This window comes from Crocodylus siamensis, chromosome 3, assembly GCF_052110815.1.
Source record: "Crocodylus siamensis isolate JL-2025a chromosome 3, ASM5211081v1, whole genome shotgun sequence".
Taxonomy (NCBI): Eukaryota; Metazoa; Chordata; order Crocodylia; family Crocodylidae; genus Crocodylus; species Crocodylus siamensis.
The window spans coordinates 65,520,519-65,664,697 of NC_143397.1; the positions used below are offsets into that span (position 1 = coordinate 65,520,519).

Sequence of the window (144,179 nt, forward strand, 5' to 3'; positions counted from 1 at the left end):
TCCAAGGTCCTATTGCAGCATGGTTCAAATAAGCAGGCAGCATAGCAGCTATTCATCAAGTATAAATTTAGGGCATTTTTACATGTGCTCGGGGGTGGGGGGTTAATTAGAGCAACTCTGGTTCTGATCCAGTGCCTGCGGCCAGCAGGGCAGCCACCATCTGGGGACAGAGGGCACCATGGCCGGTGCCTGGCGCCCTCAGCAGGGCAAGGAGCTTCATCCTGCCCTGCAGGGGGGGAAGAGGGGTGGTGGTGGTGGTGGTGGTGGTGGTGGTGGGTGGGATATGACCCAGCCCCTTGGAGGAAGGGGCCTCGGGGCTGGACATTTGGCAGGGATGAGGGTGGCTATATTAACAGCCACTACTGCTGCACCACCACATTTCCAGACCCGTGGCGTGGGCCAGATGTGACGTCTCCACGGGCTGCATCGACCTGTGGGCTGCAGGCCGAGCGCCCCTGTTCAGACCGGCCACACTCAAACCTGCACAGGGTTGTCAACCCTCCCGGGCTAGCCGGGAGCCTACCAGGAGACTTTAATAGGATATTTTAAGAAAATGAAATGAAAGACATTACGTCCCGTTGGGCAAAAAAAATCTGGAGTAACTTCGGAGTCAGCAACCTGCACCACAGCAGGGTGACGCCCCTGCCAGGGTGGCGCAGCCCGTCCCCTAGCGCCTGCACTACAAGTCCCAGGAGGCTGCGCGCGGCGACCGGGGCCTGGCGCATGCGCGTGGTTCCTGCCCTTTGCCCGGCCGAGGCGCAGAGCCGTGCGGGTGTACCATGTCGGCCCGGTTGCGCTTCGACGGGCGCGTCGTGCTGGTGACCGGCGCGGGCGGAGGTGAGTGCGGAGCCCGCCCGGGGCAGGCCAGTAAGGGGTCGCTGCTCGCAGGGGTGGGCTCTGGCTCTGTGCTGCCCTCCCTGGCCCAGAGCTTCCAAGCCCAAGTGCCCCTTTGCGGGCAGAGCGGCGGGGCAGCTGCCCTCTCCTGCCTCTCTCCTCTGCCTCGTCCCTGCCTGTCAGCAAGGCTGGGCCCTCTCCCCGTGGGCCCCCGTGGCATGGCCACCCGCCTGCAGGACATGGGCACGTTGGAGAAGAGCAGGGTAGGGGGGCTGCGCTTCACTGTCTCCCCTCACTGCCACCACCTGCTCCCAGGCCATTGCTCCTGGGGGGGCCGCCCTGTGCTGTGGGTCCAGCACCCGCCCATTGTCCCTCGCCAGAGCTGGGGGCCCGCAGAGGTTATACCTGTCACCTGTGGGGTGTCCTGCATGCCTGCGGTCTCAGTGCAGCACTCCAAGTGCCCGGGGTCTCCTGTGGCGTTCGGAGCGCGGAGAGTGGGGGGCACATCTTGTGTGATCGTGGTGGCCTGTGCTGCCCACTGGTTGCTGGCTGGGGTTTCCTTAAAAACAGCTGTGGCAACGTTAGGTCGTCTAGTCCACCCAAAGGTACAAGTAATGGCGGCCAGCTTGCTCTGTGCCGGGAGGAGCAGGGAGTCTTAATGCCTGTCAGCTCTCACCTCAGGTTTCCTCTACTTAAGCTGCTTTGCTTCTCTCAGTCTGTTGACTTTGACAACATTTGCCAAATATGCCTCCCACCCCTGGCTAATTTTTAAAAGTCACTTGCTATAAAGCAATGGTTCTCAATGTTTTTTATACCAGGAGCCATTTGTCAACATCAGTGGCCAATCCTGACCCCGTGCCCCTCACTTCTGACCCGCTGCCTCCCACCCCCAGCCCCCCAATGTGTGGGGCAGGATGGTGCGTGTGTTTGGGGAATGGGGTCAGGGGCCAAGCAGCCCCATGCAGGCTGGAACTTTTGACAGCCTGTAAGCAAAATCCATCATTTCCCAAATTTTTGTTCCTTAAACAAAAATCCCTTTTAAACGTTTATTGATCCATTTTTAAAGTTTGTTCATGGCCTTTTCATATGTTGTTGTGGCTCACTTTTGGGGTTGCAACCCACAGGTCTCACAACACTGTTATAAAGGATTTAGAAGGCAAACAGGTATCCTTAGGCTAACTGTATGACTGGCTGGGATGGTTCTGCTTTGAGCAGGGTGTTGTACTAGATGATCTACTGAGGTCCCTTCCAACCCTGATTTTCTGTGATTTAGTGAACTGCAAGTGGTTACTTAACAGATAAATGTACCTTTGTGGCAAAATGACTTTGCTAGTTTTTTTGCTTTTTTTAAATCTTTGTTTAAATGTAATCAAAAGTACAGATCAGTCTAAAAGCTTTGTGTCGCTCTCAATAGGAACATATTGCACTAGTGTTGTAGATTACAGTAGCATTGTTTCTTTCTACAGTAATTTGAAACTTGATCTTGCTACACAGGTTAGAACTAGAGAGGGAAGTTCTCACATGCATCTTGATCTGTGCTTGTAGTTCTGGTTTTCTCCACCCCACACCTGGAAGCCATTGTGATAAGTGTTCTGCACCTTCTGTGCTAAGTGTTCTGCAAGTTCCAGTTGTTTTGGGATACATTTTGAAATAGGCTATCATTCACTTTTAAATTATATTAGATTCCTTCAAACCTTGGCCATCTCTGCCCCGCTGGAGCTTAACAACAGGTATGAACCTGTTGCAGCCCCAGCAGAGCCTGCTGAGTTGCCAGCTCCCGCAGGCAACACAGGCTCAACTGCAGCTACCGCCCCTGCTCTCCCCAAGACAAAACGTAACATGTTTGTGGTGGGAGACTCCATCCTGAGGAGGACTGAGGGGGTAATCTGCCACCCTGACCCCTGAGCTTGGGAAGTCTGACGCTTCCCGATGGCTCGCATCTGAGACATTGCGGAGAAGATCCTTAATATCCTCCAGCCCACAGACCACTATCCCATGCTCCTTATTCATGTGGGCACCAATGACATAACCTGGCTTGGAGCGCTCCCAGCCAGGTTATGAGGCACTACAGGGATTTGGGAGCGGAGCTAAAGGGTCTGGGGGCACAGGTGGTGTTTTCTTCGATCCTGCCAGTCTCAGGGTATGGGCTGAGGACAGAGAGGAGGATCCACGTAATCAACCAAAGACTGTGGCGCTGGTGTCATCAGAAAGACTTTGGCTTCCATGACCACAGCCCGCTCTTTGGCCGGAGAGGCAGCGAGCTGTTGGGAAGAGATGGCCTCCACCTCTCTCCACCTGCTCCACCAGGCTTTAAACTAAGCCCTCTGGGGGTGGGGGCTACCACCACTGCTGGCCCACTAAGCAACCCTTGCAAAACCAGCAGGCCAAGGCATTTAAGGGAGCCTAGCCCTGGTACAATCTGTGGGCAAGGCAAGAGCCCCCAAGGAGACTCTTGCCTGCCTGTACACAAATGCCAGGAGCTTGGGGAATAAGCAGGAGGAGCTCGTCCTCCTGCTTAACGCAAATAATTATGATGTCATAGGGATAACGGAGACCTGGTGGAACTCTACCCATGACTGGACCACGGGTATAGATGGCTATACCCTGTACAGGAGGGATCAAGTAGATAAAAGCTAATGTTGGTGACCAGGGTGGACGACTGGAGACCCTCTGGGTTAAAATCCATGGGGAACATGGCACAGGGGACAGAACAGTGGGAGTCTACTACAAACCTGCCACCCAAAGTCAGGAGCTTGACCAGGAGTTCTCCCGGGAACTGGCTGAGGCCACATGCTCCAGGACCATGGTTGTCATAGGTGACTTCAGTTACCTAGACATCTCGTTAGAGGATCACTCAGCAAAATCCAAGTGGTCACAAAGCTTCCTGTCATGCATGGATGACCTCTGCCTGACTCAAGAAGTCTATGGGCCAGCGAGAGGTAAAGTGCTGCTTGACCTGGTACTAGCTACTGGGGATGACCTAATCAGCAGCCTAGTGATCAATGGGAAGCTGGGTGACAGCAACCACGAGCTGATCACCTTCACCATCTGCCATAAAGCTGGCAAGTCAGTCAGCAACATGGAAATCCTTGACTTCAGGAAAGCTGACTTTGCAAGCTCAGGAGGCTTGTCAGTGAGGCCCTAAGGGACCACGACCCCAGGGGGAGGGGAGTTCAGGAAGAGTGGTCGCTCCTCAAGGGAGTGATCCTCAATGCACAAGCTAATTCTGTTCCATCTCAGAGGAAAGGTAGCTAGAGGGCACAGCAGCCCCCCTGGCTCTCCAGGGATCTAGCAGACCTCCTGAGGCTAAAAAGAAAAGCCTACAAAGGATGGAGGACGGGATTCACCTCCAAGGAGAATTATTCTGCACTGGTCTGGTCCTGCAGGGAGAAAACCAGGGAAGTCAAGGCTGCAACTGAACTCCAACTAGCTTTGAGCATCAAGGACAACAAAAAGTCCTTTTTCAGGTTTGTGGGGAGCCAGAGGAAAAGTAAAGGCAACCTTGCACCCCTGCTGAACCAGATGAGACAACTGACAGCTGACGCCCAGGAAAAAGCCAGCTTATTAAATGGGTACTTCGCATCAGTCTTTCATCAGTCCCATGGGATGCCCATGCCCCCACTAGGGGACAGGGAGGTCCGGGTGAGGGAGATCCCCTGCCTATCATCAATGCTGACCTTGTGAAAGAACACCTTGAGTGGCTGGATACCTTCAAGTCAGCCAGCTCTGACAATCTACATCCCAGAGTAATCAAGGAGCTAGCTAGCATTATACCTCAGCCTCTGGCACGGATCTTTGAAAACTCCTGATGCTCTGGTGTAGTGCCCGAAGACTGGAAGAAGGCCAATGTGGTGCCTATCTTGAAGAAAGGGAGGAAAGTGGATCTGGCAAACTATAGGCCCATCAGCCTGACTTCTATCCCGGGGAAGATCTTAGCCTCTAGGGGAAACTGGCCAATTGTGGCCTTGGGTTCACCATAATCTGCTGGCTGGGAAATTGGATCCATGTTTGGACCCAGAGGGTGGTAATTGACAGAAGTCAATTGTCATGGTGCCCTGTGACCAGTGGGGTCCTCCAAGGCTCTGTCCTTGGAACCATATTGTTCAACATCTTCATTAATGATGTGGACATTGGAGTCAGGAGTGGACTGGCCAAGTTCACCGATGACACCAAACTTTGGGGCAAAGCATCCACACCAGAAGACAGGCGGGTGACCCAGGCTGACCTGGACAGGCTCAGTAAATGGGCGGATGAGAACCTGATGGTGTTTAACACCGAAAAATGCAAGGTTCTCCACCTTAGGAGGAAAAACCTGCAGCACCCTTATAGGTTCGGCAGTGGTATGCTGGCTAGCACTACAGAAGAAAGTGTCTTGGGGGTCATGATTGACCACAAGATGAACATGAGCCTGCAATGCAATGCTGCAGCTACTAGAGCGACCAAAACGCTGGCTTGCACCCATAGATGCTTCTCAAGCAAATCCCGGGACATCATTTTCCCCTTGTACTCGGCCTTGGTGAGGAGGCAGCTGGAGTACTGCATCCAGTTTTGGGCTCCACAATTCAAAAAGGATGTGGAGAAGCTTGAGAGAGTCCAGAGGAGAGCCACGCGCATGATCAGAGGTCAGGAAAACAGACCTTATGATGACAGGCAGAGAGCCATGGGGCTCTTTAGCTGGAAAAGCGCAGGCTCAGGGGTGATCTGATGGCCACCTATAAGTTTATCAGGGGTGACCACCAGGATTTGGGGGAACGTTTGTTCACCAGAGCGACCCAAGGGATGGCGAGGTCGAATGGTCGTAAACTACTGCCAGACAGTTTCAGGCTAGATGTAAGGAAGAATTTCTTTACTATCTGAGCCTCCAAGGTCTTGAACAGCTTGCCTCCACTGAACACCTTCAAGAGTAAATTGGATGCTTATCTTGCTGGGATCCTATGATCCCAGCTGACTTCCTGCCCTTCGGGCGGGGGGCTGGACTCTGATCTTCTGAGGTCCCTTCCAGCCCTGATGTCTATGAAATCTCCCGATGAAATACTGTGTTCTCATATGTCATGCAACATTTTAATTTTAAGCGGTGACTTAACAGCATGGCTTTTCCTCTGAAATAGGGGTGGCCAGCCTGTGGCATAAGTGGCATGGGCAGCCTCTTAATGTGGTATGCAACAGATTGCAGAGAGGACAGGCAGTGCAATGGGAGATGGGGGATGGAACAGAAAGTAGAGCAGCAGATCAGGCAGGGAGAATGGTAGAAAGCAGAGCAGCAGATTGGGAAAGGGATCAGAATGGTACTCTGGAGGGTGCAGAGCTAAGTTGTAGCATGCCTGCCAAAGAGGTTGGCCTGTACTGCTCTAAAATATTATTTCAGGACTTTTATTTTAAACCTGACTCGGGGTTTAAATTTCCTACCCTCACTTTTTGATTGAGAATGCTGTGAACAGTACTTCACTGGGTATGAATTTCTTTTGACTTGTCTTACTTTCTAAACAAGTCTTATTTTAGTCTTTCGCCCACTTAGGTAAACTATTCACTGTGAAGGAATATTTCCACATTATCAACTCTTCACGTATTTTACATGGTAAAAGTGTCATTAACATCAGGAATGTTGGTTGTAGTCCCTATGCTTGAAGAAGGGTGTTTTTGCCCAAAAGCTTGCAAAAAAACAATTTTTCCAGCTACTTAGTTGGTCTAATAAAAGATACCACACCTGCCAAAGGAACCTCATCTGCTATTAACATCAGGAATGACCTTTTGGGCTGAGCTATAGGGATAAAGTTTAAATATGCTTTGTCATTTGGGTGATGCGTATAAATTCTGGACTGGTGATTCTCAACTCAGAATTTAGTGGCAACCTGTTTCAAAAACCATGGAAAAATAATGGAACAATTTTTATGCTGTGAAGAATCCAGAAAGACCACAGCACCTCACTGTGGATTCCTGTTTGAAATCTCTGGCTTTATCTTGTGATTCATGTATCGGTGTTTGCGCACCTCTTGGTCCTGTTATTGCACAGCACCCTTCAAAGGCTGTCAAGGCAACCCCACAGCTTCAGGGTATCTGGTTGCAGATCACTGTTTTAGGTAATGATGTCCTAGAATAGTTCATTAGGAGAAAAGGGCTTTTTCTAATTCCCTTTGGGTACTACATGTTCTTTGGGATATAATGGTTTAATTTATCCCAGGGAGCTGCTGAGTTTGCACAGCACATCCCATGACCCATTAGGCAACATCGTTCTAATTGGCCTGAGTTGTTTTTTTTTCTCAGCCCAGGTACTGTGGAAAGATGGGCTCTTAATCTTTAAACACATTTTGGGGCTATTCTGCAGCTTGCCAAGAACCAAGTATTAGAGCGGTATTATTTTCTAGTACGCACGTATGGCATCAGAATCTACAGGATACCTCATGGCACTTCATTTTGGTCCCACTGACCCCTGTAATGGAGAACCCAGGATGATCATAAATTCAGATGTTTCATTTGTGTACAGGAGCAAAATCAGTACATTTTGAACAGTCTGCATAGCAAATGTGAGCTAGACTTGAGTGGTTTATGAAGAACAAAGTGGTATTGTATTATTGGGGAGGGGGCTTGGGAAACTGCTCTAAATTTATATTTGTTGATGTCTGCTCAATTCAATTTTCTATTTAACTTGATCATAAATAAATGGATGATTATGAGGGGAAAGCATCAAAATTTCTGCCATTCTTTTTAGAGGCTTGGTTTCAGTAGCTTTTGATTTGTTATGAGTAGATAATAGCTGTATAGTACAGGCATAGAGTCCAAATAAGGGAAAACAGATCTCCCATTCAATGAAAGGATTGAATGGAAGATCTGTAAAGGTGGTACGTAAAACAGGGAGTGGGAGAAATGCACTAGGAAAGGTTCTGTGCACTCAGGTGGTCATGACAGTAGATAACTAGCATTTCTTTTTAATTCGAGTACTTGGCAGTGATACTTTTGTAACTTACTTTCCATTCTTCTGGCACATGCTTCTTTCTCAGGTCTGTCTACAAACCTAACATAACTGGAGGGCTATATTATTAACTTAAAATGTAGTTCATTAACTTGAAGCATCTCCTCCCCTCCTGAAAGAGCAGATTACATGAGGTCACCCAACTTTCTGTTTTTACTACCCATCAGTGGCCCAAATGCCTCTCAACACAAATGTGAAGCTCCTGTAGACAAAGTAGCTTGCGAAGATGATGTTTCTAGGCTTCCTACCACTGAGTAAGCATAGAAAATAATTAGTTCCTAAGATTGGGATTTCTTTTGTCCTCAGTTTCTCAGCTGGTCCTCAGTTTCTCAGTTTGATGCTGGTTTACCTTTTACGTTTCAGTTTTCAGAACCATATTATGCTTTTGTAGCAGCTTCCGGATGGAATTATTTTTGAATTAATCACATTTTTTAGCCAGCTCAATTTTGTTGTGATATGGCTTCATTCATATATTTATATCTGTTATATAATTTGTCTTCATTTTAAGTATGAAAAAGAATTCACTCTTCCTCTCCCCACTCTTTTTTTTTTTTTTAAACCTAGGACTGGGGAGAGCCTATGCTTTGGCTTTTGCTGAAAGAGGAGCTTCTGTAGTGGGTAAGTTTGTTACTTATTTTGATCTGTTGCCAGTAACCTTTGTCTTTTTCTGGATATCCATGATTTAGTCCCATGATATGTTTAGTATTAAGTAACCTTTGTTCTTTAATAGATTGTCATCTTAACTCTGGAAAGTCAAATTTCACTATTTAGTTTCTGTTTCTGAAAAATGGAGCCATGATTTTTGTCTGCGGATTTGTCTTTATTAGGAAATTAACTTAATATCAGTCCTGCTTGGCTACTGTCCACATGCAAGCATCGTTGACTTGAGTTGGGTGGCCTGAGAGAGGGCACAGGCTTATCCTTGAATGATTGCAACTCAGTAGCTAAACCAGGGGTGGGCAAAATGTGGCCCGCCAGGCCATTCTATCCGGCCTGTGGGCCCCCCACCAGATTTAGAAAATTAATATTTATCTGCCCCTGGCTGCCTGTCATGCAGCCCTCGATGGCTTGCCAAAACACATGAGCGGCCCTCCACCAGAAATAATTGCTCATCCCTGACTGCTTAACAATCCCTTTACAATGTGGGCTTAGTGTGGCAACACTTAAAGATTGCTTATTGTTTAGGGTGCCTATACGCAAGCAGTGAGGCTGCTCCAATGCCTTGTAATTGAGTCTGCTGGAGCATGGTAATTACTGTGTTCCAGCATCCTCCAGCATCTTGTGTTATCGGCGTCTTTGCATTTAACAACGGTGGCAGGAGAACTTTATCTAAAGCTCGTTCAACGAGCATTAGATAAGGTGCCCCCCATTGGCATTTTGATGTGTGGGGACGCTGATATATGAGATGCTCTTGGTGCTTTAATTAGAGTAGCTCTCAGAACAGCTCTAATTAAAGCCTCCCCCTCTCCCCACTCCACCTTCTCCCTCGCACTTCTGGAGCACGTGTATAAAAGCCCTTAGTGCCTTTCTACATTTCCTCTTGCACTCCCAGAAAGTACTGACACATTCTTCTACAACACCTTCCTGAAGATTCATTTTGTAGCTTCCCCAGTTGTAGAGATAAGAATCCTGGGGCATGCCTCCAGAAATCTTAGTGCCATGTAAAACTTTGGTATATGTGTAGATTCAGCAGCTTGAGTGTTACTTTGCAGTGTGGAAGCTCTGTATTGAGGTAGGCTAACGTGAGATGAGCACCCACCCCCCATATAGTGATAACCAGAGTTAACTTACCAACAAAGACATAGCCTTACATTTCATCTTGTAGATGGACAGTTCAGCTGCACAGCACTCTCTGCCCTAGTGTTGGGGCAGACTTATAAATCCACTGGATCTCAGTGGGATCTCAGGAACCCCTTTGTGGTCTCACAGATCCTCCTACTCTCATCTGTGGTTACATAATAGCTATTTGCAAAAAATACACAAGTGCTTATATGCCAAATAATAGTAAGAAGCATTTATGATAACTTTTAGCTGTCTTTAGCGCATTGTAACATTTACAAACCAAGAAAAAAGCCAGCACTATGAGCAGACGGCTGTCTGCAGAGTGCCTATGCTCATGAGCCAGTGTTGGCCCAAGTACTGCATTTTGGGACTCTGCTTCGAAGTCTTTCCATTTAAGTACAGTGTGAATGAGCTATTGAGATTAATGGTGCAAGACGCCATTTTAGTACAACTGACAGCAGATAAAAGGTAAAATTGGCAGTTTAAATAATATACTTTTTAAATGATTCAAAAGTACATTGCATCTGTCCTGTACCACTGGACAAGCTGTTAGTAAATTTTGGCTTTGTGCAAACAGCACTGTAGAATATCATGCTCAGCATGTTGGACTGAGTTCAGTTAGAAAAAAAAAAATTTTACTTGCAAACTACTAGTCCTACGAACTAACTCTATCTGTCGCACTGGATTCTTTCTATCATGTGCACCCATAGTTAAGATCTAAGCAGCTTCATTATCCATAAATGGATTTGCACAGGTGTTGCTGCCAAGCTGAAGAGTCCAGGATTGCACAGATGCTGTTGACTTTTTAATTTGCATGCAATTGTATCAACATTTTGTTTATTTGTTTGTGTTTCTATGTAATTACAAGTAGCTCATGCTTAAAAATGTTAGTGTTTTCATATGGAAACCATCATGGTCAGTTCTGTGTGTGTGATGTGTAGTTTTGAAATAATTCAGGTAATAATTGGGTGAATTCAGGTAATAATTGTGGTTGAAGTGAAATAGAAGCTGGTATGTCAGGCAGCTGGTGGCTGCCAGGTAGATATCATTCCGTGGCTCCAGCTTGTTCTCTGGTTTAAGAGTTTGGATTGCTATATTCTGGAAGAAATTGGCAGCACCAGCAGATCTAACTAAAACTTGGAACTTGGACTTTGAATCGGGTTGTATGTAGTAAATCGATAATCAAAATATGTTGAGTACTTTATGCAGCTGAGAGCTCTGCTTTATTCCTGGTCTTTAACATTTTAAAATCCCACTAAAGTTTAAGTCTTGGTACGGAGTAGGTAGAGCTTGAACAGCAAGGTGTTTTTCTTCTCTCTCAAGTTATCTCCCCCACAAAAGCACTTTTCTTTATGCTTTCCATTTCTAGTGACTTTCAGTCAAGATCTTGGTCTGGTTTATGAGGTGGGAAGCTTTTTGCATTTGTGCTGCATTACAGACTTGGGGTGGGGGGGAAATGTATTAATATTGACAGTAAAAAAGGGTCAGCAGTGGTGGTGAGGTAGTTCGTTTGGTACTATTCTGTTTGGGAGAAAAACTCCATGTTTTTATAATGTGTTGTGAAAGACTTCTGAAGCTTGTATGTCAGAAAAGTTTGGTTTATAAGCCAGCAAACAGACTTCAAATATTTAACTAAAATGTGCCTGTAGTACGTTGAACCCTGATGAATAGTTCCAAAGCAGACTGTTGGAGCTTATGCAGTAGTGTTACTCCTGAGCCGTTTCATGTTTGACAAAAGCAAAAGAATTAATTTAATACAGATACTACAGCCTCTCTTCCCAGGTTGTTTTTTGTACCGCAGCTAAAAACTGATTTAAGGGTCCAGTGTCAGCTTGACTAGGGACTCCTTTTCCATTTTGAAATTTCAGCTTTGTTCTGTAGCCTTGCCGTACACCTCTCTCTGCAGCTCCCTGCTCTTTCCAGTATCCTTTCTGTCACTGTTTGTTGGTGTGGGGGGGTTTGCAATGTCTTTTCTTCCTTTACACTCATCATCCATGCCATTACTCTGTCCAGTCCTGACTTCTTTGAATTGAGAGTTCAGTTTACCTCCTAAGGTACCTGGACACGAATGCCCCTAACCAAAGCGGATGCAAGATTCACATTGCCTTAAAACCAGCCTTTTTTTACTAAACTATAGAAATTGAAAGTAGTAGGATAGGAAGATAGGTATAAAGTAGTAGTATTGGCTTAATATTCTCTCTTTGTAGGGATAGTACTGGGATCTGTCTTGTACATCTTTCCCTCTCTTTCCCTTCCCTGCACCTAGTTTCAGCTGTTAGGCCATGTCCAGATGAGCAAGGGCATTCACTTGCAGTGGCACTATTTGTGCCTCAGTGCATGCCCCTGCATGTGTGCTTTGTTGCAGGACATAATGTCTCACTTTAAGCAGACTGCCCTTGCCAAGCTCCTCCTGGCTCCTGGCATGCTGGAACAGCAGGGGCACAAATGGAGCAGTAGAGATGCTCTGGCTGGCAGCCATAGTTTCTTACTGGAGGATGAAGCCTCCGTTTGTTCCAGCACACACTGTGCTGCTGCTTTTTCCCCAGTGCTTTTTTGTTTTTGTTTTTCCTATTGGGCAATCCCAGTAACAAATTTTGCCCCCATGCTGCAGTGCAGGACACATTTTAACATTCCACTTGTGCAGTTTGTGGAATGTGCTGCCACAAACTGCACGTGCCTGCACATCTGGATATGGCCATTAAGATCCTGACTTATCTCCTTTCATCCTGTTGTGCATCTTGGTATATCTCGCGTCTGTTTTTCAATGCATTGCCTCAACTTAAGTAGAAGACGGGCAAAGTAAGATACCCTGTCTTCCTCCCCGGTGTCTCTTTCCTTTCTCTGTCACAGGCAGCAGCACCACTATCCTTCATGTCACTCATGCCTATACATTTGGATTGGTCAGGTAAACTAAGTGATCCTTTTTCAGCCCTACCTACCAGATCTGGGTCAGTTTTTTGAAGTTTCTTCATTCTCAACCTCTGTAAGATTATCCTTTTCTTTCCTTTCTTCACTTCCTGTTATAACTACTCTAACTCATTTTTTTAAATCTCTGTGAAGTTCATCTTATCCCTTCCAGTCTATACAGGGTACTTACATTAAGACTTTTTTTTTTTTTGCACATGATCATGTACTTCACCATCTCTCTTGTACCAAGGACTTTTTCTTACTACTGCCCTCTATATCCAGCATAACTCTGCCTTGCCTGCTTATTCACTTCTATTTAAACTGCATCATCTTTACATTATTTTCACTAGTGACGCTAATGTTACCAACACTTTTGTCAGCTTCTGACCTAAATGTTTTCATGCCTTCCTGTCTTTGCAACCCTTGAAGCATGGAATAACCTTGTCTGAGTACATCTGAAAAATCCTGCGGCTCTTGCAAGTCCTTTCTGAAAACTGTCTCTGCAACGAAGCACGTGAGAGCATACCATGTTTTTAAATAGCTTTAATAAAAGGTAAAAAAACAAAAAAAAAAAAAAACACCAAAGAAAATTATAGTCAACACTTGCCCACTATCGTTTGACAAGTTTTTGTGGTGTTATTTCAAACTAGAGTGCTAGAAGTATAACTTCATTACGTTGCTGTATGTGGCTATTCATTTCATGCTGACTTTTTAATTTAGGGAGACTTTTTCTCATAATTAGTCTTTCAATATACCTTTTTAATGTATTTAATTCATTCAGGTGAATTATTTAGCAGAGCAGTAGAGCCAAATGTTTAAGAAGAGCTTTGTCAAGGAGCTGCAGGGAAGTAACTTGTGCAGTTTAAAAAAAACAACGAACCAAACAAACCACTTGATCTCTTCACATTGATTTTATTGAGCTCTTCTCTTATATTGTGGTTACTTTTTATTATTAAATAATGTAATGAAATATATATTTTTAAGCTCTACTATTCTCCCCTATATTTTTTTTACTATTCTAATCAACTGAGTAATTTTATGAGAATGAATAAAAATGAAGGCTAATATTTTATTACTGGGTAGAGCTGTCTTGTTTCTTGTATCTGCTACTTGAGCAGTGGTGCGGGGAGCAGAGGCTGTTGGGGGCAGGTGGTGGTAGAGGGCAGTGGCTGCAGCTCTGACTCTGGGGGCATAGGGAGAAAATTACAGCTGCTGCCTCCCCTCTCCCCCCCAACTTGTAATTGAATCTAAGAGTTCCCATCCATGCTGAATAGCAGGGGGAGGGGACCTCATCCTAGATTTGAGTAAATACAGTACTTTAAACTGTTGTTTTTGCCCTGCTAACTCATTCTGGCATGTGAAAGTCAAAAGGAGCTGTTTTTTTCAAATCTTTTTGCTTCCATTTAGGATTCTGCAGACCAAAGTAGTTACTTTTACGTAATCCTGTTTTTAGATTTACACTTTGGGGCATATTTTGGTATACTTACACTGTTTTTATTGGAATTACATGGATGGACCTAGTTAGTGCTTAATAAACTTTCAGCTGCTGATCCTCCAGAGACTGAAGCATGGATGTAATCAAGAGAGTATACTTTTAGCTTCAGACTAATTAGAAAAACATTGCCTGAAGTAAATGTGCATGTATGACATAGTCTCTGTATACAGAAACTGCAGGTCTAACTAGGCAAAAAGATGCCATTTTTACTTGGTGTCCTTTAAGAGGAGAATCATATATTAACCCAATATCACTAGGTTTTTTCCCCCTTTCTAGAGGTGTTTTTTTTTTTTTTTATTTTGGTTATTAAATGCATAAAGCCTTTTAATCTGTTCATGTATTGTCATAGTCCTCAGCCTTGTGATTCTTAGCCAGGGTGCCACTGAATGCTGTCTGTCAAAGATGCTGCAGGCTGCCCCGTAATGTTAGCATAGCTTTGTGAACACGATTCATAAGATAAACCCAGAGGTTTCAAATTGGAATGCATCGTGTTAAAACCTTCTGACCTGCTGAGGTCTTTCTGAGTTCTTTGCAACAGAATTGCTCTATTTATTTTTCCATAGCCAACAAATGAGTGAAAACTAAGAGTCTGCATTTTCTGCGAGGTGCCTCGAGTCTGTCAATGGATGCCTTTTATTTTAGAAAGGATGAGAACCACTGCTCTAGTTAAACTGGTGGAATTCCTCTAAAGTATAGAATTAAACAAGTTTCAAGTATCTGTTGCATTATTTTTTCCCCTAAATTGGTATTTTCCTGACAACTAAAAAGATTTAAGCAAAGAAAAAAACCCACCTTAAATAAATCTTTGTGGGGTGCATTGGCTTAACCATATAAGTTATTGAACTGATTTAGACCAGTGTCATGTGTCTAATATAAGAGAGCCTTAGTGGCACTTTATTTAAGTTTGCCAAGCTAGAAAAACCTTGGTTTTATAAATTATGATCAAGTTAGACTTATGACACATTGCATTTTGTTCTGGACTGAATCATTTTGACTGAATCCCTTTTTTTTTTTTTTTTTTTTTTTTTGAGTCTTGTAAAAGTTTGTGCAGTGTTGCAAACCATAGTAGTGAAAGCCTATCCAGGGCCCTTAAAATTACATTTTAATACCATAAAAATCTACAGTTAGTTCCACTGTGGGTAGATAGCTAAGAGCTTTCAAGCACTCCCTTTACAGTATATAGTGCTTCAATTCTAACTCTCCTCTCATTGTCCTGCAGAAATGCAGTTAGTTCTGGAATGTAGATTTTTCTGCCATGAAGTATGCCAAAGCAACTTCAGACAGGTGAATGCAGTAACAGCTATTAAATGCAGTTTGGGTTAATGGAGAAGTGGCTCAGGTGTAAATGCCTTTTAACTATTTCCTGTTGGGTTTTTTGAAGGGAAACCAGAAACAAAATCTGCATAAGGGACAATTCTTTTTAAGTGATCATTCAGCAACAATACTAAATAACTGGAGGGCTAAACTAAATAGATTTCGTAGACATTAGGACTGGAAGGGACCTTGGAAGAACATCGAGTTCAGCCCTGTGCCCCAGGGACAGGAAGTCAGCTGGGTCAAAGGATTCCAGCAAGATAGATGTACAGATTTTTTTTTTTTACTTGAGCTAATGCATGTGAATATGCGATGTTTGAATCTTAATCTCCTTGAACAACAGTGATATTGTTTGATAGCAAATAGTTTGTAAGCACAGGTTAAAATTTAAGCTCATTTGCTGAATTTTTTAAATGGAATTGTGTAGAACATTATTAAACAATTTTGTTTCAGTGGATTTACTCTTCAAATAATAGAATCTAGCTAGATTCAGTTTTGATAAAGTTCTCTGGAAACCTTGGGGGCTAAGACATAAGAAGAGACTGAAAATGGTGAGTACAAACTGGTCAAAACTTCTTTTCTTGTGTTACACAGTGAATGATCTGGGAGGTGACTTCAAAGGACATGGCAAAAGCTCCTCAGCTGCTGACAAAGTGGTTGAAGAAATAAGAGCAAAAGGAGGGAAAGCAGTAGCAAGCTATGGTATGTTGCTTTACCAGTCTAGTAAGGATGATTTATATATGGAAATAATGCGTAACATTACAGCTATACTAAATGAAAAATGGTTATGCCTGACAAAAGACAACAGCACTATAACGGTGTGCTCATTCAATGGGGTAGATCAATGTTGAGAGTTAGGGCATGGCAAAATCAAAAACAAATGACCACCATATTCACCTTAAATGTCTTGTCTCTTTCTTTTCTAGTTGTTCTTAGTACTAATAGGCTGCAGCTGGGGAGTAAAAGCCCCATAGGTTACCTGTGATTGTGCTTGGTACCTTGCCAGAACTAGTCTGAAATGTTCATCTGCTTTGCTTCTCAGTTTTAGCGTACAGGACTTGGCCATGTTGCCTGTCATGGTTATTACCCCTTAATGATTACATAAGAACAGAGCTATTCCTAGGGGTGTGCAGGCCCGTGGCATATAAGCCTCTGTGGGGGTGGGGGTGGCAAGTGGCCAGATCATGGAGCCGGCGGTAGCCACGGCGGGGCCTGTATGGCACTGTCTGTGGGGTTTGAGGCATCTGCCCCACTCACCCACCCCTAGGGATGACCCTGCATATGAATAATTCACCTTTTTAAACAAATATTTTTCCATGGAGTCCTCTTGCACCATATCTGTAAGACTATGTTATTGTGTAGCTGGTGATTTCATTTACTGGAATAATTATACTTTGTTTCCTTTGTTTGTTTGTTTTTTCTTCAGATTCAGTGGAAGCTGGAGAGAACCTTGTGAAGAAAGCACTAGAAGCTTTTGGGAGAATAGGTACGGTTTTACATCCTGGTTGTTGCAAATGCAGGCTAATCTTAAGCCATGCGCTTTACTCTTAATGTTTAATGAATCCGATCATAGGAAATAGGGTTGGAAGGGACCTCAGGATACCTCATTTAGTCCAGCCCCCTTCTCAGGGCACGATTGTCTCCTACTAAACTACCCCAGTCAAGTGGCTATCTAACTTACTCTTGAAAATTTCCAGGAATGGAGAGTCTACAGCTTCTCTAGGTGCCTTTTGGAACATGTATTTTTTTTTTTATTATTTATTTTAAACTTCATTGAGTTTTTTAATTCAACACACATTAGAAATCCATACCTTACTTGAATCCAAGACAATGCCCTAATAATTAGATTCATGACATGGAAAATATATACATTTGTTATAATATTTCCATGTAGAGAATCTAATTATTGGAGGGTCATCTTGAATTCATCATCCCCATAGCTGTGGGGCTGTGTGGGGAGGTCAAGCAGCTTGCCCCCTGCTCATACCTGCCACCTCTTTTCCCCCTGCCTACCTGCAGTCTTGCCTCACTTTTCCCCTCCGCTCTGCCCTTCTCTTCTCCCAGCCTCTGCTGCCCCCTCCCCGACAACCTTGGCTCCCTGCTTCTCTTTCCCTCCCTCTCTCACTTTTGCTCCACACCCCCAGGCTCCATGCATAATGCGCCCTGGGGCACTGAGTATGGCCCTAGCCCAGCCTCATAGCATCTGTGTGTGCATGCCAGTGCTAGGACAGTGCTCAGTGCCCTAGTCTGCAGCAATAATGAAGGCTGCTGGCATGGAGCAAGTGTGATGGCAGGGGAGGGAGAGGGGCAGGTGGGGAAGCAAAGACTGTAGGGGGAAATAGGGGAGGCTGCAAGGGGCAGATGGTGAGGTGCAGATGTAGCAGGGAGGAGAGCAGGCAACAGCTGCAGCTTTGGTCCCAACCCCAAATAGGGGATGGAGCCCAAGGCACAGCAACTGCCCCCCACCCCAAACCACCCTTCTGTTTGGTTCTAATATGAGGGCTTCCTCCCCATGTTAAATACAGGGAGAAGCTCCTCTTTTAATTGAATTATTACAGTATATATTAACTATGCATCAACTTGAACTATGTACATGTCTGTCATAATCAATAATGGGGAAAAGAGAAGGAAAGAAGAAAGGAGGGAAAAAAAGAAAAGCAAGATGGAGATAGAAGAGGAAAAGAAGTGTGCACGGAGTAATAATTGTTACCAGAGTATTCTAAGAAATCCTTCTGGATTGCACAGAACTTTCTGGAGCAGTTATGCCTGCAAAACATGTGTCTTTCCATAGATGCTAGCTGTACCATCTCCATCATACCAGGTTTTGACCTTTGTCTAACTTTTCCAATGCAGTAATATAATTCTGCATGTCACTAGTAAGGTCTGTTGTAAGAGTATGAACCAGAAACATTTCAATTTGAACTCCCTATTCTCAAGAATACATATATTTTTTTCATAGATGTCACCACTGTATTCAAGACAGTGCTATTCTGTTTATAATTTCTTACCAAAAGGAATGGGTAACAGGGCATGACCGAAACATGCAATCAAGTGTTGCGTGCAATGTATTGCATCTTCAGCTTGTATCCCCTGTCTCTATATTTAGTTTCTTAAGTTTAGAGGCAGCTTGGTGAAGATGGAGAACAATTTTTTGCTGTGTAAGATTTTGGAGATCAACTGCAGGTGTTTTAATATTCTGAACTGCTGATTTCCACTGGAATCGGTTCATACCTAGGTCTTCATTGCACTTGAGCCTTAAATAGTCCATGTCAGATCTGTTATGTGACATCTTATATTCATAGAGCAATTCATAGGTTGTAACGGCTGGAAGGGACCTCACAAGATCATCAGGTCTAGCACCCCTGCCCTAGGCAGGAAAGACATCCGCAGCCAGGTGTCCCCAGCAAGGTGACCGTCTAGCCTCCCCTTGAAGATGTCCAGGGTAGGTGATTGCAACACCTCTGAAGGGAATTTATTTCAGTCTGGACACCCTAACTGTAAAGAATTTTTTCATAGTGTTAAGCCTAAAATGGTCTTCCAAGTGTCTGTGGCCATTACTCCTGGTATTTCCCAAGGTTGCCCTGGTGAACAGTTGTTTGATGAGCCCTTGATGTATTCCTCTGATGTAGCAGTAAGGTGCTACCAAGTCCCCTCTCAGCTGTCTCTTTTTTAGGCTGAAGAGACCCAAGTCCCTCAGCCTTTCCTCATATGGCTTGCTTCTGATCAGATGGGGCTTGCCTCTGATCAGGTGGAGCTCTTCACACTTCTCAGTGTTGATTTCAAGGGAAAAAAATGAGTATCTGGAGCATTTGCTATACCTAAAGCTTCAGATCCAAACTGATTTTTTTCCAATATGTGATGCAACTGCATATCTTTTCATTCAACTTTTTTCAGAAGGTTGAATTCATTATGCACCTCCGAGAAGGATTTACTGATTTCTCACTAAAAATTAATTTAGAAGCCTGATTCTTTTTTTTTCTGTTTTTTTTTTAAATCAAAAGCAAAAAAAAAAAAAAAAGAAGTCTAGTCTCCCTTTTTTTTTTTTTTACCCTCATTTCTTTCAACAGAACAGGAGGAGGTGTGGTACAGGCCTGTTCTTGCATAAGAAAAAGACAGAATTATTGGGAAACAAAATGAGCTTTGAACTTTAACCTGTTTTGTGTTATGGTATTGTTGCTATCTTTCTTAATGTGATTTTTAACTTGTAATCTGATTATCTAAATGGAATGTGAATTAGCTTGTGACTTGTTACATAATTCTTTCATAGTAGTTCAGTTTTGTACTTTTATACAGAAGTCTGACTGAGCAGTATTACAGCATCTTCATACTTCCTTGTGTAAAAAGGAGTATGCATCTCGGAACAGAGTTGCCTTTATGTACCTCAAAAGTGTTGATGTTCAAAAAACAATAAATTAGGTGGTGTATTGATTGCTGCATCTAAAACACTAAGTGAGAGGAAGTCGCATTTAATCTTTTGAAGTTTGAAAACATGAAGAAGACTTAAAGATGTTCTGTTTTGTGCCTGAGAAATTATTTCCTTTTTCCATATCTCTGTAAGGTATAGAATAAGGCAGTGTTAGAGAAGTTAAAATACTCCTGGCATTGTATTAACCAGTGAAGTGTGTAATTTTTTTTGTTTTGCAGAAATGCATTGTTGACTATTCTGTTTTAGATTTTAATGATGCATAGCCTAAGATGATCAATAAATAGAAACAAATGTAAATGGAACTCTTCAAATCATTAAGTTACAGGCTTTCATTCTTTTTTTTTTTTTGTCTTGAACCACTTTATTCTTTCTGCTGTTTTCTTTAATTTTATTTCCATTTTCCCCTCTTCCTTCTCTCCCATTTTCCCCTTCTCCAAAATTCTTTCCTGCATATGTTTACATTCCCTGTGATACCACCTTAGAGAAGTTACCTGTGGGTTTTTTGGAATCTTGCTTGCCTGGGGAAGCATGTGCTGAGATCCTGGCAATGGGCAACTACTAGGGGTATGTGAAGCTTTGGTCACCGATTTTGATTTGGAGAAGATTCAGCCTGATTCAGAGGCTGAACCACTCAATCAGAATCAAATCAGGCGACCAAAAAAACCCTCCGAATTGATTCAGAGCTTCCAAAACAATTTGGAAAAATATTCGGAGATTTGGAAGGCAGTCTTTCAGGGGAACAGAAACTGAGAAGAGGGAGGAGGAGCAGGGCAGGTGGAAAGACTGACATCTGTACCTGGCTAGTGAATGTGATCTTTCCCTGAATCCCCTTCTAATTACAGTGCTCTGGGGGAGGGATACAGAAATAGTATATAAGCCTCTATCTCAGGGGTGGGCAAAATGCGGACCAGATGCGGTCTGCCAGGCCATTTTATCTGGTCTGCAGGACCCCTAAAAAATTGAGAAAATTAACATTAATCTGCCCCTGGCTGCCTGTCGTATGACCCTCAATGGCTTGTCAAAACTCACTAAGCAGCCCTCCGCCTGAAATAATTATCCACCCCTGCTCTACCTGCAGCCTTTCTGTCCATTTTATGAACTATTTTTGCCTCAGCAAAAGAGGGGCGGGGCTGGCCCAGAAACAGGTGGGCAGGCACAGATCTAACTGGCACCAAGAAAGCCCCCTGTTACAGGCTACCATCCCTGCTGTTTTCATCCAAATCTGCCTTAAACACACAAGTGATGTGAGTTTTACTTTCAGCAGTTTGAGGTACAGCTTCCCAGAAGCCCTAGCACCTGTCTCCTTGAGACTTGGCAGGCTTCGTGCCCTGAGAAGGGGCTACCACTCCTGCTGTTTTCATCCAAATCTGCCAACAAATGACAAAGTTATAGGTATTTCATGATTCCCCATTATAGTCTATGGCTGAATCACCAAATCTCTCTGAATCGGTGCCGAATCTTTTGAAGCCAATTCAGCTGAATTAAGTCAGGACAGTGATCTGAATCTACAAATCGAATCACTGTCCTCTGAATTGGCTGAATCCTATTCACACAGGCCTAGTGACTATGTGCTCCTGGAGGGGGAGAGAGATAATACATGAGTTTTGAACTTCTCTGGTACCAGTTTTCCTGCCTTGTGGGGTCTGAATTGCATTACTGATTCCCCAAGTATTTCCCCATGCCCTCTTTTTCTCCCCCCACCTCTCCTACGTATTCCCATGGCTTCTGGAGGATTCCAACCAGAGCCAAATAGCCACCTATGAAATGTGGAGATCATACAAAGCTGGGAATTGTTAATAGTGTAAAAGAAGATTGATTTTATCATTTTTATTGTTAGATTGATTTTATTCCTTTATATATAAAGGAAGAATATGATACCTTGTGGGTAAAGTTCTCTACTTCACTGCAGTACATAGTGGACTGATAATACATGTCCCAAAATGCTTTGCTTGGCTTCCATTATACATGAATACAAGTTTTGTGAAAGCTCTGGTCAGTACAAGCAGTGGCTAATAATATGAAAGTATGTATAGCAGTAATAAAAACTGAAAGCAGGAGCAAAGCCAAAGTAGGCGCATATTCATGTGTGTTAATTTTTCGTTTTGCTTGTTTTCAGATATTGTTATAAACAATGCAGGGTAAGTACATCTCACTTTCACCATTGTACTAGACTGAGTTCCTTTTGTGTAAATCCATGCTTATTTTCTCTTTTTGTTTTTCTGGTGGTGTTTTTTTAGGATTCTGAGAGACCGTTCATTTGCTAGAATAAGTGATGAAGATTGGGGTGAGTAGCTAAGTTTGATGTTCACTCTAAGGATGCTAGACTCTAAGTAAATTCTGCCTTTTCCATATGGATATTATGGGTACAGAAAAGGGAGAGTGAGGCTTCTCTCCATCTTTTCTTAGCAACTCTAACCTTAATTGGCTGCCAGCTTGCAGCTTGGCTGTTTTTCTGTATTCTGTGCTGGACTCTTGTAAACACTTTGTGGGGGAAAAACAACAGCCTCAAGCTCCAGTAATAGCTGTGGCATTGATGCCTACACAGTTGGATGGGTAAAAAATTGGCTGATGGGGCGCACTGAGAGAGTAGTGGTGGACAGGTTGTACTCAACCTGGCGAGATGTGAGCAGTGGGGTACCCCAGAGCTTGGTCCTCGGGCACACGCTGTTTAACATCTTCATCAGCGACTTGGACTAGGGGGTGGAAAACATGCTGTCCAAGTTTGCTGATGACACTGATGTGTGGGGTGAGGTGGACACACTTGAAGGGAGAGAGAGGCTGCAAATAGATTTAGACAGACTACAGAAGTGGGCAGATGAGAATAGGATGGGGTTTAATGTAGATAAATGCAGGGTGCTTCACCTTGGGAGAAGGAATCCACAGCTTACATACAAGTTGGGGAGTTCCTCTCTTGAAAGCACAGAGGCAGAACGGGATCTTGCAGTCATTATTGACTCCAAGATGAACATTAGCTGCCAACATCAGACCACAGCCAGCAAGGCCAGCCATCGAAAGATGCATCTCAAGCCGGTCCAGAGAAGTGATACTCCCCCTCTGTGGGACTTTGGTCAGGCTGCAATTGGACCCAGTACTGGGTACCACACTTCAAAAAGGATGCGGCCAGCCTGGACAGGATTCAGAGGAGGGCCACCTGCTTGGTGAGAGGACAGCAGGACAGGCCTTGCGAGGAGAGACTGGGGGACCTGAACCTGTTCAGCCTCAGCAGGAGGAGGCTGAGGGGGGACCTGGTGGCCGCCGACAAACTCATCAGGGGAGATCAACAGCAAATAGGTAGAGTCCTTTTCTCCTCAGCACCACCTGGGGTAACAAGGAACAATGGTAATAAGCTGATGGAGAATGTTTAGGTTAGATCAGAAGGCAATATTTTAGGGTGGCCAAAATCTGGAACCAACTTCCCAGGGAACTGGTCCTCGCCCCTACCTTGGGCAAATTCAAGAGGAGGTTGGATGATCACCTGTCTGGGGTCTTGTGAACCCAGCATTCATTCCTGCCTGTGTCAGGGGGTCAGGCTAGATGATCTGTTGAGGTCCCTCCTGACCCTAGCTACTATGAAACCAGACCTTCTGTGTGGTCCAGAAGACAATAAAATCATTTTGCAGAGCCTAAACATTCATATTAGCCTGAAATTGTCAGTAGTTTAGAAAGACCAGTAGTTCCTAGCGACCAGGGTGAGGAAAGGGTTGTATGTGAAGTTGATGTGGTAATCTGTAGTCAGAGTAGAGGATGGTGGTAGGTGATCAGCAGCCCAGATAGGTAACTGACCAGACTTCTGGAGAGAGGCAGGAACTACAGGAGAAACCAGCTTCTGATTTGTGTAGGCATAAGGACTTGGTTGATTTTGAGCCTCATATGCCAGATCCCCACTCAGGGGATTAGGTAGGGGCTTGGCTGCCAGGTTCAAAATTGAACCTGGCAGTCTAGACAAAAGTTTCCACCAAGCAAACTACAGACTGATAGTCTCTTAACTGTCTAAGTGCAAGTAGTGAGGTGATGTTCAAGGGGCATTTCATGTACTTTTGGAAGAAGTGGATCTGTGTCTTTTTATTTTGCTGTTAAAAGGAAAGAAATGCTGTATTTGTAAAAACCTATTTGGTTTTAGATATAATTCACAGAGTTCACTTGAAGGGATCATTCCTGGTCACTCGAGCTGCATGGAATCATCTGAAAAATCAGAAGTTTGGCAGGTAAAATAGCATAAAGTTAATTTTTTCTATTAACTTTAGCAGAATGCCTGAAGCTCTGACTCCTGACTCCTTTAACCAAAAGGCAGGGCAGGATGGCACCTTTTATAGATTAATTTTTTTCAGAGGCATGAAAGCTCATGCCTTTTTGATTAAGGTAGTTCAAGGTCATCCAACTTCCAAGTGACCAGGGACCGCATGCTCTGTAGACCGCACCAGTAAGGATGACGTGCTGTGCAGATGCTCCTGCAGCTGTATAGTCTGCCATGTAGCCCTCAGGCTTACTTTCTGCTCCCCATATTGTGTGGCACTACTACATCCCCCAAGGCAGGGACAGGAACCAGCAGCTGAAGACAAGGGGGAGCCTGTGTTGGCACTGGATTTATGACCCAGATACCTTGTTCCAGGTGGACCCAAACTGTCAGACCGACCACAACTTCTCCATTCAATAATAGGCAAATTTTATTGATACACAGTGATGGCAGATAAGAATAATGCAGGCAAGGCAAACAAAATAACCCCCCTAGTTCTACATCCAGTCCTAAAGCTGTCACGGAGGGAAGGTATGTCTGGCCACTACGCAAGCTTCACCCTGTTGTTCTTGCTTGAATATCAGCAGCCTGGAAGTTGAGGGCCAAGGCCTACCCTCCCTCAGTGGGGTGAGTGAAACAGGCTGGTGGTAGTCTCTTAATTTGGTCTGTCCACCAAAACTGAATCTGGCCAACATGGCAGAGTCCCTTATCTCACGTTATGGAACATGTCTTCAGTTTCCCAGCCTGTGTGTCTGCCTGCTCCAGACAGTGGGCTTTGAAGGAAACTGTCACACACAGGCTTTTTGAAGCCAGTTGACCCTTGCTGTTGCCCTGTACCATTGTTTTAATGCAGTATCTACTTTACCTACAAGCCAATTCCTAAAAGCAAACCACTGAATATCATTTTCTAGCCATCAGCTTGGGGCTCCCAGTTACTGTTGCAGTCAGGGAATTGGTGGGGTGTGGTATGGTGTCCAAGCAGGAACCTAGAGGTTACAACTTAACCCCTTGTGGGCCACTTGTGGCCTGCAGGCCACCAGCTGAACAGCCCTGAGTTAATTTATAAGGTGCCAACCTGCCCTGCTTTCTGGCTAACTTTAGACTAACATGGCTAACTACATCTCTCTGTTAAGGAGGCTAACTAAGTAATACTTGTTTCTTGAGTCAGTCAGGAAGGGATTGGTAATAAATGTATGAGGTAGAGAATCTCTTTGTATTATGCCTTGTGGATAACATCCCAATAATGTTTGTTTGGCCTGGGTTTTGTTTGGTGGAAACACATTTGTTTTTCACTAAACATCTCCAGGTTTTTAACCTGTTTAGCATTTCTTTGTAATGTTTCTGAGGTTTTGACAACTTTGCTGCTTAGCTTCATGTTCCCAGACATGACAATTGGAATCAATTTTTGCTACATTTTATGATTAAAAAGGCATCCAAAGCCATCCAAATGACAGATCCTAAGTGGCAAGGAGAGAGATTTATAGCCAAGCATTTTGCCTGGCTGGGCCTAAAATATGGGCATTGTATCCCTCTGTATATAATGCTATTCTTCATTTTTCCTCTGTTGTATAACTTGTTTATTACCAAATGGTAACATTAGTATTGTTAAACATGAGTTAATATTAATACCTCTCTCATTCTTACAAAATATTTATATCATTGTAATGCATAAACTGCAGTTCGTTTCTCTGGAGGCTCGCAAAGAATCACAGACACACAGTCATCAGTCGGCACAAAAGGTTGTATTTGTTTGCAAACAAGGTCAGAGCAGAGTTAAGTACTCAGATTACTCTGACAAAGCATTGGTATTTGCAAGTGGAATTTATCTTCTCTCTCCTGGGCACGTGTGCAGAAACAGGAACTCCTACAGCTACTTCCGTTTCATACAAGCATACATGTAGTTACATCATTACATACATCGCATGTATAGTATAATTAGCTACTTAAGTATGCAGGGCGGAGAGGTAAATATGCATCAGCTAATTAAGCATGCTCAAAGACCACAACAGTTCACCAAAAGTTTACACTTCAAGGCTACAGATAATTGAATTTTGGCTCCTGCAATCCGCATGAGAAAGACTAAGGTGGGTGAGGGGGAGAGACTGCAATCAGCATAAGAAAGGCTGAGGCAGGACTGGGAAAGAAAAGAGTCTTTGGCAGTATTTCTTTCTTATCAGGTGCAAGATGCAAGCTGCGCATTTCTAACAATATTCTATTTCTAACAATTGTACCAGATCATTGCAAATTTCTTCTGTTCATAAGGAGGGACCAAATTCAAAAAACAACCAAAACACCTGTTACATCAGCTTAAAAAGTTAGCTGTGCTTTATGCCATTTTGACTTAGCAGAAAATGCCATCTCTTTATTATGAAAAAGTTCAACATGTTGTTATAGAATATGTACATTTTGAGTATAAGTTTCGGAAGCCACAACCCAGCTCAACATTCTGTTGGGCCTAACGTCCTATTGAAAATATCAGCTTTCTTTTTCTCTTTCTCTAAGAATAATTATGACATCTTCAGCTGCTGGAATTTATGGCAACTTTGGTCAGGCGAACTACAGTGCTGCCAAACTTGGCCTTCTGGGTCTTGCAAATACGCTTGCAGTTGAAGGCAGAAAATACAACATTCACTGCAACACAATTGCACCTACTGCTGGCTCAAGAATGACTCAGACAATTATGCCACCAGGTAAGTGACTTAAGTTTCTGAGTGTTGTCTCTATCTCTGTACTGGAACACAACTAGCTTTCTCATCACTTGAAATATTCCTTTATTACATTTTATGACAATAGTACATTAAGAGTTCATTTCTTGTTTGCTTATAAGAGTCACATTTGCCAGGTTCTATTGTGTTATGAAATGGGACTTCACATGAGAAGCAGTCTTTCTCTATTTCATAAGAATTATTTTATACAGTGTAAATTTGCAACTGTGGCCTTATCTAACATTCACTGAAATCAGTGGAAAGTCTTACTCAGACACCAAATCAGGCCTGTATTGACTTGTATTTGTTTTTATTATAATATTGTTCATTTGTCATGTGATGTGTTTTACAACATATGGACTATATAATCCCTTCCCTCAATAATTTCAGTAGGAGGGAGAAGATATTTTTAACACACTGGGCATGAACTATAGCTTAGTTATAAACTGTCTTGTAACTTTTTAAGGGGACATAAATGTTTTAAGTCTGCAAAGTACAGCTCTCAGCCTGCCTTCAAGGGCCTTGTTCTTTAAGGAATTGTAAATCCTGTTTGCCAAAAATTCGGCTACTCAAAACTGCTTATTAGCACCTTCATATTATTATTGTTAGAGAATTCTTTTTAAAGGGCTCCACTTTTTAAAAAAAATATCTATCTGTTTTAAATGCTACCTAACAACTGTAGGGCCATTTTACATGTAATCAATCATGTCATGACTGCTGGCTCCTAGGCAACCACCCACTTCCACTCCAATAGTTTATTCATCTTTTATCTATCACAATAAGGTCCAAAATAGAGTTGCTTTATGCTGGAATACAGTATCTTAAGGGTTAGAAAATTGTCATCCAACATTTAGAAATTCTGTGGATGTTTTACTGCTGGCTACGTGAGGACTCCAGCATGCGACTTAAACTGGTATCTCCTATAACACAACCATTTTTTCTATGTATTAAATAAGTGTTTAAGGCATGCCTCATCCAGTTTTTGGTTTGACTTAGTAATCTGTGACAGATCCTTACCAGTATTTCTTGAAGGATCTGTTGATTGGCATAACTAATGCAAGAGGTGCAGAAAAGATTTTGATCCATAGCCCAGAGTGTTAATGTATCAAAAATATTGACTGTGGCTTTCATTTTGTAGTGGACTACATGAAATGCTTGCTACTTCCAAAGTCTTGTAAAATGTGTTTTATTTTTAATTCATTTGCCCATTCAGCATTTATAGAAAATTAATGGAGTATTACATACTTAGATGAATAGCCTGTGGATGCCAGGTGGAAGGATGGCTTTTTGAACAGTGCTTAATAGCATGTATTAAGCCTGTTTTTGATATTTCTCAACCACATAAATCATACTGAGCAGAGAAGGATGTGATTTGCATGTCAATTGCATGTGTTTTTTTTTCTAGTTGCATGCGTTATTGTAGAAATACTTTAAAAAGTCAACTGTTTATTTTTTTATTAAGAGCACATTGTATAATGTAATATAGGCAGTTGCCATAAACAATAACAAGTGTGACTGTTATAAAATTTGTTAGGAAAGTGGTTGTTCCTTGGAGTAGGTTAGGAAAATGAGTTGTCTGCTATAACCACCTTTAGCTAGTCTGCTAATGCATATTTATCAGTTTTTTGTTTGTTTGTTTTTGTTTGTTTTTTAAAATATGGTTGATGAGGCTTGACATTATCAATGCAAAACATGTTTCTGTTTTTTTCTAGCTGATCAGGTATTAGTGAAGTTATGTTGGTGACATTTTAAGCAGGAACTATATTTTTTTCTAAAATGAGCAATTTTGTTTTAGCCTTAGGTATTTAGAAACACTTGCAAAATTAAACTGTTAGGGCTCTATTCATTAAGGTGTAATGAAAATACAGCCTGACCCTTAGCTGAAGAACAGCCAGGGATCTGTTTTAAAGTTGTTAAAACAACATAACTTTATCAAAGCCAGCAATGGGAATGATCGGTAACACTCATTCAAGTTTGTCAGAAATTTGGTCAACTGTTACAGAATATAGATAAAAATGAGTGATTATTAGAGCTGTCTAGAAAACCAGATATCTGTTCCATATCTGTGAAACTGGAATGTTATCCTCAAAAATGAAATATGCTCCCAGATTCTTGGGCAGCTGCTAATTGAAACAGACACGATTCTCATCAATTTCATTGCTGGCTACCACCAAATAACAGTCAGGAAACTGAGACTGGTCAATTTTGCCATTGTGGTTTTGTTTTGATCCCGTGTCTGCTGCACTATGTGGAATGTTGGCTTTTAATGCTACCAACTTCCTATGCTGAATTATTTGGGGAGATAGCTGCCCATGGAACAGGGAAACCTTTCCCCACTCTGCAGCTTGTCACAGTTGAGGTTTCCATCTTGCAAGTAGTCCTTCAGGTGGGCTGCTGTGGATGTGGACAGATATGCACTGGTAAAACCTGCCTCTGTTCTCTGAAAAGACTTGTCAAAATCGACGTTTCATTTTTTGACTAATCTGCTTTTCCCAACAGAAAATGTTGGAAAGACTACTAATCAGTTCTGCTGATAATAGGGAAGGGTTTGGTCATATATAAATTATTTAATAATGTTGTTTAATAATAATTTGTTCTCATGTTGCATGTGTGTTTAATTTTTTCCCCAGATATGTTGGATGCTTTCAAACCAGAGTACGTCTCTCCTTTAGTCCTGTGGCTTTGCCATGAGAGCTGTCAGGAGAATGGAAGCCTATTTGAGGTGAGCTTTCACTTCCATATTATAAACTCACAGTCTGTTGTAAACCTCCATGAAGCTCCATTATTCCTTGAAGTTCTGACACTTTATTGTGATGACAATAATGGGAAGTTGGTGGTATACCAGGGGTGGGCAAAATCCAGCCCACTGGCACATGAGGCCATCCTATCTGGCCCATGGGGCCCCTAAAAAAATGTAGAAAATTAATATTTCTCTGCCAGGAACAGGAGCCAAGGCAGTAGGTCCCAGGGGAAGCACAGTGGGCTCCAACAGCAGTGGGGCCTGCCCAGTCCCGTCCCCTGCAGCTGGAAGCCCCAGCTGTGGTTTCTGGGCTGGGAGCACATGGCTGCCCCGGCACGGGAAGCTCAAGTAAGTTGTGCGGGGGGGGACCCTGGGGAAGGAAGGAGCGCAGTGGGGGGAAGTTGCCCTTCCCTGCGCTCTGTGCTGCAGCTGCTTGCAGCCCTGCCTGTGCCCGCTCCGGACAGCCCCATGCAAGCTGTGAGTGCCTGCAGTGTGGGGCACAGGATGTGGAGTGGGGGAGGGGCTGCTTCCCCCCTGCACTCAGCTTTTCCCTGGGCTCCTTCCCTCTGTGGAGAAAAGCAGCCCCTTGCCTGCCCCATGGCTGGCACCCTGCATTGCAGGCACTTGCAGCTCATGCGGGGCTGTTCGGAGCAGGCACAGGCAGCCCCAGGCGGGCTGCGAGGCTGGGTCAGGGAGGGGTTGCTTTCTCCAACCCCCCGCCCACGCTCAGCATCAGCTTCTTACCTGGCCCCACTCGCCATGTGGCCGGTGCCCCACGCTGCAACCACCTGCAGCCTGCATGAGGCTGCCTGTGTCTGTTCCAGACATCCCCGCGCAGGCTGCAAGTGCCTTCAGCAGGGATCACTGGCCATGGGGCAGGCGAGGGGCCACTTTTCCCCACGCTCAGCACCAGCTTCTACCCTACCCGGTACTGCGGGGCTGGGGGGCACTCGGTATGAGCGGGTGGGGAGCAAGTGGGAGCACAGGGCCCACACCAGTGTCCCGGGACCAGTGCCAGTGGGGCCCAGAGCAGGGTGGCAGGAGTGTGGGCTCCCAGCTGGCAGGAGCTCTGGAGCCGAGCCAGCTCCCCACTCCCTGCTGGTGCAGCCCAGCCCTGCTCCACAGACTCTTGCTGGCCTGTGCCCCGCTTTGGGCCACACCAGTGCCGACCCTGGTGCATTGGTCCCGAGATGGTGACCAGGGGGTGGGGCACAGGTCAAGGGGCGGGGCTACCCATGCGGCCCTCGACAGCCTGGCAGAACTGAGTAAGCAGCCCTCCGCCCAAAATAATTGCCTGCCCCTGTGGTATACTATGTACACAGTTGAAAGGGTAACCTTTGAACTTGATACATATGCTTGGTATACCAGGCAGTAGTGAAGAGTTTAATTGCTAGTGTAACAGCAAAATATAATGTTTTGGGAGAATTGTCCATTGTAGTTTGTTACACAAATTGCCAATTGCTCAAATCATGAGCGAGACTTTATAAAGGGGGATAAGGCAAGGTGCTGTGTTTATTGATTACATGAGTTAGACATAGAGGTTCAGGCACACCATTCGTACAAACACACACAAATCATACACATCATTACACACAGGCATACACATACACAAAACAACCTTCAAGGCTGGCCCTGACAACCTGCACCCCAGGGTACTCAAGGAGCTGGCGAGCGTCATAGCCAAGCCCCTGGCACGGATCTTTGAAAACTCCTGGCGCTCCGCTGTAGTGCCCGAAGACTGGAAGAAGGCCAATGTGGTGCCGATCTTCAAGAAAGGGAGGAGAGTGGATCCGGCTAACTACAGGCCCATTAGCCTGACTTCTATCCTGGGGAAGATCTTAGAAAAGTTTATTAAGGAGGCCATCCTTGAGGGACTGGCCCAGGCTAACATTCTAAGGGACAGCCAGCACGGGTTTGTTGCGGGTAGGTCTTGTTTGACCAATCTCATTTCCTTCTATGACCAGGTGACCTATCACCTGGACAAGGGAGAAGAGATTGATGTCATATATCTTGACTTCAAAAAAGCTTTTGATCTGGTATCCCATGATCACCTCTTGGCCAAACTGCCCAGTTGTGGCCTTGGCTCCACCACGATCCGCTGGCTGGGAAATTGGTTTCGTGGTCGGACCCAGAGGGTCGTGATTGATGGCAGTCACTCATCATGGTGCCCTGTAACCAGTGGGGTCCCTCAAGGCTCTGTCCTGGGACCCATACTGTTCAACATCTTCATTAACGATGTGGACATTGGAGTTAGGAGTGGACTGGCCAAGTTCGCCGATGACACCAAACTTTGGGGCAAAGCATCCACACCGGAAGACAGGCGGGTGATCCAGGCTGACCTGGACAAGCTCAGCAAATGGGCAGACGAGAACCTCATGGTGTTTAACACCGAAAAATGCAAGGTTCTCCACCTTGGGAGGAAAAACCTGCAGCATCCTTATAGGCTCAGCAGTGCTACGTTGGATAGCACTACAGAAGAAAAAGACTTGGGGGTCATCATTGACCACAAGATGAACATGAGCCTGCAATGCGATGCTGCGGCTAGTAAAGCGACCAAAATGCTGGCGTGCATCCATTGATGCTTCTCGAGCAAATCCCGGGACGTCATTCTCCTGTTGTACTTGGCCTTGGTGAGGCCGCAGCTGGAGTACTGCGTCCAGTTTTGGGCTCCACAATTCAAAAAGGATGTGGAGAAGCTTGAGAGAGTCCAGAGGAGAGCCACGCGCATGATCAGAGGTCAGGAAAACAGATCTTACGATGACAGGCTGAGAGCCATGGGACTCTTTAGCCTGGAAAAGCGCAGGCTCAGGGGTGATCTGATGGCCACCTATAAGTTTATCAGGGGTGACCACCAGGATCTGGGGGAACGTTTGTTCACCAGAGTGCCCCAAGGGATGACGAGGTCGAACGGTCACAAACTCCTGCAAGACCGTTTCAGGCTGGACATAAGGAAGAATTTCTTTACTGTCCGAGCCCCCAAGGTCTGGAACAGTCTGCCATTGGAGGTGGTTCAAGCACCTACATTGAACACCTTCAAGAGTAAATTGGATGCTTATCTTGCTGGGATCCTATGACCCCAGCTGACTTCCTGCCCTTTGGGCAGGGGGCTGGACTCGATGATCTCCCGAGGTCCCTTCCAGCCCTAATGTCTATGAAATCAATGAAATCTTTTCATTCACACACACCCCAGATATAGTTACCAGGAATAGTTGCTCAATATCAGCCCAGGGTGGCCAACCCGGGCTTTTTGAGTAGATGATGATGATTTGAAGATAGCAGATTTAAAAATCACAGCTGGTGGAGCAGGGTGAACAGATGCATCTATGCGCCGATGAAACAGCAGTGGAGAAACAGATTTGCCCAACTTGGCATTTTCAAGTTCTTTTATAGGGATTGGCATCCTTATTTCAGTGCTTTGGGGTTTTTCCATACCCAGCTTCTGTTTTTGCAGTTGTTCTTGTGTCTTCAGCTTATCTTATCCTCGGAGTGTTGTTGTTGCCCATCTGGCAGAATTTCTTCTTCTGTTATCTCCTTTGTGCCTTCGAGCTTCAGAGGGATTCTTCAGCCGTTAGTTAGTGGGTGGTAACTTACATTTGGCACTTTGTTGCTTATGTAAACAGTTGGATCTTCTTCTCCCGCCTCTATGCCACTCTCTCACCATTTACCCTTTTATACACAGTCATACATAAAGGCTATGCAGAGTTCATTCACTTATGTCCAGCAGAAGGATACAAAATGGAGTTTTCAAGTTGCTTACAGGACAAGACTAACATGGTTATATTTCACTATTACTACACTCTATGTTAACATCAGCTACATTAGTTCAGTTCATGCTACAAGTTGACCCTTTAAATTATTCCACCTCATCTAGATAGAGCAAAAGCTTTGTTATCCAGCACCCAGAGGGAATGGGGGGTGCCAGATAACCAAATATGCCGGTTACCGAGAGGCCCAAACAGAGGTCTTGCCCTGTTCGGGCCACCACCCCTCCCACCACGTCAGTGTGCTGGGGAATGGGGAGGGGGACCCTGGGCACACTGGGGAAAGGCTGCTTTGCCCCGAGCCGTAGGGGCTCGGGAAAACCGGAAGTGCTACACTGGGCACTTCCAGTTTAACATTTGCCATGTCAACTGGCATGCCGGTTAGTAGAGCATGCCAGTTTGTAAGGTGCCATATAATGTGACTTTTACTGGAATAGCATTTTTAGTTTTGAGAGAAGATTTGGCAGTTTATACCATTTACCTTCTCTCTCTCTCCTTTTTTCCCTATAGTATTTCATCCCATTTTCATACATATTTTTCTCAGGTAGCTTATTGGTGGAGCTTTTGAAAATGGATCTGATTTCTATGCCTGAAAAATGTTGCTTCTAAAAAATGCCCTTGTGCTTAAATGCAGAGTTCTTTATAGAGTCTAACAATGTGCTGATGTGACGGCTTTATTTTGGAAAATTAGCATCAGCTTTAAGGAATGAGCATTCTTACATATTATTGATGCACAGATATAGTTTATAGTAATAAACCCTACCAGATGATGGGGCACTAAATTGCTAACTGAGAATGGGATGGGTAGTTGGGAAAAAAAAAGTTAAGGTTTAAAAGAATTGAGTGTTTCTTGAAAGAAGTTCTACCTACAACTGTTATGGGGTCCAAGTAGTAGAGCATTAGCTGTTCCTTTTCCCCCTAAAATCTTTAGTATTTTTCTGTTTTCACACAATGAATGAATTAATATTGTCCCTCTCAGATCAGCACAGAAAAGTCCATCATTTTTGCTTTGAAATCTCCTTCTTATAAGGAAGCAAAGATAGCATAAATTATATTAGCCACCACTTTACTTTTATATATTTTGCAACATAATTTCAAGAGTATGCTGTTGCTTCACTGTTCACATTTGAACCTATGTGGCCCAAATAGTATTCAGATGTAGTCAGCTGTGGCAAGTACAGACTCCAATAAGTTTCCAAGAATTTTCTCTTCCACCTCTGGTTTGTTTGTTTGTTTGACCATAGTACTAGGCAAAGAAGAGAAGGTAGCTTAATTTGTGTAAATGTTTAAGACTTACAAATAATTGAATGGCAGCAAACTTTGAATCGGAGACTTCCTGTATCCATGTAATTATAGCTTTGTTCCAAATTCTGAAAACGACCACAGTGTTATGACTACAGGCATCATGATGTGCTCCCTCAGTGTTTTGTATAAGTAAAGGCATGCTTTCCATGTGTAACAGGTTGTTTTTCAATCTATCTACAGTCTAGATTAGCCATTAGTGCTTAACCTACTTATTTATACGTGGTACCAATTATTGTAAACTCTATCTGAAGGTTTTGGGGACTACCCAGTTATTTTAGAGGCTTCTAGGAGCTTTGGCCCTGCTTGTGGCTGTGCTGCATGTGCTCCTGGTCATGTTAAGACTCCTTTGTTTTCTGGGAGTCTGTTTGTTGCAGTGGTAACATAAAGGGAGCAGGCAAGAAAACGTGGTGTCAGATATAGATCTGTAGCATGAAGCTATTGCTTGCTCAATTTATAGAATGGATTTTACTCAAATTGACACTATTTTAAAAGAAGAGCGTTATTATTCTTCACGACAAGTTTGTGTGTTTTGTATGCTTATGACTGGCTTCTCTTTCAGTTATTGTCATATAGCTATGCCAGCCCTACAGTTGGCCTGATTGACCTGATTAGGTGTACCTGATTAGGTTTACCTTCCTTCCATTCCTAGTTCTGGTGCATTTTAAAAACAGGTTTCATAGTTTCATAAACAAATGTGGATAGATCAATTCTGAGAGAGGATCACAGACTTTCCGAATAATCTATTGCTTTAAGGCATGCTCCCCAAACCTTTCGTTTAAACCCTGGAGTGAAATGTAGTCTGTTCACATCACCTGTTCAGCTCTGGTCTCCGTATCATCAAAAAAGATGTAGTAGAATTAGCAGGGGTATAGAGAAGGACAACCAGGATGATCAGAGGCATGGAGCAACTGTTATGCTGGGAGACTAAAAAGACAGTCTGGAAAGGAAAAGGCTGAGGATGATAGAGACCTAAAATCTCAAAGTGAAAAAACTGTTATGCACCAGGTCCCAGAATGCTAGGACTCTAAGGGAAGGGACACAAGTTTGAAACTAACGAGAAAGTACTTTTTATGCCCACATAGTTAACTTGTGGAACTCATTGCCACAGGAGAAGGCAGAAGAAGATATAGTTAGGTGGAAGAAGGGACAGACAGATTCAGGGATGATGGATTCATTAATAGCTATTAAATAGGAGAGTCAGGTATGTGTCCTCTGGCATCTCTAAAACAATGATGGTGGATGCCAAGGAGAGTATGACAGGGGATAACTCACTCTAGAGATGCCTGTGCATATGGTCTCTCTAAAGCAGCCGCTCCTGCCACTGTCCAAGTCAGGATACTAGGCTAGATGGACCTTTAGTTTGAACCCAATATAGTTCTTAGGTTCTCATGTTTTTTATCAGCTTGTTCTTGTGTGTTTTTTGCTTTGTTGTTTTTAAAAAAAGAGGGAGATTTGTATAAGTGTCTGACTTGAAAGCACAAAATTAATGCCATCTGTGTTCCTGGATCATAAAGGAAGTATTTAAAATAGCATTCCACTCTGAAGGTCTGGTAGGGACTGCTTATAAATGAGCTTATCTGCTCTTGCTAATGTCAGATATGTGAAAAAGAGCTGGCCAGATTGTTGGTCAGAGCAGTCTTCCTTTGCCCTTTTCTCTCTAAACCAACCAAGTGTTGATTCTTTTTCCCCTCAAGCAAAATGAATGAGTTCATACGTTTAGATTACTGTGCCCCATATAATTTGAAGTGTGAAAATGATTGATAGTACAAAGATGATTTAAAAAAAATAAAAAAAGCCTATTTTCCTTCATTTGCTCTGTCACTCACAAATTGGCTTGGCTTTTTTATGTATTTTCCTAGTCAGACTTTTCCCCCTTTCTTCTATATCTCTGTTTTCAGTGTCTCTAGGCCAAGAGCTGTTAAAAGCATATTCCACCCTGCTCCCATGTTGTAATAGCTCATTTCCTGTGATAGAAGAAAGCTTGGCCTGCCACCAGTGTTGGTTGTCCATTGGCTCTAATGCTGAGGCAATATATAGCTGCAGCAGACCATCAACATACCCCTAGTTAATATAATGGAAAAATACTGCTAGTATTAATTAAGTGTGATATAATTGTCTAGTCTGTCTGTTGCACACATCCAGGCCCTCTGAAGAATAGTTTTGCTTTGCTTCTGTCACAGACTGTGATTACTGAGAAGAAATAAGCTGATGGTGCTATTTTCTTTTTCCCCTTGGCAGGTAGGAGCTGGATGGATTGGGAAATGTAAGTACTCCATGTTACAGCATGGTTGTCTTTTAGGTATTTTTAGTTGATACACGATCTGTAGTAGTTCCATGCCACTCTTTCTCCAATGACCATCGCTAATAAACACTTAAGGGGAAGAATGTTGTTACAGAGCAGTGGGTAAGAGGGCTGCATTTTCTGAATAAGAAGTGAGTTTTGTTTCAAGAAAATAAAGGGTATAAACTGCAAGCCAGAACTTTGTTGGGCGTAAGTAGGCATTTGCTTCATTCATTTGAATAGTTGAGTTATCAAGCCTGTGAAAGACCTGGCTAAATCTTTAATGGTAAAAACAAATGAATATATCAACAGAGGGATAGCATCATTTACATTAGATGCCCATGCTTTTATATCCTGTTCTATGTGTTCATTACAAAGCATTACAAAGATGTCCAACAAAAATTCCTAGCTGAAAGTAAGATGCTTCATAACTATTTTTACACTGACAAGTATATGACAACTTCTTTGAAAAGAAAAAATGTCCCCATTATTATTTGAAGAATTTGGAATTTCAGCTGATTTCTGATCAATTCTGATATTTTGATGGGCTTGTCCCTCAGTCATTTATTTCTTCTTCGCTGCTTATTTTACTGTTTTAAACAGAATGGAGGGAAGCATAAGGTTGCACACTGCTCTGCACAAAGTTATTTGAGGCAGATGGCTGTTCACCCAACTGTGGCCTTTGGCTTCTATTAAATAGAAAAGACTATAGCATCACAGTAGTTGCTCCCTCTTTCAGGAACCATTTTTGTCATACATCATAGTAAGTGGTATGAGCTGCTGCTAACAGACTTCAAACTATTAGCAGGGATACCTAGTCTTTGTCTGTTAGCAATCTGCTAATACAGCCAACAACTTTACTGTTTGAAAAATGAATAGATTGGTAGAGATCAAAGAAACCTGTAGCCTGCAACAGTTGGCTTTGTGTTTACCATCTAAAAAGGGAGATTGCAAACATGATTGTTTTGATAAGATGATGTTAGGAACTGTTTCCTTGAGTTTGAGTTTAAACATCCCTTGTTTTGAGACTTGTGGCGTGGCACCTGTCCAAGGCCTTAAGCTCGCTGTTGATGGAGAAAAGTTGTCCCTCTTGGAATTCACCTCCATCTTCCCAAGCCCCTCCTGAAACTAACAGAGCAACAATGGTCTAATCCCCTGAGAGACCTTGTATAAATTCTATGTACATTGAACCAATGTACTCACTCTAGTAAAATGAATGGTGTGATGTACAAGTACTGAAATAATATAGTAAACATTATTTAAACATTTTAAATAACACTTCTATTCTGTGCTTTTTTTATTTAAAAAAGTAATGGTGTGGTTTTCAAAGTGTCAACTAAAGCAAAAGGGCATTTTTAATTCAATTATACCTAATCCTGTGAGTTAGGTCAGAGAGGTTATAACTTAGGTTTTCCCCCATTTTAGGCATTTTTAGATCTTTAAAAATAGATTAGCAGTTTGTCTTAGTGACCAGTTCTTTGAACTCTGTGATCAATGTCTTCAATTTTCACTGTTTAATTAGTACGCTGGGAGCGAACTCAGGGTGCCATCGTCCGAGAGAAGACTCTTCCAATGACTCCAGAGGCTGTACAAGATAAATGGGGCAAGATCTGTGACTTTGATAATGCCAGCAAGCCCCGGACCATCCAAGGTAAAAGAGATATTTGGTATAAAACAGTCTGAGAAAATAGACTAGAAAAGATTTTCTTTCCAAGAAGACTTTTACAGAAACATTTAGTTTTGCTTGTTTTTTTAATTAAAAAAAAAGCCTGATGAGTAAGTTTAATTTTTTTTCTTTCAGTTATGTAGTATAATGAGTATTTTAGTAGAGTCAGTTCTTTTTAAGACCACTGCTGTGCTTTTCAGTTTCAGTATTTAGGGGTAGAAAGGATATCACTTCCCCAGGGCTGTCATAGGAATACTTAATCCATGCAGTTTAAGAATTAAACTTGGTTTAGTTTAAGTTTAGTTTAAGAATTGAAATGATCTTTAGTCCAATGTTATATTTCCTGGAAAGCAAAAGTAGGTGGAGGCAATATGTTTGTGTCTTTGACCTTTGCTGATGAAATGTAGGTTACTTGTGGAAATCTCAGTGAGGAAAAGATCTTTGTTTAAGGAGTCCTCTGGTAAGAAATTGGAGTGGAGATATCCTATCCTCCCTTTTTCCTGCATTCCTGAGTGACCTCCACTCCTCCTTTCTACCTCTCCTCTACCCTCTTTCTTCCTTTCCTTCAGACAGTTTTGGATTACCTTCCTTAAAGAAACTACCCTTTGACTCATACATTCAGATTTTGATTGTTAGTTCTTTTTTCCTAAGCATAAAATATATGCTTGCTGCTCTGGTTAGCTGTAAAGAAAACCCATCTCCTTGGGTTCCTTGTTTTTATCCTTCTAAGTTTATCAAAATAGCTCTTGCTTATGTCCTTGACCTTCATCTGTCCATGTTCAGGATTCTTTTCTGCTCTCATGTTATTTGAATTACTTTAACAGCCATTTTAAACTCTTTTCATTCTTCCCTATATGCAGGCTCTTGATAGGTCTTGTTCCGCCCTTTGTAAAAAGGTATGTTGTCTTCTCCTGTTCAGTGATTGGGTCCCTTCTCATCTCTGACACTGTAAGCTCATTTCTGGTTTTGTTGTAGATCAAACGTTTAAGCAGAAATTTATTGCCTCATGCTACCTTGTTTTTAAAAAAAAAGAGAGAGGATATTACTGAGTCAAGAGTAGGAGGGCTCTTCGGTCAGTGCCAGTCAAATCTCCCTTCTTGAGTGTCAAGTTTCTAAATGTTAATGTGCCTGCCTTGTGGGCAGTGCTTTTGGGTTTTGTGTTTTTGTTTTGTTTTTTAAATAATAAAAAAAAGGTCAACCACTGTTGGGGGCTTACATTATTTATGTAGTAATCGCTTCTTGGCCTCTTGAAGGCTCAGATCGAGCGAAAACATTTACTCTTCAATCTGTTTGCTCAGCATCGTACCAGATAGATTGTGAACTCTTTAGGACAGAAGCTATGTTTTCCTCTAAGTTGAGCAGGAAACATTGTTCAGAAACAACTTCAACGTGCTGAACTTCTATCTTAACAGACTTTTTAATAGTTTTTACTTTTTTAAAAACATTTTTAAAGAAGACTTTCCAAACCATTAAGTCAGTGGTAATTACAGGGGTTTAGCATTTTTGAGGATTTGCCCTGAGCATCTAGACAGTAATTGGAATCAAGTATTTGTCACACCTGTAATAGTAATAGACTGATATAAAAGATGTGTAAGGGTAGAGGGGTTCCTTTTTTCAGTGGCAATGCCCTGTTTAAAATTTAGGACCAGACTTTTTTTTTCAAAGGTATTTTGGTGCTTTGAAGAATTTTGCTAAGTACCTTAGTGAGTTGGGCAGCAAACTCCCACTTTTGAAAACCTACTGCAGTTTGAGGCACCTAAAATCTGATTTCTATTTTCTGACCTCTACAGGGAATGTCCTGGGATCCCTACAACAGTTCTGTCTTAATAATTTATTCAGTGCTTCATTTTACTAGCCTCTGGCTAGCACTGGTGTCTTCTCTTTTTCAATAATGTGTATAAAAAAGGCAGTCACTCAAGCAGCTATTTCTCTGCCTGTAAAATGCCGCTTGTGACTATTGGTGGTACAGCATCATTCCACCCCTGTAATTACTTCCTTTGGTTAGAGCTATAATTGCTTCCTCTGGCTAGAGCCTTAACTCCTGATTTGGGTTGGTTTTGCATGTTTTGAGCTGAACAGGAAGCTTCAGGATGTCCATTAAAAGGGCTGTTGTGGGAGCAGAGCTAGTGCTGTAGGTTGAATGTAAACCACATTCAAATATTGCTGTTGCTTTTAAGCACTTGCTTTTGTGAGTGTTAAGAGAGGTGATCCTTGACTTTTGGATTATATAATCTAAATGATTGGATAAAATATAGTGGGTGACCAAGTGGGTACTTTTGCTTTTGCAGGCACCAGGTTGAACGTATTTTAATAGCATGGTTCTCTCAGCCCAATAACATCTCTTCCTTACTTCAAAATTATGTTCTAAAAATGACTTGTGTCAAGTATTCAGCCTTGACTTCCCAGCACTGTTAAGTCTGAGGCATAGCTAAGCTTTGTGTGTGAGAAATCTGTTGCTTAATCCTCTGTGACCTGTGAAAATCAGCAAAGGAGTAGAGGAAAACGTAAAGAATTTGATAGGCAAATAAATTTTAATTTTTCAGTATGATATATTAAAAAGTTTTCCCTATTATGCACCTCCCCTCTTTAGTGCCTAAAGGCATTCAACTGTTAAATAAGGGAAACTAATTAGAGTACTTGGATTTAAAAGTGAAAATTTACAGTACCTTTATATGTGCAAGTTCAACTTCTCCCAGAAGATTTCATTAAAATGTATTACCAGCATTAATTTAAGTAATTTGATGCTGTGAAAAGCAATTATGTACTAAACCCATTATGTATAATTATAAAAAAATACCAATTAGCTAAAGCATTTGCCTGTAATTTGCAAAAATGTCTTATAACCAGAGATGTGAATCTTGATTCATAATCATTATATAAATTTCGACATTCTGATAGGAGTGGTCTGACTTCTAATTCCTTCTAGGTTATAAAATGTAGAAGATGGTGCCATATATCATTTGACAGCTCATTTTCTCCACATTTGTAATGATCTTTAGGACCTACAGCATTGATGCTGTGAGGTGGCACTGACCTATGTGTGACCCATATACAGATATGTTTTTTTAGACCTGTTAGAATTATATTATTTTATAAAGATACGCTCTTAATGGAACTCATTTATTTTTCAGTATAAATGCATTAAAATTCCAGTGTCTAACGTGTCAGTGACCTGCATAGGTCCCAGTCTAGTGAAGGACTTCACCATAGGCTTAACTTTAATCATATGCTTAACTGCATTTCTGGATGGAGGCCCAAGTCACAGATGCAATGCGTTCAGTCAATTGATAGCAGGAAGTATTATTTTAGAAAGGTCATTTCTGGCTCCCCTATTTCTTTTTATATGTTGCTGTCATGTCTAAAGGCCCAATGGCCTCAACTGGTAGGCACTACACAAGTGCTGGGCCATGCCTTGAAAGTTAGATCCAAGCATACAAGGCAGCCAGAGGTGGGGAAAGGGGTGTGAATGTCATGGTGGCATTATGACATGAAGTTTTGTCCTCAATAGCCTTCCTTCCCACCCCGCAAATCATTTTTGAAGTTCTGTAATATAAACAAAAAGTAAATAAAATACAGGATGTTCTGTAATTTAGATTATGGTGGGCAATGGGTAGGAGAGGATAGGAAAAATGGGGACAGGAAGATGGCAAGGAGTGTAGCTGAATGAGACTTGAAGTGCAGAGGCTGAGGAAGGAAGTAGGGCATAACTTGAGTAATGCCCCATAGAAAAATCTGTGGATATCACCAACTTGTACTTATGTACTTGCGACATTTTTTTACCTTGTCTTCTAAATGCATGGGCATTGCCCGCTAGGGAAAAATTGAGAGAACTGATAGATGTTTTTGCTCAGTGCATGCATAGAAGTTGTTCAGATATTATGATGAGTGCATGTAAGAACCTGTCTATAGAAGAACATTCTCTAAAGGAGTCTAAGAACAGAAACTGAGCAGCAGAGACAAGAGAATACTCTGAGCCAAAAATATAAGCAATAATTACAGTAATAGTGTCTAAAAGTATCTGCTGTGGCTTCTTCTCTTTGTTCTTTTTGGCTGAGGTGCTATGGTGCCCCTGGCAAAAGTGAGGTAGGGATAAGTCTTGTACATGTAATTCTCATCTGTCTCTTTAGTTGTATGTGTGTCATGTGGTGCAAGTTTTATGCCTCCATGTCCTTTTCTTTTAATAGTATTCCGGATACCATCTGCTATATACATTAAATACTTTCTCTTTTTAGAAACTTAGGTCTGAGGGCAGGCTTTTTTAATGTATTAATATATTAACTTAAACCCCATGTAACTACTAAAATTAATGTTCTGTTTTTTGCCATAATATAATCTCCTTCTATACTTTGTCAGGAACAAAAAGATGCTGTTGTTTATATTTCCAACATGAAAATGTAGAAGTTAAAGTAAAAATATTTTTTTCTTGTGAAGAAACACGTCAAAAATCTGCAGTGACTTATAGGATCAAGTCACTATTCAAGAATCAGTGTTTTTTTCCCCCAAAAGTTAAGTGGACCTCCTTGCTTCCATGTACTTATTTATATTACATCACCATAAAGTGAATCAGTGACCTCACAGAATATCTTCCGACTTTCAAGTGTTGAACTTCACAATTTAAAAACAGTTTTAATGTATTTATGCTTTACAGAGTACCAGTGGTGGCTAAGATACTACAACTAGAAGCAAAGAAATATTTATCTGTAGTCAGAACTGTGATACAGCTCAGAGGTAGTTCATGTCAAAATGTATTTAATGTTAGTGTGTTGTATGTAGTAATGTATCTTCTTAACTTTGGCAAGCTGTTAATTCACATAATGGTAGCAATTGCAGGGCACAAGTATAACATTTCAGATGCTTAATATAATTACCTAATATCCTCAGTGGATATAAAGGTGGATACTTTATAGTATAAGCTGGAAGTACATGAGTGATTCATGTCTGTTCAGTACTAAAATATCACAATAAATCTAATGCCATAGGTTGGGAGTCTGTTTTCCTGTGCCAAGCAGTAGAAGATCAGTGGAGATGAAAGTGAATTAATATGTTACATACTGGAGCAGTTCAAAAAATGGAAAAAGTATGGGTCAGTGGTGGGATTCTTGAGTGTAAAAGTTTACAGGACAAACTGCCAAAGAAATTAAAACAATTTTTTATTTAATATATTTGGGGAAAACCCCCCCCAATAAAACTTCTCTTGTATATGAATACAGTTGTAATATCTTAATGGTTTACGTCAACTTTCAGACACTCTAAAAGGCACCTTGTTTAAAAAAAAAAATCAAATAAAAAACCATGCAAACACCTTAGAAAATACAAAATAATTTATGCTTATTAATGTGAAATAAGCATCTTGAGAAGGCTGCTGTCCAATTCATAGATCTGTGTCTCTTACTCCAGATTCTTTTTTCTGTGGATTTAAAGAAGAATTAACCAAATGCCAGACTGAGCAGCTGTCAACAAAATTCCTTTTTCCTCATAGTCTGATCTCCATCAGTCTGTCTTCCCTTCAGATTGTTAAAGAATGGGTGTGCCTTGTAATATGCGCTGAAAAAGCAATAAGCTTAGTTTGAAACTGTTTGAGAAAAGAAGTAGGTTCCAGAAAGGAGGGCCTATTAAGAAGATTTAATATGCTACCAGTTGCTTCCTCATGTTCAGTTCTGTTCCTGACTGCTGCTGTAGGCATACAGCATAGTGAGAGAATATAGTCTCTGAAATAGGCCAGCCCAGGCTACTTGGAACACTTTGGGTGGGAGTGGGGAACATTAAACAAAAACTGCATTACATTTTTCCCCAAGATTGCAATAGGTATCTGGCATAAGTCTTTAAGCACAGGGTCATATTCTTCAAGAGAGAGAGACTGTTTTAAAAGCAGACTGTAGGTTTCTCTATTTGTCCAGTTGACTTTAATGAATAGTTATGTGTAAAGTGCCTATTAGTTATCTAGTCTTGAGAAGATAGTGCCATGAATCACAGTAGCATGAACCACATCTGAAAACCAATTACGTTTGTCAAGGTGGAGGCAGACACAGGAGAGGAAGAGTAAAATTTCTGGAATTGTGTGTTAGTTGCTGGACATCTAAAATCATCCTTATACTGTAATCACTAGAATAGACCTGTTCACTGCCAAAGAGAGACTTCACAGTGCTTCAAGTAACCTTTGGGTTGCTTCTCCTAGTATGCTAATGCCTTCTAATTGCTTTATTATTGGCACAGCTCATGATTTCTTTATGAATGTCTTTCTTTCTTTCTTTTTTAAATATTTCTCCTATCGGTTTTTTGATTTCTGCTTTCATCTTGTGTAGCTTGTCCATGATTGCTCATTGTGCCTAAAGCCTAGCCTGTCTCCAGCAAAATTGGCCATAATCTTCCTATGGCCACGTCCAGATGAGTGCAAATGTGCATTACATGGCGCTGCAGACCTGTCTGTGGTGCCACACACCGCATGTGCAAGCATTCCCCATACTGCTACCTTGTAGCACGGGGTGGGGGTTGGCCCTGGGAGATTCTGGTGTCAGAAAACCCAGGATGAAAAAAGCAGAGTAGTGCATGTGATGGCAGCGTGTGCCCCCCAGAACTGGAGGCTGGCCAGCCAGAGCCATTCTTTGACTGCTGACCAGGCTTCCTGCTGCAGCTGCAGCCCTGGGAGGCCCTCAGGACCTGAAGTTAGGCTGCTGAGGCCAGCACAGTTGCTGGTCCCAGCTTTCCCTGCCCCACCTGGGGTAACCTGGCATGCACCAGAGCATGTGTAGCACAGGCATTAGCACAAATTGTGTTGCTACTACTTGTCTCCAGGGAAACCAGTTCACCCTTGTCTGGACACACCCTATGAGGTGGAAGCCAGGCTCATCTCCAGGTATTTGGTAGTAGGTCTGTGCAAAGTTTCGGTCCCTGATTTGAATCAGCGGCGATTCGGGCCAATTCGGTGGCCACAACTCCGAATCCAGATCAACTCAGGAGACTCTTTATTCTCTCTGAATCAATTTGGAGAGGTTCAGAAAGACTTGGCAATTTGGACAGAGACACAGCTTTTAAATGTTTTTTTTCTATGTAGCTCTAGGTGGCAGGGTCCCATGAATGCTGCAATGTTGGGACACATGGAGTATCCCACACTTCTGGGTCCACTGGGGAGTGCACAGGAGGCTCCCCTGTACCTCCTCAGCTTGGCAACTGGTGCCTCCTGGGTCTGGGAGGGCACTCAGAATCCCCCTGAGACCAATAGCTGACCCGGCGGTGGAGGGCCCTGCATGCTCGCCGGCAGACCTGGAAGTCCGTTCTGGATTTGCCGCTGAGCCCGTGGAGGCCCCCTCCTCCCCGCACTCCTGTGGGACACTTCATCCGCCCCATCACCGCAGTGATCACAAACCCTGCTGGTACCTTGAGGTATGTAGAAAAAACAGTCAAAGCTGTGTCTGAATCGCTGAGTCTCTGAATTGGCATCAAATCTTCAGATTTGGATTCAGCTGAATTGAATTGGGGACAGTGATCCAAATCAACAAATCAAATCACTTTCCCTGATTCAGGCTGAATCTGAATGGAATAGGGCTTGCTTTGCGTACCCCTATTTGGTAGCCTACTTGGGGCTACAGCAGTGCATGGGTGAATTTGGGGCTGCTGAAAACAACACTGGCAGATAAGGATAAGCAGGTCAGGAAACTGAGGCACTGCAGAGCACTATGAGGACAGAGTGAGAGGACTTCAAGGTAATGTGCTGTTGTAAAGAGGAATGATATGGTAGGTAGGAGAGCGAGGTAGGGGTGAAGGAAGGCTTTGACTGGATGAGTTGAAAAGAAAGGAGACTGGGTAAATGGGTCAGCTGCCTGTTCTGTCTGATTAGAGGAGAATAAAAAGTCCCTAAGATAGACACTCCCCATGCCCTTGCAGTAGGAATGGTTAAGACACTTCCAAACAAACTGGGAGACCTAGACCAGACTTGTGATAGAGAAGTATTGCAGCTCTTTGCTGAGTGCACTGCCAGTGCAATTCCATTTCCACATCTCTCTTTGAGGTACAGCACAAAACTCAATTATCAGATTTCTCTGATTTTGAGAAGTTAAATGACTCGTGTTGTATGTCACCCATATGTAATTGAAAGCAGGATCTGATTTTGGCTATTTTGAAACTACCATACCGTCAAGGGGCTCTTGGTTCTGGCTGTGCCTTGCATGCAGCCGGAACAGAGTCCAGCAACTGATTTGGGGTGGGAGGGGCAGGAAGAGGGTCTCAGTCCCAGCTGCATTTGAGGCACAACAGGGACTGGGAACCCCTCAGTCAGCTGAAGGGCTCTTGGTCCTGGCTGTGCATGGTCATTGTGGTTGGAGGCCCCCTCAGAAAACGGGGTCCTAGCCACACACACCGAGCCCTTGGGGATCATGGCAGCCATGACCCCCAGGCCTGGGGGCAGGGGTGGAGGGGGAGGAGTTTTTTTTGTTTTGTTTTTGCTGTCTGCCTTACAAAAACCAAGGTCTGTTTTTTTTTTTATTAGGGATCATGTTGTATGTGATAAAATGCAGTATTTGTTTCCTTTTTCTTTATTCAGAATCAGTAAGCTTACTTAATGATGTTCTGAGTGAAATAGAGTCTGAAGAAGGAGTGTCAATGAATTCCACAAGCTCCACTGGATCTGTGGCCAGTCCAAGCATTGACCATGTAAGTAAATATGTCTCTGCAGTGTGTTCAGCTTGAACCTATCCAATGTGCTCAAACCGAGAACAAGCTTGTTCTGTGTGTGGTCAGAAACCTTGACTTTGTTCCTGCCCAGTAAATCAGTTTTAAGCTGTGGACTGATAATGAATAAGAAACAACTTGAACATACTCCATTCCGCCTTTTTATTGTTTCTTACTGAAGCTGCTACTGAATATATACAATTGCCACCTTTTCATGCTCTGGAACACATAGGCCCTTTAAAAAGTTTGATGTTTAGAATAAGGTTGAAAGACAACATTTTATCAGATATGGTTTCTTACAAAAGGGCTCTTTTTTAAAAATTTTCATGTGGCTGTCTTCTTCCCTCTCAGTTTTGGAGGCAGCGAGAGTTTTTTCCCCCCAGTATTAATCACTTCATAAACATTTCTCTTAGGGCTTTTAATTCTGACTGTATGCTGAGCCATCCCCTGTTGCAATATGTAAATATAATTGTCGCAGAGCACTTAGGTGCCCTACTCCTTGTGAAGAGCAGTGAGTGAAGAGGCACAGGTGCTGGTTGCCAGGGTAACCAGTGGAAGTCAGCTGACCGGCAGGGGCAAGGCCTGGCATGTATAAACCCCAAGGCTGAGGCCAGGATGGCAGTCCCCTGCCAGCAGCCATGGGGTAGGAGCTGTGCCTGAGTGAGGAAAAGGAAGGGGCCTGAATGACTGCACAGTGCAATGCTGGTGAGAGAAGGAGAAGCCCTGGAGTGGCTCGAACATTGTTATCGCCAGATGGCTTAGGTTTATGTTATAGCCAAGGGGCTTGAGTCTTCTGTTTACTGTTTACAAATCGGTGGTTTGGGTGAGGCTATTAGGGGTTGGAGGAGGCCTCATAGGGGCTCCATGGTAGCATGGGGGACCCCGGTGCCAGAAAGGGTGCAGCATTTTGGGGTGTGCAGACCCCAGCCCTGGAGCAAAGGGGCCAGGCATGGCTACGGCCACCTGAGCGCAGGAAGCCCCAGAGCAAAGGGGGCAGCGTGAGAATAGGGCTAGGTATGGCTACAGCCACCTGAGCCCCAAGGCTGCGGAAAGCCTGAGCCCCGACCAAAGGCGGCAGAGATTGACAAGCGCCAGAGGGAGGGCGCGGTGAGAGGCAAGGGCTGCGGCTAAGACCGAACAACGTCTGGTACATCAGCGAGGCTTGGGCCGTGGTAAAGGGGTGGTTGGAGCCACGCATAGCCCATAAGGCTGGGGTGCATCGAGATGCACTTACAAAGCAGGGGCCAGGCTACAACAGAGCACTGTGTCTAAGAAGATGAAAGGTGGCCTCCCTTTAATATTTATAAGACCAAGACATGGTGGGCGAGAATGAGGGTGCTTTGAGACGAACTTGGCATGGTAGGGGGTGCTAGGGGAGATCACGGCTACCCCGGGACCCTGCACCGTGACAATAATATACATTTTTTTCTTAGAATACTGCTTAACATAACTTACAACATGTGGCATTATTTTATTGCCATACAGTTATTTGCACTGTTATAAGCGCATTGGCCAAGTGCAGGCAAGTGTTGACATTTGATTCCCCAGGGAAAAGTAGTGGCAGTACAGGGAACGCCCATGCCACGCGTGCTTTGGCATGTGGCAAGGTGCTCCAGGTGGGGTAGGGGAGGCTGGGGCCAGCACTGGGCTGACCCCAGATGCCTTACTTGCGGGGCTGAGGGACTCCCAGAGCTGCAACAGCAGTAACCGGAGCCTGGCCAGTAGCCAGAGGATGGCTCCAGGCAGCCTTGCTCCACATTTGAGTGGTGTGTGTGCACTGCTCTGCTTTTCTTTTCCATGGACTTTTATCCATGGGGTATCTAGGGGTCAAAAAAACCCCACAGAAAAACAAAACAAAACAAAACGGGGAAGCCGCATGCGGGCAGTGTGCCCTTGCAGTGCGGAGAACTTCTAAATATGTGGTATTTGGCACTGCCCATGTGTTTGTGGCGCCACATACTGCATAGCTGCACTCGACTGGATGCATCCATAGTGTTTGTCTGTCTCTAACAAGCTGTAGTTACACACATACTATTTATTCATTTATAAATAAAATATGGAAAATAAATTCACTACAGTATGAAAAATGTCTTCCTTTTAAAGAGGGAAGAATGCAAGTTGGAGCTGTATAATGATTGTGTCTACAAAAAGTAAGTGAAACACTATGTAACTTTGAATTGTACCATATTTTTTGTTCTACAGACCAAATATGTTGGCTACAAGATGCCTCCTTCAGTATATAAGTATACTCACTTGGAACCTATTTTGTATGCTCTTGGTGTGGGAATGTCAACCAAGGATCCAGATCATCTCAAGTTTCTGTTTGAGGGGAGTGAAGAGTTTTGTTGCTTACCCAGCTTTGGAGTTATCCCAGCGCAGGCTTCTATGTTGGAAGGTGGACTGACGTCTGTTCCAGGACTTGATATTGATTTTACGAAGGTAGGTAGGAGTCATTTTTTTTATTATTTGAATGAACTGCCTGCCAGTGGCTTTAAAGATTGATTGACTGTAATTAAAATGTTTTAACACAGTGGTGCTCAACCCTGGTCCATGGGTTGGATAACAGGGGCCCCTGGTCCCCTGTTATCAAGGCTGTGGGGCTCCGCACAGGCCATTCTGGTAGATGGGATGTGCCACAGGGCCCCCTGGCCTTGAGCTTGGCATGCATAACCTGATCCGGCCCATGGACCAGCCCCATACCACTCGTTTGGCCCATGGGACAAAAAGGTTGAGCACTGTTTTAATACATGCAGATTAATACATGAAGATTTGCCCATCTCTGTTTTTCTAGAAAAACAAAACGCTATTCTGTTTTTTGGCAAACCTAAGGAAACATCTTCCATTGAAACGAGCTATCTATCTCAGTAGTACTGATTTCCCAAGTACTGTAAGCTGCTGATGAGGGGCACATACATGGTATGCACACAACAGCTGCACTAAAGCAGGATGTCAAAGATACAGCCCATGTGGAGCCCATATGATGTGGGCTGTATATGGCATGGGGCCAGTCTGGGTTGCATCCTTCATGCAGCACCCACGCTGAACCAGATCTGCATGCTGGTCTGGACTGGGCTCATAGATGGGCTGTCCATGCTGGATACAGCTCATAGGGCTGTTTGGCGCAGGGTCTACAGGGAGTTCACATCCCAGACCTGTCCTGTGCTCTGCATCCTCATGTGGGGTGTATGCTCCATGTGGTGCCTGTGCCAGACTAGCTCAATGTGCTGGGTCCAGGGCCAGTCTGGATCAGACCCATAGATCAGGCCAGTTGTACATTGGCACCACCTCTAGTGGCGGCTTGGGTCTGCACAGGTTCCAATACAGCACACAGGCTGGAGCTGATGCAGGTGCTGCAAGCAACATGCATATCCAGTCCAGGGTATATACTGCATGTGGTGCCCACACCAGAGAAGTCCTGAGAGCTCTATCTGGCACATGAATCTGGATGAGTTTGACACTGTAGCACTAAAGTTTCTGGCAGGGCATTTTCATTGTTGTTTACTATAATTGAGAAGCTGTGCAACACAAGATAAACACAAGCAGTTAACACAGCAACACAGTTACACCAGCAACACAAGATGTACACAAGCAGTTAGACAAAATGGCATGGTGCCAGGAAGAAATAGGGCTTCAAACTATGAGGTTATGGTCACCAGTTAAAAATTTTGGAAAAATCCACTGAAAATAGTTTAATGTTGATTTTAACTTCGGGTATCTTCAAGTTTCTTCGCTGCGAATTCTCAGAATGTTCTTACATGGATGTACTTTCTTTTTAATATTTGATGGTTTGTAAAGCTTCTGTAGTTTCCTAAACCATGCAGTGGATAAATGTGTTGTCACTGGGAGGAATTTAGAGCACCTTGAAACTGAAATGTGTGCAGACTCATTTGTAAAGCTTGTATATGTGGATTTTCTTTATTAATTCTGAAATAACCAACACATGAGAGATTCAGCTTGCATTTTTGTAGTGGGGACACCTGAAAACGTGGCTAGAAACTGAAAAAGGAAAAATTTTGCATTCTTCTTAATGCCTTTTCATATATGTATTGATATAGATATGTATATTTCCTTAACTAGGATGTGTGGGGGAGGGAAGGGAGCAGTGTAAAGTAATAATGACTGCCACTGTAACACTATTGACTTTTACACAGCTTCTACATGGTGAGCAATATCTGGAGATGTATAAACCTTTTCCAACCTCAGGTTAGTTCTTTAGCTGTTTTATATTAATTTATGATGATTTTTATAATTTTATGTATTGTTATTTCCTATGAAATTATGGATGCACTGTTGTACACTGATGTATGTTGTAAATAGTACTTCTTTTTTATAAGCACTGAGAGGAACAAGAAATCAGCTGTAGCTTGGACTGTAATAAATATAGTCTAAAATGACAGTATGGATTCTTATCCTGTTACCTGGATTAGCTTTTATAACCCCTATGTCCCTATGGATTTATTGCCTTGTTTTTTCTCTTCAGCCCCCTCTACCTCTCAGCACTGCCCTCTCTCATTCCTTCTGCTCTGCCCCATCTTCCCTGTCTTATGTAGTTAAATCACTCCTTGTATACCATCTGATAAAGTTAGCTGTTGCTCATGAAAGTTTATATGTCTCTGATTCAGTTAATTGACAGTGGTTCTCAACCTTTTTAGACAAAGCACCCTTCAGAAAATGCTAGCTTTTAGTTTTTACTCATTTAAGTTGGTTGTCTGAACCTTGAAGTTCATAACTGTTCTAGGTGTACTTTGCCTTGTAGTAGTCTGTAAAGTCTTAATCCTGCAACTGTTTCCCCTTGTTTTGACCATGGTTCAAGCTGGGGGACTTCTATATGGAGTCTGTTACAGGATTAGAGTCGTAACGTGTATCTTTTTTTTGTTAGTTCTAATGGAGAAAATAGGCAGGCTGTTTTTTTTTAAAAAACAAAAATGTCACCAGTGTTGTTTCATAATACATTCTAAATAACTTTTAATGTAAATATTTTGTGGTTCTAATACGTAGCTTATGTAAAATTCCAAAGATGGCTCAATAAGTTTTATAAATAGCTGGTTAAAACAGGGAGAAGAGGGCTGTAAAAGACATGGTGGATTATTATTTCAGCACTTTTGTCTATCGCAGTGTATGTGATTTTTTTTTTTCTTTTTTCTTTTCCTTTCTCTTTCAGGAGAGTTAACTTCAGAAATGACTATTGCTGATGTTCTTGACAAAGGCTCAGGAGCTGTCATTCTGTTAGATGGTAACTACATTTATAATGTTTTAAAGAGATGCAGTAAAAGCTGACAGGCTCAGAATTTAACCTGCGCTAACAATAACTCTCAGGCTTTCTCCAGTAAAGGCCGAAACCTTGTTAACATCCTAGTTTCTCTGTTAGGTTGCTGAGAAACAAGTTAATTGGCAGTTGTGTGCTATTAGGTGCATGTTGTCATGTGCTTTAGCGTAAGTAAAATTATAAAACAGTATTTGTAATTTCAGGTCTTATTTTATTTGGGCAGAGATGGGGCTTCCCATAAATTGAGCAGAACTGGTATTGCAGTGCTTGGTCTTATCTGAAGCTAGTTGAGTTAGGCAGTTTCTCTTAACAGGCGCTGCATACGTGTGTGTATGCATGAACATGAGTATATGCTTGTGTATATCTTCCAAGACCACTGCTGACTTTAACTTTATGGACACGAATTCTTTATTAAAATTATCCTGCTATCCTTTTTTTGTTTTTAAAAAAGGAAACCAGAGTAAGCAAACAATGTCACAGGATCTTTTCATGCTTATGTTGGTGATAAGGTTCTTTGGCTTTGCTGAAGACTGAATTATGCTTCCTTCTGGTTATGATGTTTCATATTTCACAGGAGGATGGGTTGATGGAAGGCTCTCCCGGGCAAGGAATTTCTCATGTGTTGAGGCAACTCTGTGCTCTGTGAACATGTAAATTTGTCCTGGAGCCAAATGCTGGAGTAGGAGTGTCAGCTTTCAGGTTTGTCAGCTTTCAGGTTTCAAGGTATTGAATTTTGTTTCCTCCTTGTAAAATTATGATCTTCCAACCAGGAAATTTTACAACACCTTTCAGCTCTCCTGTGAAATATGAATTTTCATTTCTACCTATGAGAAGTTTTACAATCTTTGCACTCTCCTATTCCTGAAGATGGACACGGGCCTGAAAACTTGCAAATAAAGACTTTTTTTTTAAAATATCTAGTTGGTCTAATAAAAGATACCTCTACCAGGAATTCTGATTCCTTTTGCCTGCAGACCAGCATGTGTCCCTGAAACATGAAAGATATCGAAATTAGCCGTTTTGAAATGAAAACTTCATAATTTTACAAGAATGAAGCAAAATTCAGCGCCTTGAAAGCTGATACCCCTGCCACAGCCTTTTGCTTCAAGTCAAATTTACATGTTCACAGAGCTGCCTCAACACAAAAGAAATTCCTTGCCCATGAGAGCTTTACATTAACCCATCCTCATATGACTTTACATTAACCCATCCTCAGAAGGAATGCAACATCCTGCTTGCCATCAGACAATTTTGAGGTAAATAGACTACTCTAACTTTTATCTGAGCCTAATTTGCACAAAATGAATCTTTTCAATTAGGAGTTCTTACAACACCTTTCAGCTCTCCTGTGAAATGTGAGTTTTCATTTTCACCTAGGATAAATTTTAGTCTTTGCATTCTCGTATGCCTGAAGAAGGGTGCATGTGCCCGAAAGCTTGCAAGTAAAGACGTTTTTTTGCAAGTATCTAGTTGGTCTAATAACAGATATCACCTCTACCAAGAGTTCTGATTCCAATATTTATTTGGGGCTGTTATGTATGAGTTTGTCAGTGTGTTTTTTACCCTTGGGTTTCTTAATGGCTTCTAATATGTCACAGTTTATGGCATAATTCCATTGTTTTTAAATAAACAGCTAATGATGTATGAAATGTTGAAATACTCATTAAGTTTAGCACTTTGTTTGTTGTCAACCATTGTGTAGCACTGGGAATGTCATCAGCATTTTTATAGCTCTTTTTATTTTAATACTTTTATTTAAAGAGCATCTATAATAGCTTAGCTGGAAACAGGGCATTAATCTTCACTACTTAGGAAATGACTTACGATGGTATAATTCAAAAGGGAGCCTTTTGTCTTCTCTCCTATGAAGATGAATGCTGGTATCTGTAAAACTGAGCTATTCAGTCTCCAGTACATCTGAGAGTAGTGCATGTTGGGTGTTTTTTAAGAAAAAGAGTCTAGCCTTTTTGTTGTTGTTGTTGTCTTTTAGTTCATACCTACTGTGGAAAGGATCTATTGTGCTATAACCAGTTCTCGTTGTTTGTTGTCGGAGCTGGAGGTTTTGGGGGAAAGCGAACTTCTGAAAAGGCCAAGGTAAACTTCAGCTGTATTATTTTGCATAGAAATTAATGGCATCTTTCTCTTTTGCTTATACTGTTTTTTTTCCTTATATTAGTAAGTTGGTTGGGTATGATCAATAGCAAGTGTAATATATTAGGTGACAAGCAAGTGGATTCTGAGGAGCTCTATGTTGACAGTACAGTGCCTATTGACTCCGGGTTTCTATTACCAGTAGATGGCACTGAGTATATTTGTGTAAATGCAGCTGGTCTGTCTGCTATTCCGGTATAGTTACAGAGAAAAAGATTCTGTAGCTTTATCTCTTCATTTGTTCTGCATGTATATAAAAACTATTTTTAATTAATAGACCAGCATAAACATCTTCGGGTAACTACATTGAATAATGGTGTGCTGTCCAGAGGAACAGCACTGGTACAGACCAGTATAGCTGCTTTAACATGTGCTCTACATGGGCTAATTATCTGTGTTTAAAAAACAAAAATAACCCACAGAAAGAGTATATTAGCCTGAACAGAGTACCACACTACCATACCTATCCTGCTCCCAGGATATGACTTAACTTGGTCATCTTTAACATATGTACTTTTATGTGACACTGTATTCAACTGAAGGTTTTTATCGCTGTTTATTTTCCTCTTCTGTTTGACATATTCCAAGTGGCTTTGTATCATGAAGACCTGATTGTCCTCACTGTTGTGTAAAATCTGTGCTTTTTTATTTCCATGTATAGCTCTCTCCAACTTGTAGAGGCTTTTCATCCCTACAGGAAAAGCTTAGCCACCATCTACACTTTAAAAATGGCTCGACCTCACATTAGTAACCTCATTTGCAGAAGTATTCCTTTTGTTGTTGTTCAGGAGCTTGTTTTCACAGATTTATTCCAAAAAGGGATATTATGTGTTATATTTCTTAAGTTCTTTTACTTAAAGATCTAGTTTGACTCTCTTTTTAATTGTAATGGCACAAATCAAGACTTTAATGGCTTTTTAAATCAGCTATACATCTGAGCACACTAAGTATTCAGCGTGGAAGAATGCAAAGCAATAAATGTAATTGGGATTCTGCAACGTATATAGTCTCTTGATATACAGTTATACATTTATTCAGTGTTTTCTGTGCATTTAGTAGAAAATGGTTAGATAGGAAGTTTCAAATAAGCTATAGTATCTTGTTCATTTAAAATGGTTTACAGTGTACTATTGCTAGAAAAAACCCCTAGGTGTAGCTCTTTCTAAATCTTATCTAGCAAGAAAGGGGAGGGATCCTTAGAGAGAGGGAGGATTTGTGTTAGAAGCACAAAGGGGGAGGGAAAAATACAGCATTATTTTTTTCCAAACAATCTCTGTTATTACCTAGAGCGAAATATTTGCATTAGGGGAGGGAGTTGATAAGTGACATGTCATGTCAGAGTGAGGTTTAGTGTGTGTATATAAGTCCAAATGAATGAAGCAGCTACTCATTTGACATGAAAAACATGGCATTTAAATAGAAAAAAAACTCCAAATACAGTGCCTGAACTTGATGGCTGTGCTGATGATCAGAGCCTTGAGGCTCCACTATAATACAATAATAAGCTTTTGGGCTTTGCCGTCCTGTAGGCAGTGTACTGTGAAAATTAATTTTCGTGGATTATAATATGAAGCTTTTGCCTCCATAGTCCCAAAAAAATTGCTTCTAAGATGGCTGCAAAAAGCAAACTGACCAGCAGAGATTGCTTTTTAACTTGAGCGTGTGTTCCATTGTATACAAGCTTCCTAATATCAAGGTCAAATCTTGAGATACCCCAAAAGTAACCATGAAGTGACAGGGGCGCTGGATCTTAGTATAACGTGCTCATAAACTGAAGTTTGAAGAATTACTCTTGTTATACATGAGGCAGAGCATTTCAGCAGCATCTTTACAAATGGAAAGCTGTAAGCCCTGTTTCAGACAGCCCACCTGTATACTAATACCAGCATTAGTCAACATTTCTGGCATTAGTCAACATTTCTGGACTTCGTCATCTAAAATAGGGCTTGTGACAAAAACACAAGCTCACCAGAAAGTAAGTTGAACTCATCTAGGCCAAAAGCTATAGTCTAAAATTGTAATGCTCTCTCGTTTAGAAAGTAGACTTCTTTCATTTTACTCTAATATTGACATTAGTAACATTAATTTCATATTTACATGGTGTTAGCTTTATGGTTCTTTGACGTGCTAACTGAATGGATATATTTGTGGTCTTTGTTTCAGTTTAATGAAACAAATGTTTTCTCTGTGGCTGCTGATGAACAAGTAAAGGCATGATGGGGTCTGATCTTGGATTCCAACAGTCATATCTCCTGCCATATCACATGTGCATGGCAGGAGGCCTGATAGTGGAATTGCTGATTTGGTTCCCAACTGGCCCTACTGCTGGTGCAGGGTGAGCCTGGATGGTGATCCTGAGTGTCCCCTCCACTGGCAAGTAGCAAGCCAGGTGCCTGGTGCATCCCTAGCTGGGAATGCCAGTCAGCTGACCAGCGTTCCCAGCCTTGGGAGAGCACCAGAGCCCTTGAAGGCTCCCTGGAGCTGGTCACAGGTTCAATTTAAGGTGCAATGTGAACCAGCCACAAAGTTATTACACACATTTTATGTAATGATTTTGGGGCTTATTCCCTGTTTCATTGTACTGTTAATTACATGAATTTGCAGCCAGGTTACTGTTTAAGGTGTGATTAACTGGTTAAGTATGTCTTGACTGTAATGTCTGCCAGATGCTTACAAGATGTTTTAATACAGTGGTGCCCAACCTTTTTTTTTTTTTTGCAATGGCCTGGCAGGAGTGAGACAGGGTGTGTGGAGCTGGCTGCTTCTCTCCCAGGCTCCTCCGCCACTCAGCTTTAACCCCAGAAGCTCAGCTGTGACCCCAGAAGCCGCTCAGCCGGGCGGGTGGACCTGGCTCCAAACGGGGGGCTTGTGTCATGACCCTGCAACCAACCTGCTGTGGCCCGGTGGTTGGGAATCTCTGCTTTAGTATAAAGGGGAATTGAACAAACAAAGAATATATAACTCAAATTGCTTGAATGATTTCTAATTTATTTTAATCCAGTTCTTATGATTTTTGCTCCAAGCAGGATGAAGGATTGGAGATGAGGAGAGCTCCCAAAAAGGAATATTATACTTAGAGTTCTTGATGTGCAGTTGTGTTAAGGGTGGGCTCAGCTATTGGTAGTTTAAGTGTAAGGGGAAGCATTTTTAGTAGTTGTAGAATACTGAAATACTGGCTTATAGGTTCTTTTCTAAACTCTGCTTTTGATTTGTTGTGTCATTTTGCAAGCATGGCGCTCTCTCATGGCTGGGAGCTGCAATTAGCTGATTCCAGTCCCCAGCCAGGAGAGTTCAGAAGAAGCTTTGGCTCTGATGTGCTTCACCAACTGGGAGCACCTGTCAGCTTATTGGGGTTCCCAGCCAGGGAGTGCACGGACCCAAACTTGCTACTTGCCAGCGTAGAGGCACCCTAGCAGTATGGCGCAATGGGTCTGATGCTTGTTCCCACAATCATGCCTCCTGCCATAAGCATCTGGCGTGGCAGGGAGTGCAATTGTTGAGATTGTGCTTCAGATCCCATCGCACTTTTTAATTTAACACCTGTCAGCAGCCTTAAGAACATAACATGTTCTGTGTGCTTGCAATTATCAGTTCGCCTTTTGAAACAGCTCCAAATGTGTGTCCATACTCTCTTAGTCAGCCTCAAGGCTGGTTCTAGTGCATCTTTATTTGAATAAAGTCAGATTCATTCTGTCCTCTTCTCCTCTTATTGGTTCTTTAAATAAACTATTTAAGTAGCTGAAATTTTAACTGGTTGTGGTATTTTGTCATTTGAGATGAACCTCTGACAGCCTGTTGTGTAGAGTTTACAATTTTCATAAAAGCTGCAGATTATATGAAGAGGACCTTTTTTCAAGAGAGAGAGTTAAAAATACAGCCTGTAATTGGAAGGACAAAGAATGTTTCCAAGCTTCTGGACTTCTTTATTAACATAAGGTTCAGAGCAATTCATATAATGAACAGTGTTTATATTTTGTTAAGCTTTTGCTTTTAAGGTAGCATTTCAATAACTTTTGGTGCGTAAATGAAAACAAAAATACTAACCTTGGTTTATATATTCTGCAAAGCCATGACAGGTAATTTTTTAGCATGTTACCAGTTCTTCTTTCTTGGGCACTTTTTGGCAATTTCAAGGGAACTTCTTTAATTAGTATGTTGCAGTTATTACCCAAATCTAATGCTTCTGGATCAATAATCTGTTTTTATTTGATTAGTTGCCTTCAAATTGTTTTTGGAGCAGAAGTATTTGCATACAATTCTTTATATTGCATTATTCTTACTGCTTTTGAAAATCTTAGAGCCCTGGTATTTGTTTGGGCTGTTTTCACTTCGGGCTGTTTCTCGTTTTGTTTTCATTTTGTTTTAAAGGCAGTATAATTGGACTGTGACAGTACGGCAAAAATTTATTTGTATTGTATATAGAAAATAAACCTAGAAATAGACTGTTGCTTTACAGTCGTGTGGCTCTCTCTCCTTTTATTTTTTATAAAAAACCCAGATGAAAAACACCCTTAAAATTTCCTGGAAGTAGTTACCATGATTCCTTTTTTCCTTCCAGGTAACTGTGAACCCACCTAACCGACCACCTGATGCTGTTTTTTCTGATGTCACAACAGTTGATCAGGTAAAGTTTTCCTTTTTAAAGAAGGGAAAGATTCCTTATAAGTTTTCACTTGGAGAAAGTCCTGCCATGGTTCCTCTTCAGTTTTAATGAATTCTGTATTTGAACTAAAGTAAATAATGTAAGTAGGTATCATAAGCACATATTATATTTTTGTCCAATATATCTTGTGCTTTTGTAAGGGCACTACAGTACTAACATGCATTTATTTTGTTGCCAAACTACTGTCAGGGTAGCTAAAATAATTAGCATGTCATACAAGATTTACCAAAAATAATAATCAGCAGAATCAGAATTCTAAAAAATTGTACAAAGGCATGATGAGATGCAGTGATAATGCTCGACAAAATATAGATGAGTAACAGCCTGCAGTATTATTTCTGTATTTTGCAAGTACACCCATCATAATCTCAGGTTGGCTCTACAAAAATATAAAAGTAAAACATGGAACCTAACACATTGACAAAAATCTGCTCAGTCACACTTCCCTTTAACAAGACGCCAAATCCCAATACTTCACATGCATCCATTTCTGATAGCAATATACTTAGTAAATACACAGGTCTTGCATAGACCCCAGAAGTGAACAAATTCTGACTGTTAAGCAGATTCTAGCACTACCAGCACTCCCATTTATGTCTCATAACGAAGAGGGTTAAAAGTTCCAAAAATGATAAGGAATTCTGACTCCTAGATGTTTCCTGACTTTCAGAGGAATTATAGACTCAGATAAACTAAATGCTCAAAGGGAACTTAAGCTCAGCATTGCTGTAGCTAACACCCAAGTTCTGTGCCAGCTTCTGAAATTCATAGACCATTTTGGTGCTCCAGCTCTTAAAAATGTAAGCACATCAAGATTCTCATGCTGGGTCAGTTCAAGCATCCATCTAGCCCAACATCTTGTCTCTGGCAGTGGCAAGTAATGGAGTTTGAGAGTTCGGACAAGTGTAAAGTAATCCATTTCCCTTGTCCTCAGGTTTGCATCCTTGACTGTTGTGACTAGTTTCCCCTGATAACCTGTCCGGTATGAATTTGTCTAGTCGGTCTTTTTAAACCTAATTACATTTTCTAGAGAATCTTGTGACAGTGATTTCCAAGAGTTAATTATAGACTGTTTAGAAACAAAACTTTAAGTTTTTGTTCTAAACTAGCTGCCTAGTCATTTCATGGGATATTGTCTAGTTCTTTGTGTAATGAGATGCAATGAATAACCATCCTCTGATCATCATTGTATAGACTTCTGCAATTTGTCTGTCTGTCTCCCAAACTTAAAACTCCCAGACTTTTTGGTATCTCCATGTATGGAAGCTGTTTCATACACCTAATCACCTTTGCTGCCCTTTCTTGTACTTGTTATGGTTTTGCTGTATCCTTTTTGACACTTGCACCTTTTAAAAATTTGTCCTCTATGTGACCTGCCCATAGTCACAAAAATAGTCAGTGTGCAGCAGGGGGATTTTTTTTTGGATTTAATATATGTTGTATATAAAATATAAACCTACAAATAGATAGTCTGACATCCCTGTCACAGAACTGTTCTTTCCCCTTCACCTGCTACAGATTTCCTGTACCCTTGATACACTCAGAAACAGCACAAAGACTTTACATGAACATCTATTCAAGATCTTGGTGTCTTACATAAAATCCAGTTTCCTGTTTAAGGTCTCCTTTAGAAAGCACTGATCTCCCCATATAATATCTTGCTTGTTAATGAGCCAAAATAAGCTGTCAAGTAGAGCGGGCAGTTTAAATAAGATGTTAGCTAAGATATTAGTCAAAAGTCAAAGTCCTTTTCCCCCTCATCCCCTGCACTTCTAAAGGAAACAGTAATGGGAACAGGAAGACTAACTGCTAAAAAGCAGAGGATATTTATGATCAAAGTTAGTCTACTGTGTACTTCTCATACAATTTCAAAAGCTTGTTTATTGTGTTTCCCATAGCCAAGTAGAGTTAAAGCGGAGGGGTGGGGGGAAGAAAAGAAAACAATCTTTTACAACCTTTTGCACTGCTGCCAAATGCCTTTTGTGTACCTATTGATACAGGTATACAGGGACTTATGTGGAGGTTGATTTTCCCCTCTGGAAAAATAATGCTTTCTGAGAACAAACTTTAGAACTATATTGGGGTTGAATTATATTTTGGATGCCTTACTAATATTAAATATTTAAAAAAAAATTGGAAAAGACTCTTCCCACAGGATCAGAAGATGCTGGGGACTTAGGTTGCTTGTGTGAGAGAGAGAGAGAGAGGTGCGTTTGTCTAGCACTTTCAGGAGAAGAGCAGAAAATTGTTAGTTTAACTAATGAGGAGGTATCTCCATAAATCATGCCAGAAGTACTTCCCATAGTACCTGCCTTAATATGTTTCATTTTGCTGCTTGCCTGCCTTAGTCTCTGGTCTGATTTGCCAGAGGTTTTAAATGTGCTGCGGTTTTTCCCTAGTGATCAGTGGCAAACAGCGTGGCCAGTGGGGCCCCTCCACCAATTGGGAGTGGTGGGGGCAAGTGGTGAAATGAAAAACATTAAAGGAACTGCTGCAGGGGGTCACTTCCAGTGCAATTTATGGAGATCCCGACTAATGAGCTCTTCAGTTTTGGCCAATCATCGCACCCTTGTAACCATCAGACCTTGCCCTTTTATCCCTTCAGGAGTGGAATTTTACAGTTTCCCTGCCTGTTCCCTATCTAGACCTGGCCCTGATTTATAGTACCCTGTATATTCACCATTGTGAATGATCTAATTGTAGTGTTTTGGATTAGGGGTCAGTGGTGCATACAGTAGCCAGACAACTTACCTGAACCAAAGTGGTGTTTCTTTTTTAACAGTGTAGCAAAGCAGAAGAAAAAATAAGAGGAATATAAGAGGAAAAAATATTTTAAAACAATTAATTGAATGCATGAATCTTCCTCATCTTGTGGTGGCTGCTGTAAGAAGGCCTTGCTACTGCTGATACTTATATCACTTTGACCAGCTCCCCAAGAACCTCCTTCCCCTCTGAGAAAGTCACAATTTATCAGGCCAGAAGTCCTTTGTCATCTTCTTAACTGCTAGGTATTTTGGCCCTACTGTTTTTTTAAAAAAAAAAAAAGGTTGGTGGGTTCAACCCAAGGTTGAGTCAACCTACTCAAGGCCAATGGCTTTCCCATCATGTTGTAACAAGACTCAGATATCTTATCTAGAATCATTATTTCACTTCCTTTGTTCCAGTAACCAGGAGAGCATACAATATTAAGAGGAATCGCCTCCCACCCCCCACAGTGGCCCATTTGAAGTTTTACTGAACTCAGCAGACTGAATAACTTCAGTGGGAATTGGCCTAGATCCCAAATTAGTAACTGTACTGTGCATGGAGCATAAATAAGCTTTCAGCAGTTTACTATGTAGAACATATTCTGTTTGTTCTGTAGGATAATATAAATAACATTGTTGAGAGCTGAGTTTAGGGGGTGGGGGAAAGATTGTAGCTGCTTAATTACATGCAGATATGAAAAATTTTGCTTCAATTTCTAGATTTAGTTAAAAAAATAAAAAAAAAGACTTGGATCAGAATGCTGACAGACTATTAACACTCAAATTGTCTTACTATATTTCTTTATGAACAGAGCCCTGCAGTACTCTGCAAAGGGATGCAAAAGAGAAAGAGTGGCCTGGGTATCTTTCCCAAAGAAGTTAATTGAAACATTTTCTTGTCCATTCTTGGCAGGATCCATTGGCAGGGCTTTTAAAAACTAATGGTCAATGGCATCAGGTTGTTGTCAGGCTGTGCATCTGTGGTAACTGATTTAACATGTTAAAATTACATTACATGGCTTGGTGGAATTGGAAGACAATACAGGGCTTTCCACATGGTAGCCATGTAGGTACATAGTGGATGTACTTTAACACATTTATATCATGCAGCCTGTATGAGCCTGGGATTACCATGCTATGGTAAGAAGGGAGACAGGCCCCTGCACATGATGAGCACGATGGTACAGAGTTGTAAAGTGTTAAGGCATTGTTATGATGATTTCTTAGCATGTGGATTACAATTGCTGGGGTGGCGAGTATTCAGTATCATGAGCAGTCTTTGCAAGAGTCTGTAATATAAGGAGGGATGGCGAGTTCACTCTTGTTTTTTGGCAGGTGGTCCCAGCCAGTTCTACATATTGGCCATTGCCAATAATATGCTTGATGTAGATGTCCCGTGACCATCTGATGTTGTCAGTTAACATGAGGTGCCTCATCATCTTTGAGTGGCGCTGGGATACTCTGCAGGCTCTTGGGATGTGCTCACTGCTTATATCCCAAGTTACTAGTGCCCCACTGGTCAGTGCCTGTACTGTTCTGTTTGTACCTCTCCCCTTAAGGATATCAGTCAGTGCTTGGACGGTTTTTGCTCCCAGTTTTTGAAGAGGATGATCACACTGATAATCAAGATCTTTTTATTGAACTCATCCAGTACAACAGTGATTGGATATAGCTAACTATCACAGGCTGAGAGAGTGTGGTTTACAGCTATTGTCCCAGCTGATGCTGGGGCCTTCAGCATCTATCTAGTCCTGTATGGCCTGGTGGCAGAGTTGTAGTGCTTTCACTTGGGCCTTACAGCCACACAGGATGTAGGGCAGAGTCTTGCTTTTAATAGCCATATCTCTGGCATCTCTTGTCTTGGTGATTAGGAGATGGCACCATTGAGCAGGAAGTAGTCAAAATGGGTATGGTGGATGAAATGTCAGTATGTGAAATGAGTGAAGATCTCATGAGGCATTAAGTGGTTGCTGGTGCCCCCCTCAGACTTTGACCTGATCAGATTTTGCCTTCAGGTCACTGATATCCTTTGTCCATATGGAGTCCTTCAGGATTGTGTGGTAACTGTCCTACATCTATATCTGTTCCAAAGAAGATCAGAATTAAATAGGCAAGAAAAAGACTTTGCAGTCTACCTAACGCCTTAGTTGCATTGTCGTGGCCTTCTAAATGGCCTCCAGACTTACGTCACAAATTGTGTAAATGTTCCTTGTTTTCTTTCTAAATTGCGCAGAAATGCACACTACTATGAAGAGCTAATGGCTTTTTTATTAGTATTTGTTTTGTCTGTTTTATTACCTTAATGCATATGAATGCACACGTGGTAATACTTTTCCAGCCTGCTCTCAATCTGCAATTTGAGCATTACTTTATTACATTTATTCCCATAAATCTTTGAGTAAAATGGAGTTTTTGACAGGAGATCAAAAAAGTCCAGCAAGTGTTTGACTATTAGCAGTTTAACAAGAGATGAATCCTTCAATTTCAACCCCAGAGGGGACATTTAATGTAGTTAGAGAGTCTGAGTATCATCTACTTACTCTTGTCCTGCCAATTGTCAAATTGATATCTTAAATTAATTAATGAAAACAGATTCCACTAAATGATTAACCAGGCAGATAAGATATGCAATCTGTGATCCACATCTCATTAGATTTCTCTCCTTTTCACCCTTTTTCCTAAACACATTTGCTCGCTTCTTGGAAACCTCTCTCACTGGGGAGCAATATAAAATAAGCAGTAGTGAATGGCAAATTATGCAGAAAAAAGGAAATGGCTAGGTGATATTGCCCAAGGGTTTCTGGGTAAAATATAAGCGGATTTTTTTTTTTTTGTGGTACTGTGTTTTGGCATCTGGCTGCTTCAGATATGAACTAATTTCTTTCTTCTGTTTGGAAAAGGGGATGGAGGTGAAATAAGCTTTTAATTAACTTTGGTAGTAGAAATAATATTCTGAATTTACAGTGATGGGAGTAAGGATGGTAAATAATAAATATGAGAAGAGATTTTTTCAGGAACACCTCTTCAGCCGTTGTAAAGAAATGAGTTTTATTGCCTTATGTTCCTCTCCCACTTGTTCCCCTTTCCTTTTCAGCTGCTGACATTGCTTACTTAAATGAGGCACCTAAACCAACTGCAAGGAGAAGATGAAGTACTGTTGATTACTATAATGCTATATAACTGCATGTATTTCTTCAGTAAAATACCTGACTTTGGAAATAACAGGTTACCCTATCTACAAGAGCATTTGCATGCCCTTAGAGCAATGTCCAGCCCATGGGCTGGGCAGACTCCATTTCTCAGCAGCCCTTGCCTGCGTCACTGTGGGCTGTTTTCGTGGAGACCCCAGTAGTGGCAGTGCTGTGACAGCGTGGGGTCAGAGTTTCCATGGGGACTGGCCCCAGCAGCACTAGCAAAGCGTGCAGCTGGCGGTGACAGTGTGGTCTGAAGCCATGGCAGAGTGACAATCTGCTGCCCACACACCTCAGGCAGAGGATCATGGCTCTTCCTCAGTTCCAGATTACACTGTCACCCCTGCAGGATTCCAGCCCTGGCACCAGAGCAGTTCCCCTCCATTGCGTGTCCTGCCAGCACTTCTGGGGTGGTGTCCATGGAAATCCCAGCCCTAAGTTGTCATGGCCCTGCTGCTACTGGGGTCTCCATAGAAACTGGCCTCAGTGATCTAGGCAGGGACTCCTGGGAAATGGAGTCTGGCTGCCTGATCCACCCCTGCCTTGGAGTAAAGAACTCCGTAATTCTGTATGGTGAGTTAACTGTGAATATTGTGTGTTCTTTCTATCAAGGGAATGTACTGATGTTTATGAGGCCACTGTATTTGAGCTATTTTAGCTAGAAAATGCAAAATCTACTATTGCTCTTCTATCCTGGCAAGATTGTACATCATTCTGTCAATTGGGAACTAGAAGGAAAGGCCTTGTAGTTAAAGCATAGAACCAAGAGTCAGCCAAGCTGCTGAGTCACTATAACCAAGAGATCTGTGGGGTTCTGTGGATAGCTTTCATTGGCCTATCATGACTAACACTGGACTGCAGTTTAAGATGTCTTTAATGTGTTTAAGGAGCAACTTAGGAAGCCTCTACATACTTTATTTCTAGTCCAAGACAAATGCCCTCTGGGAGATGTCAACATCACTCTCCTTAATTTTATGAAGTCTTTTTGAACTACTGTATAAATGCTCAATATATATAGCACCTTCCAATTAGTGTGGTATTTCTAGCAGCCTGGTATGTCTGGATAGAGCAGGGGTCAGCAACCCCCAGCATGTGGGGCAGGCACAGCACACAAGGCCATTTTGCTCGGCACGCCACTGCCAGCTTGGGCTCTAGGCAGCTGCTGCCAGCCACAAAGCCTGAGCTGCTCCCAGCAGGCGGCTGGGTGACTGCAAGCCCTGCTGCAAGTAGCCTGAGGTCCGTGGTTGACAGCAGCTACCTTGAGCCTGGGCTGGCTGCAGCCAGGAGCCTGCAAACATGGGCTCTGGCATTAGCTCTATACCGGCGGGTGCATGTATGCCTTGGAGCAGATGGTGGGGGAGGGGCCTGAGGCAGTGCAACCCTGACCCCTCCCCTGCTGCCGGCACAGTGCTGATGACGGGGCTCCAGAGCCCAGCACAGCTTTTTGTAGCCAGCCTGGGCTGTGGGCAGCTGCAGCAGGCAGCAGGAAGGCTTCAAACAGCTGCGCCAGGCTCCACAGCCCCGGCATCAGCTCCATGCTGGTGGCAACTACATGTGCACCTAAGAGCAGACAGCGGGAGGTCTGTGCTGCCTCAAGTCCTATCCCCATCTCTGTTTGTTCTGAGACACGCGTACACCTGCTGGTATGGAGCTGATGCCAGAGCCTGGAGGAGCTGTTTGCAGTCTCCTGGCTGCCACTGGCCCAGGCTCTGGTAGCTGCTGCCAAACACAGAGCCCGGTCTGCTTGCAGCAGGGCTTGCAACTGAGCCCGCCTAACTCCCACCTGCTCCGAGCTCAGCCCTGGCCTCAGCCCCCCCACCAGGATGAGGCTGATACTGCCTCTTGCTAGGAGTGCTGCACCTTTTGTGGGCTTAGCTGCGCAGGATGGGTGGGTGGTTGGGCTGATGGGCAGGCTCCAGGCCTTGGCCAGCTGCGCTGCAGCCTGGGGGCCAGCTCCCGGAGAAGCACAGGGGCTGTGGCAGGACCAGGGCATTGTTGGGCCGGACTTTTTCCAGTGGCCCAGGAGCCCGGCTCCATGTGCCCATACAGCTGGTTCTGTCCGTTTGTCTGCCTCTGTCTGGTTCGGTGTGGCTCTGTGCGCACACGTGTCTGTTCTAGGTATATTCTGGTTCTCTGTGTTTGTGCATGTGGTTCTGTGTGTGTGTGTGTGTGTGTGTGTGTGTGTGTGTGTGTACGCGCACGCGTCTGGTTCTCTCTCTCTCTCTCTCTCTCTCTTTCATTGCAGCATGCTCAACAAAAAAGGAATACACAACAACAAAGGCAACATTTATGATTATTAAATATACTAATATACAGTGCATCCTGCCATGTACCCCCCCAACCCTCATTTTGTTTTTCTGGCATGCCAGCACTCCAGCATCTTCTAAGGTGGACACTGTGGATTTTTTGGCGCTCCAGCCAAAAAACATTGCCTACCCCTGGTATAGAGTAAGGGCGACCTCTATGTCCTTTCTGGCTGAACTGTCATACATAACGTTGGGGCAAGTTGTTGCTGAAACTGGAACATTTTTATTGATAAGGTGATGTCAGAATTCCACTTACACCAATAGACAACTTTGCCAGTGGATGGCTTCATAATTTTTGTCAGCTGTTGGCATATATTTATCTGTAACACAAATATTTATTAATCCTATCAGAGTAATGTCATTTAATGAAGATTAGAGTTCCAGTCTTTTGTGAGCCAAAGTCTGGGCAGATGTGAAGTTGATTATAATTCTCACCAGGGCATTGCATGTAGACATCACCTGATCGTTTATTGTTCTATTCCTTTTGCTAGTTAAGGGGCACGTCTACATGAGATGCTTTACCACATAGTTGAGTAACTGTGTGGTAAAACGTCACTGTTTACACGTGCAGATGTTTACTGCCTAGTAAATTAGCCAACTGCATGGTTAATTTGCTACTTGCAGATGCAAATAGCAAATTAACCATGCCATAATTACTGTGCAGTAGCCCATGTGTAGACATGGACCAGAAGCAAATTTGCTTCTGGGCAGCAGGGGGCAGGAGAACAACCCCTCCCCTGGGAACTGCTTGCTGTATGGAGCCTGGCTGGGACAGTGTCCCCTTGCCCTGGCAGCAGGCAGCTCCTGGCCCTGGTTCTGTGATCAGAGTTGTAGCTGGGAGATTGCCCCCAGGAGCTGTCTGATGCTGGGGTGAGCTCCTGGCTGGGACAGTGTCCCCCTGCCCCAGGAGCAGGCAGCTCCTGGCCCTGCCTCTGCAATTGGAGAAGGGTCTGAGAGATTGCTCCATGCCATCGGGAGCTGCCTGCCCCACATTGCCAGGGTGGGGTCCAATGGTGGGGCCTGGCCAAGACAATGTTCCCATGTCCCAGCAGGCAGCTCCCACCCCTGGCTCTATTATCATCCTACCCTGGCAACAGGCAGCTCTCAGTGGGCATGAAGGAATCTTCTAGCTGCTGCTCCAGTTGTGGAGCTGGGGCCAGGAGCTGCCAGGACAGGGAGACCTTGTTTCTCACCCCACCCCACTATCTGCCCCAACAGCAGGCATCTCCCAGGAGCAGGACGCAATGTCCCAGCCGCAGCTCTGATCACGGAGCTGAGACCTTGCCCAGCCCAGAACTGGCTGGGACCTGCCCCAGAACAGGACAGTTCCTAGATAGCTCTGGGCTGTGCCTGAAGTCTGTACGTGCAGCCCAGAGCTGGCTGCAACTGGCAGAGCTCTCCTGGCCCCATGCTCCCTGCCAGCTCCCAGACTAGCACTAGGGGGAGCCTGGAGTTCCCCATCGATCCTGCAGGGCAGAACAAGTCAGGAGCAGCCCTGTACTAGGCTGCTCCCATTGGAAGCAAATCTCCTCCCAAGAAGGAGGATTTGTAGACGCACTTCCCTGTAGGCTTTACTGCGCCTACTTCAAATTAATAGTATGTGTGAACGCATCCAGTGTTAACTAATTAATTAGTTTTTTCAATTGTTTGCAGCGTTTAACTCAAACCGGGGACATAATGCTATGTATGGTTTGAAATGCATGTACAGTATTTGTCGTGTTACAGAAGAGTGAATTCTGAAATGAAACGCTCTTAAAATGTTGCTACAGAAAGAAAATGAATGCATTTTAAGTATTTAAAGTCTGATATATTACTGGGCTAAAAGCTCAGTAAAAATAGCAAAAACAATACTTGTCTTCAAAAATGGTGTAATAGATTAACAGGGATCTGGGCTTTCCATTCGTCATGGTAAAACCTGGATTTATTCATTTTTAAAGAGAAAAACCCAGATATTCTCATTTAGAGGAGAAAAACCTGGAAAATGGTAGGTTTCCCTTGCAGGCTGGCAAAGTTCAAGCCTGCAAGGGGATGTGGGAAGCAGAAGGGCAGTCAGGCAGGGAACGCCATGTGCATGCACGCATGCATATTCATGTGGCCACCAGACAGGTTGGAGAGCAGCTCCCAGAAATAAGTCTGGTGGCAGGTGGGGGGGAGGCGGAAATTGAGGTCCCCCATAGGGAGGGAGTTGGGCAGGGCTGGGGCTGTTGCCCTGCTGGGCCAGTGTGTGGGTCTTGGGGCCCAGGTCCAGAATGCACAGCCGTAGGGTGAGATGTGGTTGTGGCATGGGCCCGGTTGTCCAGGGGGTAATGGGGTAGGGGGAGAAGGCTGGCTCCCTGCCACTCTGCATACTCCTGGGGGGAGAATGGGGTGCATGTACCCCACAGATTTGTGCCCAGGGTGGGAGTAGGCTGCCCACTGTGGATCCTGCTGCCCTCCACAGCCCAGCGGGCAGATCCCAGTGTGCTGGGGCGGGGCAGGGCAGGGCTGGGCAGGGTAGGGAAACTCAGTGCTGCAGCCACAAGCTACCACGATGCTACCATGGTGAGGGGTGGCATTGCAAAGTTAAGTACCTTGCTGCTGCTGGTTGGGCAGGGGGCACCTCGCCATGGAGGCATGGAGCTCCCAGCAGCAGCATTGAGCTTCCTCTCGCCTGGCTCCACTCCCTTGCTGCACAGGGTCCCACCTGCTGAGCTGTGGAGGTCCCAGAGGGAGGGCAACAGGGCAGGGAACCCCAAGCCTACAGTGGGTAGCCTGCATCTGTCCCCCCATCCCATGGGCTCTGCTCCAGCTGTGCCACCTGTGGGGGAGGGAGAGCTTGTCTCCATGATCCACTGCACCGCAGCAGCTGCCACCTCCCCTGAACCAGGGATGTGGGTGGGGAGCATAAGGGGCACTGGCAGGGCCCAAGGGGCTCTGGGTGGGGAGTGAGGGACAACAGTGTGGGCAGGGAACAGGCATATCAGGGCTGCTCTGCGCCACAAAACAGGGAGGGACAGCTGCAGCTCGACCTGCATCCTGGTGAACAATGGGGGCAGGGGGAGCTCTGATTTCCCCCCCCCTTGATAAAAACCCCAAAATGAAATGCCAGATTTATAGGTATTTAGAATTTATTTTATTATAGTGATTAAAGCACTGGTAGACTTTCAAATTGCTTTAAAATGTAAATATATCAATAAAACATGGATCTGGGGGGTTTTAATCAAAGAACTTGCTTTTTTTTTTTTTTTTTTTTTTTAGCAGAGACCTTTTACATTTTTTTGAACGGAGAAGACCCAGATCCCTACTGATCAGTTCCCTTCTCCTCCTTCCTTTATCCTCTACTGGTGCTGTCTCAAAATGACGATCTGTCCTGAATTTGCTGCAGTGATATTTGTAGTCAAGGTGAACTAGGTTCTCAGAGTGAACTCTGCAACACCAGATCAGAGGTTGTGAGATTTAACTGCTGAGAGGCAAATATCTTGTTTCAGTACCTGAGTTTACCTCAGATATGGAGGAATGGATGAGACTTACCACACTGATGTAACTGCAGTGTTCCCCTGCAGATATGCCTCCCCATTTTGTGCAGAGAATAGAGGGGTGTGTGTGTGTGTGTGTGTGTGCGCGCGTGTGCGCGCACATGCATACATTCACATATAAGGTTGACTGCGCCCCTCTTCTTCTTGTCCCTTTTGAATTTTCACTATGGGGCTTCAAAGGCATACCAGGAAACTGTTCTTTAATACATAGTGCTATCACCTGAAGACCTATGAAGCATCCCTGCAGGAATTAATACCGTATAAAGCAGCATTAATTCCCTTTGAGTAGCCACAGGAATAATCAGCCAGAAGTAGCAGGGCTGTGGGAAGATGGGGGCTATTGGCTAGCATGGATTTAAGGGGTGGAATTCCACGTAGTTTGCTTTTTCCCTCATCTGAATAACTTTATTGGTGAAAGGAGAAATAGCTGAAAGCTGCTCTGCAAAGTTGAAATAAATTGTGTGTGTGTATGTGGGGGGGAGGGGGACGGCTCTATAATTACAGTGTATTTTGATGGTGACCTCCTAATGGTGTTTATTTTCTTTGATTAATGTTTATTTTACTTCGATACCTTTACTTGAGTCAAAAGCATGCGAAGATCAGAAGGGACATTGTAAAAGGGTCACATGCAAATTGGGCAGTGTGTTTCAATAGTGCTGGAGTATAGTCCTATTAATGAAAGTAATCTGAAAGAGTAGTGTGCATGCAAGGGAAAAATAGTTAAGGGACAAATGTCAACTATAACCCCACACTATACGAATGTGATGCAACATTGGCTGAAAACATGTAAATTTATGCCAGCTCTAGAGGACAGTGCAAGAGAGCTTCTTGGAAGTCTCAGGTGACTCTTGTTTTTGTAGCATGAATAATTTGTTCCCTGACTGCGAGAATGAAATGGTGCTGTTTGTTCACAAATTCTGAGACAATGCCAAGAAAATGTATTTGGAGACAAAAGACAGTACAGGCAGAGCACAGGGATATGAGGCCATTGCAGGAACATGATAATATTTTCTTAATTTGTCTAGAGATTTTAGTATTCAGAGACTGTTTTACTCTTAATACCCCTGAAATTGTGTAGTGATTGAGCACCTAATAATACCAAATTACTTAGAAAAAGTTTATGTTTTACGATGCCACTTTCAAGTTGTGTGATTATTTTTTTTTTCACTTTCAGGATTTATTCCTGCTGAGCAGAGAGGGAAAATATTTTTCTGAGCTTGGTGGTATATAGTTAATTGTGGATTTGGACTACAGTGAGATTGGTTCTGCATAGTAAAATAGTTAAGGGTGGGTGGATGTATTATGCTACTGGCTGTTTAATAAAACAGAATGCTATTTGTAACAAACTGACAACTTTCCTCCTTTTCTCTTCTTAGTGCATTATCAAAAGATGTACCAATATTTCTTTAATGTGTAGTAAAGTTCCACAAACCTAGGTGACTTGTTCTGTGTAACAGACTATGGAAGAGGAGAAGTTTTAAATGTGTGTGTGTACCTTAGTTGCAGGCATGGTATACATAATAGTTTTCAAAAGAGTAAACATCTTGTAAACCACCAACTATGTAGATATGATCTGTAACTTAGAGAGCATGCAACTTGATTTTTCCATCTTATGGATATGCGGCAGGAGAAACAGTAGAGGGGATGTAGTGAAAGGATGAGAAGTACAGCATGAATGCTGTGTTAGTTAATCATTCTTGGTCTGTCAGGGGGGTTCAGTTAAATCCTTTTTTTTCTTTTTCTTTTTAACAGTTGCTGTTGCTGAAGCCTGGCAAGAATTAGTCACGGAGGGCACTTTTACACATGCTCCAGGGAGGGGGAAGGGGGCACTTTAATTAGAGCACCTCCAAGAGCCACTCTAATTACTTAAAGCACCTATAGCATCTCATATGTCAACATCCTTGTGCTTCAAAATGATGGAGGGTGTGCTTTTATTAAAGCTCATTGAACAAGTTTTAGTTAAAGTGCCCCTCACCGCCATTTTGAAGCATGAGGATGCTGATGCACAAGATGTAGAGGCTGCTGGAGCGTGTTAATTAGCACACTCCAGCAGACTCGACATGTACACATGCCATAATTACAGTGTGCCAGAGCAGCCTCTACATTTACAGGCACCTGGATAAGTTTGAATGAAAGAGGTGGTATTTTTAAGTAGATTTTTAAGAACAATTTTATTCTTAGAATTGTAAGTATTACCTAGACACCTGTATGCTGGCATTTTCCATAGTAAGTATCTGCTCAAAGAACTAACCTGTGTTCTGGATTTTCACAAAAATGATGGTTTTTGGAACCTGTTATAAGCTACCTACTTATGTCATAAATATCTTGTTTCTCATGAATATCTAGTTCTGATGTGAAGGCAAGATTTCTTACCTGAAATGTAATCTCCAAAAACGCAACTCAACAGAGAAAACTAAAGCCTTGTTGTTCCAGTAACTTGTATTGTCCCACTGCTTTGCCATCAATGGGTGCTAAACATAATTTGGACACTTTGCTAAAACAGGCCACTAGATATTCTAGTGCAAATGTCCTTAAATGTTATCCCTGTTCAACCAATTCCTTATGCATGTACTTTGATAAATTGCCACCTATAACAGTGCTATTAGCTGAAGTGGAAGCCATTTGATTGCAGGGAAAAAAGAGCTTTATAGCATTTCTGTGGAAAAACATAAGATTTGGAAATCTGGAGATCCAGATTCCTGGTTTAGCAGTCAGAATTCTTTGTCACGTGTATTTTTTTTCTATGTTAAGAAGTTACACCCTCTTGGATGAAACCCTTTTTTGTCACTTGGGAAAATGTGTAAGTGGATAGCTGGCTTCTTTTTTTTGTTAGCTTTGCCAGTGACCTTTTATTGTAGTCTGCTGGCAAGATTGAAAAATTGGCGCAGACAAGTTGAATATCGCCTTTCATTTTGTGATCTGGCAGGACTCCTAAATTGTTAGGAAATGATATTTGACAGTTTGTGTTATTAATTGGAGAACAATCTAAGCATATTATGACTGACTTCAATCTAATGCCCTGTATCAATTGACTCTTGTCATACTCCAAGGAGGTATCGCTTTTTTTATGCTATCACTGAAGGCTCAGGAAATGTCATCATTGTAGGCACGTAGAAAGCAAAGCTAACAAGGCTTATTTTTAAAAAGTCTCTCTCTCTGGACTGTTATTCACATAATGAAATAATACCAAAGAGTGCATTTAGTGAAAAGAAATTGTTGGCAGACGTAACTTGGCTCTATTAAACTTGGATTATTCCTGCTATGTCTTAGCCGGTTTTGGCTTACGTGTTCTTTAACTGGGAATAGTGCCATTATGATGGAACATTGAGGAAAGGTAAAAATACTTCCTGCTTTGGACTTTATATCCATTGAATGGATTTAATTTTCCAAACTTTGTTATTTTTAACTGCTTCCTGATGCATTTGTTGGAACACAGCATAAAGAATCATAAGATCATAAAGTAGGGCTAAAAGGAACTTAATGAAGTCCTGTAGTCCAACTTCCTGACCAGAGCAAGATCATCCCTGACTAAACCATCCCAGTGAAATACCTAACTTCCTCTTGAAAAGCTCCAAGACTGCTACGCAGCCTGCTGCTCATCTGTATCTGGGTTTAGCCCCATTGCAGAGGGGATGGGGATCAGTGGCAAGGGTAAGATCAAGCAGCTGTTCACTCCGAATGTAAAGACTTGTAACCCATTCTGGCAAAAGATTGTTGACCCCTGGCATAGGCCTATTCAGTGAATTTTTGTTAGGATTAAAGTTGTTTTTGGTGTCTGTCTTTTTTTTCTTTTTTTGCTATTAGCTTTCAATTTCTTTTGAAGGAAAACTCTTGAATAATATGGAAGAATAATCTTTTTTTGAGAATTTCTTGGATGACTGTTATCTTTAGATACTGTTAATGGGACTGAGGTCACAGACTGCCCTTAGTTAAAAAAAACAAAAAACCTTCTTTCAAAGTTGCTGCCCTAGAACTGTGGTTGCAAATAGACATGGTCATTGTGTTCCCATGAAAACATTTATGGTGGCACAAAAGTCATGTGAACAGAAATTGTAGCTCTTTGTTATGCCACAAATACTAAACCATAATTAGTTATGTGACCCCTGAGCACTTAAATGTTTTTTCCAACTATTTAAGTTGGTAAAATAAATATTTCAGATTTACCCAAAGAACCTTATTTGCCTATGTCCTTAGACCAACATGGCTACAACCTACAGCCCAGACCATACCTAGTAATAAGTTTGTACCACCTTCTCGCAGATGATGTCTATTTGTGTATGGTAGGAGAGTATAGGCAGACACTCCCAGGGTTTCAAGGGCCCAATCCAATCCTGCACAGCATCCTAACTCATGTCTCATAAAAAGACAAGACCAGGTATGTGATATGACTTAGTGTTGGGGTTTAGACGGAATTAGTATTCAGTTAAGGGAAAAATAGTGTTATCTTCATTTGTTCAGTAGTAAAACACTAGAAAGTAGTACATTCTGTAAATATTGATGCTATATGGCTCAGATTCATTTGTGTTGAGCAGCACAACACACACAAGCAGTGCCAGGAGTGGGTGGGTGTGTGCATAGTACTCTTTTGACAGCTGCCAAGTGGTGACAGGGGGTCTTTCTGCATATTCCTAGGCTCCACGCATTCCTGTGCAGTCAGGGGCAGCTCCTCCCCTACTGCTATCCCCAAGTCCTGGCTGCGCTGCTAGGCCAGGGGCAGGCAAAGATCTAGCTGGTAGTGGAATCAGTTTCCCAACAGTCCTGCCTGTTTGGCTGGGGCCAGTTTCCATGGAGACCCCAGCAGCAGCCGCACTGTGATAGCATGGGGCCGGGGTTTCTGTGGAGACTGGCTTCAGCAGTGTTGGCAAGGTGTGCAGCAAGGCAGGGAGCTGCTCTGGGGCCAGGCTGTGATCTTGCAGTGGTGACAGCATGGTCCAAAGCCAGGGCAGAGCCGTGATCCCCTGCCCAGAACATGCAGGCTGAAGATTGTGCCTCTACTGTGGCTCCAGACCATGCTGTTATGGCTGCAAGATCCCAGCTCTGCCGCATACCCTGCCAGCACTGCTAGGGCCGTTCTCCATGGAAACCCCGGCCTCAGCCACACAGGCAGAGGCTGCTAGGAAATGAAGTCTGGCCACCAGCCGGATCTGCCATTTTGCCCACCCCTGTGCTAGGCGGTGGCCAAAGGCAAGTCTCAGGTCCGGGGGTTGGAGGAGGATGCTGAGGGCTGTGTGTATGTGCCTTGTGTGTATATATATGCTGTGCAGTGTTGGGGTGGGGGGAAATGGATGGTGTTGCCTCTAGAGAGTTGACAGGCAGGGAGCAGGCTTGTCAGGTCCTAGCCACTCCCCTGCTCGCCAGCCTTCCCATGGCAACTCCGAGCTGTGCATGTTACTTAGGGCATTACCCCTGAACATGCCACTGCCCCGAGCATATGCTAACTTAACAATGAGCTAACATTCCTACAGGTTAGCAGGTGCTAATTGTAATGGTTAAGTGTACCTTTGGAAATTAACTATTTCAGGACCCTTATCTATAGCAACAGTGTAATATCTTTCAAGATTTCCTCAATAAATTGAGGCACAAATAAATACTTGGTTGTTTGGTGACTATGCAGGAAGGAAATGGGCCTTACAGCATGTGACCTAAGTTTTATTAATACTAATACAGCACATTATTCAAAGCTAATAATATCCATGTCAAATTGGGACAGGTCATCTCTGTGCCTATTATTCTTTACTTCATATTGGGTACAAGAAACCCTGTAGTGTACACATCTATGTAATAACGTTCCTCAAAAGGCAGATACTTTATTATCCTTGTCAGTTATCAAAAATGACAAATTTATGTCATTTATTGAAAACTTTGCTGCCTTTTCATCCAACTGATGTTTGCCTTACTCAAATGTCTATCACTTTTTGGAAATCCTCCCAGTGTCTTGGCCTGAATAGTACTTGGGGCATTGAATTCCAGTGACAGTAATGTATTTTATAGAGTGTTTTATTTCTCAGTTTAAAAATTGTTCCTTTTAAGTATAATTGAGTAGAGCTTTCTTATATTGTGTGAGGAGTTTTAGAGGAATGCTACTTGGTTTTCCTTTTTCTGTACACCATTCTTTGCTTTATATACTCCTGTCTGTCCTAATTCCTCTTCTCTAGTAGGCAGCTGTAATCTTTCCATGTGGAAGTCTTTCCATGCTTATTGTAACTTCTGTCAGAGTCCTTCTTTCCTTGTGACCAGGAACTTAATATAGTAAGTGGTATGAGCCAAAATACGTTTTGTTTTAATTTTATTGTATTTATTTATTTCCTGATCCCTGAATGATTATATAGATTTAAGGCCAAACGAATTAACCAGTTATGTAGTCTGCAGTAGACCATATGTATGCCATCAGCCCTAAAGGTTCACTCTGTTACCCCTGCTATGGTAACTGAGAACCTGGCAATATGTAAGTGCAGTTACAATTGTTTCTTCTAAAGTGTAACCTAACATTTCTGAGCACTTAACTTTGCCATCATGCTGTCCATTCATTTAGCCCAGGAGTCAGCAAACTGTGGCCCACAGGTCAGATCTGGCCCATCCATAGCAGGTCAGCAGTCTCTAGCCACAGCAATAGGAGGTGTTCCCCAGGTTCTGTTGCCCGCTACATTGTTTTATTCTCTCTGCTTCAGCATGGGGTGGGGAGCATCCCGAGGTCCTGACACCTTTCTTTTTCTATCCACCCCCCTTCACAACATCTGCTGATTTGCCAGGGAATGCAGGGGTGCAGCCTGAAGCAGGGGTGGGTCATAAGCAGTGGTGCACAGCACCAAAAGTCTTAGATTACTTTTGACAAATCTAAATAATTCCATCACTGTCAGGCTTTCCCATTTCCATGTCTTTCAGTTTGTTCCACTTTCATGTTTTACACACAGTGTGGAGTCAATTAAATGTAAATTGCCTCTGCTCTTCTCTTTCTTGGAGAGAAACTTTTAATGAAGCATTCTAGGAAATATTTTGCTTTATCTCTGTCAAGTCTGATGTAATTTAATTGTGTCAGCGTCATAAGCTTTTCCCCCTCCCCACTTCTCCCTACCCCTTCCTTGTTTTTTGTTTTTTTTCCCCAGCAGCTATATTGTTCAATCATGTAGCAAGTCCAGATGCAGTTGTTGGCACACTTCCCTGCATATTTGACAATTGTTTCTGTCTGCTGGCAGGTGTTTGAAAATAACATTTAATTTCTATTTTACCTTGTTTATTGTAGAGTGCGTTAGCAGAGCACTAGCTAAGTGGATTATGATGAATTCCTGCCGCACACATAAGCAGCACATGGCTCCTGCTGGTTTTACCAACCCTCATTAATTTTTTCTTTTTCTGTTTCTACAGGCTGCTTTGTATCGACTCAGCGGGGACTGGAATCCTTTACACATTGACCCAAGTTATGCTGCTCTTGGAGGTGAGCTGTGAGGAATGCCATTTTTACTGAAGATAGGATGGAAAATGTTAGGAGTTATTGTAATCAGTGGTGTTGTATATTAAGTTTGTTATTTTATTTGCATGTCTGGGGGTGTTAAAAAGTAAGACTCCATTTTTGACTCCTTATCCCTCTTATGCTTATAAGTATCATCTTTGTAGGTTAAAATAATGTACTGTGCTGGTTTGGGGATTATTTTGTTTTCTTGTGTGTGTATTTTTTGTTTGTTTGTCTTTGTTTCATTTTGAACTACTGCGGCCTTTGGCTAGATCAGTGAATCTCAAGTGAGATGGGTGTTGTAGCACTCGGGGATGTCTTTAGAGTCTTTCCGCAGAGCCTCAGGGTGCCTCACAATGTTAGCATTGTTATGTGTGCAACTGTATTTCACACAATATTCCCAGAGGTTTCAGGTGGGAATTCATAGCATTAGAGATGTTCTGACCTGTTTATAGTCCTTTTTTGAGTTCGTTTCAGCAAAATAAATTGCTCTATTACTTTTCTCGAGTCAAAAAGCAAGTAAAAACTAAGAACTGGCATTTTCCAAGGGGTGCCTTGAGTCTAATGAGAGGGGCCTTGAGTTTAAAAAGGTTGAGAGCTACTGGGCTAAACTAATTACATCTCCCTCCCTGGAAGAAAACTGCCACCCTCATTTATCTTATTGGAGACTATTCTAGCACTTGTTTCCCTCTGCCCAACCTCCGCTGAAAGATGGTAATTTGTAATTTACTGTTATAATCCAGTGAATTGATGCAAGTCCCTTTTGAAGTTCATCATTCCTGCTACGTAAAAATTGGTAGAGAAGATGCGTTAGAAATTGCTTAGTTTCTGTACCATGACAAATGGACTAAAGATACCTAGACTGAATCTTCGTGAATATTAACATCCTCCCTGTAGTAATACTAAACCCTCTTCCCCATCCTGTTCCTTATATAAACCTTCCCCAGACTACCTTCAGTACCTGCCTGTAATCTCAACATGTTGAAAAAGCAGAAATGAAAGCTAACTCTTTATAGCTCTGGATAAATTGATATTACTTAACAAATATTTGCAATTAAATGTCACTGCAGCCTGTGAGAGAGGCCATTTTGCACAAGGCCATTTAATTACAGAGTTTGTGTTACAGGATGAGTATTTTTAGTCAACTCAAACAATTCTAATCAGACTGGCTTTGTGGAGAAGAATTGGGGTTTTTTTTCCTGAGTAGAAGTCTTTGTTTATTAAGACCCAGATGTGAAGAAAACCTCCTTAAATAAGAAAAGGAGTAGCAATTTCTACATCTTTGCTACCACATGCTGACATCTGTGCATAGTGAAAATCCAGAAATTAGTAGGTAATGTCATCTTTTCTGAATGGACCCCAAGGAACAGCCGCACAACATAGTGAGTCCTTGCCCCGTGTATAATAAATGTCATGTTTACTTAAATATAAGATGAGGTTTTCTATCCCAGTTGGCATGGGGGGAAAAAAAGCTCCTCACATACAAGGAATTTCACTAAATACACTGTCTACCATTAAATTGCAATGGAAAGCAGCATGTGCTCAGCAATGAAAACTAACGATGTAGTTGATTAAATGCAACCAATGCCGAACATGAGTATAAAACACATGGCCCACATAGTTTCTCATCAACATGTCTGCCCAATCACAAGAATAGGTTAATATAGCCCATCTGAGTAAGATATAATTGTATCTATCAAGCACTGTCCCTCTCACCACTGACTGTTTTTCAAGTCATGGTGAGCCCCCAACATTGTGTATGGTTTACCCAACATTGTGTATGGTTTACCCAGGATCCCTCTGTCAGCCCCTCTCAGCCTGTTGTGTATGATTAGCGTGGCCCCGCCCTCTGTGAGGAGAAACTGGACCAGGTTGCCCTGTGCCTCATCTGTATATACATTTTTTGAACATTCCAGCACTTACAACAAGAACACCCAATTCCAATCAAAATAGTTTGTCATATAAGTAGGTGCCAAAGTGCTGCTCAAAAGTGTGGTTTTGATGAACCTGTTCTAAAACTTGCAGCCATTTAAAAAAAAAAAAAGGTAACATTCATCTATTCTGGTTAAAATAAGTGTGTGGGTACTAGGTGCAAATTGCTACAGCCATTTTTAATTTTAAGGTTATTGTTTTCCAATTTGCTCCTCACTTCCATGTGCTCAGGGAGAGCAGGGTCTGGTGGTAAGGCCAAGGGAGGTGCTGCCAGGGGAAAAAGTCTGGAAGAAGCAGGGAACCTCCAGATTTATTTTCTTTGCTGCCGCAGTGGGAAGGGAGTAAATTCAAGGCAAACCTCCAATAATTAGATTTTTTCCTTGAAAAATTATAACCAATTTATATATTTTCCATATATAGAATCTAATAATTGTGGGGGTGGTTCCTGTAATCAGGATTGTCTTTTATTTGAGTAAGTAAAATGCATACTTAAGCAAGCAAGAAAATCAGTGGAAAAAATCAGGTGGGTTTTTTGGGGGTGTTTGTTTTCATAATGAATTTTCTTTGGACAAGGTTATGCCCTTTCTTCTGTGTGCATTATAAAAGACTGTTTACTTTCACAAATGTGCAGAGGAAATAGAAGTAACAACTTCTTTGAGCAAAATTATAATAAAGAGATTCAGCTTCAAGGCTGAACAACATGGAAAATCTGACAAAGTTACAAGTGGCTCTAAAAAAAGGTGTTTTATATTGAGAACTGCTAGGCAGCCTTACTACTAGTCCTGCTTTAATAGTCATGCATACACACCTGCATATACACATTTTCAAACAAGCATATAGTTTGTGATAGTCTCACTACTTTTTAAATCTGTCATCTCTTCAGAATAGAGATCACGTCTACCTGTGTCTCTTAACATAATGCATGCCACAGGGGATTCCCAACCTTGATTGGGATTGAGTCCCTGTATTGCTATAATATAATTATTAAGTGATGAAAAAGGCTGTCTTGGTGAAATCATTTCCAGCTTCCAGTGCATGAATCCAATTGAAACTTTATGCTCCAACAGCTTTTTCTTTTTAGATTAAATGCACAGTTCTTAAGCAAAAGGCAAACTTGGATACAAAGTCCAAAACATTGTGTTGTTTTTCTTTTCTGTCTGTCTGTTTGTAGGATTTCAGAAGCCCATATTGCATGGACTGTGTTCTTTTGGGTTTGCTACCAGACATGTTTTGAAGCACTTTGCAAATAATGATGTCACTAAATTCAAGGCGGTTAAGGTCTGTAGGTTTGTCATTTGTCATTGATTTTCATTACAACCTTTCAGTGTATATATTGCTTCTTATTACTTACATTTCTCTAGGGTGGAAAAGGACCATTAGTTTCTTCCTACAAATGCATATCGTAGTAAAGCGCTGCCGCGTACCCTGTAATCAGTGTCCACACACTTAACAATGGTGGTGGGCATTCAAGCAACCTCACCGCCATTCTTAAGCACAGGGACACTGATACAGGAGATGCAGGAGGCTGCTGGAGCATGGCAGTTGCTTAATCCAGTCTGTTCCAATGCACTGAAATTGCAGCATGTCGGAGCAGCCTCCGCCCTCGTGTATGGGCGTCCCTACTCCCACTGTCTGCCCAAGTCAGGATCATCCTTATCCAACCCATCCTATAAAACACATTGTCTAACCTCTTAGCAAAACTACGCAGTTAACCCTGACACAGCACCTCATTTGCCATATACTCAATGCCTGATATATTTTAATGGCTGTTTCTTTTTATAAATATTGCTTGTTAATTTGCATTGATGAAGATATGCTTTCTGTACAGGCATTTGTTTGGGGTTTTGTCCTACTTCAGTAAATTTTATGTTCTAAACTGGTTATCCAGTTAGAAGCAGTGGTATTGGTCTAACATTTTTATTTGAAAATAAAGGAAATCTGAATCTTTTTCTTATTTTAGGTCCGTTTTGCAAAACCAGTCAGTCCAGGACAAACTCTTCAGACAGAGATGTGGAAGGACGGAAACAGAATTCACTTTCAGACCAAGGTCAGAACATCGAGATTCATGCTGTGGGTTTTAGTGACAGATCTGTTACAAAATCTTTTTTTCTATGGAAAAAACTACTTCTGTAAGTACAATATTGAAAAAAGAATGTGTCCTATTCACTTTTCATTTCGCCAGTTGAAGCTCTTTTGCTGTTACTGAGATTCTATCTGTAGATATTGAAAATACCATTATGTCTACAGAATTATATCTAGCTCATGTGGGGACTGGGGGGGGGGGGAGAGTTATAGCACTAGAAATCCAGTTTAAGTGTGCATTGTTAAACAGAACTTTTGAGGTTATTACATTCTTTTCAATGGTGGAAAAAAAAATGAAAACTCTCATTGGCTTTTTTTCAGTGTCTCTTAGATCTTATCAACAAACAAACTTTTTACTTGGTTCTTAAATGGGAGCAAACCCTCTTTTGGCCATGCTTTGGTTTACCTTTAAACCTGATATTAAGACTTTGTTTACACAGGGAAACTTGCACTAGGTCAGCATTAGTATGTTTAAACTAATACGTTTGTCTGTGTGAGGGGGAAGAGACTTTTTGTTGCAACTGCTTCGTAGTAGCTGTCATGCAGTAGCTTTGTACAGACTAACATCAGACTTTACTACAAGTTGTTGCTTTCTCAGGAAAGGGATTTTCTTCAGATTATGCTCTCCTGCTTTTGTGCCTTTTATCAGGCTTTTCACATTGTGCGATTGTTCCCATGGTGCATTGTAGGCTACTTAGCAGAAGTCGTCTTATATTCAAGGGTCAAACTCAAGCTCCCATGATTCTGCCAACCATTCCCTGATCCGCCTGTTCTTAGATAAGGGAGAACTTTTTAAAAGTTAATAGGCCAGTGTGGACAAAACAATTTTCCATGTTGGTAATTACAAATGCATGGAAGCTTATGCAGATTAATTTCTCCTGTCACCATTGAATGTATGCAGCTCCTCAAGACAGCCACATCTAAATGAGGATTAAGATGAAGAGGACAATTATGACAAGACTGAGCAGCTGCTTCTAAAAGGATTTTTGGATCAGTTTCTGTTAATGCCATTTTATAGGATTTTGAACCAAGCATTGTAAGGTGGGGAAGGATTGGGCTGCAGAGCTGAGGTGACCAGCAGTAGCTGCAGAATTTTTAGGGCAGGGGGGAGGGGGGAAACCTACCCAACTGGTTTTTTTAAGAAATTGAAATGGCTGAATGAGTTTTTACCCCAGAGCAGTAACAGCCACACAGTAACATAAGAGTTCCCTTGTTTGTTCAGGTGTCTAGTCTTTGATATGACTGAGCTAGATTGCTTAATGTTTAGTAGGTAACCAGTTTGATGAATGCAGATTCACTGTTCTGACCATTGTAGTGAATGCCTACAGTGACATAAAAGTGCTGTCACCACATGCTGAATCTGCAGGAGAATTTTTTCTTATTGTCTCTGCACACACAAATTTCTCATTCTTATTTGCCCCTATGCCAGGCCTTGAAGCCCATAAATGGTGTGGAACACTTTTCAATTGTGCGCCAAGACCTGATTACTAGGGCTGTGTGAAATGCCTGTATTTTGTTTCAGTTTCAGACTCAGCTTTTCGACAGGACAGCAATTCATTTTGGCGTTTGAAATCGCTGTTTCAGCCAAAACTGTTTCAAGTTTGGCACAGTTTTGGTGTTTTGGTCATAGGTTATAATGGGGAATGACTAAAATGCCTATAACTTTGTAATTTCTTGCCTAATTCTGATGAAAATTGCAGGAATGGTAGCCCCATCAGAGGGCATGAAGCCTGCCAAGTGTCAAGGAGATAGGTGCAGGGGTTTCTGGGAAACTTGACCTCAAGGTGCTGACAAGCAAAACTTGTGTCGTGTCTGTGTGTGTTAAGGCAGATTGGGCTGAAAACCGCAGGCATGGTAGCCCCTGCTGAGGCCATGAAGTCTGCCAAAGTTCAAGGAGATGGGTGGAGGGATTTCTAGGAAACTTCACTTTGTCATGGAGTAGGTTCCCTAGAGATGGCTGTAATACCCCTAGAGCCCTGTGACCGTGCCAGCTCCACCCTGCAGGCACCTTCTCTTCTTGCCCGCCACCATGTTTTATTGGAAAAAATAATAGATAGGGAGGCTGCTCTTAAGCTTCAGCTCAGTCATGATTGTAATGGACCCAACTAAACCCTGTAGGTTCTTGGACCCCTTGCTGGAACCTGCTCTAAGCAGGTACCTCAAGGGGACACCCTAAGCCTTACAGACTATATGCATGGCTCCAGCCATCCCTTAGCGTGCCCCATGCCTCACAGATAGTATATTGATATTGTACCTACAATGAGGTCTCAGTGTCACTGTACCTTCTATTGTCACTGGACTCTCTCTGCCCTGTCACTCCACCCTCACTGGCATTGGAGCCTCTACATGACACGGTAGTGTGCCCCAATGAGGCCGCCTCCTCCTCTACAGCCTCAGCTTGGTCTACCACTTTAAATAACAACAGGTAAGCAGCACAGAATCACTCGCATCTCAGGCAGCCAAACTGTCACACAGCCTTTCTTTCCTTTCCTGCAGGAGCTGCTTCTCCAGCAGCTGCCAGAGAAATCTCCTGCCAGCCCCAGCCATAGGGCTTAGATGTGCCCAGGGCCTGCCTCCTTCTGGTCAGCTGACCAGGGACAAGTGCTAGGGATGTAGGTTGTAGGATATGGCAGACAAGGTTCTTTGGGTCAATCTGATATCTTTTAGTAGGCCAACTTAATAGTTAGAGAAATATATCTTAGAAGGCTTTCGGGTTGAGAACACTTCATCAAACTGAGGAAGCACCTGCAGTTGGTGTATGTGCTCTTCCTGCATGAAAGGGATAGTAAAGAAACCAGAGGCTGGCATGCAATGTAGCCAAGAAAGCCAGTCAGTGAAAATGGAAATGGTGGCATCAGGGGGTGAGGGACAGGCTGGGATGGTGCGGGGGAAGGGGGTTGTAGCAGTACAGGTAGAAGTGGAGAGGTACCTGGTGAGGTTTTATTTCTCAAATTGCCTTGCTTGATGTTTGACAGAGACATGGGACAGGGATCTGGGATGTGTGGAGTGGGCTGTGGTTCATGTGGCTATGGGGTCACCATGTTGAGCCTGCTGGGGATAAAACTCTGAGGGTGGGGGAAGCAGAACTTGAAAAGCTTGTTCACCTGCATTCACTACAGAGGGTGGTGTCTAGCTTTTAGGAACAAAAAATAAATGCCGGGGGTATATTATACTAATATCTTAAAGGTAAACATGAATATACTAGTCTACAGTGTAATGCTGTTGAAAGCACTCAGGTTGTCAAGGACTGAATCTTGCTTATAGTGGAGGTCTAGGGCCTGGTTATCCAGATAAGTCTCAGTGTAGTCTGTCAGACTGCTGGCTTCTGGCTTTCAGGTGCAGCTTTTTCCACATGTACTGTCAGTCCTGCTTTCCTCCTGTGTTATCAGTGTCAGAGGGAGCATGCAGATTAGTGCTGTGTCCCATGTTGTCATAATATGTCCAAGTGGTTTACATATGGTTTTGGAGGTCTAGATGATGTCTTTTGCTTTCTGGTAAGTCATCTCCATTTCTTTGTTAGATGAAGCTGTATTGCATCCTGGTTGTGACTCCATTCAGTCTCTCATTAATAATAGCCAAAAAAAAATCTATTTTAATGTTTGAATTCCATGGCTTCTTGAACTCTCGCCTCTCCTAAAGGGATGAGGAGAGATCCAGAACCTCCTGCATGGCTTCATTTGGGTGGACAATGAGGCATGGTTAAAAAAATATCTGAGGTCCCCTCCTGATCATTTATATTACATCCAATGGCCCTTTTGACTCCCCAGCTAGAGTGAGATGAATGGGGACAACTTACATTATGAATCCAGAGTTGCTCTTGAACTTACAGTTCTGGAACAATAGTAAGATGCCTTAACTGTGCCCCAGCAAAGCATGATAGTACAAGACAGGAATATGGCAACAGCTTTGTGAACTCTGTTGGTGTAGAAACACAAATTGATCAAATCTGACTGCATGCCAACTTCTAAATTGGGAAATGACGTATGGTCAGCTTGCCTTCTGAGCAGGAAAATGATCACTGGTCTGGCAGAATGCAGTTACATGAGTATGTAGTAATTTACTGAGAGGTGAAAGTATTGCTACATCCAACAAGATTATAAACACTACAGTACTTTACCATTTACTTTATACTAGGGCAAAATGTAGGGCAGAGTGACACTTTACAGACTAACTGGTTCAGAGAAGTATGAGTTTTTGCCACCAACAAATGGCTTCATCAGATTTTAAGGAAATTCGTGCTAAGGAATTACATTGCATGAACTGGGGTCTTTTCAGCTTGTAGTAACTTGATTTAGTCTGAAGTAAACAACCTTGTAGACAAGGACTAAAAGCTGGTTTAAACCAGAATAAATGTGTCCCCACAATTTTTTGCTCTGGTTTAACTAAATTGATTTAAAACAGCACCCTGGCTAAGTACAGACAGTCACAAAAAAACCCAAACCTGAGGCTGAATTGATTCAATCTTTGCAGGTTAGTCTAAACCAATAAGCAAGTGAACAGACAGTCACTTTTGATTTCATACCTGCAGTGGCCTAGGCCAGAAGCTTGGGGCGGGGGGAATGGGGAGTGGCAGTGCTAGAGCATGCCTTTATGCTTGACGGGAGCAAACAGCTTGGGGCAAGGCTAGCCCATCCACCCTGCAAGGGGACTGCGAGCTAACTTGAATATAGAGGGGATCTGGGATAGAAGTTGAATAAACTGATCTAACCTAAATCGGTTAAGTCTGGTACTATCTATCCAGGTTTATTTTAAGCTGCTTTTGGTAATTTTGAAAGCAGTTTATGTGCATTCAACTTCTGTTGCGTTACACATTTGAACCGATTTCCGATCACTTATACAAATTTGTGTAACTTCTGTCCCTAGCCTCTAAGTTTAAACCACTGCAAACTGTGTGCACGGATGAGCTCCTTTTAAAAAAAAAAAAAAGAAAAAAAAAAAAAAGACTTTCAGGTAGTATACCTTACTGTGAGTTCTCTGTCACTTTTAATAGTTTTTCCAAAAAAAAAAAAAAGTGTTCCTCTTTTTCAAAATATTGTTTCTTTTCTGCTTCATAAAAGACTTGCAAAAGCAGGGAAACTGAAATTACCTGTGCATAAAATAGCAAATACATATATGCATAAAGTAAATAAAGTGATAAATAGATTCCCTCTTTTCATTCACGTATAGTAACTTTAGCTATCACTTGTATCATCATTAAGTAAACTGTCAGACGTGTGACTTAAATTGATGCTGTCTTTGAAACAGAGGAGAAATAGCTTTCTGTATCCCCAAGAAGTAAAGCCTAAGGATTTGCTTTAAGAGAACTGTATACTTAAATAGCTTGTTAGGTAGCATTATAATATGCCTCTCTACTCTTTAAATACTTTATGTAATTAAAATATGCAGTCCTCCCTCCCATTCTTTAACCTACGTATAATATTTGATACAATTTTCAACACTTTATCAAGAAGTCCATGATCTTGGAGATTTAATCTCAGACTTACCTTGGTCTTTTTCCCCGTTCTTCTGTGGAGTTGTTGTATGCTCTTCATCCTCTTTGCCTCAGTTTTCCAACGTGTAAAATAGGAATATAGATACTTAGAGTCTTTATAACATGGGTTGAAATATAATATTGTGCTCTTGTATTGTGCTTTCTACAATATATCTTGTTGTCACAGAAAGTATGCACTAATTTAAATAATCATCTTATTTGGATATTTTCATGCAAAAAAGCATATATAATTGTTCAGTTCTCAGACAGTTTACAAGCAGCATGTGCTAATTTACTTCAAGCCTGCTTTTTCTTTGTTTTTTCTACTTGTTAGAACCTTTCATATTCTGTGATTTTGATTCGTGATTTAAAGCACTAATTGCTCTAGTGCTGTGAAATATAGCTGTTTTACTCTTTATTACTCTTCTTACTAAATAGCCACTGAATGTTGTTATGTCTGTATTTTTAAACAGGTGAAAGAAACTGGACAAGTTGCCATTTCAGGAGCATATGTGGATCTAATATCAGCCTTCAATAAACCTTCAACTCAGAGGGCCATGAAGGTAAGGAAGAAGAGACTTGAATAGATCAACTTGAAGGCATCATAACTGTCCTTTACCACTGAAAAAATATTAAAGAAGGATATATTACGTGATTTAGTGATATGAAGATAAGTTGTTTAACTTTTATGGGTTCAAGGATCTACTTGGGACAGTGTTTGAAGTACATGACTCAAGTGAGTGTCACTATATGTATTGTACAAAATAAAATACTAAGCAAGCATCGAGCAGGGCAGTAGGTGTGCAAGTCACAGCTAGTGAGCATCTGTGCAGCTGAGATTTAAATTTGGTGGTCCTGCCAGCAATAGTGATTGTAATATAGTTTCTTTTGTCTGGGATAAAGACTTTTCAGAAGAAATAGGCTGTAAGCTTAGAAGAAATGGGTTGGATGAATGGGAAAAAGTGAGGAAAGAATTAGCTGAGGGACAAAACAGAGTGAAGAAAAAGACTACTATAACTATGCAAAAAAAAAAAAGTCTTAACTTTAAAGAGAGAAGATTTGGAGCCCCTTAAGTAAGTAACTTCTACCAAAAGGGGGGGATCTCAGTACATATGCCTAAGGTGAGGGGTTTGCTTCTTGGTATCTAAAGGGTATGCAGGAGGCAAGTGGTCTGTGAAGCAGACTTGGGGGGTAGAAAGCAGGATCTTTGGGGGGTTGTCGGGGTGTGGGAGGGTTTGGTGGGATCGGCGGGGCTTGGGAGAACGGGGGGGAATCTCTCCCCTATTCATTGGGACCAGGGGCTATTTTAGCCTGCCAGCAAACCTACCCCCCACATTTTACCTGCCCCATCCCTCACCCCAACTTACTTTTACAGTTCCTGGTGCCAGTGAACACTGGTAAAACTGGCACTGAGTGGCTTGAGAGAGAGGAGCTGGCTAGTCCATGAGGGTGGGAGGGTGCTGCCTATCTGGGGAAGGGATTGGGGGGGGCGGGGCTAAAAATAACCTGATGTGGGGAGAGGCATTTGGGAAAGTGCATCCTTGGGGCTGGGGCCAGCAGCTGTGCTTTCCCGGCTCCAGGGCTACACTGGGAACTGTACAGAAGTTTGGTTAGGTCAGTCTTGCTGGACCCAATCTAAGTTGCATTACCTTGGAGGTACACTTAACTTAGGTCAGGTTGGCCATTTTTAGACCAATCTAACTGTCCTGAACTTTTGTATAGTTTACAGTTATATTGACCTATCTGTGGGTATAAGTTTAAGGTCCACATCTGGGTGAACTAAGATGGATCAGGTGGCCACTTTTAATGCAATCTAACTTCATCAAAAGTTTTTATGTACCCTTGGTCTTTCAGCCATTTGGCACATTGTACAGCCAGGGTCGGCAACACCTGGCATGCATGCCAAGCATGGCACGCAAAGCCATTTTGCTCGGCACGCCACAGCCAGCCCTGGATCCGAGTAGCTGCTGTTAGTGATGGAGCCCAGGCTGCTCCCAGCAGGGCTTGCAGCATGCTAGCTGCCTGCTGGGAGCAGCCCAGGCTCCTGGCTGGCAGCAGCTTCCCGGAGCCAGGGCTGGCTGTAGCCAGGAGACTGCCAGCAGCTGCACCGGGCTCCACAGCTCCGGCATCAGCTCCATGCTGGTAACGACTGCACACGCACCTTGGGGCGGGCTGTGTTGCCCCACTGTCTGCCCTGAGGTGCACGCACAGTTGCCACGAGCGTGGAGCTGATGCCAGCGTTGTGGAACCTGGTGCACCTGTTTGCAGCCTGCTGCTGCTTGCTGTAGCTGCCCAGAGCCTGGGATGGCTACAGACAGCTGCGCCAGGCTCCAGAGTCCAGTCACCAGCTCCATGCTGGGAGTGGGGGTGAGACCAGGGTTGTGCTGCCTCAGGCCCCTTCCCCACTGCCTGTTCTGAGGCATGCATGCATGCGCCAGTACAGAGCTGATGCCAGGGCTCTGGAGCCCAGTGCAGCTGTTTGCAGCCTCCTGGCAGCAGCTGGCCCTGGCTCTGGGTAGCTGCTGCCAGCTGGGACCCCAGGCTGTTTCCTGCAAGCAGCTGGGATGCTGCAAGCCCTGCTGTGGGAGCAGCCCGGGCTCCAGCAGCTACCCAGAGCCAGGGTAGCTGCTGACAGCCACAGAGCCCAGGCTGGGGGGTTTGGGGCAGCAGGGCTGGGGGCAGAGGCTCTGGGTGGGGGGCACAGGGCAGCAGGGCTGGGGGGCAGGGGCTTTGGGTTGGGGGCAAGGGGCACAAGCAGGACCCTTGTCGTTTTGTTTTTCTGCTACTCTGGCACCTTCCAAGGTAGGCATTGTGGTGTTTTTCAGCACTCTGGGCAAAAAAAAGTTGCCTACCCCTGTTGTAGAGTCTGAAAGTTCTTGTTTTTAGGTTTAGTTGATACATGATGGTAAGCCAGTCACAGACAGGCCTATTCCAAAGTGGTATTCTTTAGACTCTGTTTTCAGATTAACCCAGATTTGTATTCATTGCTACCATGGTTTGTTTCTGGTTTTGGGTTTTTTTTCCCCCCTTAGAATACAAATTAAACTGTAAGATCTGTCAGCTCCAAATTTGGAATCAAAACACCTGTGGTGAATGTACGTTTGCAGTAAAAAAGATGTGCTTTATTAATTGTCTGCCTTTAAGCATCAGGATTGCTTCTTTTTTTTACAGCTGCCTCTTAAAAATGTGGTATTCTACTCCTTGATTTTAATCTGCAACAAAAATGTATTAAAACATTAGCCAAATTAAGCATATTGTGCTTTGTTTTATGTAAAGTATTGCTAATGTTCCTGTGTAACATATTCTATATGGCATGTGAAAATCTAAATGAAACGGTCATTGATTGAAACATCAGGCATTCAAACATAAGGAGATACCAAAATTAAGATGGCCTATGGCACTTGTAGAGAAAGTCTGGGTTATTCCCTGCTCTTCAGCACAAGTGGAATCTTCAGAGAATTTAAATACCAAACTCTAGCAAGTCTTTGAAATGACACGTGTGAACTATGATTTTTGAAAGGCTTGTAACTTGGTTAAATTTGGACAGATTTTTCATAAGGAGGGCAAAACTCATCCTTCTTACTAGCAGACCCATGACCAAATGTCCAGTGCCTGTTCCAAAGCACAGACATTGAAGCTTCTCAGTTAAACAGAATAATTTTCTAACATGGGCACTAATATGTAACTTTTTCTCTTGTCTTGTTGTAAGAAATGATTTGAGCATTTGTGCTGGAATGTTTTTAGCTGTGTCAGTTCAAGGCAGACCCCTTCCAGGGAAAGTTGTAGCTTTAAATATAAACATTTAAAAAAAATATAAAGCATTGGATATAATGCATCAGAATGGATGGTGTTTGGGTATTCTTAATTGCACGTAGCATAAGTAACACGGTGCAGAAAATCCTGTGTGCTGTTGCACCTAATTATAGTAGGGTGAGTAAAAACTCATTCTCGCTTCTATCTAATAAAAATGTTACACTTTAAAAAGCTTGCCCTAGTGTTAACAGCATATTCATTATAAATTTGATATTTAAAAATAGAACCCAAAGGCTTACGAAAGAGTCAGTCTATGCAAAATTTTAACAGCTAGTATAAAATATACTTGATCCAGCACAATTCAAAACTATATACTGTATCTGTAACTTTGTGCCAAAAATGAATATACAGAAAACTTATCAATCACTGTTTACAAACTGAAGGTGGCTTGTTGACAGAGGACTCAGTATCCCATACCTAACTTACACAACTCATTTTGGGATAACCACTATCAGTAACATTGAGATAATGTCTTGAAATAATCCCAAGGGGAAGATGTATCTTAAATTACAAGGATTGTGAAGGTAATTTATAAAATGGTTCTCAGAAATGATTCCACAAAACATGATCAAGTAAAGTAAACAGTCCTGTGCTTATATGCTGGAATTGCTTATTTTTGGAGGAAGAAATTTCATGTAGAAGAGACTTCTCTGGATTTAGTTCTTTAACAGTAATCATACTTGCTAGTTTTTTTTACCAGAACTTTCTTTTTAAAAAATTCTGTATGTTTTTAATAGGCTGCAGAGTTGCAGAGTGACCTTGTGTTTGAAGAAATTAGACGTCGCATCAAAGAGGTTGGAAATCAGCTGGTAAAGAAAGTAAATGCTGTATTTCAGTGGGACATCACTAAAGGTGGAAAGACTGCAGTGCAGTGGAGTAAGTCATAGGCTTAATTAATTTATATAAAGCCCTAATGCATTTTTTAATGAAGTGAGATTACTTATATTCACTCTAATTAAACTCTGATACTTCAAAGGTAAGCACACAAGGTAGCCAAAAGAAGTGCTTGCTAGGGCTTGAAAAATCTGGAATGCTTATTGCACAAGTGATGCTTTTTGCAAATGTATGAGATAACGTTCCATAACAGTAACAACTAAGTCTTCAAAAAAAAACTTAGTAGTTACTAAAACTGAGTTATATAACTTCCCTCTTTAGGTGTATGTAGCGGAAAGTTTTCTAAATTTTGTTGACAATATGAACAAAAATATTTTTGTTCATTTTTTTTTTTTTTTATAGAATGTTTTGCTTTAGCTAAAAATATTTCAAAGTTGTGGTCACTGAATTAGTGTAGGGACACCCAAGCTAGCTTTAACTAGCTAGAAAGTACTTTTAGCTCTCTAGCCTAATCCTATATATATATTATCATGGAGTTCCATGTGGGCTAATCAAACCAAGAAGCAGGATAAATTTAATCTTACAGTCCTGTGCCATCATGATTAGACTGTCACAGTCGAAGATAGTTTGAGCTAACTATCAAAAAACATGGCTACCCAAACAAGGTAACCTAGGTGTGAACTTAAAGTAAGACGGAGTGTAAAGGTATAGCAAGTTTGTAATTCTGTGATTGTTGTCTTTGTTCACTTTTTTACCCTGTAGTCCAGGCGTCAGCAACGTTTTTGGCCAGAGTACCAAAAACACCCCAACCTCTACCCATGCCTCGATTTGACATGCTAGAGGTAGGGGAGCTGCGAGGGCCTGATCTTCATTGCTGGTGGTAACTGTACAGCAGGCGGATGGTGAGGGAGTGGCTGGGGCTCCTGTGTGCTGTGAAGTGTGCATGCAGCCACCACTGCTGCCACGGAGCCGGTGCCAGGATTGTGGAGCCCAATGCAGCTGTTTACAGCTGTGGCAGGCAGCCAAGAGGCCATAGATAGCTGCACTGGGCTCTGCCGTCCCAGCACGAGCTCTGTGGTGGTGGTAGATGTGCACATGTGTCCAGGTGAATAGCCAAGAAGGGGCCTGGGGCTGTGCATGTAGAGGCATGTCTGCAGCTACTGCTGCAGAGCCAGTGCTAGGGCTGCAGAGCCCAGTGCAGCTGTTTGCAGCCTCCTGGCTGCAGCTGGCCCAGCCTCTGGGCAGCTACTGCCTGACATGGAGCCCAGGCTGCTTGCAGTAGGGCTTGCAGCCTTCCAGCTGCATGCTATGAGCAGCCTTGGCTCCATGGCCAGCCTCAGGTGGCTGTGGCATGCTGTGGAAAACGGCCTTGCATGCCATGCTCTGGCATGTGTGCCAGGGGTTGCTGATCCCTGCTGTAGTCAGTGGGTAAGTAGTAGTTTGCTTCCCATCCTCACCAACCCTATGGCAGGAAGTAAACCATCTCACCTTTCATTATGCACTGTGCATATGTACAGTTTACCACCAAGTAGCTGATACAATATGGGCTTACACTCTAGCTTATTTCCTAGCAAGTTGTTCATAAGCTGTACTTTAAATCAGGGGTAGCTAGCCTGCAGCACATGTACCACAAATGGCACAGGCAACTTCTCTGTGTGACATGCAGCATGCTGGGGAGGTGATGCAGAGACAGGTAGGGCAGGAACCAGAAAGCAAAGCAGCAGAGCAAAAAGCAGAGGAGCCGGTTGAGCAGGGAAGGGGATTGGAGTGGCACTCAGAGCGTGTGGGATTACTTTGTGGCATACCTTTCAAAAATGTTGGCCTCCACTGCCCTAAACCACTGATTCTCAACTGGGGAGAAGTGAGATTCTTTTAAGGGTACTGTGGGATACACTCTTGCCCCATTTGACTGCTCAGGGCCCCTGTGCAGAGATAATAAATCAGTTTCTAAAAAGGGGGTGCTGCTTGTGGAGGGGTGCCTGAAGTCTAAAGAGGTTGAGAACTACTGCCCTAAATCAAGCTCTGTGCTAGACTGCTGTTTCTTCTGTGACTGCAGTGGAGTTATACCCCAGAGTCTTTTACTGTTCAAGATTTGTCAGAAGCTTGGCTATTACCATTAAAAAAAAAATGATTGGCTTGTAGAACAAAATACCAAATATTAATGGCAACAGGATATCACTTAGATATCTTGAGGCTATGCTATTAAGTCAGACAATAGAATAAGGATAAGGAAAATCAGTAATTTTCTAAATTTTATCCTAAAACACTTTTTGGTTTTCATCAGAGGCAAGTCTTTCTCCTTATAGTCTGTTTTCAAGTGCATATGTTTCTGTGTGTGCAAATCAATGATTCTTAAATACTCTAGGAATTGCCGATTCGATTTGCTGCTGTATCCTGAATGGTCTGCCTAAAGAATGAAAGAATGGTCCCAGAAAAATCCACGCCAGGAGGTTAAGCCACATGACACTTGTATAAAATGAGTTGAATTATAGCTGCTCTCACATTATTTTTTTTATAGGGAGATACAGTTGCCAGGTCGTAACAGTTTGTTTTAATTGGCCTAGCCACTTGTCTCAAGGTATGAAATTGGTATGCTGTAGTCTTATTGTACCATGCCTGTTAAAGTTGGGGAAAGGCTAGTGGATCTGCATGAATTAGGTTTGGTCCCTGGTCTGCACTTCTGTCACACATACCACCACTTTCACTTGACAGTAATTTTAGGTGGCTTTTTGCAAAACTGCAAGTTTTCCAGGTTATTTAAGAAACTGCTATTTTTCTTTGATTTTCAGGGATAGAGATATAGTACCTCTTTATTATTTCCCTTCTCTCCCTAATTGTGCACATTTGAGATTCAAACTGGCAAGGCTGCTGATTAGTGGTTCAGTGTGCTAAACACTGGGTACATCTAAATGAGACGCTATGTTGCCATAGCGACAAGCTGTGGTAATTTAGCTGATTGATACGGCGACCATAGCGTCAGCAGGCATGAACCGTGATGCCACTGCTGCTGCGCAGTAGTAATGAGCTACTGTGCGGTAGGGTCAGAAACAACCTGTGTTGGCGCTGGAACTGCGCAGTACCAGCGGTTACTGCGCAGTCATTTAGTACTTGCTAAAGTAACAAATGTGCAGATGAAGGCATGTGTGGATGTTCCCACTGAGCTTGCACTAATTTTCATAGCTATATTTTGTCTTTCTGGAGTAACAGGTTATTTGCAGAAAAATAATGCTGATAACATAATGCTGAGGAATGCATTAACATGACAAACCAGATTAAGTACAGCAAGAGGCAAAGAATCTTTATTGAAATCAAAATATGATGAGGGCAGATCTTACAAGCCTCTGCTTCGAGCACTGCCTAAAGACTGTTTTGTCACCTTTTCCATCCCCAGAACTTTCCTGTTTTTGCATTCATACTGGTTCAATGACGTGCATGTTCAGAATAGCAATAAAAGATTAAAATTAATAAAATTAATAAAAGCAATCACAGCTGTATTACAGTCTTGCTTTTGTTGAAGATGCACATCAGGAATGCCACGGTTAAGCAACAAAACACTTCATGTGGAAGCCTCTGTCACACCTCTGTTAGAAGGCCTGTGGCTGCAATAAATTTGTTGTCTGTAAAGTTATTCTTTTTATGAAGCACGCTAGGAGTATAAAAAGACATGTGACTGAATAAATACAGGTGAGTGTGAGAATGCTAATCTTTGTAGTTAGCATAATAAGAATGGAAAGCTATTCCTTCTGGAAAAAGGTGAGATCTCTGCCCTGTTATTCCTACTAACAATGATTCACCACTTCATTCAGGCCAGGTACAGACATTATTATACTTTTACCAGTATAAGGGATCGGAAACCAGTCTGTTCACATAAGAGAAAGGAAGTTTGATGCACAAACTGGGTCTGTACCCATAACAGAACAGAAGTTTGGCGCACACAGACTGGTTTAAAAATGGCAGAACCTGGTCTAAGACTTTACTCCCCTCACCAAAGGGTGAATGTGCGTTCTGTTTTCTACCAACCTAAACTATACCACTTACAGAAAACTGCATAACTTGGATCAATTCTGCCTTGAGCTTTTTGAATGTCTGTGCCTAGCCACAGTGTCATTAATTTATTATAATCCTTATTTAATTTCTGAATCTCTTTGCTATGAGTTGTTGTGACTGGTGGCTTTTTGACCACCACTCCGTCTCAAACACATGCCATTTTACAGATTATAGTGGTAAACCTAGAGACTTTATTTTGCCGAGAGGTTTCCAATCCATCCTGGGTTGCTGTGACAGGTGAATGAATCACCCTGACTGATGTGTATGAAGTGCTAGTGTGTAACACCATGATGAGGATAGCTAGAGAGTGGGGCACTACTTTTGATTGAACTAAGAATTATTCTGAGCTTTCCTCCTTAATTCAATAAAACTGTGCTGGCTAGTGTCCTCTCCTTCTGCTCCATCCTTAGGGGATGGAAAGAGGATGGTTCCTGGCCTTTTATTTGCAGGGGTTTCTTCTAGCTGAGCAGGATAACTTAAATGTTTCTGCCCAAAGAGAAAATAATGTCTTTTTGGGGGGGGGGTGTGGGGGGGGGTGTTGGAAATTTTACGAGGAATTTTTTGTGTCTACAATGTCTACATTTATTGTAACTATGATTCTAAAAACACCAGTGTGTTTTAGGCAGAATGAGGGTGACGCGCACCACCTAGAATTGACTGGTCATCACTTTCCATCACCACCATCGTTTTTATTGTCTTAGTATTTTACCACATGCCTAAAAAATACACGTACTCTTTGGACTGGACTACATGACCTCATGAGGTCCCTTCTAGCCCTACTTTCCTATGATCCTGTTGATCCCTTTGAACTGATTTTTTTTTTTTTTTTCTGCATGATCAGTGCCTTGCACTGTTGGTTTTTTTTAGTAGGGTGAGCAATACCAACTCAGCTGTTTCTGAGAAAATAGTGCGTCTACATAAGACGCTTTGCAGCATAGCAGGCTAATTTGCTGCACATTAAAGTTTCACCGTTTACATGTGCATGGCAATTAGGGTTCAGTAGACAAATTTACTGCACTGCTGGTTAGTCCCATTGTAGACAAGTAGTATCTAGCAGCACAGTAAATTACTGTACTTCCACTCACGTGTAGATAGTGACATTGGGATTAGTTTAGTCCAGCTCAAATTGAGCTGGGACATATTCAGTCGCATTAACTGCATGTGTCAATGTGGCCAATAAGTAGTTTTGCTAAATGTTAAACCATACCCATCTATTTTTTTAAACTACTTCATGCTCCCATGGATTCCAGTAGAAACTTGAATTTTGATAAAGAGGATATCTTGAAGATAGAAACATGGCTTTTGTGATCTGCATGAAAATCCACCTAACTTCGTCTGAGTGACTAAGCCTTGCTACTTTCTGAGTTTTTAATGAGTGTACTGATGATGCTTGTGGAACCTTGGGTTTTGAATTCTGGGGAGGCATAGGCAGTGCAGGAGCAGCAGTTCCTGGGCCCTTTTATTTCTAAGGGTGAAAATGCTATATTAGCAGCCTTGAGACCACTAATGCCAGTCTGGGTCCTTCCACTACCAGCTTTATTAATTCTGTTAAATGCTGTTTCTGGAGGCTGAGGCAGCATTTCCCCAAAATGTGGTAACTGAGAACAAAATTATTTTTGGTAAGACTATAATTCTGGTCTCTGATATGATGCTCCCAAAGCTTGTCTACAGCCACATTGCCTTTTCAAAATGAATGCTTGAGATCTAGGCTCATGGTTATGGCATAGTTAATCATTAAACCTCAGATCCTTCCTATGCCAGCAACAGAGCCCAGTAATGTTGGTTCCAGATGATTTCAATGCTGTCTTGCACACACATGTGTGAATTGCTGATGGCAGAATGTTACCTTTCTCTGCAGTGTCTCATGCTGGATAGTAGCCCATCAGCCACAAATTGTTACTTTAACTCAATTGCCAGCATGTATACCAGCACCTGAAGATTCAGAAGTACTATCACACTCATGTCCCATGCAGTTATATTTCTGTATCATGGCTTTTCCATGGCCAGTTTATTTTAATATTATATAATGTTTAAAAAAATTAAGAGGATTAAGATGGCAAAGTTAAGAACTCAAAACCCTCTATAATCCCAGGGAGATTTAATTCTGCTTGATTGTACATGTGCGTTATGGTAGATATTATCAAACACGTGGTCAGATGCTCGTTCTGCAGGATGCTAATCCATTCGCATGGTTACAGAAGGAATCGGAGGTTGGTTTCCAGGGGAAGAAGGGTAGGGTTATGATTAGGTTAAGGCTTTTTTTTTGTGATTAAAGCACTGACCTGGCAGTTAAAGGAAATGAACTTAGCTCTCATCTGACAGTCCTCATGATGATAAACTCAAACATTATAATGCAAGGGACCAAATTTGTAATTGCTTAGGTAGTCTCAATTCTGACATTTTCTGACAATAAGGTGCCAAAATGATTTTTTTTTTTTAATAAAGTGACCCCTTCTTTCTTCTGTTATAAAAAATAAAAGGCTATTGTACCTGTGCTACCTAGAATCTTCAAGGGATGGGAGTGTCAAAAAACTAAATTTTAACTTTGGAGTTTGATTCTCAGGGTTAAGCACACATGCTTTCTCAAACTCTTAGCATATTTTCATGGACACATGCTGCCACTTTTTTCATAAACTTTGCTAACAGTGAAGGTATTTTGCTCCTGATTTAATATCTATGCATCTCCTTTTAGGCTTCTCTTGCCAAGTCACCAATCATATTGTCTTCCAGGCCTTTATTGGTAGAACTCTTCCTAGTATGAAGCTAGTTATCCAGCTGTGCTGCCTTATCTCTTAATCTTTTAACTTGTCACTTCTGCAGAGCTTTTGTGCTGTTGTACAGTCTGCAGCAGTTAACAGCACTACAATCTGGGCCCCACCTCTCATTGTCCTGTTTGATGACTATAGCTCCTGCATCTCTAGCTAATATCCTTGAGCTTCATATTAGAGGGAAAAATGAAAAAAAACCATCACTTCAAGCACTAATCTGATATTTTAATACAATGAATAGTTATATTTTTCCTGAGCCTTCAAGCATCCTAAAGATTTTTCAGTGGTTTTTAATTTTAGTCAACATTTTTGCTTGGGTACCATTTTTTCTTAAGTGGATGGAACATATGGGCTGGAATTGATTTTTTTTGGTTTTTTGGTTTGTTTTAATGCAGACAATGGGGACTCTAGAAATACTGGTCAATATAACTAACATTAACCTTTTACTTTTGATTTTAATTCAATATGTATAATAAAATCAAAGCTGTATGGAATAGTTGGTCCTGCTTTCATCCCATGTTTTTTTTTTCCTATTAAAAAATAAGGTTATATTAAAATACATGTGCATAAACATTAAGTATTCCCACATGGATGGAACTGTCTAAAATAAGACAAGATTAGTCATATGAGTAATTCACAACAGCAGTTGGGGGAAGACATTAGAATTGTTCACAGGGGGTGGGGAACAAAATAAGAAAAGCCGTATTTATTCAGTCAGTAGTTTAACTAATTATTTGAAGGTAAAGAAAAACTTTCCATAAATACAGAAACATTTAAACTAGAGTAAAACATTCTTGTATGTTGCAATTATTCTGTTCTTTATCTGAGCACTGTAAGAGGTCACCCAGAGAGGTTGTGGAATTTCTATCCTTGGAGATTTTGAAGAGCTGGGTAGACAAAGTGTTTGTTGGGATGATTTAATTGGGGATGGTCCTGCTTTGAGCAGGGGGTTGGACTAGATGATCTACCGAGGTCCCTTCCACCCTAATTTTGTATAATAGTTAAAAAGAACTTGTCAAAATCTGTCAGCATGTATGCATCTCCATTGAATCTTTCTGTTTTATATTAGAGTCCTATATAGTAACATCAACACCCTTTTTAACCAAATCCGGTTTTAAATCTTGCTTTTTCTATTTTGAGTTTTTAAATATATCTGGAAACAATAACAGCTATTTCCTTTGAAACCAAGCATGAAATTCATTCTTTTTCCCAGTGAACCATAATTAATATCACCAGTAGACTGAAGCGTAACAATGAAAGTCCAGTCCACTTTGCTATTAATAGCTGCAAGTTTTAAGGATGAAGTTTTTCTACATCTTTGTGTGTGCGTGTATGTACGTGCATGCCTCAAATCTATTATTGGTTTCTTGGAGAAAAGTGTATTTTAAGGAGGGACTTCAAGAAGGATGCAGGTTAATGAAAAACCCAAGCATAGCTACAGTGGGAAAGCAGGGCACTGAAGATGTAGTTAATAGTACCATTTACCATTAGTTGGAATTAAACAGGAAGAGTGAATGAAGGAACAGAGAAATAGGCTAGAGAGCTTAGAAGGCAAAGAAGAGAAGATTTTTTTTTTTTTTTAATTGAGGAAATTAAGGGAATTAATTGAAAAAGTTTGAGGCACAGTGATACATAAGTGAAAGAGGGGACAAAGTAGATGACATTTACTACAGCATTTTGAATGGCCTGGAGGCGGAAGTGGGGCAGATTGAAAGGTGTAACAGCCAGATTAAGAAAAAGTTACAGCTTTAGGAAGCAATTTACAACTGATCTACAGTAGATGACAACAATCTTCCCAGATCAGCGCATCTTTCCCTTTTAAGCAAGGACAAATACAGTACATAATAATTTTGTGTGTATGTCTCAGCCTTGGCATGCAGACACATCTGTGGTACCCATTTTTTTTGTAGGAAGCTTTTAAAGTAGTCTTAAAGAGCCAGGGAAGACTGACAAGCCTACAGCTGGCCCAGATTGCCTGAGTGAGACTGATTCAGATGATGGGACTCCCAGTCTCAGGGGAGCATGTGGCCACACATTTTTACTAGCGTGATTAGAACAAGCTACAAAGTTATTACGCATTTTTTTTCTGGAATAACTTTTGTAGCTTATGCCATGCATTGGTTGAACGTGTAGCTGGGTCACAACTCAATGCATGATTACCAGGTTAATCATGCCTTAAGTGTAACGTGTAGAGGGAGCGCTGGTGTCCTTTGTTCTTTTTACCTTGTACCTAGTCCAGTTCTTAGTTCCCAGTCTACCTCCCTAACTCTCCATTCATTGTCTGGTTCCTGCTTGTTCTGAGTCCCTAGCTCCTGATTTTCCATACCAGTTTTTTACTTTTGTCAACCCTATTTGTGATTCCTGTGCTGAACCCTGACCACCCGTGCCTCATTTTTGCCCATGAGAACACAGGAGGAAAAAAGATTTGGGCGAGGGGGATAACTTGATCCTGATGATTCCTTCTTTTAGTTCAGAAAATCTTATACATTCAACACAAGTTACCTTACAACCCCATCTCAGTGCAAAATAAAGTATAGTCATGGGATTCCAGCTTTTGGAGTCATGTGATTATATCAGGCTCTGAACTTCGTTTACTAAGATTTATATATTTTTTTGCTTTCGTGGTTGCAAATGAAACATTGAAAATGTGGACTAAGTGTCAGTGCTCCAGAGTTTGCTGATGGCCTAAAATAATAGCTGTCAAAGAGGTTAAATGCTTTTTGTATTGTATTGGTCTCTAAACCTGTACCTATGGGGAGAACAATCAACACTCATCAAATAGGCTTCTGGTGTGAGAAAAGGTAAAAGTGTTCTTAACCCATCTCCAGGACTCTTGCAGTTGAAGGAAATGTTGTGCCTCCCTTACCTCTTTTGAACACCTGCTTCTGGAGCACCTTTATTTTCTCAAGCAGTGGTGTAAAGAGGAACTCCTCCTACTGCCCCTGTTCCCATTCCTGGAGGAAAAGGAAAAGAATCTAAGTACTACTAGTTCTGGCCTTCTAAAATGAGTGTAGTTAGAGGAAGCCCCAAATGTCTTTAAATTCATTCCTGCTTGCACTATGCATGAACAAGTATCTTTTTTACTTCTTATCTTAGGAGGCCTTTCCCATTTTCAGACTTCAGAGAAAAATACCCTCAAAGCTCCTTTAAGAATATGATGTTTAAACTTTTTCAGTGCAGGTGAGAAACCTCATTAAAGCTCCAGCCAGACTTAAGTGAGAACAAATAACTCTAGTTCCAAGTATGAAAACATCTGTGCAAAAGTGATAAGGAGAGTTTATTTAATTTACATAAGCATTTTACAGTTCTGATTCAGATGCAGAACCCTAATGGGCTGCTTTGGGTTACTGTGGGGTCTAAGTTTTATTTAACCAGTTTACCACTGTCTTCTCTCTAATAATTTTTAAATCATTTTAGATCAGGGAAGCTTAGTTGTATTGCTGCATAGGAAAACGTCCATTTCCCTAGGAATAATTATCAGTTTTAATAAATAAATAAATTCCTATTCTCTTGCAATACTGTTTTTTTGGCTGTCTGTGTTGCTCGTTCACTGAAGTAGTGCTAACCTGTATCTATAAGTTAAGAAGCTCACTCTAGAACAGTGATTCTCAGTTGGGGTGACATAACAGCCTTGGGTACTTTGAGATCCTTTCAAGGGTGTTGAAGCATGCCCTGCAGTGATAGCACTGTTAGGTATGACTCCACAATGTTACAACCATTTGATCTGTTGTTGTAGTCTCTCAGATTTCTTTGCAATGGAAGCATTGCTTTATTATTCTGTAGTTAAAAAAAAGAATGAAAACTAAAAAGTTGTCATTCTCTTAATTAGTGGTTACTAAATTATCTAAATGATCTTAATTTGTTTATAATGTTATTAAATAATTGTGGGTTTTTTAATGGAGACCTGATTCCATACTATTGGGAGAAAAAGGATAGTTTCTATGAGGGATATGAAGAAACAGGTTGTAGTCTTGAGCTCAATGGTATTGAGCTATGACCATGAGCAACTGTTCTGTATCATACTGGAAGTAGGGTAGCTGAAATGATTATGTACTTTAACATGCATTCAGGATGAGTAAAAGGGGAAAAATATCAAATCTAGCAGAAAAGTTAAGCTAACATCTTGGTTTCCCTTAATGCTTTTTTTTATACTGTTGTGTTCAACTCATAATGCAGAGGTTACTTTTATTTTTTTTAAAATAATGCTAGTGCATGTGGATATTTTGAAAATTTGGGTAAAGGAAATATTTCCCTTATAACTGGATGAAATGTAAAACGTGTAAGCCAAGAAGTACTGGATTTATTTCTTTGTTGGAACAAAATTGCTAATGCATCAGGGCAAGTTAAGCTTCCTCTCTGCATAACTGTTTCTTTAAATGTTTTTTAAAAAATAAAAAAAACTCTGACTTTGATTTTAATGCTTATAAAATATTTACCTTCATAAAAGTCATTCCATTTTGTTGCAACTGCTATGTCTAAAGAGAACAGGAATTACTATTCAGCTTTATTAGCTTGTAGATATGGATCCCCAGAATTATACCCAGAAGCACTTGTGCACATCTGTTGGCTTTCTCCCATGTTTCTGAAGAGATTTTTTTTAATCTGTGTTAGAAACCACTTTTACTCTCTTACATTCCTCACAAAAATGGAGCGGTTGTAAGAGAACAATGCTGAAGACGTTCTGTGCTATTGATGAGCAGATTTTTTTTCAAAATCTTCAGGACCTGCAGTAAAACTGTATTTAACTAGCAGTGGCAGAATTGTTTCAGAAAACTAAGTCAGTTAATTTAAAATGTTTGGATAATATAGTATTTTAGCCTCAGTGCATTTTTTTTAAACAAAACTTTAAATTTTAGCTGGGATGTCACCATTGGTGCTAGGAGAGAGCTCCTTGACTGATATACACACAGAATAGCTTTGATAGGGTTGTTGTTTAGTATTGAGAGCATCTTGTATGGAGAAAACAATCCATACGTTGTATTAATTAGGCAATGTCTAGACTCTTCTCTTTCTCCCAGCTAATTGATACAAAATTGATTTAGGAATCAAGAATATCTTAAAATCAAAGTCCCTATACTGTATTTACTCAAATGTAAGGCAAGGGTTCCCCCCCTCCCCAGTCAGCATGGGGGTGGGAAATGCCTTATCTTAGATTTGCATATGAAGTGGAGGGGGCAGGTGGCTGGCCTCCCCCCCCCCACACACACATACTTACTCTAAGGTGCAGCTCATCTCTGGCTTGGGCTGGATTCCTTCCCAGGCATAGAGTATAGGGAAACTCCTGTCTTGTCTAGCAAATCATCAGTGCTGACACTGCTTCATGGCCTGGCAAGGGCTGCACTTCTGCAAGAATATGTCCCATATTTCAAACTTTTAAGAAAAATTTTGTGCAAGAGATTTTGCTTCACAAGTATGTTGATTTTTAGCATGTAAACCACAAAGGCTACATTAGAAAGTAAGGGTTTGTCTACACTGTAGTTGCTGCAGTGCAGTACACCAACCTAAGCTAACTCTAGGTAACTTTTTTAATATCTGTGATAGCACTGAGCTCAGCACAAGCTAGTTCAGCTTCTTAGTTAAATTCTGCGACCTGTGCTGAATTTCCTACTAACATAGCTACTCTTCTAGCAGCACCTGCGCTAGCTTGTTGAAAACCTTAAGGCACAACAGCACTGTACATATACTTATAGGCCCATACCTATAGGGACCCACAGGGTTGGAAAGAACCTTCTCAGTCATTGAATCTAGTCTGGTGTTACAGACAACTATGTTGGATAATCCTTATAAATTCATCAAGCTTTATCTTGGAGCTGGTTGGAAGGCTTGCCCTCATCACTCCTGTTGAAAGTCTGTTACAGAATTTCACTTCTCTGGTTAGCAGCGTCCTTCAGACTAAACTTTTGCCAGTCTATACCCATTTTGTTGTTCTTATTCAGCTTAAATAATGGCAGTGTTTCTCTTTCCCTAATATTTACCCTGGGTGTATTTATAGTGTTGTCCTATCTCATAGAAATCATAAAGTAGTAGGGCTGGAAGAGACTTTCATAGGTCATGTAGTCCAGTCCCCTGCCTGAGGTAGGATCATTCCTATCCAAACCATCCTATACAATTCCATAATCTAACCTCTTAGTAAAACTAGCATTAACCCTGACACAACAGGGGACTAGGGCAAACAACATACGTCTTCTCAGCCTGCATTTTGCTAGGCTGACAGGGTCAACATCTTAGTTTCCCTCATAATATAGGTTCTCATTTCCTGAATCGTTCTTGTAAACCCTCCTCTGCAGCCATTCCAGCTTGAATTAATTTTCCTTGAACATGGGTAACCATAATTATATATCTTATTCCAAATGAAGGCTTAACAACACCTTCTCTAATATCTTCAGTATGCCCTGTGTTTCATGAAAGTATCTCACCTCATTTGTTTTCTGCAGTTGAAGTTTGAGAAGTGCATATGATATCATGATGCTTCAGGTTTTTGTGCAGAGGAAAAAAAGTGCAGAGCTTTATGTGCAGAGCACATTCTCATGTAGCTACTGAGAATTTGTCTGCTTTTGCAAACATCTGGCAGCTGCCTTGCATTTTAACGTACTAGAAAGGTTGAAGTGGTTTTTCTGTATTTTGGGAAATACAAGTAGATGTAATGGTAAAATACAGGTGCAGTTCCTTTTTCAGTTTTTAAGCAAAACTTTGAGATGGAGCTGAGGTTGAATATAGCCTCTCATTGATTCATACAAGGCTGTGACTGCACTGGGCTTTTCTCGGTGTACAGTAGCTTACAAGATGGGTTTAGCTACTGACAAAAGATGACAAACTAGATGGGTTGGGTGGAGCAGGAGGATGAAAAGTTTGAACAATAAAGCTAATAGAGTATTACATTAAAAATTAAAGACTGGAAAGTCTGGTGACTTATTATCCAAGTTCCAACACTGTCCTAACTCTTACCGCATGCCACCTCCTCCTGATGACAAAACTTAAGCGTGTTAAGTACCTGGGGGGGTAATCAGGCTGTTAGTTTATTCAGTCTGAGCCATAAAGAAAGGCTTATAAATATTTTGGCTGGTGTATAGGTTACTCATGGGGTTTCAGCTTTGTTTAAACCAAATACAAAGCCGCAAACAGTCTGCAGTAATTTACTCTTCCTACGTCAGAAGTGAATGAATGTACTGGTATTTTTGCTTGTGGCTTTAAATATAGATCAGTGCTGCTCATGTTACTTACAGGTTCCATCAGTCAGGCTCTTTTGGCAGATTTCGTAACGTCTCTGGGGCATAAGTAGAGACGTATTTAAGAACACATGACAGCTAAGCTGTGTTGACGTAACCTGAGGAGCTTTTTAACCACTATGAAATTCACATTTCATGACTCACTGGAATTTTATATGCTCCACCTGCTTAGCCTATGGAAGCAGTATTTTAAAAAGCTTGCTTATGATCCTCTAACTTTACAAAAGAGGTTGTAGATATTTAAAAAGGGATTTTACGTAGCTTATAGCTGAGAACAGGAAAGGTGAAAGGGAAGTTTCTACAACTCCCAATATGTTTCTGATGTTTTTATGTTCACTTCCTCTTCCTGCTGTCCCTGAGGTCTCTGGGATTTCCAGGGCAGAATCACACCAGCAGGACTCAGCAGGGTTGCTCATCACTTCCTCTTCCCCAGGTGCCTCTGGGATTTGTAGTCCACAGTTTGAGCCAGCAGTATGTTTGAGCATGGGAAGGCATGTTTAACACCCCTCCCTCGCCCCAGACTCCAGCCAGGGTTTGTCGTGGTGGGGGGCAGTCCCCCACCCTTGTAGACTGGGTTGCATCCCCAACATGCTTGTCCCGTCCCTGCCCCCCCCAACCCTCTTGTCAGCCAACCCTCACTGGTCCAGCTGGGGAGCAGAGAGGCGAGGCCAGCCCTGCTCTCTGGAGCAGACAGCACAGCACAGCCCAGATGAGCGTGGTGGGAAGCTGGGGGGCTGTGATTTAACTTGAACCAGGAAGGGGTCTGGGACAGAAGTTTCATGATTCAGTTTGACCCACATCAGTTAAGTCTGAAACTACATTCAACCAAGCTTATCTTAAACCAGTTTCAGCCATTTTCTATCTGGTTTATGTGTACCGAGCTTCTCTTCTGTTACAGGTTTAAACCAGTTTCTGATTACTTAAACCAGTTTATCTCTAAATTCTGTCCCTAGCCTTGGACATTTTAGGAAAATAAGCTTGTTGTGATGCTTGAGGCATTCCATGGCTTTCCTCCCTCTCCAAGGCAAGGGTTTTTTGTGCTACTATTGGACCACTGTATAGTTGGGAGGGGTGCTTGATCCCAAACACTCGTCTAACAGTTCTTCCTACTATATACTTGGCTCAGTAGAAGGTAGCACAAAAAATCTCCCTTGCCTCTCATCTATTTCCTGGACCATCAAAGCTACAACAATGCTCCTACTCGACCATATGATTTCTTTTCCATTTGTAAAACTTTAAGTATGGGGCTTCTCCTTCATCCCTATCTTGTTTTTAATTTGTCTGCAGAGTGGGTGGCCATACCAGACTGAAGTTGTAACATACAAGAATAACTACTAAAAACTCTATACTTCAAGTGGGGATGTGGGCAAGCATATGGTTGTAGCAGCTTTGAAAGCGGATGCAGGGAGCATCTGCTCGGGAACGCTAAGCAGCTGGTACAGGGTCACTGTTTTGTGTAGTTGCACAAGTGTAGCAAAACCAGCTTCATCTGGGGTCAGTGTTGGCAGTTTAGCTCAGTTATACCGCTAAAGGCTCATGCACACCAAACAATTATAGCATAACAGCTGCTACTGTGAAGCAGCTCCCCCTCCCTTTTTGAAGCTACTACATATGTATGTTTGTCCATATTCTGAGTTCTCACTGGACATTAACATGCAACAAAATTGATACTTTTAGGGCAAGCCGACTCTGAGTTTTGGGAGGGTGAGCAAATTTTAGAACAGTGGCAAGAAAATGATAGGTTTTGGTTTGGTTTGGTTTGGTTTGTTTTAACATAGTTGGTCCAATTTAACTCAAGCTTTCAGGAAAAAACATCTATGGGGAGTAAGAGCATGCAGTTGACACAGAAAGCCGTTTCTGAAATGCTAGGGAATTTATAATCTGTCCAATAAAGAGAGCTGTCTAACAGTCTTAACACTGTGGAAGTGCTGGGACTCTGTAATCAGAGATGTCATGTCCTTACAGAAACATCATCTGAGTGATTTTGTTTTTACACGCAGGGAGTGGAAAAGCCGGAGGAGAGAGCAAAAAAAAATGGCTGGGAATTTTCAAAATGCGAAAAATGAATTGGCAATGCATGTCCTGTCATAATATTCTTCTAAACAAGTGGCACAATACCTGACAGTTTGTAGCCTTGTAGTAGATTATTTTGGCAGGACATTTTATATGCAGAAATAGGACTTTGAAATACAGCACAATGAGAGGAATTGCTGAGTCTCTAAGGAAGAGAAAGGTATTTGGCAAAGGTTTAAGATTATTCTTTTTAAATCAGGCAAAAAAAGCTGTATTGTATAGAGTAGGCAAAAATTGAAAACACAAGTTCAAAGCACGCTGTCTGACTTCTCATGAAAAGAAGACAGAAATCTTAATGCTAAAAAAAATCTCTAGACCTCTTATTTTAAATAATTAAGTTTCTGTTGCAACTTTTGTAGTATCCAGCAAATCTTTAATATTATGCAGTTAGTGCTTTATTTATTATAATTGCTGAATAAGAGAGTTACTGTGAATTTCTTTGGTAGTATTGGAGTGATGTTATAGCTATGATGGTGCAGGAAATATGCAAGAGGCAAGTCTTTTTTGAGTGATTATCTTTTATTAGACCAACTGCATGGTTGGGATACACTTAGACAAGCTTTGGGTGCAGTTGTTTCACCTTCAAGTTGTGGAAATAGTAAGCACAGTGAAAGATTAAAAACAGTTTATGGGGCTGTGAAATTGGAGAAGAGAGAAATTCCCAGGGGCAGTGGATAAACAAATCACAGAGGAAAGGGCAGCTTGTTTAGTAGAAGATCATGACTTTCCAAGAGGTAAGAGGATTGCTGATGCCTTTAGTGTAAAGAAGCTAGAATCTACCTGGCTCCGGATCTGTCCTGAAGTTAATATCTATGTTCAGTCCTTGGTTCTTAGTATCCAGTCAGTGTGCAAATTTTTTTCCCAGGCTCAACTTTTGAAGGTATTTTTTAAATTTCCCTTGAGCATAAGGAAACTGAGCTCAGTATGGAGTGGATGTTGTGTGAAAAAGCATTCTCCTGCATGTGTTGGTGTGTCTGTCTTGCATCTTTATCTGTGATCATTCATTCTGATGAATAATTTAGGATAGTTTCACCCACATAGTTTCCATGAGGGCATTCAGTGTAGTGAATGAGATTATACTATGGTTTTTGGTATAGGAATGAGTAAGATCTATGGGTTATGATAGGTTCAGTGTTGGAAGTGGTGATTCTTACAGCAGTGTAGATTTGCTGACATTTTCCAGCTATTGTTAAGGCAAGACTGTGTCACATTTGATGGCTTTTTGAAGAGCAGGGAGTTTGCTTTTTGATGAGTTGGGCTAGGGTAGGGAGTTGTTTGAAAGCTGGAAGTGGAGCATGGGAGGTCGTGCAGGTGAGGGTAGGGGCTGCAGGGGGGTTCTTTTTGTGTTGTACCTGATTAATGCAAGCTATGTGGGTGACTTTTTCAAAGACATAATCTATATCTCAGCTGTACTGTCCTTGTATGAAGGCAGATTTCAAGATGGATATTATTAGTATTCTCTGCTGAGCAGAAGTGGTAGTATGTGGGCCTGGCAATAGATTACAACTTTTTTGGGGTGTGTTTAGGATGATTGTTGGTTTTGTGGATTCAAGTATAGTGGTCTGTAACTTTTATTTGTGTGCATATAATGGTTTGTGGGGTGCCATCCTAGGTTTGGATTGTCATACCTGAAATGTTAATAGGAATATTCTAGGGACAATTAGATTGAGGGGTGATAGTTGTTAAACCTGTGATGGAAGTCCAGTGAGTGAATCCAGGAGTTCATTGCAAATGATGAAAATATCAACTTTGAAATGCAAGTAGAGTATAGGTTTGATAGTGCAGTTTTCTAAGAATTGCTTATATCAGGTAGCTCATGAAGAGGATGGCATATTGAGAGGCAATTCTTATTTTACTTTATTTTACCTATAGCTGTTCCTTTGGTTTGAAGGAAGTGATGATTGTTGAAAATTAAGTTGTGGGTTAGGATGGAGTAGACAATTTGTGCAATGTGCTGTGGCAAATCTAAGTATAATCCAATTTCAGGGTGACAGCTGTGCTTTTCATGGTGTGGGATGTTGGTTTACAAACTGGTGACAACCCTGGTTACAAGTATAAACTTCTTGAAGTGGTGGTTAGTGTTCAGGATGTTAAGGAAGTTGGTTGTGCCATGTTTTTTAAAAAAAGAAACAACCAAAAACCTTGCTCTTTGAGGCTAGGGACAGACATTACACGTGCACTGGTTTAAGTGATCAGAAACGGGTTTAAACCTGTAACCACAGAAGGTCAGTGCACATAAACCAGTTTTAGACCTTCTGAAACTGGTTTAAGGTAAAACTGGTTGAATGTAGTATCAGACTTAACTGATTTGGGTCAAACTGATTTATGCAATGTCTGTCCCAGATCCCTTCCTGGTTTAAGTTAAATTGCAGTCCCTCTGCATCCCAGCATGCTCTCTGGGCTGGGCTCTCTGCTTCAGTGCAGCAGGGCTGGCCTGCCCCTCTGTTTTAACCTGAGAAGGGGCAGGGACATGGTGAGACACCGGCTGGCATCACCCTGTTAAGGCAAAGTGGGCAGGGAGGGGGTTAATTCTTCCCTCCTTCCCCTCCCCCCACAGCTGGGGCCTGCCTGTCTGCTGGAGAGCAGGGAGTGGTGGAGGTGGAGGTGGAGCGGATGGCTGGGGCTGGCAGACTCCGGCTGTGTTCTCTGGGGATAGAAGGGACAAAAAGAGGAATTAATCCTGTCCCTGTCCCCTTCACCTTAATGGGGCCATGCTGGGATGGCGCCTGGCCATATGCTACTGCTGGAGTAGCGAGGGGATAGGGAAGGGCAGCAGCTTTTGTCAGACTGCCCAGGAGGGGCTTTATTCCCCCTCTTCCCTTCACTGCCTTGCAGGCAGGAATCGCAGCTGTCCCAGAATGGCCCCATTAAGCCTAAGGGGGTAGGGTGGGAATGAATTCCCCTCCCATCTCTGCACCACGAGAATGCAGCCGGGGCAGAGAGTAACTTGCAAAGGCTGAATCAATTCAGGCTTCCGCTTTTTGAATGTCTGTCCTTAGCCTGAGTGGCAAGCAGTTTCAGGGCAGTTTGTTTGAATCCTGATAGCAATAAGGATAATATAGATGGAAGTGATGGGTCCGCCAGATCCATATCCATCCATATTTCTGTTAAGCTTTTGAAGATTCCACGCTTGTCATCAACCTGAGGCTTGTATTGGAAACTTTCTCAAAGCTGTAACTTTGTTTTTCCCCAAGAGACAGGTGATTTTGCTTAATATTGAGCTGTCTGCTCCTGCTTAAACAGATGTTTTGCTGTCCTGGCATAGAGCAGTTTAATCTTGTCCCTTTATGTTCACTCTTCCTTCCAAAAATCTATTAATCATTTCCAGTGCTAACTATACTGTCAGCATAATTGCAAATGATATCATGGGATCGCACATACCATGTGTGCATATGGCTAGGACAAAAAGCTCTCATGAGAGGCTATTCTGTAGCAGATAGATTTATTGTAATGCACATGTGCATAGCATTTAATTTTGCTGGATGACAGTTTTGCATTTTGGCCTGAATAAACTCATGCAAACTGTAGATTCTTATGGAGGCAGCCATGTGTAGAAATACACAATCTGGGGTCTGCTATCTAACCAAGTGGAGAGTACAAGGCTCTGCAAAAATCTGAACAGCTTGTCAAACCATACAGTTCGATCGCTACCTCAAGATAAGATAATTTATTGCCCTCAAAACTACCATTTCATGCTAGGTAGATTTGTTTGGCATGTCATGTAGTGTAACTGATGAAAAGGAATAGCACAATTATGTAGCTTTTTATGATTAACGTTGCAATAATTCATTAAAAACACTTGAGTACAGGATTTAAAAAATATTTAGTTACTTAACTCCCCTTGGTTGCCCTAATAGCTTTGCAGTTGGAATTTATGCATAGTGGTCATCAGGCAATGCATCTTTCAGGTCCCCCGCCATATTCCTTTTTCCTCCCTTAAGAAAACTGGTGAGAGTTAATAATTAAAACTGCTAATGGAAATAACCCCCTCCCCCCTCCAAACAAAGCCCCCAAAAAACCCCCAACAACCCAGCACTTTACCAGAAGAAGAAGTGTGTTAGTTTGACCCCACTCCCCAGCATCTGTAGAGATCGGGTGCTTCAGTGGGGCTTTTTGGCACTTTTATCTAATAGCTGATTCAATGAGGCCCAGCTAAAGCACCTGAGCTATACAGACATTGGGAGAGTTGGGACAAATTAATGTGATGCCTCCAGAGACTACCTAAGCAGAGTGCAGGGCCTGTGCAGAGCCCTGCCCACACGCCCTGGATGTGAAGAAGGAAGCAGCAGGGGGAGGTGCTGGCGAACGGCAGGATGTGAAGCTGGAGTGGCAGCGGAGAGTCGCTGCGGCCGCTCTGCCTGACTCTGCGGGGCCCAGGATGGTCGTCCCTATTTGCTCCCCACCCTCCCTGGGATAGGGACAGCTCTGGATGCCTCTTTTGGGCATGCGCTGTGCTTGGTGCAGGGGCATGCCAAAGTGAACGTAAAGTGCTGTTTTTTCTTTGTTTTTTCCACATCTGTAAGCACCCATATTGACAAAGTGCAATTTGAAAGTAAAGTCCCATTTAACTGCCACTCTTTTGACACCAGATTTAGATCACACCTCCCAATGTGTTTTATTATAAGACACATCGGTTTATTTTAGTTTTAGAACCTTTTTTATTTTTTGTTTAGAAAAAAATATAGATTTCCAGAATTGGTGGCAACTTAAAGCTATGTGTAGAACAGATGTAGTAATAGATTACTAATATGGCTCTTTGTTCTCTTACCTTTGTTAAAAAAAACCAAAAAAACTCACACAACCCATACCTAACTTTACTCTCTTTCCATAGCTATTGACTTGAAAAATGGTTCTGGAACTGTATATCAAGGCCCTGCACAGGGTTCTGCTGATACCATCTTCACGCTCTCTGATGAAGACTTCATGGAGGTGGTACAAGGCAATTTAAATCCACAAAAGGTAACATTTTGCCATGTTACTTCGCTTATCTTTATTTATTCCACTCAGAAACATCTCAGTAATCCAGTTTATAATCTGCAGATAATTTGAGTGAAAAGATGGTCTTGTTTGATGTTGATGTGCCAAGCCCTGCACTTCTCTAGAGGGTTCTGCCTCTGTGTCTGGTGATCACCGTTATAGATCCCCAGTTATCACAATATGTATAAGACAACATCATTTCCCTTTTCTAGTTATAGAGAAGTAAAAGAGATCTCTTAGATACCATTCTGAATGACTTGTATAAACTACGTGGATATGCTAATACTCTGACACACACAACTAATATTTTGTCTGTTATGAGTATAATAAATAATATAGTAAAGAAGCAGAACCTGTTGTTGTTCTGGGACTGTGCATCTCTTATGAGCAAACACAGATGTATTAAAACCGGACACAATCTCTCCAGTGCTAGGCAGTTCGCATATGGAAAAAATTAAGATGTGTAAAATAGAATCTTCATTTTACTATCTTCAGCAATGCTTCCTGACGTATTTAAAATTATTAGAACTGCCTGTTGTACCTCTAATATAATTTTACTCAGATTATAGATTAAAAATTGGTTAAATGCAAAATCTTAATTAGGTCTTCCTATATTAGGTAGAGAAACTGAGATTGAGTACTTGGAATATAAAATTGATCATTTGTTGCATGTTTTATGCAACTCATATATAACTGCATAAGCAACAGTAAAAATTCTTTGTCACCTTTTGCATAAAGCAAGCAAACTCCTGGACAAACAAAACATTCACTTGCATATCTTACTATTTTAAAGATTAAAGTGATTGCAGTTCATGTATGTTATTTGCAGTTAGCCACTGATAGTTTGTTAATTTCTACCTAAAGAAACCTTGACTTCTATCCACATTCCCTACAACTGTTGTCTTCAGTTTACTGGTAAACTTACTAGGACAGGGGCAGGCAAAATATGGCCCTTGGGCCACATCCGGCCCACCAGGCCATTCTGTCTGGCCCACAGGGCCCCTAAAAGTTTACTAAATTTAATATTTATTCACCCACATCTGCCTTTCAAAGCTGACGGGAGCCAGGGGCAGTAAGGCCCAGAGGGACCTCTCAGCAGGCTTGAGCAATGCAGCCCTGCCCACCCCCAGCCAGTTCCTTGCTTTCTTGCCCCTGCCCTGCTTCAGCCCCACTGGAGTGGCTGTGGCTATAGGGGGGATGTGTGTGTGTGTGTGTGTGTGTGTGTGTGTGTGTGCTGGCTCAGGCAGCGTGTGTGTGCATTGTGTGTGCATGCACATGTGCAAGCGCAGACTTGGCAGTGTGTATGCAGGGTCAGGGGGAGTATTTGTGTATGCAGGCTTGGGGACAGAGTGTGTGTGTGTGTGTGTGTGTGTGTGTGTGTGTGTGTGTGTGTGTGTGTGTAGGCTTGGGGACTGTGTGTGCATGTGTGTACATGCAGGCAGGCTCAGGGGCTGTGTGTGTATTCAGAGGGTGAGTCCCACAAGCACACCCCACCATACACGTGCACCCACACCCTGCCGTATGCAAACCCCAGCCACCATCCGCCCACAGACCCCATATGCACTCACACCCCACATATTCACACACATACCTACATGCTCAGTCATGTCTGTGTACATGACACAAACGCATGTAAATCAAGACAAAAATATTTTTTTAAATCAAATTAATGAGTCTTGTAGATGTTTGCTTGTTAGAATATAATTTGGTATTTTTCTGGTTCCGAGATGGCAAAACCCCTTGCTGAAAGGAGTACTTGTGGGGGCAAGGGAAGGGGCATCAAGTGGCAAAGGTCAGGGGTTAGAGGGTGGGACTTCTGGTCACAAGATGGTGACCGGGGGCAGGGCTATCCATGCAGCCCTTGACAGCTTGTCAAATCTCAGTAAGCGGCCATCCACTCAAAATAATTGCTCGCCCCTGTACTAGGAGCACAAGTAGGATTCACTATTTTTTTTCCTGTTCCCTGAAGTTGTAGTAGTAACATGATACATCCTCATGCCTTGCATTCTGAGGGGCATGGCAGAATGATAGTGGGGCCTTTCATGTCGATGCTAAATTCTGGCAGTTAACACTTTGGGCACCTATACATGAGCAACAAGACTTCTCCCATGTGCTGTAATTGATTAATCAAGTCTGCTGCAGCATGGTAATTACCATACTGCAGCAGACTCCAGCGTCCCATGTATCAGTGTGCCTGTGCTTAAAAATGGTGGCGGGGTCACTTTTTAGAGCTTGTTCAATGAGCTTTAGTTGGCACCCCCGCCACCACTTTTAAGCACGGGAACGCTGATGCAAAGACACTCTGGGCACTTTAATTAGAGCAGCTCTCGGAGCCCCTCTAAATAAAGTGCCCCTCCCCCGGGAGCACACACATAAATGCCCTTTAAGAGCGGATTGCTTGAGAGATCTTAGAAAACAAAATCCTTATGCACTTCCTTCAGCAAACATTTTGTCTTTCCCACACCTTTCTCTAATCACTAGCTTTCTGTATACTAGCCGAGTGCAAGAGAATAGGGTTGGGGTACAGGCAACTAATCCTGAGTGCCAAAAAGTATGGGTGCAAAGCACTGTTGGATGTTGCTGATGCCTTTTCTAAATCACTGCCCAGGTTTGGTGCCCTTCTTGCCTGCCCTACCTAAGCTACTGCTAGTGATACTGGATGTTATATATGGTGAGGCTTAAAACGCCTTTTATGTCTAACTAACTGACTTTGCTTGGTGAGGATTTTTTCACTAAAACTTGAATAAAAGTAAATCTCAATGTACTTTCAAAAACAGACATTTTGAGATTGGTCAAACAGTTGATGAGCACTTATGTGTGGTATTTTTTTGTTTTGTTTTGTTTTCCTTCTGTGTTCTGCAGGCATTCTTTTCTGGTAAACTCAAACTGAAAGGTAATATCATGCTAAGCCAGAAGCTGGAGATGATTCTCAAAGATTATGCCAAACTCTGAATTGCTTGAGGGCCTCCTACAGTAGTCACCTTAGAAGAGCAAGAATGGCTGTCATCGCAGAAACAGAGTTTGAAACTTTCTGGAGCATTATGCAGATTTCTTGCTATGTTCTGATTCACTTTACTGCTAATAAAAAAGTTGATTTGATTGTTGCAGGGGCAAAACATGAATCTACTAACTACTAGTATTATCTTCTGTGCCTCAGTAAAAGTACAGAATCATATTTCTGTCATATCATAACTTTATCTAAATAAAACTCATGTAGTTCATACAGAAATATATATATTTCTATATTATTTCTAAAGAGAAATTAAATTAAGAAAACACTTTAGTGCCTCCTTCCATTTGTCTGGAGTCTTCTTTAATCTTGCTGTCATCCTCTCTCTTTTTTTACACTGCCTATCAAAAGAAAGGTCTTACTTTTTATATTTAGTACACTGCCTCTTTGTGGCCTCCTCTAATCATCTGATAACTAGAAATTGGCTTTAATCATTAACTTTGAGTCTGCATTTTTTTATGTCCACCAGATAATGGTCTGCATTTTTCTATTTAGATGAGAAGGTTCATGGATTTGGTACTGTGTCATTTGGTATGGTTTCTCATTTAGACAAATTTACTTTTAATATTATACCAATTAAATGAAAATTCACTGAGTGTTTCTGTGTAAGCCCCTTTATATTAATTAGATGTTTCTTGCAGTGCATTTTTGAAAGCTTTGTACTTCTGTCTAAGGAAATGACATGGTGTAATAAAACATGTTGGGGAAAAAGCTGTTGGTTGATCCCAGGGTGGATAGGACAGGAAATGGATCACTACACGTATATTCTGTTCATACACTCTCTCTCTTAAAATGTCTTCTATTTGTCACTGTCAGAGACAAGGCACTGGACTAGATGGAGTATTGGTGCAAGCCAGTATGGCACTTTTTATGTTCTGAAGCAGGAATGGCAAAGATGTGGCCTGTGGAGCCATACCATCCAGCCCCTGGTGCTGGCTCTGGATCTGAGTTGACCCATACATGGCACATGCCAGACTGGCCTCATGTGCAGGTCCTGGATATGTGCAGCCTGCGGTATTCACTCCAGGACCCATGCATATTGGATCCAGTGGTCTTGACATGCATTCTAGCTGGTCCAGGGCAAGTGCCATATGCAGTGCAGGCCCTGGAGCAGGTGCCATGTGTAGCACTCGCTTTGGACTGACTGGAGTGGGCATCATGCACATGTATCCTGGACTGGTTGGAGCAGGTGTTGTCAGTGCTGGATCCAGCATGGGTGGGGGGGGCATCCATGGTGCCAGTCCGGCCTGTTGTGTAGGACCAGCCTGGGGCTGACCCTACTGTTGTAAAAGGACACCCCTGTTGTAAAAGGCTTGCAGCATTATTCCTCCAGTTGTTCCTCCTGTTACCTACTGCACAAGTAAACCAAGGTTTGCAGGTATATAATAAGCATAGTAGAATTTATGAGTATAGTAAATCCCTTTGGCTGTTACCACTTATTGTCAGAGCAGCAGCTGAGAGGTAAAATGTGTTGGCTTGTAAGACAGGGTGTATGTTGATGATTTAAATTATCTGCTATTGCTGCTATGTATGTTGTTAGCACTTGTTTCCACAAGACTATAACATGAAGGAAGTAGTAGCTCCCTGTATTTTGAACTCATCTGGAATTTATTTTTATATGACATTTTCTCTGTATCTTGCTTGGTCTTTTGCTATCTCTGTGACTCTTTAGTGACTTTTGCTTAACAATTATAGGAAACTGGGTAAAATGAATCTATACAGGTGATAATTAGTTAGTGCACTAGGGAGAGCTTAAAGCAGTTAGCAGCCATTCTTTGTGGAGAGCTTTTCAGCTGAAAGGCATTAAATTGCTGAAAATCTCAATTGCACTGCACCAAAGGCTGGCAGCAGAATCAGTCTACTTTGATTTACAGAAATCATTCTCTGGAGGGCTGGCATAAGGGCAGTGAAAGAATATTTGCTATATGAGACAAATCTAGGTCTATTTCAGAACAGGAAAGAGGTAATTGTCCATGGCACATTGAAGGAGTTTTTCATTGCTGTTTTTAAGAAGATGATTTGTGGCTGTGGGCTGCTTGAAATTGTGGGACAGTTGTCTGGATCATTAGGGACAATTGTTTGCTTACGAACACAGCAGACTGGACTTCATGGCCCAGGAGGTCCCTTCCAGTCTTGTGTTCGTATGATTCTAGATGAATGACCCAAAGGTGCCAAACCTAGCACTATCTCCATCTTTTTTCCAGTTAGTTAATAAAACAATACAGCAGCTCCCCCTGCACCAGCATTAAGGCATGATGGGATCTGGTGCCCAATTCCACAATCATTCCTCCTGCCATGTACGTGTGGCATGGCAGGATGTGTGGTTGTTGAGGCTGTGCTTCAGATGCAATTGTACTTTTCTTTTCAGTGTCTGTCAGTGGCTTTAGGATGTCTTCCTTTTTGATTCTAGATCAATCTGCTGTCTCTCATGGTCCCCTGCATGTCATTTCTTCCTCCTTTTCTACCAGAACTGGCTCTTTTTTTTCTCTCTCTTGTTGCTACCTTATGTTTTTCTTTGCTTTTCCACAGTTCCTCAGCTCTTCCTCATCAACTAGCTCATTATAGATTTCTTCTGCCTTGTTCTTGTGGTCACATTCTTTTGTGGATGATCTAGGAGTCTCTTCTTCAGATCCTTTTTTTTTTTTTTTTTTAAATGTCTGCAAATACTTGAAGTAGCTGTGCAGTCTTTTCTGTTCTCTCCTCCTCTTTCAAATCTACATCTGAATTCTATCATTGTCCCCAGCTTCAGCTCAACCTCTCAGTCATCTTCCATGAATTCTAGCGAGGAACAGTTCAGATGTAAATGGATTCTGTTGAATATCCACTGAAAGATTATGAATTCTGCATGCAGTCATTTTTGTTGTTTCATATCTTGCTTTGATTACTTGTAGCACTGTCTTTGTAGCCATTAGAGTCGTCTCTTCCCAGTTCTTTTTATAAAGCAAAAGGACAACCTTGCCCCTGTTTGCTGTTTTGTTTGCTGGATATCGCTTGCCTTGGTTTACCACTGTTATTTTTCTTTATATAAGCTTCTAAAACATACAATATTCACAGTATTGGACAGCTGCAAGGAAATTTTCCTTGTATTTTGCAAATTAGTTAGCAATATTGCTGACTCGGGGCTGTCCAATTAGCAGGCATGAGCTGTATCCTGCATGCAAGGGGTTAATGTGTGGTGCTCAAGCACTTGCCTAGCTGCCACTCCTTTTCCTCTCCCCCTCTCGTGAGGAGGAGACTCAGGCCTGTGGGGCAGTGCATGGTAGGTGGGGGTCCAGTGAGTTTGCTGCTGGCATAGTGGTGGCAGCACAGGGAGGGAGGAGTTGCACACCACCCATGTGGCGGTGATTGCAGGCTGCACACAGCAGGCATCTTGGGCAGCTTGTGCAGCATACAGGCCTTATGGCATGCAGCTTGCATGTTGTATGGCCCAGTGTCCATTAGTAGTGTAGTGTGGGCCCTAGCTTCTCTGAAGCTGGACAGCCTTGTTCTAACTGTGGTTTGACAGCTTGGCTTACCATATGGAAGAAGCAGTATTCTATAATTTGCACTCCTAACTTCTCTGCTCAGTGCAGCAGTATTAAATAGGACACCAGAGCAAACAAAATCTGGCACTGTGGAGCCAGTTAATTTCATTTGAGCTTGGAAAATCCAAATGTACACCAGCATATACCAGTGTACAGTCTTAAAATGCAAACTGAATTAAGGAATGAACAGCATTTTAACTGTTTTCAGGATTTCTTCCCCTCCCTATCCCCTCTTCTTTCTGTATCATCCCTTTATTTTTGGGGATGGGAACAGTTAAGTAGCATTGCACAGCTTCCCTGGTCTACCACTTGCAAATTAACACAAGTGGCTGGCTGGCTGGCTAATGTGTGCCAGTGTGTCAGCAGCATTGTCAACACAAGTGTTCAAAAACGAATGTTGTGTTCATTATGTGCTTTTATTTAGCGACTAGGTTTTAAAGCATTTTCTCCACAATCAGAATTGTCATTTAAGAAAAAAACTTGAGAATCTTGCTTCACTTCAAGAGTTGCAGCTCATAGAAGCCATTCAATATAGTGAGTAAATTACTAGAGTTGGCAGCCCCCCCGCCCCGGGCTCCCTGATTATTCTTGTATGTTTTCCTTTGGTGTTACTGTGGCACCATTGGATGTGATGGGGACAGATTTCTTTTGGATTAGACTATCATTTTAATTATTCAGGGACTCCTTCAGGTTTGGGAAAGAGCCAAAAGAATTGGGTTGCTGTAGAATTTTCCTTATCGCCTTATTTGGTGGTGCATTTGTGGGAGATGTGTAGTATTGTTGTACTTTCTTATACACAGCTTGCAGAATATGATTATATATAGATTGTAGCCATATTGCTGCTGATGTTTGACTGACTGACGCTGTTCAACAAGGTCTCCTATCCAACAAGAGTCAAGCTGCTTTGGATGTTTTAATGATATGGCTTTCTTCATGTCTAAAATTGAAAGCACTCATATTATGTTTAGAGGTTAATTATAGATGTTAATATGCTTAAGTGCTTGTCCAAAGGACAAATGTGCAGCATCCATGAGACAGTTTAGATCAGAGTATTTTCAAATGACATTGGCTTGACAAAGGCATAATAAGAGCAGCCTCTGCTCCACCACAGCCCAAGAATGAAGGGCAGAAATTGTGTTAGTCATTAAGAAAGCATTGGGGTATGTAGAAGTTTGCACAGCTTTTTGACTAGTTAATGATAATGCTGTCTTTCCTGACTCTCCTGCATTTGCTATCGTATCCATTTCCATTTGAATGTATTAAAGTGGTGCCCTCATCTGAACACTTATTTTTCAAAGAGCATAAAATGATTTTGCACAAATAATGTACTCATCTCTTGCAATTTATGGTTATAGCTTGTCATTTTTTCATGATTTGTACAAAAAGGCATAGGAACCTGCTAATATACATCATAGAGGATATCAATACACAAAATGCCAAGTATTTCAGCAATTAAGTTATATCTGAGATCTTTTCTTCAGCAAAGCTTTGGCTGTATGATTTGAAAAGAAGAAACTCACAAAAGAAAAAACTTACACTAGAAAGAAAAAGTAGCAAAAAAATGAGTTCTGCATCAGCAGATGAAACAAAATCTGTTGTAAAGAAGGTAAAATCTATCACAGCTGTTTATCTTTGTTTCTTGTATGTGACACATTTTTGCTATGCAAGTGATCTATCTGTTGTCTAATGATGTCACATTTGGACTTGTTTTATATCGTCTGTTGTTCCATTATAAAAAAATATGTATATTAGAATGCTGAAGAGACACAGACAAAATAAGTAGAAAAACATCATTGACTTTGATCTAAGTGTTGTGTCTCTCTTTGTTTTTCATTTGTTATTTGTATTAAAAAACCAAAGATGTCACACAGGATGGAACAGCAAGATTGGTAAATATTGAAACTGTTGATTGCATGAGGTGTTTCTTGAATGTTTGTTCTACAGTTTTCTTGTAGAATGCTTAACTGTTGTGTATTTAAATTGATAGTTGTATAATATGCACATCTGTGATGTGATGGTAATTTAATGGCATAGCAATTATTCTTCCAGTTTTGCTGATGGGAATACAGAGACATCAAAGAATGCATTTTGACTAAGATCACAGAAAAAGTATGTGGCGCATACCAGGAAAGGAATTTAGACCTTGCCTCTGGATAACAGTGAACCAACTCCTCCTTCTGTTTACTCTCACCCTCATCAATGCAGTAGTCAAACAGCATCCCAGTATTGTACACAAAAACAAAGCCAACAAAATTTTCTACTTTTTTTTCATATGTAGAGATGATTTATTTCTGGGCTGTCCAACTTCTAAGAAGCCAGGGACCATACCAGTGGGATCTGTATGTCTGGGGAAGGGGTGGCAATTGGGTTGGGTGCACTAGTGAAGGACAGGGGCCTGACAGCCTGCAGGTGGGCACTGTGTGCATGGGCGGGGCAAGGGGCACAGGCTCTACAGGTTGCACACTGGGTGGGTGGATGCACTATGTACAGGTGGGAGAGCAGGACCCCCCCCTACCACAACACATGCACACAGCACCAACACCAGACCACAACCCTATGCACTGTAACTGGGGTTAGTGTGAATTGGGTCCACAGACAGGCTGCCCATGCTGCATGCAACATACATAGCTGATCTGGGGCACATATTGCATGTGGCACCTGCTCCAGACAAGTCCCTCAGCTCTGGATCTTGGGGTGGTTATGAATCAGCCCATAGATCAGCCCTGCAAACTACATTCAACCTGCAGGGCTGGTCTGACACCACATGTAGTACATGCCCCAAACTGGCCCCACATATTGCATGTAGCGTGTGCTCCAGACCAGCCTTGTGTGCCACATGCGGGGCTGATGCATGCTGCATAATGCCTGAGGTTGGAACCAACCTGTATGGATGGCTTGTAGATCCAACCCTGCCTGTAGACTGATGGTACTAGATTTAGAACCCAGATGCCTTGTTCTGGGGGGACCCAAAACCCTCCAACTGACAACAACCTTTCCATTCAATAATAGGCAAATTTATTGCTACGCAGTGGTAACAGAAAAAAAAATAATACAAGCAATTCTATAACTACCAATCCCAGGGCTGTCATCAGAGCTGAGATGCATCTGGCCAGAACACAAGCTTCACTTTGAGGTTCTCTCTCAAATGTCAAATGTCAGCAGCCTGAAGGTTGAAGGCTGAGCACCCCCCGCCCCCGTGGAGGGGATGAGATGGGCTGGTGGTATGTCCTTTGTCCATGTGCCTTGAGTTCCCCTCTGGGCGGGGGGAGACTCCTCTTGCAGGTCCTTTGTTGCTTTGAAGTCTTGGCTTTTGTATTTTTTTCCTCTCCTGATGATTCTTTATCCATGGCTATCACGGGTTAGCCTGTCTACAGTAGTCACACTGTCCCTGTTCTGTCCTGTCAGCATAGTCCTTTGTTTCACAAGTCCATCACATGCACAGATCCTAATTTGGGCTTTCCAGGCCTTCTCTTAATTTAATTTGTTTTCCCAAAATTGGAACGCTCAGACCCCCCACTTCTTTGGGCCTTGTGAACTGGTGTCACCTTCTCACATAATGGAACAGTGTGGTATATGCCCACAATTTCCCAGGCTATGTGTATATCTGTTGGCCTTATTGTGTTAGACACCCTGCCTGTCTTGAAATCTGTGAGAACAGTGTGTGTGACAACTAGGCCTTTAAAAATCAACCCTTGCTGCTGTCTGGAACCATTATTCTAATACATATTTGTTGACCTACAAATCAAATCCCAAAAGCAAACCCCTGAATACCATTTTATAGCCATCACACACCTGCCCCAAACCCCTTACCTGGTGTGGGGTGGGGAAGGTGTCTATATAAAATAGAAATAAGATGAGAGATACAGACTGTCTCTTCAATGGTGAGGGCAGTGTAGGAGGAGGCCTCTCTGCCTATGCGTTCATGTATTCACAAACGATTCTAGTATCTTGTTCATTGCTATACAGTCTGGGTGCTTACCATTAGTGAATTAATCAACCTACTAAGCCAGTGGTGTCACACTCATCCAGCCTCACAAGCCAGATGAGCATTCCCCTGAGCTAGTCTGTATGTTGGACTGGGACTGACCTCCCACCACCACCACTTGCCCCAGGGTGCTGGGTCCAGCACCTGCACTGCACATATCACTTACCAGGTAGCTGCAGATAGCATGTGGGCTGGATCCAGTGCTGCAAGTAGCACAAGAGGGTCAGTCTGGGGCACTGCAAGCAGCCTGAGCTGCAGATTCCCTGTTCTGCATACAGGGCCAGGCCAACCTTGTAGGCAGCACACACCATGCCATATAGTACCACGTTTCCCCCCCCCCCGCCCCCCCATTTGTCTCCTGGAGCAGTAGGATGTACAGTGGAGTGTGGTGTTGTGTCTTGGATTTTTTTGTATCGGATGATATGACACTTGATTCCCTGAGTGACAGTGATTGGATGCGTGGATGTGCAGCATCTTGGAAGATGGATGCAATGGCTGGGCCAGCTGCAGAATTTTTTTTCCATTTTGTTGGAGTTGCCCATAGAATCAGAAAATTAGAGTTGGAAGGGACCTCAGATGGTCATCTAGTCCAACCTCCATTCAGCTGGCATTCAGTAGGTTATGTGGATCTTTGTTGCATATATTTGAGGAATTATCCCATGATGTATCATGTGGTTTAATGAGATATTTAGAAATAAATTCTTTGCTCTGATGCAACTTGTATTACTTTTAGGCAGCAGAAATAGTTAGATTTTCCACCCTGCTCATAAAACAGGCTGTATACAGTCAAAAGTACTCCTTCCTGGGAATTCAGCTTCATTGGTATCCAAAATAAAATCCAGGCACTGACCTCATTTTTACTTCCCCCTGAAGCTTGGTTTGTTCCTAAAGTTTCCCCCCACAGGCTCTCTCCATTCCCATCACCCTTGCCAAAGGCAGCCCCTCCTGATAGAAGCTAGCTGAATTGTGACTCAGAATACCACTAGAAGTCCATGCATGTTTTGAAGCACCTCATAACTGAAGGCCTATATAGAAAAGTCCAGTTATTTTGTTACAGTGTAATAGGCAGGCTACCTGCAGAAAACTACTGCCGTGATGTTGTGAATTGTGTATGGCTGCATTACAAAGGGTAGAATTTGGCAATTTAAATATTTTATCTTTTTGTAGTTCATCAAGTTTGTTGCTATTAATACATGGTTTTGTTTGCTGTAAAAGTTTCAAATCGTTTCAACACCATTTTCATATTTCATTGTTTGTCTTGCCATTTCCTAAGGAAATATTTTTAACAAGTTAAATGTAACACTGTAGCATCGCTTACTTGGTCTTCAGCTCAAATTGGCTGTGAAAATTAGCTCTCATAGAATTTGCCAGCTATTACCAATTTCAGTCTGAAGACTGAAGTAAATAAAGCTCATTTAGGAAAATGTAGTTTCAAGAAAATACATGTAAACAAATGCATACTCTTGGATAAAAGAGTGTTTTGCTGTTGATCGTACAAGCTTTTGTACTCACGGGGAAGCTGAGTTTAATGTTCTTTCCTTCAGAACACTTACACTGTGGTCAGATCTGTCATGTTTCAAATCGTTCTATTCACTTTCATCTAAACTGGTTCTTTTATACCTCCTTGCTTGGCATTAAACATTAAGATCTACCACTGTCTTGAAGCAGTCATCTAGGCAAGGAAAGAAGGTAGTTCCTTCTAATAGTTTTTCTGGGCTTTTTTTTTTTCTTTAGCTGTTTCTTCTCTGCTCACTCCATTATTTTTATTTTTGCTAGCTCGGGGTGGCCTTGCCTTGAAGCCATGCTTGGTAATCTGCACTGAAACATCTCAGTTTTCTTTTGTAAATATTTAATGTATATGGAACAGTGTGAAAGTTATACTTATGGCCAACTTATTAGCGGAGCACAGGTAGCCACCAGAGAGCATGCATTTGGCTTCTTTAGGTGAGTGTAAAATGTCCTGAGTCATTGTACTTTTCTAACACAAAGTTATTGGCAGGCAAGGTTCTTTGGATAGATGTGTTATCTTTTATTAGACCAGCTAAATAGTGTGTATGTGGGGGGGAGTTCTTTGCATACTTGCAGGCACAAATGCCCTTCTTCAGGCAGAGTGAGACTCTGGTGGTGTTGTGTTCTCCAAGGTAGAAGAGAAGCCAATTTGTAACACGCAGGTCTGTGAAATTGCAAATCAGTGGTACTTTGGAAGACAATAGGTAGAGACAGAAGGGGAGGGGTGGGCAAGAAAGGGAAATGTGTGAAGGACTGTAACTGGTCAGCTGCAGGCAGGTTACCTGGGGTTATCATATGTCAGGCAGGTTGTAACGTGTCATAAATCCAATGTCTATATTAAGTTCATGATTTTTTGTATTTAGTAGATTTAGATTTAGGAAGTGAAGTTCATGGGCTTGTCTAAGAAAGATGTTTTGTAAATTCCCTTTGAGGATTAGAACTGAGAGATTGGAGAGGGAGCGTTTATGTTGTGAAAAGTGGGCACCCACAGGTAATTGGATATTTTTGTCTTTGGATTTTTGGTGAGTGTTCACTGTGGTACATAGTTGTTTAGTTTCTCCTACATATTTTCCATCAGGGCATTTAGTGCACTGGATGAGATACACGGCCTTGTCCAGAAATGTAATTAAGATCTAGGAATGGTGATGGTTCTGTTGTGGAATGTCATTATTGTGGGACTGGTGGCAAAGTGTTTGCAGGTATAATATTTCTTGTTCTGGCATGGTCTGGATCCATTTGGTGTGGCTTGAGCCATAGGAAGTTTGCGTCTGTGATGAGGTTAGCAAGGTTTTGGTGCTTGTTTAAAGGCTAGGATGAATGGTTCTGGAAAGCTCTCTAAGAATTGGGTCTTTTTCTAGTATGGGTTGCAATTATTTGAGGATTTTCCATATAGGTTCCAGGATAGGATGGTATGTCATAACTAATGGTGTGTGATTTGTGGAGATTTTCTTTTTGTATTGCAGCAATTCTTTGCATGGGATCCGACTGGCTGTTTCAAAAGTGCGATCTACCCCTCTGAGGGACTGTCCTTGTTGGGTGAACGCCCTTTTGAGGTTTGTGAGGTGATGATCTCAGGTATTCTTAGTGCAAATTTGGTGGTATTGGAGAGCTTGCCTGTATATTACAGCTTTTCTGGTGCGTTTGGGGTGATTGCCGGTTCTGTGTAGATGTGTTTGTTGTTCTGAGGCTTTCTTGTATATAGTGGTTTGTTTTTTACCTCTCTGGATATTGATCATAGTATTTAAAAAGGAAATGTTGGTGCTGGAGTATTCAAGAGAGAGTCTGATGGAGGGGTGATGATGGCTGGATGTGTGATGGAAATCAATTGGAGATGGCAGGTTTTCAGTCCAAATGATGACTAGGTCATCTATATCTCTTGGTTATAGCATAAGTTTGGTGCAGTTCTTGAGGAATTCTTTTTCTAGGTGGGCCATAAAAAGGTTGGCATATTGTGGGGCCATTTTGGTGCCTGTAGCTGTGCCCATGGTCTGGAAGAAGTGTGTTGGTTGTTGAAACTGAAATTGTTGTGTATGGAGATGAAGTGTATAAGTTCAGCAATACTGTGGTCTGTACTCTGAGTTGTAATCTTGCTCTTGTAGACATGTAGGCTTGGATGCCATCCTAGTGTGGGATGTTGGTGTATAAGCTGGTAACATCCATAGAGGCTAGGAAGGTATTGCTGGGAAGGTGGTTTGTTTTAAGTTTTTGCATAGTCTGTTGTGTCTGGGATAAAACTCAGTCTTTGGGTGACAAGAGGTTTTAGGATGGATTCGATGAAACCTGATACTTCTTTAGTTAGGGTTCCATGGTTGGAAATTATAGGTCTGCTGTGACTTCCTTGTTTGTGGATTTTAGGGAACATGTAAAAAGTCCCTGGATTGGGTAGTGGTAGGATCAGGGTCTGAAGTTTTTCTTGTAGTTCAGATGAAACTGATGTGAAAGATGGTTTTAATGTGAAAAGGGGAGTTGGACCTTCCTCTAATTTTTCATAGTAGGTGGTGTCAGAGTTCTTTGTTACTGATTGTATGTAAGCAGGAAATTGATTGTATTATTGATGTATGTAAGCAGAACATGTACAGCTAACATACTTGTCTTCAACATCTTGAACTGGGATGGGGCAAAGAAGTGTTATCAAAGGGATTGTGCTCTGTAGAGTGATCTAATGTAGCCTGTAAATTACTGTTCAGTTTCTCTTGAATGAGTATTCAGGCCAGAGCTAAATATATCCTATTTAAAATCTGTACATATGCACTAAGCAGAACACTATCCATATTATTTTCCTTTCTCTGTTCCTTCCATTGTCATAGTCTTGCTGTTTTGCAGTTTATCCAATCTTCCAGATAATGAATTGATTTTGCTTCATGAGTTTCAATTCTACATCCTCTAAGTCACTTTTAAGTATCCTTAAATAAAATGAGAGAATAAAAGCAAAATGAAAGTAAGGGTGTGGGGTATTTTGTGCTGGCATTTATCAACATAGTCCCAATTTGAGGTTGTTGATTAGGGCTTAATTATCCATTTAAGATGTCTGACCTACTCTTAGACCAGGTACAGATGTTCAAAAAGCCCAAGGTGGAATCAATCTAAGTCACATGCTTTAAGCACCCTGGGTTAGGTCGGTAGTGAACTTGACATGTTTGACCTTTGGTGGAAGAGTGAGGGGGACATACAGGCTGCCTGCACTGAGCAAGGCCAGCAGGTTGGGGGTGCTTCTGCACACCTCCCAGTGGGCTCCCAAGGCTCCTGGAGACTGAGCTCATCCAAGAGCAGCTGGCTGGATGGGCCACCCCTATTGGTTGCCAGGCACAACTGAACAGCCCTCCCCCACCTCCCCCAGGCAGCATCAGCAATGGGCATGCTGGCACATACTGGAGGCCAGCCTGCTCAGCCATGCTTTGCCTGGTTCTACTCCCTGGGCCTGTACCTACACATGGAGGTATGAGGGTCCTCAGGTGGGCTTCTACACACTCACCCAGGAACCTCCATGCCTCCACAAGCTGGTGCAGCCCCAAGGAGCAGGACCTGGCTGCTGGGTTCAGTTAAGCATCCCTCATCTCCCTCTTCCCCCCTGCACTCTCAGCAGCATGAGCCACTGTGACAATTCGGCTCTATGAGGGCTCAGGGGCAAGACCAGCTGGGCGCTTGGCAAGAGCAGCTGAGCGTGGGCCGACTGCTAGTGTGCCTCCCTTGTGAGGTGGGGTAGTGGGGGGCTGCAAAGTGCTGGATGAAATAGATCAAACTTGAGTCAGTACAGAATCTGGTACAGAAGTTTGATGGATCAGGCTAACCTGAATCACTTAAGTCTGACACCACATCAATCCAGTTCTGCCTCAGACCTTAATTCATACTTTCATAGTTCGTAGGGTCGGAAGGGACCTGAGCAGATCATCAAGTCTGACCCCCTACCATGGCAGGAAAGAGTACTGGGGTCAAACGACCCTCAGCAAAGTGTTCATCCAGCCTCCTCTTAAAGACCCCCAGGGTAGGAGCCAGCACCACTTCTCTTGGAAGTTGGTTCCAGATCCTAGCCGCCCTGACAGTGAAGTAGCGCCTCCTGATATCTAGCCTGAATCTACTGTCTGCCAGCTTGTGACTGTTATTCCTAGTCACTCCTGGTAGTGCTTGGGGGAACAGGGACTCCCCCAATGTCTGCTGGTCCCCTCTGACTAATTTGTAACGGGCTGTTAGATCCCCCCTCAGCCTTCCCTTGTGGAGGTTGAATAGGTTCAGGTCCCATAGCCTGTCCCCTTAGGGCCTGCCCTGCTGTCCCCTGATCATGCGAGTGGCCCTCCTCTGGACCCTCTCCATGCTGTCCGCATCCCTCCTGAGGTGCGGTGCCCAGAACTGGATGCAGTACTCCAGCTGCAGCCTGACCAGTGCCACATAGAGGGGGAGTATCACCTCCTTGGATCTGCTTGAGATGCATCTGTGGATGCATGACAAGGTGTGGTTGGCCTTCCTGACTGTATCCCCACACTGCCAGCCCATGTTCATCTTGGCATCAATGATGACTCCAAGATCCTTTTCTGCCTCTGAATTGACGAGAAGGGTGTTCCCCAGCCTGTAGGTATGGTGCTGGCTCTTCCTCCCCAGTTGCAGCACCTTGCACTTGTCAGTGTTGAATCCCATCCTATTCTCATCCGCCCACCCCTGTAACCTGTCTAGGTCTGATTGTAGCCTATTCCTTTCTTCTAGCATGCCTGCATCACCCCACATCTTAGTGTCATCAGCAAATTTGAACAGGGTGCTTTTTACCCCTCGTCCAAGTCACTGATGAAGATGTTGAACAGTGCGGGCCCGAGGACCGAGCCCTGTGGAACCCCACTGCCCACATCCCTCCAGGTCAAAAATGACCCATCCACCACCACTCTCTAGGTGTGGCCCTCCAGCCAGTTGGCGACCCATTTGACTGTGTAGGTGTCGACATCACAGTCCCCCAGTTTTTTAATGAGAACAGGGTGAGAGACCGTGTCGAAGGCCTTCCGAAAGTCCAGGAAGACTCTGTCCACTGCTACCCCTGCATCTAAGGATTTGGTGATCTGATCATAGAAGGCCACCAGGTTGGCCTGACAGGACCTGCCTCTAATGAACCTGTGTTGGTTGCCCCAAGCATAATCTCCCCTGCTGGCCCCTTGTGGACATGTGCCAGAATAATTCTCTCAAAAAACTTACCCAGAATTGAAGTAAGACTAACTGACCTATAGTTTCCCGGGTCCTCCTTCCTCCCCTTTTTGAAGATGGGAACCACATTGGCCCTCTTCCAGTCCTCTGGCACCACACCAGAGCACCATGAGTACTTGTAAAGCTGTGCTGGGGGTCCCACAATGACCTCAGCTAATTCCCTCAGTACTCTGGGGTGGAGATCATCCGGACCAGCTGATTTGAATACATATAGTCCCTCCAGAAGTGCCCTAACTAGTTCTTCACTAACCCTTGGCCTAGGTACACCTCCCCTTGGGTCTAAGGGGGGCCCAGAGGCGGGGTGACTGTTCTGTTCCCCGCTCAGGAAAATGGAGGCAAAGAATTCATTAAATAGGTTAGCTTTGTCATCTGGTGTGACAACCAAATTTCCTAGCGTGTCTTGCAGGGGCCCCACGTTACCCGGAACCTTCTTTTTGCCCCCTACATATTTAACAAAGGACTTCCTGTTGTCCTTGATCCAGGAAGCTAGTCCCAGTTCCATCTCTGCCTTGGTCTTCCTGACTGCCCTCCTGCATCCCCGAGCAACTGCGGTATAGTCCTCCCTAGTGATGACCTCTCCCTTCCATTGGGTGTGCGCCTCCCTTTTAGCTAGGAGACATTTCCAGATGCTTTGGTGAGCCGTGGGGGCTTTTGCGCCCTCCTGCCCCCTTTGATCTGTGTTGGGATTACTTCCCTTTGGGCTTGGAGGATCGTCTCCTTAAGGAGCAACCACTCTCCTTGGACACCTGGCTCCCCTCTCCTCCGGGACCTCAGTGCTTCCCCGACTATTCTTCTTAGCTTATTGAAGTCTGTCCTCCTGAAATCTAGGGCTGCTGCCTTGCTGCAGGCCTTTACCACCTTGCACTGGATGGTGGATTCCAGCAGGTGATGATCGCTGTTGCCCAGGTGGTTGACCACGCGCAGCCCCCTCACCAGGTTGTCACCCGTGGCCAGCACGAGGTCCAACAAGGCGTCTCCCCTGGTGGCGCTGTGCACCTCCTGGGTCAGATGGAGGTCCTGCACTCTGGCTAGGTTCCCAACAAGGCGTCTCCCCTGGTGGCGCTGTGCACCTCCTGGGTCAGATGGAGGTCCTGCACTCTGGCTAGGAACCTACGTGAGCGGTCAGACCTGGTTGACCGCTCCTCCCAGCAGATGTCTGGAAAGTTCAGGTCACCCATGATGACAATGTCCTTTGACCTAACTACCTCCGTGAACTGACTTAAGAATTCCTGGTCTAGCTGTTTCCCTTGGTTGGGTGGTCTGTAGTAGACCCCCACCATTAAGTCTCTTTCCCCTCAACTGCCTTGTATTCTAACCCAGAGCATTTTAGACTGCCTTTCCTCTGACTCTTTGCTAATTGATGAGGATGTGTATTCCTCCTTAATGTAATGTAGAGCGCCACATCCCCACCTTTCCTCCCTGTCCTGTCCCTCCTGTACAGCCAATAGCCTTTGATATTCACCGCCCAGTCATGCGTTGGGTCCCACCATGTTTCAGTGAGCCCCACTGTCTGGGTTGGTGTCAGCTAGCAGGAGGGTAAGTTCCTCTTGCTTGTTTCCCATACTATGAGTGTTTGTGTAGAGGCATTTGAGGCCTCCTGAGGATGTGTGCACTGGCCCCCTACTTTCAGCATTGCCCTGGCCCCTGTTGCTTACCTGTGTATATGTTCTGCTCATCGGCCTAGGCTGGGCTGTACTTGCGGGTGTTGCTTGGTTTGGCAGTCCAATGATTCCTCTGCCCTTGTCTTCCCCTTCTCCCAACCAGCCTAGTTTAAAACCCACCGGAGGAGGTCTGTCAACCTAGAAGAAAACACACGCTTACCTTTAGGGGAAAAGTGGAGCCCATCCCATCCAAGCATGTCTCTTGTGATGTGCGGGTTGTGGTTGGGGAAGCCAAAGCCCGTCTCAAGACACCATTCCCGAAGCTGCCAGTTGGTCTCTGCAATGCACGTCTCGTGCTGTCCTCCACGTCCGCTCACTAGTAGGACAGAAGAGAGAACCACCTGTGCACCTACCTTCTTCAGCACACCCCCCAGAGCGTGGAAGTCCACCATCAGGTGATCAGGGTTTCTGGCCGCATCATTATTTCCCACATGGATTAGGACCATGGGGTAGTAATTAGTGGACTGGATCATCCCTTTCAAGTCTTGAATCTTTGCTCCAGGTAGGCAGTAGACCTCGCGTGTTGAGGGGTCCTGGCGACAGATGGGGGCCTCCGTACCTCTCAGGATGGAGTCGCCTATGACGATCACTTGACGCTTTTTCCTCCAGGACTGCTTAGCTTCTTTGGCCTGCTCAGAGCATGGAGAGTGTGGAGTTGCCTCCTCTCTGGTTGCCTCCTCTCCTTCCTTCTCCTCCAGAGTTGCCAGGACCTGTTCCCCAGCTGGACTGGAGGAAGTGGTACTGTTGTGTTGCGAGCCCTGTTTCTGGAGGTGACTGTCTGCCACTCTGCAGTGGATGGCACTTCCCGAGGTGCTTCTTCCTTGGGTGTGTGGCCCTGCAGGGAAAGGAAATAGGTGTCAATTTCATCCTCCATCTCCCTGATTCCCCTCAGCCTGCTAACCTCCACCTGGAGCTCTCTCACCTGAGCCTCCAGGTGGTTATTTCAGATAATTTCACAATACCTACCACCTATTGCCACTAATTCTGGATAACTGAATTTTAAATGTTGACAAATTCATTTTATAGTCAGAATTGCATCAGAAATAATGAGAGAAAAATGAAAGAGGTAAACATTGCCAATTCATAATATGTGGACTTAAAAATAAGTGGGGAATTTATACCCTTCCTTTCCTGCTATCCCTTCTAAAGTCAATACAGACACAGCTTTCCCTGTACAACATATGCCCTCTCTCACTCCATTTTTTTATGTATCCATCCATCATATATTTTTATAGAAAAATAAATATATGATCTCTAAAGGAAGGCTTAAGAAAGCAATCATTTCTATAATGAAGCAAGTTACTTTTTAAGTCTAAAAATATGGTGCTGTACCACACTGCATTAGCTGATAATTGTATTTTTAAAATCATATTTAGAGGTTCAATTACCATAATTCTGAAAAGTGTTCTTAAATAAACATTTGCTTAAAAACCCAAATCTGGAGTGTTGTACATCTAGGAAGAGGTAGATTTCTTCTCCTGCTAGATCTCTATGCCAACACTTTGAGTGTACACAACTAATAATCATAAAGAAGACTACTGTATCCCACAGCAACTTCTTCATGAGTGCATAAGTATCTGCCTAGAGAAGGGGCAATTGCTGGTGAAGCAATCTCTTCAGATCATAATCAAGGGAAGAATAAGAGAAAGTCTGTAAATTCTTGCTGTGTTCTTCTGTTGACTCATTCCCTGTATGTGAATATACTCCATTTTAGTAGGGTCTGTCAATACCGAAATATCTCAAGACAAGGGGTGGTTCTAATACAGAACATATTGAATATAGGCAGAACTTGAGATCAGCTTTATTTAGGGAAATGCAGGCGTGTGGATAGAATGGGGGTATTTTTCATATGTAAATTGATTTCTAATTTACACCCATTAAGCTCACAGGATTTTTCCCATATTGTAAAAAAGCTGTGCTAAAGCAGTTTGGGATTCTTGTAGATAAGTGACTTTTCAGAGGATACTTCTCTGTGTTCTTAGGTAGAGGATATCTTTTAGTGTGTTTCATTGGGTTATAATAGTTTGAATGTTTAATCAAATGCTTTGATGCCTCAAGTTGAATGGCGTTGAGTGTATGCATTTCTCAAAGTTAAGTTACAAGAATTATGAAGGTAAAGTGGATGGGCTGCTTTTTTAAAATCAGGAATGATTATCACAAACTCTTCCATAATCAGAAGATGAGAATAGAAGAAAAAAAAATCTTGGTTTTATTTTCAAAATATGTCTGCACTACTGCTTAGTTTTTGTTTGGATTTTAAAAATTGAATTTTTTTTTTTTAATTTGTCCCCCCCTGTTGTTTCTATGTTTTGATTTTGACATTTCATTGTTTGAAATGGTGGGTGCATCTACACAAGACATTTACTGGGGATTGACTAATGAGCTCTGCAGTAAACATCTCACACATCTACATGAGTGCTATAAGTAAATATGAGTAAATGCAAGTACTATCCTGCACAGAGTCCTTCATTACTCTGCAACACCACACATGTAGAAGCTGATGCAGCTGGCTGGGGCATGAGGGTGCTTCAGTGGGGCTGACTACTGGCTGACTCTGCACTGGAGCACCCTCATGCACTAGCCAGCCCTTCTGTGGCATATTGAGCTGGGTTGGAGCAGCCCTGGGCTGGCAGGCTGACACCCCTGGGTCCCCTGCCAGCTGAGGCTGCTCCAGCCTGGCTCAGCATGCTGTGGTCTCAAGCACACCTTCAGATGGTGTGGCCAGGACCAATAAACACTGGTGCAATAAGTGCCAGAATTTATTAATTCGTATTTAATACCATGTGTAGATGCACAGTTTTCACGAATTTGGCATATTCTAGTGTGTAGTTTGACCTGAGCTGAAACTCCACTCCTTAGGTAATTTATTTCCCTCAAATTCTTTGTCCAGTTCTATTGTCAAAAGTCTCAGAAAGAGCTCCATATCCCTGTTTGTTTAGTGATCACAGAGGAACTTAGGAAAGCCTGGAGTTTGGGTTGCAAAAGTTTTAACCATACTTCATTGGACTCTTCTAAACTCTGTGTAAAATAGAACAGTGATTCTCAACCTTGTTAGACTCAGAAAAGGCCAGCACTTAGTTTTCACTCCTTCTTTGACTACAGAAAAAAAAGAGACATTCTTTTGCTGCAAAGAATTAAAAATTAAAAAATTAAAAACAGAACAGGTCAGAATGTTTTTAACACTGAATTCTCATTTGAAGTTTATCTTGTGATTCCTCTTTGCACACCTAATTGTTTTAATATTCTATGGCAGCCTTGAATGATCTAAAGGCATCTCTGCATGCCACACCATCACGCTTGAGAATTATTGAATTAGAACAGTGGTTGTCAACCAGGGGTATGTGTACCCCTAGGGGTACTTAAAAAGGTTGTAGGGGGTATGCAGGATTGATAAGGCTGATAAATGCCGTGTGTGTGTGCAGTCATTTTGCAGCACACAGGAGGCCAGGAGTGCAGCCCAGCAGTGTGGACAGCAGCTGGATCCAGCTGGTAAGTCTGTTGTGAGGGAAGGGGTGTGGGGTGGGGGGAAGATTGAGGTCCCAGTGGTGAAGGATGTAGTAGGGACAAGGGCTGCCCAGTCAGGGTGGGGTGCAGGACTGAGCTGTGCATACATGTGGGGGTGGTTCCTGCCAGTACACACACCCCTGGAGGGCATGGGGGACACCCCCAGGTCTGCATGTGGGATGAGGGTGGACTGCCACTGCGGGCTGGGACCAGGGCAGCATTGAGCTGTTCCTGGTGAGGGGCTGAGCTGGGATGTGCTCAGGGCGGGTGGAGGTGGCACTGGGCGGGGGGGGACTACAGCAAATCCTGGGGTGGCTGAAACTCCCCCATAACTCCCCTTTCAGCACCATCACTGCTTGCGCCAAGTGCAGCTCCAGCCCAATGCCGCAGCCCGCAGCAGCAGTCTGCCCTGCCCCACATGCAGATCCAGGGACATGTGCCCTCCTGGAGTGCGTGTAGCAGTGGGAGCTGTGCCCCCTGGACAAGCCACTTGTGGCTCCGTTCCCCACTCTGCCCCAGCTGTGCAGTGCCTGCCCTAGCCCCACTCCCTCCCTCACTCTGGGGGCCTTGGTCTGCCCTCCCCTTAAAAACAAGAAAAAAATTATAAAGGGGTACATGAGCTGAAACTTTGAGACAGAAGGGGTATACTTGTTAAAAAAGGTTGAAAACCTCTGGGTTAGAAGTATTGCCAAGAGCTTCCTACTTGACAGGTTCCCAGGACTTTGCCGTGCAGGCTGAGTGAGAAATGCAGGAAGCTCCTGCTTCTTTGCTACCATTTTTCTTCTGCCTGCATTTAGAAAGCACAGATGAGCATACAACTTGTCTTAGTAAATTGTTGAGCAGCAGTATGAGCTCTTATTTGATCCAAAAAGGTTCATCCAGGCTTAAAAGAAATACAATGTTTTAATTTTACACTTGGGTCCACAAACTTGATAGTGTTTCCTGCCTGCTATTTGAGAGAGCTTTCCTGTAGTAGAGTATACCACATTTCACTGTGATATCATATGAAATAGTAATTTAATCACTACTTGTGTCAGTCAACATGTTTAGAGGATTCAATTTGAAAATGGCATCTGAGTGTTTCCTCTTTAGGTTTCCTTTTCTGTGTATAGTGCTTTTCCCTCAGCACTGTCAGGCTATGTGAAATGTGTGTGACTCCATATATAATGCAATATGACCTTGACCTCCCTCCCCGCCTTCTTTCACTCCTTTTTTTGTGGCCTAAATTGCTGCTGCATTCTTCATGGTTCAAGCCTTGTGTAACGTGAAGTTCAGGATGATTTGTATGAACAGTGGGCCATGCAATTGTGAATATCTCCTGTAACCTAATGTTTAGTGAGTGAAAGCTGCGATGCTGAAAGCTACACTAATCTTGTTAGACAATGGTGATAAAAGATGGCAGAGCTTAAGAAGAGTGGAATGCAATGTGGTTTTTCTTTTTCTTTCTTTTTTTTAAATGAAATTAGGTCACCTGGGTGCCACATGCGAGAGAATGTAAACCTCCCAACTCAAATTGGAGTATAAATGAATTTTTTATTACTTCAGCTTTCAGTGGGGGTTTTTTGTGTACCTGGAGCAGGGAAAAAATTTATGTCACCGGACAAGAAAGGAAAACAACTGAAATCAGATGCCCACGGTGTCAGCTCTTTCTCTGCTTGTCTCTGTTTAAACGTAAGTATGTTTCTGTACAAGATGAAAGTCATATGTACAATCCGTTGTGTGCTGCAAGCCAGGCTGAGCACTCAAGCTTAGGCAGATTGTCAGGGTCAATAGTTGGAGAGAGAACCTCCAAAGAATGCCTTACAGAACTGGGATCTGGTAATTAGTGATAGTTTTCCCTCTTGGTCAGCACTAGTTTCCACTCCTGCTAGGGTTTAGGAAACCGATTAGGAGACCTGTCATTCACATGGGAAGTAAAACCAAGCCCCTGACCACCTGTGTTCATTAAAGGATACATGGAGTTATTTTTGAAACTAGGGTGTTTGTTGCTGTGTCCTTACTAGCTTCCAACTTTGTAAGAGACTCCTGCCTACTCCTATCTCTGCTGTTTCAGCATTCTTCACTTGCAGACTGAAATTTGAGTTGCGACTTTGCTTATTTTTTAAATTTCATGTTGATTTACAACCCCAAATATTTTGTTTTTAATTTCCTTTTTACATGCTGAGAGGAGTTAAGGAGAGGCGGTCCTTGGATGTTCTAGTGTCCCTTAGTGAAAATGCTTGGCAGATCATGAAAGGAGTGATCGCATTTTGGAACTCCGGTGTTGCCCAAATCAGGACATTTTTGTGATTATTTTTTTAATGGGGTTGGGGTCAGTGTAAATGTTTTAGTACATTAGGCTGCAAGACTCTGAAGAGCATGGTACTCAAAACAGTTGAGGAAAATAATTTTCAGTGAAGGTCAAAAAGACCCAACAAAAAAAAAGTTGTTTTTTTTTTAAATGGCTTAGATGCAAGAAGTTGTAACTCTGTCAATACTTAATAAGCACTATAAAAGAGCCACCAGACTGCTTGAGAGTCAGAATGTTACCATAACATTTTAAAACTGTTTCAACTTTTCTGGCCTTGTTTGTGAAGCTTTCCATATTATAGACTGCGATGCTACTGCTCTTAGAAGCATGGCTGGTACATGAGGTTCTCATTGTCAAGGTCTTTTAAGGAGCTTTGGAGAAGCTGCTGAAGTTTTTAGAGCCAGAAGTGGATCCAGGATTTTGCAAGGGGTGAGAGCTTTTATGAAGCAACTGGTGTTTCAGGCATGGATACATGTCCTGCTCCCAACTCTCACCCCCCTCTCAACTGGGGAGGGCAGATTATGCCATGGGAGCAGCAGTTGGGGACTTTAGGTCCCCAAAGCAGGTAAAAATCCCCTTCCTACTCAAAGGTAGGTCCCTTTCACTGCTCCCCCACCTGCTACTGCTGTCCTGAGGATGAGGGGAGCTCCTATCCCTTTCCATCCAGGCATGGGTCAGGACTGAGTCAGTGGGCAGCACTTGCCCACCCAGTGGCCAGTCAGCAACCCCGGGGGGGAGTCCCCCTATGGCCTATCATGCTGACCTGGGTGGGGGAGGCCCATGGCTGATTGCGTCAACCCACAAGTGCCCCACTCCCCAGCCGGTGCTTTGGGCGGTGGGGAGGAGTACCAGTGCTCCCACCTGCCTCCCCTGCCCATTGCCTAAGTGGGGAACACTGGTTGTCAGGGGATGCACGTGCACCCCTGTGCATTCCTGTGTGTCACCACTGAGCATAGCACCCTCTTACACACAGGAGCTGTGTGTTTAAGATAGCCAGTGAGTTTAAGATGCATACACACACATGCACACACGGCTGATGGTTGTCTTTACATATATGTACACAGGAATCAGAACTCATGGCAGAGGTGATCTTTTATTACATCAATTAGATTTTGGCAAAAAAAAATCTTCAATTGCAAACTTTTGGGCACAAACACCCTTCTTCAGGCATAGGAGAAAAGATTGTAAAAGTTCTCTTGGGCAGAAATGAAAGCTTATATTTCACAAGAGAGTTGAAGGTGTGGTAAAATCTGTTTGGAATAGTTAATTTTATACACAGATTAGGCTCAGAAAAGTTGGGCACCCCAGGAGAACTTTCACAATCTTTTCTCCTATGCCTGAAGAAGGGGGTTTGTGCCCGAAAGATTGCAGTTAAAGAATTTTTATTGTCAAAATCTGGCTGGTTTAATAAAGATATTACTTCTGCCATGAGTTTTGATTCCTTCTTCCTCTAGACCAATACAGCTACAAACTGGATACCTGATATATATACACGCGCAGACATGTGCATATCAATAGATGTATGCACATGTCTCTATGTATAGAGAAGACTGGACAGTCACCTTGCTGGGGTTACTTGACCCCAGTTGTATTTCCTGCTTTGTGCAGGGGCGCTGGACCAGAAAATCTTGCAAGGTCCCTTCCAGCCTCACAATCTATGTATACAGTGAGTCTATAAGGCGTCCTGAGTTTTCCCCATGTACCACACCAGCATGAACGTTGCATGCCTCCCCAGGCTGGGGGGGCATGGCGACCACCTGCAGGTGGTAGTGGTGGTGTTAGTGGTGGGGGCATGTTGGCGACAAGTGGGGAACTTCTGCAGGCAGCTGCAGCTGTGTGCGGTGAGGAAGGCAGGGTAGAAAGTACCAATCAGCGACTACCTGCAGACGTTGCCAGTGGTGTCGGTGGCTAGGTGGTGGTGGTGAGCAGTGACTGCCTGTAGGCACTGCCTCAGGGTGCATGTGCACTTGCATGCATCCCCTACACATTGTCAATACATCTAGGCTGTGCAGAGGCTGGGCTCAGCCTGGGACACTAACAGTGGTAGTGGTAGGTGTATAGGTTCCCCCTCCCTGCCTGGTCCCCTCCCCCCAGGTATTCCTGGCTCGTCTGGGAGTAGGTTCAGGGAGGGAGATCCTGCCTGCCCACAGCTACCATTATCCTGAGATTGAGTGCAGGCCCTGTGCAGCCTGGCTGAGGCAGGGCAGGATCTCCCCTCACCTCTGGAGAAATGGGGACTATGGCAGCAACGGGTAGGGGGTGGAGGTGGGAAACAGAGGTTAAGGGAAGTACCCCTGTGCATGGGGGAGGGAAGGGGGGGTGGAATTCTTGCCTTTTTTGAGGACTTAAAGGTCCCGACTGCTGCTCCTGCTATATGGTCACAAAGTGGGGTATGGCCATACCACTGCACCCCCGCAATCTTCCCCTGTTTAGAGCTATACCAAGACTAAATAATATCTATTTTTCTTTGGCATGCAACCATGCAGTTTTGTGACCCACTGAAATAGATAAAGCAAACCATAACAAATTAAAACCTTCTACTGAGTTTAGCTTTACTAAAGCACAGCGCATTAGGATGAGAGTTCTTTGGCTTTGGCAACAATTTAATCAGCATAGAAAATGAGTGACATTGGGATGCTGGATTTGTTAGATCAAAAGCTTTAGAAGGTATGCAGCAACATCTACTCTCTTTTATATGGGTTGTAACGATCAAGAGAACAAAATGATGTGCCCTCACACATCTTTTCTATTCTCTGTATCCATGTTTTTTAACATAAACATTTAATTCAGTATTTCATGTCAAACTACTGATAGTTTGACACAGAAGTACCACACCCTGGGTAGTACTGGGAAAGAGACTATATGTCTCCTTCCCTGGCTTTGGCTCCAGTTCTGGATCCTGCAGTGGTATGGGAAGAGAAGTGACAGTGATGCATAATGCAGAAGGAGTGGCCAGAGTTTGCTGCTGCTGTCCTGGCTGCCCCAAACAGTTTCCAGAAGAAATTAGCCTTCCTGTGAGACTTGCATGATGTTATTCATACAGTGCCCTGTCTTCCACTTGAGTGGTCCAGTGTTCTTCAGAGTCCAAACCTTCACATTTATGCTGGTCATATAGCCAGTCCTTTCCCTCTTTTTTTCTTCTTCCTTTCCTGACTTGTAGAACTGGAGGGGTTATGGAGGAGATTAGTGGTTTTTCTGCATAAATCAGATCAATCACTTATATGGGAAAAGTAAAGTTAGTAAACTTTAAAGAAATTAAATGCATTAATGGCTTTTTGCTGGCTAGAAACAGAAAGAGGGGATCATAGCATCTGACTGGGCGGCTCTTTTGGAACACACCAATGCTGTATAGACATTTTGACCTTTGATGAACTTCTAAAAAGTGAAATGTGAAGTTGATAAGAGAATATTACAAGGTAATTAGTTTTTAGTGAAATTCTACTGAGATCAAGATGGTACGTGAATGTTATCAGCAATTAATATTTGGTGCAATAAACAATGCTCAATATGTTCATCACAACAATTGTATCTTCACTTTTTAATTGGCTCCAAGAAAAGATGCACCGTAAAACAACCTATTATTTCACTGGTTTTTGATCATAAAGAAATGCAAATGTGTACATACTTTGAAATTCTAATTTGATTATCAAGTATTGTTATGTAAAGTGAAAGGAATTAATTAAATACTAAATTAACTTTGTGCACACTGGCTGACTTGAAACTGCAGAGTCCTCCTTTGATGTTTAATTCAGAAGAAATGGCCCAAACATTTACAAGAAGGGACCTGATAATCTAGCAGAATGGTCTCTTCAGAGACAGCTGAAGGAGAGGCTATGGTTCTATTCCACACTATAGGAGCTCAGCCCTCTGTACGCTTAGCCCAGGTAGGTTGTCTGCACCAATGGATAGGACACTGAACTGGGAACCAACTCCATTCCTGGCATAGCCACTGAGGTCAAGTACACATTTTGGAGGTTAGGGGGAGGTTAGATTGCATTAAAATAGCCACCTGATCTAAGGTCAATCAGTATGGACATTGGGGATATGTAGGGGGTGCATGTGGGTGCACGTGCGCCCCCTGAGATCAGCTGTGCACCCCCTGGAAGCACCAGTCATGAAACTAGAAGTGTCAGTAGAAATGCAGTTCCGGTTATGCTGCTGGCTCGGTGATCGGCCATTGGGGGACCTCGCTCCAGTTGGTGATTGGCTGCTGGGGCCCCCCCCCCGGTCAGTGATCTGGTGCCCCCCATACTTGGGAGGCACCAGTCGCCCATGAGTATAGGGGAGGATCGGGGGTAGGGGACAAGCAGGCTCTGGGGCAGTCTGGGAGGTACTGGGGGACAGGCAGAGTCCAGAAGGGACCACTATGGTCTGGGAGGGTTTGGTGGGATCAGGGGGACTTGAGGGGGCAGCTTGTGGGATAGGGGTGGGACTGGCTGTTCCTCTGTGGTAGGGAGGTTGTCTGTCTGTTTGAGCCGGGGAGCTATAAATAGCCTGGTTCCAGGAAGGGGGCAGGACAAGTGCAGGCCTGGGGCTGAGGTCAGCAGCTGGGCTTTCCCAGCCCCAAGGCTGTGCTGGGAACTGCACAGAAATTCAGTTAGATTGGTCCCACTGGACCCAAGCTAAATTAACCTCAGAGGTACACTTAACTTAGATCAGGTCAGCCATTTTCAGATGAATCTAACTGTCCTGAATTTCTGTACAGTTTGCATGTAGATCCATCTAACTAAGTTACATCAGATGGCCATTTTTAATGCGAGCTAACCTCCCTGAACATCTGTACACAGCCTGATTTGTGTAATTTTGGGCAATTCATTTAATAATAGAAAGGAATATAATAGAAAGGAATAGTCCATACTTTTTTTTTAAATGAAAGTACATTTTAAATTTTGATGTTCACAAGGGAAGACAGCTATATAGACTCTCTAATGCATAATTTGTATAATCATTAGTATGAAAATATATATTAATACAGTTCTGTATGTAACCATAATTTTAAATTTAAAAGAAGATGGAATTGGTTGTTCTTCATTGATGTTGCTGTCATAACTGTGGTATTCCCAAAGATTGATGCTATGATTTTTATTATGGTATTTTTTAGTAAAGTCCACAACAGAAGCGCAGGGTAAAAAAGCAGTGTTGACAGAGAAGTTACCATGTATGTTTGCAGTGTGCTTAGCTGAACCGTAACTGAACTGAGTGAATTCTTCTTCCGAAGTTGTAGTTTGGAGTCCTAACGTTCCCATTCTTTCCTATCTTTAGTGATCTTATTAATAGCTCCCCTCTGACTGGGAGGCAGAATGAATAATGTGCATTTCAGTTAACGGGACCTCCATAACTGCTGTGACAAAACTGCTGTGCCTTATCTTTGAGAACTTGCTCTTTGACATGCAGGTTTCTTCAGTAACCAGAATTACATTCACATAACTGCACCCCAAACTACCCTCCACCCTGCATTTCAAAGGCAGCATTTTATAATCCTTATAATCCAAAAATATAAACACCACAGCTTCTTAGACACCTGCTATATTGCAAGTCTAATTAACATGAAAGTTGCTTGAATTACTACAGGAATGGTCAGCCGCACAAATCACTAGAATAGAATGCTTCAGCAATATCATTTAGCTGCAAAGACAATTGCAAAGCTTTATAGGTTCATCAAATTTTGTGTTTCTATGTGTATTCTGTTATGAGGGTAATTACCTTCATTGATCCCTAGCACTGTTACAAAATAGATGGAGCTATCCTCATCAGTCACTTCAGAGAACCAGAGAAACAGCTCAAAAATGCATTTCTTCTTCAAAGTTTTTATTAAATTAAAAAGCAAGACAGAAACAAGCAGTGAAATAATCGAGCAGAACCACACAGTGCTACTCGCTATGATTACCTTAAACATTTAAGGTGGATACCATACTAGAGCTACCAT

At 42.6% G+C, this 144,179-nt stretch overlaps 1 protein-coding gene across 2 annotated transcripts; it reads left to right on the forward strand.

Annotated features, from left to right (window-relative positions):
• Positions 1–716: 716 nt before the first annotated feature.
• On the forward strand, positions 717–116,880 carry HSD17B4 (hydroxysteroid 17-beta dehydrogenase 4). 2 transcript variants are annotated; one of them, XM_090038439.1, is made up of 24 exons: positions 717–837; positions 8,366–8,419; positions 15,894–16,001; positions 16,726–16,785; positions 21,842–21,863; positions 21,963–22,009; positions 23,846–23,930; positions 26,462–26,649; positions 29,295–29,386; positions 36,709–36,733; positions 38,274–38,402; positions 46,954–47,063; positions 49,284–49,520; positions 51,233–51,284; positions 52,243–52,314; positions 54,338–54,441; positions 59,057–59,122; positions 78,283–78,352; positions 81,471–81,577; positions 82,260–82,346; positions 88,325–88,414; positions 92,402–92,540; positions 113,444–113,571; positions 116,452–116,880. In XM_090038439.1, the coding sequence occupies exons 1-24, from the start codon at positions 780–782 to the stop codon at positions 116,539–116,541; spliced, it is 2,220 nt and encodes a 739-aa protein (XP_089894565.1). In that variant the 5' UTR covers positions 717–779; the 3' UTR covers positions 116,542–116,880. The 2 variants fall into 2 exon arrangements, with proteins under 2 accessions (XP_089894565.1, XP_089894566.1); XM_090038440.1 differs by lacking the exon at positions 717–837 and adding an exon at positions 7,990–8,055.
• The last annotated feature ends 27,299 nt before the right edge of the window (positions 116,881–144,179 follow it).

Excerpts from the sequence above, each read along its gene's own strand:
- HSD17B4 (XM_090038439.1), top strand. The coding sequence starts at position 780 with ATGTCGGCCCGGTTGCGCTTCGACGGGCGCGTCGTGCTGGTGACCGGC. Across the intron at positions 22,010-23,845 it reads AATAAGTGATGAAGATTGGG|ATATAATTCACAGAGTTCAC; the intron begins GTGAGTAGCTAA and ends ATTTGGTTTTAG. Across the intron at positions 47,064-49,283 it reads CCAGTCCAAGCATTGACCAT|ACCAAATATGTTGGCTACAA; the intron begins GTAAGTAAATAT and ends TTTGTTCTACAG.